Raw genomic sequence first — 140,000 nt, 5'->3', positions numbered from 1 at the left:
ATGTTTAAAATATGCCCCCTCGTGTGGCACCCGCCGAACTGTCAAAGGCCTATTAAGGCCATTGAAATAGTAATTAATTCAATTAGCTGAGCTGCCCATCCAACTTTAAGGTTGTCGAGCAGGCGAAAAGCCCAGGCGGCCTTTGCATTTTTCACAAAACCTCAGCCATGGGTGGGATGAGGTTTTATCAAGTGTTTTAAAAGTCTTTGAGAAGAGCAAAAAAGTATTTTGAGAAACACCTCATCTCTAGTAATTCCTGAGACAACAATGTTGTAAGAACTTTTAACAGCTTTTCTAACAGCAGGGTAGCACCTTCCAAACCTGCAACTTCTACCTCCTAGATGGACAAGGGCGGCAGATGCATGGGGACACCACCATCTGCAAGTTCCCCTTCAAGCCACACACCATCCTGACTGGGAAATATATCACTGTTCCTTCACTATTACTGGGTCAAAAGCCTGGAACTCCCTCCCTAACAGCACTGTGGATGCACAGGAACTCCAGTGGTTCAAGAAGGCAGCTCACCACCACCTTCTCAAGGACAATTAGGGATGGACAATAAATGCTGGCCTAGCCAGTGATGGCCACTTCCTGTGAAAGAATAAACAAAGGAGTGAGTCTCAGCCATTCATCACTCTATTCCTTTTTGCAATTAGAATCGTTCACAGACAGCTCATGATCAGGAGATGCAGGATGAGCTGAGCTGTGCAGAGTTTTAGAGATACTGACCCAAGCTTTCTGGCAGTATGCTTCAGCATCTCATTGGAAACATGAACAGTTTTGTTCTAAAGGGCAACAAACAAATGTAACTGAGAAAACTGTAACTTCCACTGTTTTAAAGACTTGAGAAATTTAGGAGGAGAAGGAGGGATAATGTATCACAACTACAACCAGTATATTTACCGACTGCCCTGAACATAATAAAAAATAATTGCATGGCCTGGCAGTAAGCTATATTTTAAAAACAGATTACTGTCAGCATTACAATCAGAAAGTTAGCTCAATGTATTTTGGAGATTAGAGCAATAACTGAGATTTGGTTTTGGTCTGGTGGGAAAACCAGAGGGGCTACCCTGCATAGGACTGGACTTCCAATTGCAATGGATCCCAAATAAAAGTCGGGAAATTTTCTTATAACTGTACGGGGCATTGGTGTGATCACACCTAGAATACGGTGTACAGTTTTGATCTCCTTATTTAAGGATGGATACACTTGCATTGAGGTCGTTCAGAGAAGTTCATTTGTTGATTCCTAGGATGAGGAAAGATTGAGCAGGTTGGGATTCTACTCATTAGAATTCAGAAGAATGAGAGTTGACCTTATTGAAACATATAAAATTCTGAAGGGGCTTGACAGTGTGGAGGCTGAGAGGATGTTTTCCTGTGGGAAATGTACAATTAGGAATCACAGGTTCAAAATAAGGGGTCTCCCATTTAAAATGGAGATGAGCAGGCTCCTCTCTTAGGGATGTTAATCTTTGGAGATCTCTACCCCAATGAGCAGGGGAGGTTTGGTCATTGAACATATTTAAGGCTGAGTTACAGATTTTTGATCTACAAGGTAATCAATGGTTAATGGAAGCAGGCGGAGTAGTGGAGTTAAGGCCATGATTTTAACTAAATGGTAGAGCAGGCTTGAGGGACCAAATGGCCTACTCTTGCTTCTATTTCTTATGTTCTTATGGGCTGAATTTTACAAGGGGTCGTATTGCTCGCGCCCCGCCACTGCTGGTTCACAAGTTTGTCAGCAGTTTGCTGACATTAAAAAGGGTTGCCCCACAATGATGATTTGCTGGGGGCAGCCTTAACGAGGTGAGAATGGAACTTCTGCTGCTGGTCAATCTGATTACAATTAGGCAGAGACAACATGGTTTTGTGAAAGGGATATTATGTTTGACTAATTTATGAGAGTTCTTTGACCAGTAATGTGGATTAGGGGAACCTGTAAATGTGATATATTTTGATGTGGCACCCTATCAAATGCTTTTTGGAAATCCAAGGTCGGACTACTTCACTTTCCAGCCTAATGAAGAATTCTGTTATGTTATACTCACTGTTCCCTAAAGGACCCTGTACAACAAGGTTATTAATTACCCCCTTCTCATTGCACAATACCAAATCTAGGGCCTGTTCCCTAGTTGGGTCCTCGACATGCTGGCCTAAAACACCATCTCGTACACACTCCAGAAATTCACCCGTCACAGTATTATTGATAATCCACAGGCGGGATGAGGCTTCATGAAATGTTTAAAAATTGAATAAAAATTTTTTAAAAAATTCATTGACATGCCCCAACTCATGAGACACTGTCACATGAGGGGACATGTTTTAAAATGTTTTAATTTCTTTATTTACATGTTTAAAACTTAAACTAATCTCCCTCAGGCAGCTCTGTGCCTTGGAGATTTCTGCAATCTTTCGCACACAACTGGCCCATTCCTCACTCCTGCGTGGTGGTGATTCCCCGAGCCATGTTTCACTTTATCTGGAGGTTGGAAAGGTATCAGGTTTGCAGGGACACAATGTACAAACCTCTATATAAAGGGGGAAAAACGTGCCCAACATCGCCCTCATCCTGATGGCCACCTTTGTGTGTGGCTGCATCAAGCTGGGTGCAGACCCTCAGTACACAAACACCAAGTGTCACTACGTGCTGAGGTTCTACCTGTCCCCGGTGTTGCGAAGGATGAGTCTGACCACGCTGCCGCGGAACACTCCAAGTAGTTGGACCGTGCTGTACCACCTGTCCCTCGTGGAAAAATTTATACAGAGAAACAGCTTTGGCCAGAAGTCCACGAGGCAGTGGTTGGCACGTATTGTCCTATAGGCTGTGCGTGAAAAACAGATGGTGGATCCTGTCAGATGGTTCGCTGAGCAGACTGTCAAAGTCATTTAGCAAAATGCCTCATTGCCAGAACTTTCCACCAAGCACCAAGACATAGCTTGTCTGGTGGTGAGAAAGGCCCTCCCCGTCAGATCCTTCCTACACACCAGGAGTCTCACCCCCTCTGCACGTTGCCCTCGATGTGGCTGCTTGTGGAATGTGCCTTTCCAAAGAAAGCCTGGAGAAAGTTGTCGTGGTTTTTGTCGAGGTTCACCCCGAGCAGTTCCGTGACACAGGACTCTGTGCTCGATGGGCTGTTCCCAGGGACACACACCGAGACGAAATCAACTGCAGCTGGAGGATCATCAATTCATTGAACGTCGCTCTTTTGCCTGCCCGAAATTTGTTGGTTACCTGGCACGGGAGAGAACATTATCATGGTTCGGGAAGGTCGGGAAGCAAAGGCTATAACCAATCAAAATCCATACCATGGGGTATCTAACACCGTCCGAGTCACGGTGAACCACAGCGAAGGAGGATCACCTATGGATCGGGTCTTCTTCGCCAGGAGGATCCTGTTGAAGGCGTACGGCTTTGAAGCTCCGGAGATCGTATCCCTGCAGGACTTCCCCAGCGCTGGATTTTTCGACGTGACGTTCAAGCGGGTGGCAGACTGCGTCCAGCTCCTGAGGGTGTTCGAGGAAAAAAGAGACCTGCCGGAGATGAAGATCCTGACAGCGGAGCCGCTCTTTTCTCTGCCGTTGCAACGGGAACGTGTGGTGACGGTGCATCTGTACAACTCCTTCGTCCCTGTCGTCGACGTGGTCACCTTCCTCACCAGGTACTTCGATAAGGTGGGGAGCGGCACCGAGATTCGAGACGAGTTGGGGATCTGGACAGGCAAACGCCAGTTTAAGGTCACGCTAAAGACCGACGGTAAGGGAGCCATTTTCCACCCTCCTTCCAGATTCGCTATCGGGGGAAACCGTGGCTACCTGGTCTACGCTGGGCAACCCAAGCATTGTCGCTCATGTGGCAAGGCTGGTCATGTGGCGGCCAACTGCAGCGCCTCCCTCTGCAAGATCTGCAAACAGGAAGGGCACCAGACAAAAGACTGCAAACAGGCCAAGTGCTGCAACCTGTGTGGCGAGGCAGGTCACCTCTACAGGACCTGCCCCAAACGCTGCCGTACTTACGCACAGGCAGCCAAAGCCAACGAGGGGGAAGCAGAAGAAATGCTTCGTGTCACTCCAACCACCAAGGCCCCCAGGGAGCTCAAAGGGAGAAAGGAGGACACAGAGAGAGACAAGGTGGATGAAGAGATTGAAGCAACAGAGAGCCAATCAACAGCACTACCCCCTGAACCTCCCAGTCCTCAGGACAGCGAATCAATGGAGGAGGAGGCAGCAGTGGAAAATCAGCAGGGGGAGTGGCGGACGGTGAAGAGAGCCAAAAGGAAGAAGGTGCGAAGAAGAAGCAAAGCCACTTCCCAGACAAGTGGGAAGAGGCGTCTCCCATCCGACATGGATGACAAAGGCAGCAGCTCTTCAGATGAAGAAGTGCCAGGGCGGCACCTACAGAAGAGGCGGCAAAGCTCCAGGGCATTGGAGGACGAGACACCCGAGCTCCAGAACATTGGAGACAACAAGGAGACCAGCGCACCCCAACTTTGCCTGCAACCTGAGGAGGCCAGTGCACCACAGCCCCTGGAATCTGGGAGCAGTGAGGCAATCATCGCACCCCAGCTCCAGGAAGCCGGGAACAGCAACGCCCCAGAGCGGGTGAGTTTTGGAGAAGCTTCTCCAGCAAATGTCATCTCAAAACCCGCTCTCTACGCGAACCCCCAGATGCCACCCGAGCAGAACACTGCCAAGGAGAACTACCTCAGCCCATCCAAAGTGAAGGAATTTGAGCTCACTACGGGTGAAGGAGCAGACTAAAGGTCTGGGACTCTCAGAGACAATGGGTTTGGTAGGAGAATAAATGCTTTAAAATGGGTTTAAAGATTGTATCCATAAATGTGCGTAGCATTAAATCTACTACGCGATGTGTTGCGACCTTGGACTACCTAGCCAAGGTCAAAGCTGACCTGTTGTTTCTGCAGGAGTGTGCGATACCGCACCTCAGCTCCTACAGGCAATGGTCACGATGGTGGTCCCATGGGCCATCGATCTGGTCGGGCGGAAACGACTCTCGTTCCTCCGGCCTGGGTATTCTGCTGCGGGGAGGCAACATCACCGTCTCCGAGGTTAAGGAGGTGGTGGGCGGGCGCCTCCTCATAGCAGACGTAATGTACAAGAACGCTCCAATCCGGTTAATTAACGTGTACGCCCCGTCACAAGGGGCTGAGCGGCTGGAGGTTTTTCAGCAGCTCCCACTGCTGCTGGTGACCTCCAGGCCGGTCATTCTGGGCGGTGACTTCAACTGCATCATCGATGCGGCTGGACGATCCAGCAGGGCCGACAGCAGATTGGACGCTACGTCCAGATCCCTGATGGAAACAGTTAAGGATGCCAAGCTGCACGACGTCTTCAGCAACCCTGCAAACGGAGCGCAGCGTAGATACACCTGGTCGCGGCCAGACGGGTCCATTCGTTCCAGGATAGACTTCCTGTTTGTGTCCCGTGCATTCACAGTCAGATCCACCGACGTCAAGCCGGTGTTTTTCTCTGACCACTGCCTCCTACTGGTAGACTGCCACTTAGAGAAGGACCATAGGGTGGGCAGTGGGGCATGGAAGCTAAATGTGCAACTGCTGACCCCAGAGAACATTGAGGAGCTCAAGAGGGATTACAAAGGTTGGAGAACCGTGGAACCCTTCTTTGAGTCCCTGACACCCTGGTGGGAAGCGATCAAGGGAAACATCAAGAGGTTTTTCATCCTCAAAGGCACCCAGAAAGCTAGAAAGGAACAGAGGGAAATGTCCCGACTCCAGAAAAACATGCAGAATCTGCTCCGGCTGCGGTCGATTGGGGTCGATGTCAAGGAGGAACTCCAAGGGGTGAAGAGCCAGCAAGCCTCGCACTTTGCCTCGGAGGCCTCCAAGATCATCTTCCGTTCTAGAGTCCGCTCCGTGGAGCAGGATGAGACGTGCTCACATTTCTTCTTCCAAAAAGTACACAGAAGGAGCTCTGTGATCAGCAGCCTGAAGGAAGAAGACGGCTCAGTAAAGTCATCGCAGTCCGACATTTTGAGCATCAGCAAATCCTTTTATGCCGGATTGTATGACGTGAAGCCCTCGGACAGCACGGCCTCCCAGTCCTTCCTATCCTCTATCATGGAGGTCTTAGACAGTAGTACGCGGGAGAGCCTGGACAAACCGCTAAATCCTGATGAACTGACTAAGGCCCTTGAGTCCTTCGAGAAGAGTAAAACTCTCGGAAGCGACGGCTTGCCGGTGGAGTTGTATTCGGCTCTGTGGGACTTGATCGGCCCAGACCTGCTAGGAGTGTACGAGAGTATGCTCCTGGCCGGTAGTATGTCAGAATCCATGAGGAAAGGCATCATCACCCTCATCTACAAGAACAAGGGGGGAAGGGAGGAAATTAGAAATTGGCGACCCATTTCACTGTTGAATGTGGACTATAAGATTCTGTCCAAGGTCATCGCCAATCGGGTCAAATCCGCTCTGGAAGTGGTGATCCACCCTGACCAGACCTGCACTGTGCCGGGCAGGAAGATCTCTGACAGCCTGGCGCTGCTCAGGGATACGATTGCCTATGTACAGGACAGGGGTGTGGATACCTGCCTCATCAGCTTGGATCAGGAGAAGGCCTTTGACACAATATCGCACACCTACATGGGGTTGAGAAACTTATTAGCCATGATTGAATGGCGGAGCAGACTCAATGGGCCGATTGGTCTAATTTCTGCTCCTATGGCTTACGGTCTTATATTCATGTATAATTATCGGGCCGATGATAGGAGCTGTCCTGGAGACACAGATATTGTTGTATATGTTTCATCTCTTCAAACAAAGAATTGAGTTAGCAATCCTCTTTGTGTCGTCGGTGTGTTTGCGTAAGGTGGAAAACACAACATGGAGGACCCCCATTTAAGGTGAATGGCAAAAGAACCAAGGCGACATGAGGAGAAACCTTCTTGCGCTGCCTGAGAGTGTGCTGGGGGCACTTTCAAGAGTGGCTTTCAAAAGAGAATCGGATAATTATCTGAAGAGAAAATATTTGCCGGGCTATGGGGAAAAGGCAGGTGAGTGGCACTAGGGGAGTTGCTCTTGCAGAGAGCTAGCACAGACACGACAGGCCGAATGGCCTCCTTTTCTGCTCTAACCAATCTAGGACTCTATGTGTGCAGCTCTGCACACTTGCTTGCTGCATTGTCACTCACGCCCTGCAAGACACGCAACTGCTTTCAAAAGCTTCTCCCACAGCAGCCTCTGACACTGACGCAAAGTGAGAGAGAGAGAAAGAAAGAAAGTTGGATTTTGGAACATGTACATGTTGAAAAGTAAAGAAAGCAGATGTTTGTAAGAAAACTATTTTTAGCATTGAAAATCCCCTGGGAAAGGGGGCGTGCACAATACCAAATCTAGGGCCTGTTCCCTAGTTGGGTCCTCGACATGCTGGCCTAAAACACCATCTCGTACACACTCCAGAAATTCACCCGTCACAGTATTATTGCTAATCCACAGGCGGGATGAGGCTTCATGAAATGTTTAAATATTGAATAAAAATTTTTTTAAAAATTCATTGACATGCCCCAACTCATGAGACACTGTCACATGAGGGGACATGTTTTAAAATGTTTTAATTTCTTTATTTACATGTTTAAAACTTAAACTAATCTCCCTCAGGCAGCTCTGTGCCTTGGAGATTTCTGCGCTCTTTCGCACACATCTGGCCCATTCCTCACTCCTGCGTGGTGGCGATTCCCCGAGCCATGTTTCACTTTATCTGGAGGTCGGAAAGGTATCAGGTTTGCAGGGACACAATGTACAAACCTCTATATAAAGGGGGAAAAATGTGCCCAACATCGCCCTCATCCTAATGGCCACCTTTGTGTGTGGCTGCATCAAGCTGGGTGCAGACCCTCAGTACGCAAACACCAAGTGTCACTAAGTGCTGTACCACCTGTCCATCGTGGAAAAATTTATGCAGAAAAACACCTTTGACCACAAGTCTATCAGGCAGTGGCGGCAAGTAACGTCTTAGAGGCCCTGAGGGAAAAGGAGAGGGTGGATCCTGTGGGATGGTTCCCCGAGCAGACTGTCAAAGTCATTTGGCAGAAGGCCTCATCGCCAGAACTTTCCAACAAGCACCAAGACGTAGCTAGGCTGATGGTAAGAAAGGCCCTCCCCGTCAGATCTGTCCTACACGCCAGGAGTCTCACCCCCTCTGCACGTTGCCCTCGAGGTGGCTGTGGTGGGGACAGGACCGTTGTTCACCTCCTTGTGGATTGTGCCTTTGCAAAGAAAGTCTGGAGAGAGATGCAGTGGTTGCTGTCGAGGTTCATCCCGAGAAGTTCTGTGACACAGGACTCTGTGCTCTACGGGCTGTTCCCAGGGACACACACTGAGACAAACATCAACTGCAGCTGGAGGATCATCAGCTCGGTGAAAGACGCTCTTTGGTCTGCCCGAAACTTGTTGGTCTTGGAGTGCAAAGAGTTGTCCCCGACCGAGTGTTGCAGACTGGCACATTCCAAAGTCCAGGACTACGTGCTGAGGGATGCACTAAAGCTTGGGGCAGCCGCTGCAAAGGCGCAATGGGGAAGGGTCGCTGTCTAAGACCTTTCTACCACAGGGCACCGAGGGACTGGAAACTGTTTAAATCCCCTCGGGCTGTACAGCTCAAAATGAATGTCTGCAAATGATTGTAATATTGTTTGTACTGATGCACCTGGTGATACATGTTGTAAAAGTTGAACCGGATTGTACCTTTGTAATGGTGTTTTTGAAATGGTTTGGAATGTGGTTGAAGATATTTTATGGATAAAGTATATTTTTGCAAAAAAAAAATAAAATCTTACTTCACAACTCAACTTCCTCGCCCCTGGAACCAAACTCGTAAACCTCTTCTGCACTCTCTCCAAAGCCTTCACTACCTTCCTAAAATGCAACTCAAAATGCCATCCATCAGAGTCGGCATGGCTTTACGAAGAGTAAATCGTGTTTGACTAATTTGCTAGAGTTCTTTGAAGATGTGACAAGCAAAGTGGATAATGGGGATCCTGTAGATGTAGTATGTCTGGACTTCCAGAAGGCATTTGATAAGGTGCCGCACAAAAGATTAATACACAAGATAAGATCACACGCAGCTAAGGGTAATATATTAGCTTGGATAGAGGATTGGCTAACCAACAGAAAGGAGAGAGTCAGGATAAATGGGTCTTAACTGGATGGCAAGCTGTAACTAGTGGGGTGCCACAGGGTTCGGTCCTTGGGCCCCAACTATTTACTTGGATTCAGGGGTAGAAGGTACTATAGCGAAATTTGCAGATGACACCAAAATAGCTGGGAAAGTAAGTTGCAATGAAGAAATAAGAAATTTTCAAATGGATATGGACAGGTTAGGTGAATGGGCCAAAATTTGGCAGATGGAGTTTAACGTGGATAAGTGTGCGGTTATCCATTTTGGTCAGAAGAATAAAAAGGCGACTTATTATTTAAATGGAGAGAAACTTCAGAAATGCTTCAGCACAGAGGGATCTGGGTGTCCTCGTGCATGAATCGCTGAAAGCCAGTATGCAGGTACAGCAGGTAACAAGGAAGGCAAATGGAATCGCTTCTCGGCCTTTTGGCTAAGATCAAGTGTAGTCATGAAGCGATGGTTATAACCAGTCTAGCCTCATATGATGGGGTACGTAACACCGTTCGGGTGACAGTGAAGGACAGTGAAGGAGGAGCACCCATGGATCGGGCCTTCTTCATCAAGCGGATCCTGTTGAAGGCGTGTGGATCTGAAGCGGATGAGATCTACTCCCTGCAAGACTTCCCCAGCGCTGGATGTTTCGACGTGACTTTCAAGCGTGTGGCAGCTTGCGTCAAGTTCCTGAAGGTGCTCAAGGAGAAGAGAGACCAGCCGGAGATGAAGATCCTGACGGTTGAGCCACTCTTTGCTCTGCCTTAGCAACGGGACCTCGTGGTGACGGTGCATCTCTACAACCCCCACGTCCCTGTCGCCGACATGCTCACCTTCCTCGCCAGGTACGTCGACAAGGTTGGGAGCTGCACCGAGGTTAGAGACGCCTTCGTGATTTGGACATGCAAACGCCAGGTCAAGGTCACGCTCAAGACCGACGGTAAGGGAGCCATCTTCCACCCTCCTTCCAGCTTCGCTATCGGGGGAAGCTGTGGCTAACTTGTCTCCGATGGGCAGCCCAAACTTTGTCGCTCATGCGGCAAGTCTGGTCATGTGGCGGCCAACTGCAGCGCCGCCCTCTGCAAGAACTGCAAACAGGAAGGGCACCAGACATAGGACTGAAAACAGACTAAGTGCTGCAACCTGTGTGGCGAGGCAGCTCACCTCTACAGGACCTGCCCCAAACGCTGCCTCACTTATGCACAGGCAGCCAAAGCCAACGAGGGGGAAGCAGAAGAAATGTTTCATGTCACTACTACCAAAGACACTTGCAACACTCCAAGCACCATGGCCCCCAGTGAAAACAACGGGACAAAGGAGGACACAGAGAGAGACAAGGTGGAGGAAAAGATTGAGGCAGCAGACAGCCAATCAACAGCACTGCCCCCTGAACCTCCCACTCCTCAGGAAAGCAAATCAATGGAGGAGGAGGAAGCAGTGGAAAAGCAGCAGGGGGAGTGGCAGCTGGTGAAGAGAGCCAAAAGGAAGAAGGGACTAAGAAGGGACCAAGCCACTTCCCAGACAAGTGGCAAGAGGCATCTCCTATCCGACACGGATGACAAGGGCCGCTGCTCTTCGGACGAAGAAAGGCAAGGGCGGCACCTACAGAAGAAACGGAAAAGCTCTAGGGAGTTGCAGGACGAGACATCCAAGCTCCAGAACATTGGAGACAATGAGGAGACCAGCGCTCCCCAAATTTACCCACAACCCGAAGAGGCCAGCGCACCCGAGCCCCAGTATTCTGGGAGCAGAGAGACGCTCAGCGCACCCCAGCTCCGGGATGCCGGGAGCAGCAACGCCCCAGGGGGGAGAAGATTGGAGAAGATTCTCCAACAGAGGACATTTTAAATCCCGTTCCCTGCATGAACCCCCAGATGCCACCTGAGCAGAACATCTCCAATAGGGAGGTTCAGGACAGTTTCTTCAGTCCATCCAAAGTGAGGCAATTTGGATGGACTGAGGACTAAATGTCCGGGACTCTCAGAGAGAACAGGTTTGGTAAGAATGGGTGGGAATCAGATAGCTTTCCGATTAAATCTGGAGTCAGGCAGGGCTGTCCTCTCTCGCCTGTTCTTTTCGTGTGTTGCATAGAACGCTTTGCTGAGTGCATCAGGAAGGATCCGGGCATAAGAGGAGTGACGATCCCAGACAGTGGAGGCACTCAGGTCAAAGCCTCCCTGTACATGGATGATGTCGCCGTCTTCTGCTCGGATCCGCTGTCGGTGCGCAGATTGATCCACATCTGCGACCAGTTCGAACTGGCCTCGGGAACCAAGTTAAATCGTGGTAAGAGCGAGGCCATGCTCTTTGGGAACTGGGCTGACCGATCCTTTGTTCCCTTCACCGTCAGGGCTGACAGCCTGAAGGTGCTGGGGATATGGTTCGGAGGGACCAGGGCATGCATTAGAAACTGGAAGGAGCGAGTGTCTATGGTGCAAAGAAAACTGGGCATGTGGGAGCGATGCTCCCTCTCCATTGCGGGTAAGAACCTGGTCATCAGGTGTGAGGCACTTTCGCTGTTGCTGTACGTGGCGCAGGTCTGGCCCATTCCACGCTCCTGCATGGTGGCGATCACTCGAGCCATCTTCCGCTTTATCTAGAGGTCAAAAATGGATCGTGTCTGCAAGGACGCGATGTACAAGCCTCTAGATGAAGGGGGAAAAAACGTGCCCAACATCGCCCTCATACTGATGGGCCACCTTTGTGTGCGGCTGCATCAAGTGGTGCGTAGACCCTCAGTATGCAAACACCAAGTGTCACTATGTGCTGAGGTTCTACCTGTCCCCGGTGTTGCGAAGGATGGGTCTGGCCACGCTGCCGCAGAACGCTCCAAGTAGTTGGACCGGCATGGCACGTACCACCTGTCCATCGTGGAAAAATCTATGCGGAGAAAAACCTTTGACCCCATATCCATCAGGCAGTGGTTGGCAGGTAACGTCATAGAGGCCCTGTGGGAAAAGGAGATGGTGGATCCTGTGGGATGGTTCCCCGAGCAGACTGTCAAAGTCATTTAGCAGAATGCCTCATCGCCAGAACTTTCCAACAAGCACCAAGACGTAGCTTGGCTGGTGGTGAGAAAGGCCCTCCCCGTCAGATCCTTCCTACACGCCAGGAGTCTCACCCCCTCTGCATGTTGCCCTCGAGGTGGCTGTGGTGGGGAAGAGACCGTTGTCCACCTCCTTGTGGATTGTGCCTTTGCAAAGAAGGTCTGGGGAGAGGTGCAGTGGTTTCTGTCGAGGTTCATCCTGAGCAGTTCTGTGACACAAGACTCTGTGCTCTACGGGCTGTTCCCAGGGACACACACCGAGACAAACATCAACTACGCGGGAGGATCATCAACTCGGTGAAAGACTCTCTTTGGGGCTGGGAAGTGTATAGATCCCTCGGGCTGTCCAGCTCACAATGAATGTCTGCATTGAATACTCATTGTATTCTAATTGTATTGAAGCACCTCAGAGTGCAACATGTTGTATGTTGATAACTCCAATCCCATTGTCTGATTGTCTGTAATGACCAGATTGAAATGGTTGTAAAATTCATTGATCGTATTGAAGCAGCTCGTGATCCATGTGTAAAAGTTGATTCTGATTGTACTTTTTGTGATGGCGATTTAGAAATGTTTTGTAATGTTCTTCCAGGTATTTTATGAATGAAATATATTTTTCCAAAAAAAAGGAAAGCAATTCGGAGAGTACACCATATGTGTATAACATTCCCCATTGCTTTCTCAACACTAATGGATTGTGAAGAGAGGGATGGGTCAGAAATTCCACTGAGCAGCATTGACTCCCAGCTACAGAAATGAAATTAAGTTGAATCTTTAACAGCGAGGTGCTATTGGGAGGTAACTCTGTTGTTGAATTTCATTTTGATCAAACATTTCTTCAACTCTCTGCTGAGGAATTCCAAGTTGGAGATTGCCTGTGAGATGTCAAATAGCCTCCTGCTTCCTTGCATCATTCTATAATTGTACGGACAGAATGTTGGTCCAATTCCCTCTGAGCTGGGAGAGGATCATACCCAGATCCCGGTTATTATAAACACCACACCCCAACCAACTGAACAAGCCTGTCCTTTACTCTCTCTTTCTCACAGCCTCGGCTCCTCACTTTTTCTATGTTTCCAGCCTGTTCTGTTCCTCTGACCTTCATTCCTGACCTTCTATTGACCACGGCCAACTCACTGTCCCTCTCACTCCCACCGTCTCTCCGCCCCTTCACCCACTTCCAAACCCCTTGGTTGAATAGCCCCTTACAGAGCTCAGTTGGGAGGGGGTTAGACTGAAAATCGAAAGGTCCCGAGCTTATTCCGGACTTTTCTCCTTTCCTTTGTGTCACCATTTGGGTTCCATTCTCGAGCTGCCTGATTTACTCGGAAATTATTTCCCCAGCGCTGAAGATTGGACTGGAATAGAGAGACATTAAGGGTGGGAAATATTTCCATTTTCTCTATTTAACTGAGTCTCTATCTCCTTCTGTCCTTTTCTCTGGTTTTTCCCTCTCTCGGGGTGGGATGGATATTTGATTTGCTGCATTTGTCCGAAACGGAAACCTTTTCCAGATCTCGGACGGTCAGACACACTGGGCGGAATTTAATACGCGAAGCCTGGGTCCCGTTGGTGGGAGTGGGAGTGAGGCCAATTCCGTTTGCGTGTCGAGAGCCGGCGTGGACACCAGACCAATTAAAATGTAAAGAGCCAGCGGTGGGCACGGGGAGCAGATGTGATCACGTGGTGGGCACGTGGGGCAGATGTGATCACATGGTGGGCACGTGGGGCATTTACCTGCCCTCCCTCAAGCTGCACCTGCCCTCCATCAAGCTTCAACAGCCCTCTCTGAGTGTGGATCTTCCCTGTGGGGTACAACTGCCACCCAGGACCCGATGACATCTGACATGATGGACCGAAACAAGACATTTGCTCTCCTCCCAATTCTTCACCCCTACTCACACCGTACAACACCCCAGTGTCTTTCTGTTGCTCCTGTTGATACCCCGACCCCACCTGCAATACCCCCCTCTCCGCTCTTGCTGCTACTGACAGTCCATGTCTGTGAACATTCTCCTCTTCCCCTCCTCTTTGCCTCAGAGTTCAGCAAAGAGAACCACTCACCGCTTGACCAAATGGACCAGCTCACCTGGTGCATGCCACCTTTAACCAGCCCTAAATCAGGTGGCACAAGTTTCCCGTTCACCTCTGACTTAATCTTGATGGTCGGACTTAATGTGGAAAAGTTGTAATTTAATGAGTATTAGTGGGATGCTCATGTAGGGAAAAGAAGTTCCCGTCATCGGACACTGTGAATGCCGACCCACCACTGAAACGTCGCCAACTCAACCCATTAAACTCTCTTTTTTCATTCATTCATGCATGTGAGCATCGCTGGCTGGGCCAGCATGTATTGCCCATCCCTAATTGCCCTTGTTCAGAGGGCATTAAGAATCAGCCACATTGCTGTGGGTCTGGAGTCACATGTAGGCCGACCAGGTAAGGACAACAGATTTTCTTCCCTGAAGGACATTAGTGAACCAGATGGGTTTTTACAATAATCGACAATGGTTTTGGTGTCATCATCAGACTTTTAATTCCAGATTTTTATTGAATTCAAATTTCACCATCAGCCATGGTGGGATTTGAACCTGGGTTCCCAGATCATTACCCTGGGTCTCAGGGATGACGAGTCCAGTGACAAATCCACGATGTCACCACCTTCTGCCATCGGGAAGATGAGATTTCGGTTCCTGCCTGATTAAGTCACTCCGCCCACCACATTCCCACTCTTGATGGCCCCATTAAATTCTGCCCAGTGTAGGAGAGAATGTGCAAGGTGACGGGGATAAGGCAGGGGAGTGGAACTAGGTGGAAAGCTCTTTCAGATAGCCAGTACAGGATCGATGGGCCGAATGTCCTCCTTCTGCACTCTAAAGATATTGTGATACTGTGAAACGTTTCAGCTCAATGACCCTTCAACTGTACAATTTTAATCCCGGTGATTCAGTTCCTTTCATCATTGAATTAAATGAACAATTAGATTTAATGGATATTTCAGCACATTCTTCAACTGTTCTCTGAACTTAGTCTGGGTCACGGCATAAATACAAGTGTTTGTGCAGCAACTCAGGAGCTGCAGCATGAAGCCTATTTCCCGTACAACTGAATGAAACTGTACAGACCTATACCGTAATAACCACATCCGGTACCATACAGAATGAACCATTAACGTCGTCCATAACAGGATAAAATTTGCCGAGATAACAAACAGTAAAATGATGGATTTCCTTCGACTCTCCATCTCTGGGTCTCTGGGACTCTCCCCACTGCTGTCAGCCCGGAGTCTCCTGCGGGCTCTGCTGCTCACTAAAATGTGTCTGACAGTGAAAACATTGAGCAGCAAAATCACAACAAATGGGATAAACGGGGTTATAATCTGATGGAGGAACTCGATTGATACCCAGACTGTAGAAAACCGAACCGACTCTGGTACGAAACAAAAGAAGGGGGAGTTGAAGAGCAAATACCGACCTGTGTATATAAAATACCAGATAATATTCTTTAAACAGCTCAGAACAGTCACTGTTCCCAGAACCATAGCTGCCATTTTACTGGTGCAATATTTACTGTTCAGCTTCTGGCCACAAATGGCCACGAAGCGATCAAAGGTGAAAGTGACAGTGAACCAGACAGAACAGTCAGTGGCTGCATGAAGCAGGATGCCATGGATATTACATATCGGCATGAACTTCAGGAAAAGAAACTGTTCCCAATAAACAATTGGAATGTGTCTCAATATCAGGTCGATGATAATTACCAGTAGATCTGCTGCTGCCATGGCCACCAGGTAGCATGTCACACATTTAGAGAGACCACATTTTCCCTTAGACAGATCACAATCGTCACTGAGTTAGCTGTGAGGAAGGGGAATAAATAGGAAAATTATTCTTCAGGGTTGGAACAAAGCTTTCAGACTGATTCAGGAAATTGAGATTTTCAGAAGCACTGTGTCCAGGGATCTATTGCAACGATTCTTCCTGAAAGAAGGAACAAGGAATTTTATGATGTGGTGAAGGCAGGAGAGATTAAATGGTAAAAGCAATGACACTAAAATTAATAAACTAAATGTTGATCATGATCCTCCACTTCCTCCTTTCCCCCTCAAGACACTTCACAGGAGCAATATAAAACAAAATATGACACTGAGGCACATAAGGAGATATGAGGAATGACTAAAAGCTTGGTCAAAGTGGTAAGTTTTATGGAGTGACTTTCGGGGAGCAAGGTGAGATTGAGAGGTGGAGAGGTGTAGGGGGGGAATTCCAGAGCTTGATGGCCAGGCAGCCAACAATAATGGAGTGATTGAAGTGGTGATTCCATAATCAAAGGGAGAGAGAGAAAACCGATGGGGCAGGCGAACATTCCTCCTCTCAGCCTGACTGAGGCGATGGTTCTCCATATCTTGGGACCAGCTGTGACAGAGACTGGAGCATCCAGTGTCAGCGTGAGCATTTAGGGTGATGTTATGTTTCTGCCTTGACCCCTTCTTAACTCCCAGCTGCCCCTCATCCTGCTGTCTGGAATCATGTCCAAGCTGCAGATGGTGGGACCATGGACCTTGTGCTTTCCATCCCACCCCAATCCCTCTCCCCAACATCCCTTTAAGGCAGCTAAACACGGTTTATCGAATTAATAGCTGGAAACAGAGATTTACCAGGGACACCAACAATAGCGAGGATGGGGTAGTAACCTGCTTGAATAACCAGAAGTAGCCCATAAACTCGCCATGATAATGTCATCCAATGAGAATTATTAAAAAGCCAGCCAAGCCCATCGGTTAAACTCCGATCCATTGTTCTCAGATTCCGATCCATTGTTGTAACATTCCAATCCATTGTTCTCAGATTCCGATCCATTGTTGTAACATTCCAATCCATTGTTCTCAGATTCAGATCCATTGTTGTAACATTCCAATCCATTGTTCTCAGATTCCGATCCATCCTCTCCCTCTCTCTGGAGCCGCTGATCCCTGTCAGTGCCGGTGGTGATGTTCCCGCTGACATTATGGGATAACACATTGAACGGATTCCCTTATTAACAGAAGAGGGAAACCCTCCAGTGACACAATTAGGATCCATGGAGAGTGACATTAATTACAGTCACTGAACAAACAAGTTCAGTTAACCCCTTCCAATCCAACACTTTTTGTACCACAATAAAGTAAAACATTTACCTGGTCTGGATGGGATGTGAGAGGGTCACTGAGGGAAGGAATGGTGGAAATAGTGGGCACACTGACCATGACCTTTCAATCCTCCTTGGATATGGGGGTGATGCAAGAGAACTGGAGGGTTGTTAATGTTACACCCGGTTTAAAAAAGGAGGGGGATAAACCCTGTAACTACAAACCAGCTGTCTCACATCAGTGAAACATTGGGGGAAACTTCTAACTTCTAAAATCTGCAACAACTTAAAATGTGGCTTGGAAAACGGGCTGAATTTTCCATTCGGCGGGTGGGTGGAGCTGAAGCAATTGTGGGCAGCGCTGCCATTTTTCGCAGGGGGGCCAATTAAGGCCCACCCAGCGCATTTCACACTCTCGTGGAGAGCGGGACTTTTAAAATTGCTGCGGGCGTGTCCAGACCGCTGGTTCCAATGGGGAACCGGCAGTCTGTATAAAATAAGGCCAGGCAGCCTCCTTTAAGCTGATCACCATGGCCAGCTCCAGGTTGTACTGCAGGGGGTCTGCACAGCAGGCTGTGGTAGAGTGAAGGCCAGAGGAGGAGGGCAGGCTGCAGGGTGTGGGCCAGGAGCAGGGCAGGCTGCAGGGTGTGGGGCAGGAGCAGGGCAGGCTGCAGGGTGTGGGCCAGGAGCAGGGCAGGCTGCAGGGTGTGGGCCAGGAGCAGGGCAGGCTGCAGGGTGTGGGCCAGGAGCAGGGCAGGCTGCAGGGTGTGGGGCAGGAGCAGGGCAGGCTGCAGGGTGTGGGCCAGGAGCAGGGCAGGCTGCAGGGTGTGGGGCAGGAGCAGGGCAGGCTGCAGGGTGTGGGCCAGGAGCAGGGCAGGCTGCAGGGTGTGGGCCAGGAGCAGGGCAGGCTGCAGGGTAGGCCAGCAGGGGGCCAATGTGCCCCTCGCTTCTCTGATGACTGCCTTGCTGCCCTTGTTGAGGAGGTGGCAGCCCGGCGAGAGGTCCTGTTTCCCCAGGATGGGAGGAGGAGGGCCCCCCCCACGTGATGAAGTGGGCCTGGCAGGAGGTGACGGAGGTGGTCACTTCCAGGGATGTTGTGCAGTGATGGATCCAGTGTCACAAGCGCTTCAATGGTTTGTTGTGCTTTGGAAGGGTGAGGACCATGTTGACCTTGGCCATTTTACCCAGCAGGTAGCCTTAGCCTTTGAGGGCCACCCCCCTCCATGTCTTAGTGTCGTTACTGCATTGGGCATTTGGCGTGAGCTGGGTGGTCAAGCAGATAGTGACCATGCTTACATCAGGCTTAGTGGTTGATGAGAAGATGGGTTCTCCCTGCACCATGTTCCTGTTCTGCTACCTTAACGGGTCTGCCCAGCAAGGTCCCTGTAATCATCCTTACTTTCCACGGTCCTACCATTTCTCCTGTATTCCCGTACCTTGTTTGTCCTGCCCAAGTGCATAACCTCACACTTATCCACATAACATTCTATGTGGCATTCCTTAGGCCATCTGACCAGCCTGTCTGTATGCACCTGTAATGTTTGGGCCTCCTCCTGACTATTTACCACCCCACCAATGTTCCTCTCCTATGGTACTTGAAGGTTGAGCGCATTATGAGCCTGGGGGGAAAGGGATGAATTATGTTTCTGACTGAACGCTAACTGACCCACTGTCCTTGTTAATTTCAGCATCATCAGAGTATGGCCGCAATGAGGACGTCCAGATGCCCCCTTCCACACCTGAGGGGTATCAATTGTCACGAGCGTCACACCATTTCAGTGAGGCAGGCACCAGCACAGCAACTACCACATCAGTGGGGAATGTAACATCAGCTAGTGTCCCGTAACACAGTGGAGAGGGCACTTCACAATCGCTGGAGGAGATGGCACAGACAGATGGTGCCAGCAGCCGGAGGACTGCAGGGGACTAGGCACATGCTGAGTCCGGCAGTGATGATGTGCCTCTGGAGATGTCCGCCATGCAGCAGCTGCAGGACAAGCGGCCGGGTGCGCGGGAACATCTGGGAGTGTTGCATGAGAGTGTGCTTCACTTCGTCTCTGTGGTGGAGGAATCCAGGCAGAGTGTCAGTGATGGCATGAACCTCATGTCAGAGCGTCAGGCTTCTTCCATGGAGAGATTGGCCACTCTCATGGAGAGGGGCTTCAAACAAATTGATCAGATTCTGATGGGGTTACGCTCGGACCTGCAAGTCCTCACAACGCTACTGGCCACAGGTGGTCATTGGCAATGTGGAAGACGTTCTGGGTACCAACTGTCCCAGCGTGGTGCCCATCCACCTGCGGTGAGCAGGGGGGTCCAAAGTGACCTCACATCAGCACAGCAGCTGCCTGTTGTCTGTGTGGGCTCCTCTCAGGGTGCTCCGGATGAGGGCAGCAGCTCTGCCCCTCTGCCAGTGACCGTTGCATCTGTTGAGGCTGCGACAACTGGGGAGGTGCCAGCTGTGGAACTGGCCACTCCCTCCCAGGCTGTGCCAGCACAGGCTCAACGGGCCAGAGGACGTCCGCCAAGGTCATCGAGGCCAACAGGACAGCAGAGTCAGCAGGCTGTCTCACAAGCCACTCCGAGCGATGGGGTGGCACCAAGACGTAGCACCCACAAACGTAAGCATAAGGCACGTTAGGCCCACCACGGTTTTGTCACTGGTGCTTTTGTGTTGGCCCGAGATTAGGGAATTTCTATTTTTCAATGTTGGAGCAACATTTTGTTTTGATTTTTGTGGCAGCTGATAAGGTGGAAGATGTAGCACCTAAGTGCCGCTTATGGATGCACCAGGCAATTCTGGTCCTGCAGATCCGTTTGTGCGGAGCTAGCTGAAGGTTCGTTGGATTAAAGTGTCCCGGGTGTCCCTGCCTCCTTGGTGTAGTAGCGGGTTGGCGTGCTGCCCCTCATCATTGCCCTTTGCTTCCTCATCCTCTGAGGCACTGCTGGATTCATCGTGTGCAGCCTCATCCACTGCATCAAGGTCTTCATCGTCCACTGCATCCCCCCTTTCCAGTGCAAGATTGGGGAGAGTGCAGCATGCAACCACTATCACCAAGACACGATTTGGGGGGCACTGGAGTGTGGCCCCTGAGCGGTCCAGGCATCGGAAGCACATCTTGAGAAGACCGATGGCTCTCTCCGCCACAGCCCTTGAGGAGGCGTGGCTCCTATTGTAGCGCTGCTCAGCTTCTGTTCTTGGATAGCGGAGAGGCGTCATGAGTCACATTCTGAGGGGATAGCTCTTGTCACCCAGCAGCCATCCATCCAGCCGAGTCGGAGCACTGAAGAGCCCCGGCACCTGGGAGTGTCTGAGGGTGTAGGCGTCGTGGGAGCTGCCTGGGTACCTTGCACAGACTTTCAGAATCAACATCCTGTGATCACACACTATCTGCACGTTCATGGACTGGAAGCCCTTCCTGTTGACAAAGGCACCGGGCTCACCTGCTGGCGCCTTGATGGCCACATGTGTACAGTCTATAGCACCCTGGACGCGGGGGAAGCCAGCAATGGCCACGAAGCCTCTGGTTAGCTGTGTCTGACTTGCCTGGTCACAGCGGAAGTGGCTGAAGGTCAATGCCCATCTGAACAGAGCGTAACATAGTGTAACCTGCTTGACACAAGTGTGGACAGCTGATTGGGAGACACCACAAAGATCACCCACTGAGCCCTGGAAGGAGCCAGAGGCATAGAAGTAGAGGGCAACTGTGACCTTCAGAACCGCTGGCATGGGGCGTCCACCCACACAGTTAGGGGAGATCTCAGGGCCAAGCATCCGACAGATGCTGTTGACTGTTTCCTTTGACAGTCGGAGCCTCCTTCAGCACTGCACCTCAGTCATATTGAGGTAGCTGCTTCGCCGCCTGTATATCCTGGCAGTGGGATAGTGTCGTCTTCTGCGGCCCCTTCCACCATGGACTCCCTCTTGGCCCTGCGCCCCTTGTGCCTGTGCCTGGCCTCCCAAAGTTGGCTCCCCTGGAGGCTGATTGTCCACTCCTGGCCTCCTCCTTATTCTATCCCTCCCTTCCTTCTCAGAGTAGCTGCCTCCAGTGGAGATGTCAGAACCCATACCCAGGCTGAATGGAGGCCTCTGGAAAGCTGCAGGCCCAATAAAGGTTCCTGACTGAAGAGTGCTGGGCTGAAGCGTCAAAGTACAGAGAAAGCTGCTGGAATTCGTTCTGAGCTGCTACAGATCGCACAGGCAAGTTTAAAAAACTTGCTGCAATAAATGCTTCACATAAAACACTGACAAACACACTGAGCCCACATATCCCGCCCGTGGATGAGTTTCATTAAAAAGTCACTTACCCGCCTGCCCGTTGTGCCCGTGCAAAGAGCCGAAGATCGCACGGGCACCTCAAAATCAGCGTCGATTGCCGAGTTAAGGGGCTTAACAAGCCCTTTAATTAATGGCAGGCGAGTGTCACACTTCATCGCGCGCCCGCCCAGCTAAATATCGTGATGGCGCGCGGTGACATCGGGACTCTCCCCCGGCGTCACCGAGCGCCATTTTAAAAGCTGATGTGTGGGGTCCGACCCCCCCGCTCGTCACCCAGAAAATTCTGCCCCATGAGTTAATAAATGAGCAGCAGCACAGCTATGTTCATGGGAAATCGTGTCTGACCAACTTGGAGTTCTTTGAGGAAGTAATGGAGAGGGTTGATGAGCTCAGCCTGGTTCATGTTATGTATATGGACTTTCAATTGTCACATGTTAGGAAAGTGAAACCCATAGATTAAAGGGGCAGTGACATTGTGGATATGACACTGGCTATGGGACAGAAAGCAGACAGAAGTGGCAAATGGTGGCAAGATCGGCTGCATGCTTAACAGTGAGGTCGAGTGTCTTGGGCTACAGGAAGATATAGACGGGATGGTCAAATGGGCAGATAAGTGGCAGATGGAATTTAACCCTGAAAAGTGTAAGGTGATACACATTGGAAGGAGTAATTTGACATGGAAGTATTCAATGAATAGCATGACACTAGGAAGTTCTGAGGAACAAATGGACCCTGGTGTGTGTGTCCATAGATCTCTGAAGGCGGAGGGGCATGTTAGTGGGGTGGTGAAAAAGGCATATGGGACACTTGCCTTTATCAATCGAGACAAAGATTACAAAAGTAGGGATTTCATGTTGGAATTGTATAGAACCTTGGTGAGGCCACAGCTGGAGTACTGTGTGCAGTTCTGATCGCCACATTATAGGAAGGATGTGATTGCACTGGATGGGGTACAGAGGAGATTCACCAGGATATTGCCTGGGATGAAACATTGAAGTTTTGAAGAGAGGTTGGATAGACTTGGGTTGTTTTTGCTGGAGCAGAGAAGACTGAGGGGTGACCTGATCGAGGTGTACAAGATTATGAGGGGCATGGACAGGATGGATAGGGAGCAGCTGTTCCCCATAGCTGAAAGGTCAGTCGTGAGGGAGAGGAGGTTTAGGGGGGATGTGAGGAAAAACTTTTTTACCCAGAGGGTGGTGACGGTCTGGAATTTGCTGCCTGGGATAGGGGAGGAGGCGGGTTGCCTCACATCCTTTAAAATGTACCTGGATGGGCACTTTTATGGCCGTGACGGGGCCGAAATTTTCTGCCCATTGAGTTCAATCTTCAGCCTATTTGAGGCACCGTAAGAAGTTGTTTCGGACAACGGAGCCCAATATTCTGGAAAACCGTTCAAGGTGATGTGTGAAAAGTGGGGAGTTGACCATATTACCTCATCACCCACACTACCCCAGGCCCAATAGCATGGCGGAACGGATGGTCTGCACTGTAAAGTCTTTAATTATAAAATGTCAGCAAACTAAACAAGCTTTGCACATCGCAACAGGCACTATTTTAATATTAATCTGAGCTGTTACAGCTCTTTCTGAAATGCATTTTGAAATTTGAAATGTTTATTAATTAACTGTGTAAATACCATACAAATTACTTGGTTTAGTTTAATCTAGTTTATTTTCTAAAATGGTTCCCATTAGCCAGTTGTCCATGTGCAGTGCAACCTGCAGAAACAGCTGCATTGTTTTCAGGAAAACGGATACAGCTCCACTGCCAATACTGTTTTGTAGTGATTGAAACCACAACATCTGCCTGTTTCAGAGTGAGATCAGGGAGTCCATAAGCTGGAGGCAGAGGGCAGTGTCTGGCAGCAGAAAGTCCACCAGCTGACACAACCAGGAAGGGGCAGCTTGTAGAATTCGGCCTCTTATTGAAAATGCTGCTCCAATCCACACTCGATAATCAAATAATCTGCTGTGTTTCACCATTAAAAATAAACCAACGAGCTCCTACAGAGGGAATGTGTCCAGGTTTAAAACTTAAACATGTACTTGATTCTCTGTTAATTTGATGGGATTGTTTCAGTTGGAAGCGTTTCTTATGATAGAGACAGATTTGCTTTGTACAGGCAGTTTAAAATATTAACATCTCATAAAGTCCACCATTCACAAAAATACACAATCATGGTAAGCACTTACCCAATTTCTCAACGTGCACTTTGAGCAGATGTGACTCCTCTCTGGTAATGTTCATCAGTAAAATATGATTGTATATGTGAACAGAACTGCAGTGACTATACATTGAGCAGGGTGATGTCGCACAGACTGTTTCACCACTCCTCCAACTGCCTTCCACATGATCCATCCAGCACCGGTGTCCAGTGTCAGGAGTGTGTGACATCTGCAACATGCAGTGCTGCCAAACCCCTCGGCTCCCTGTGAACCCACAGCCTCTACCACCGAGAAGACAAAGGCTTCAAATGTAGCGGAGAAACCACACAAACATCCTTCCCTGGAACATACACGGCATCTTGACATGTGGGGAAGCGTCTTTAGTCAGTGTGTAACAGTCACGTGTGGATGACTGCCTTCAACACAGCACTCATGGTTGAAGTGCACCTGATAAATTACATCTGATCTTTGAGTCTGATCATTGATGGATAAGAAATGCTGCAAGGAGCATCTCAATCCACAACCCTTGGTGTATTACAGCCTCATCTGAAGGTCTGGAGAAGGAAACAGCCTTCCACTGCTGGACATGCATGGGCACACCCTGGCTCCTGATGGCGTCAATGAGAGCTGGATTTCAGAATGCAGTCTTCAGTGCCAATGGTAAGGACCGCGTTCACTCTGTTAACATTCTCACTGAGGGTGCAAAAACAGACCCAAACATTCTTTGCAATAGATATGTGTGTTTACAGCTTGTGTAAGTGTGATGTTAATGAAGTGATTGAGGACAAGTTGCCTCAGAGGAGGTGGAGGAGGCTGCTCACCTCTCGTGCTGTACAGCATCGAGGAGCGTGGTGGCCTGTTACATCGAACACGGACCCGTGACCCATTGGGGACCCAATCAGACTGCGGCCTCTGCATTTCCGCAGGGGCAGCCATTGTCACTGGGACAAGTACCGCACATGAGTGCTCTGGTGGAGGGGTGGGAGTTAGGAGAAGATGAGGGTCTGAGGTGCTCTCCGAACCTTCCCCTTCCTCACGAACCTCCACAGCCCTAGGTTGTCCTTCAGGTGGGTTAGGAGGAGCTGGCTGCTGGGGCGCAGCAGTCGCTCATTCCAGCAACCATTGTGCCACCAGTGTGAACATCCTGAGGAGGTCTGTAATAAGGTAGACAGAGGGGTTTAGATGGAGAAAAGCAAAAATACAGCTGAGGCTGGAAATCTGAAATAAAAACAGAAAGTGCTGGAAAAGTGCTGGTGTATATGGGTGTTAGAGATATGGAATTCCAGAGCAAACACATTAAGGTGCCAAATGAAAGATTATTGGCAATAATAAGAGCAGATGGAATTGGAGGGAAGCTTTAGATGTGGGTTGGAAATTGGTTGTGAGGTAGGAAACAGAGAGTGGGGATACACTGTCTGGCCTCACATTGATGGGATGTGACAAGGGGTGTTTCACAGGAATCTGCACTGTGGTTCAACATTCACCATTTTTATAGTGAGTTGGATCAGGATAGAGTTGTGTGTTCAGCTTGTACATGACACTGAATTGGGAGGATAGGAATTAGAGCAGATGGAAGCGGGGAGTGGTAAAGAGACATTGAAAGATGAAGTAAGAGAGCAAAACCTTGGCAGATGGAGTTTGATGTGGGTGAGAGTGAGGTCATCCATTTTGGAATTGAAAAAATAAATTCCAAAATGTTCTAAATGGTTAGAAACCAGGAACTGGAGAGGAACAAAGTGGTTTGAGATTCCAAGGACACAAATCATTAAAAGCTGGTGGTCAGGTAAAGGTAGCAATAAAAAAACGATGAGTGGAATGTTGACCCTTACCTCAAGGAAGCTGGATTGTAAAAGGAATGAATTTCTGCTTCAGTTGTATTGAACCTTGGTCAAACCCCATCTGGATATTATATTCAGTTCTGGGCACCCAGCTCAGGAAGTGCCGGGTAGATTCACCAGAATGAAAACGGTGCTTCAAGGGTTAAATTATGAGGAGAGCTTGTATAAGCCTGGCTTGTATTCCATTGAGTTTAGAAGATTGAGCAATGATCAGATTGAGGTGTTTAGAATGTTAAAAGGATTGAAGAGGTTGATACGGAGAAACTATTTCCTCTGTTGGGGGAATGAAGAATGAGGGAACATATTGAGCTCAGTCATTTAGGAGGGAATTCAAGAAATAACTTTTCACACAAAGAAACCTGGAATTTACCCCCAAAAGGCTGTGGATGTTGGGACAACTGCAGATAACAAGACTGAGCTTAAGAGATTTTTGGTGAGGAATGATTTCAAGGGATCTGGAGCTATGGTGGGTAAATGGTGGTGAGGGACCAATCAGCTGTGATCTAACTGAATGGTGGGAGGGAAAACCACCTCCTCTTGTTCCAATGTTCCTAATCTTTATCAGTCTCTCCTCAGACAGGGGAAGCATTGCAGCAGAACGATGGTTAAACTTTGTTTTTCTATTAGTCAGGACTCATCAATTGACATGAAATGTTTCTCGATCACCTTCATCTCCTGAGGTTTTGTGGATAAGCACAGACATTAAAAACAAAATGAGGAAAAAGTTCAGAACTTCAAGTGGAAAAGGCTTCGGACACCGATTTCCTTTACTTTCAATTTAGTATACGGTATTCACTGCTCCCGATGTGGTCTCCTCTACATTGCGGAGTTCAAGTGCAGACTGGGTGACCGCTTTGCGGACACCTCCGTTCAGTCCACAAGTATCACCCTGAGCTTCCTGTTGCTGGTCATTTCAATTCTCCACCTTGATCCCACTCTGACCTTTCTGTCCTTGACCTGCTACAGTTTTCCAATGAAGCTCAACACAAGCTCGAGGAACAGCACGTCATCTTTCGACTGGACACTCGACAGCCTTCTGGACTCAGCACTGAGGCCAACACTTTTAGATCAGACCCTCTGTCTTCATTTTGGTTTTTTTGCTGGTTTGTTTGGGTCTCGTTTCTTTCTTTATTTCTTCATGTTACATTCAGACGGTTGCTATGCAGCCATTCACACCACATCTGGACACATCTTCTGTTTCTTTCCTTTCCCCATTACCAATGCCTTTGGCTTTTGTACCATGAAACCTTTTATCCTTTAATCTCTCCTGCCCTCCTCCCTATCACACACCTTCCCTCCTGTTCTTCCAAACCTCTCCCTGACCACTTGCTCAAAACCTATTACATTTCGAAACTTCCTGGGATTTATTACAAGTTGTTGTTGTTGTTGTAGCAGTGTGAGAGTCTCCATTTCCCATCGCACCATTTATCAGTCTGCACGCCAGGCTCCCTGGGTCAGTGTGGGCAGTGCCCACCAGTCATCCTCATGGATCAATGAACAAAACCACATGAGATGATTGGATTAATGGTGCCTTCAACATGAGAACTTGTGGAGCTGAATTCAGTCAGGTGACACCAGAGCAACTCAGAGTGACTCCTATTGGTCCAAATAAATAGGCACTTTATAATTAAAGATTTTACATTGCATACCATCCATTCAGCCAAGTTATTGTGCCTGGGGTAGTGTGGGGATGAGGTAATATGTCAATTCCCCACTTTTTCGCACATCACCTTGAATGGTTTTCCAGAATATTGGGCTCCGTTGTCCGAAACCACTTCTTGATCAATCAGAGTCAAGCTGCCTGGTTTACATTTCAAACAATTCTTAGCAGTTAACTGTAAGTCACCATCACCTGGTGCATTCTCCATGGCAGCATCTCTACCATCAGAGTCTACTTGCTAACCAATCAGCACTCTCTGCTCACACAGTATAATTTTTTTGTTTCCCTTATATTGCCATTCTTGCAAATTGTCCTGATGAATGCAAGATGAAAAGCTTTGACAAAAAATGTCTCTTTTTTTCAGCAATACTCAAGTTCTAGACCATCAAATGTTTATTGCATATGTGGGTACCTTGTGAGGTAATAATGATTCTTCTGATGTCAGGCCATGTTGACTTGGCACGCCTCACATTCCCTCTGGCAGGATGTGAACAAGTGGAGACCCACAGGGGTCTGTGCTGAGGCCTCAACTTTTTACAATTTACATCAATGACTTTGATGAGGGGAGTGAAGGCTGGTAGCTCAATTTGCAGATGACACAAAGATAGGTAGGAAAGTATTTTGTGAAGAAGACATAGGAGGTTCTTGATGGATATAGAAAGGTTGAGTGAGTGGGCAAAGATCTGGCAAATGGAATTTAATGTGGGATGTGTGAAGTTGTTCACTCTGACAGGAAGAACAAAAAAGCAGAGTATGACTTAAATGGAAAATGGCTGCATAATTCTGAGGTGCAGAGGGATCTAGATGTTCTTGTACATGAGCCACAAAAACTTAGTGTACAGGTACTGCAAGTAATTAAGAAGGCTGATGGAATGCTATCCATTATTACGGGGTGAACTGAACATAAAAGTAAGAATGTTTTGCTTCAGTTATATAGGGCATTGGTGAGACTGCACCTCGAATGCTCTGCGCAGTTTTGGTCTCCTGATTTAAGGAAGGATGTAAATGCATTGTAGGCAGTTGACAGGAGGTTTACTAGGTTGATACCTGGAATGAGTGGGTTGTCTTTTGAGGAAAGGTTGGACAGGCTGGGCTTGTTTCCACTGGAGTTTAGAAGAGTGAGGGGAGTGATTTGATTGAATTATACAAGATCCTGAACAGCCTTGACAAGGTGGACGTGGAAAGGATGTTTCCTCTTGAGGGAGAGTCCAGAACTAGGGGGCACTGTTTTAAATTTAGGGGTCACCTTTTTAGGATGGAGATGAGGAGAACTTTTTTCTCTCAGAGGGTTGTGCGACTTTGGGACTCTGCCTCAGAAGGTGGTGGAGTTGGGGTCATTGAATATTTTTAAGGCAGGGGTAGATAGATTCTTGTTAGGCTAGGGAATCAAAGGTTATCAGGAGTAGATGAGAATGTGGAAATCGAAACACAAGAAGATCAGCCATGATCTTATTGAACGGTGGAGCAGGCTCGAGGGGCCGAATGGCCTACTCCTGTTCCTGTTTCTTACGTTCTTATCATTCGATGTCTAGATTCATCCCTGATCACTAAACTGTTTCTCCAGCCTGTCTCCTGGTTCGATCTATCCACATATACACTTGGTGTAATTGCTGGAGGATGTCAGGTCTAAGAGAACAAGGACTTGCTGGCCTATGGGGAATCCCAAGCTCATCTCTGTGAGGCCAAAATAGTCTTAGAGCCTCTGAAACATCCTGGAAGGACTCTGGCCACCCTCCAATCATGGTCTTCCATAACTGTTGCAATACAGGAACATTGGACATCTCTTGTTGCAGTTGCTGGCATCTATTCTTCCCGAAATTCAGCCGGTCGGTATGAAAGATGTCTTCAATTTCCATTTCGATGAAATCCACTTGCAGATCTAAGGAAATATCTGCAGTTTTGGATCAGATGTGAGCATGGAACAAGCCAGTTTGTAGCGTATGTCACAGTCGTAGCCTTGTATTTTGATGAGTAAGTGATGGAATCTGGATGGTGCACTAGTTAACAGCTGAATGTCAATTGTACACATGAGGTGTGGATTCACTGGATTCTGTAATCACAGGTTTGGATAATCATACAGCCTGGATGGAATTCATTTGCTCCATTGTGTCTGTACCATCTTTGAAAGAGCGATTTTGCTTTGTCTCTCCTGCCTGCTCTTTCCCTATAACCCTGCAAATCCCCCCTATCGGTATTTATCCTGTTCCCTTTTGAAACTTACTATTGAATCTGCTTCCAGCATGTCTTCAGGCATTGCATTCTAGATTGGAACAACTCACTGGATAAAAGGAATTGTGTCGAATTCTGGGTGTTTCATATGAGAAAAAATGTGAGGGTCTTGGAGGGAGTGCAGCAGAGATTTACTGGAATGGTACCAGGGATGAGGATTTCAGTTGTATGGAGAGATCAGAGAACCTGGGATTGTTCTCCTTAGAGCAGATAAAGTCAAGGGGAGATTGAATGGAGGTGTTCAAATTAATGTGGAGTATTGACAGAGTGAGGAGAAACTGTTCCCACCGGAACAACACTCAGTTACAAGATTTCAAATAATTGTCAAAAGAACCAGAGGGGAGAGAAAGAGAACATTTTTATCCAGTGAGTTGTTCCAATCTGGAATGCACAAATCTTTGAAGGTGGCAGGAGAGGTTGATTAAATTGTTAAAAATCCCTGCAGGATATTTGGTTTAGACAGAGACAGAGGCCAGGATTTTCCAGCCACGCCATGGTGGGACCTGCTGCGGGAGATTTGGTGGCCCAGCCAAAAGCCCATTGACTTTCGATGGGAGCAGACGATCCCGGTGGTGGATGGGGCTGGAAATTCACACCCATCGAGTGTAAAAGCCTTCGAGGATTTGTGTACATGTTCTCCACTGTCCCTGCACCTCACTTAAAATCACCTGATATTATTTATATCATCTGTCCTCATTCTTCCTCCCACATGAATCATTCACATTGCTCTGCATTAAATTTCATTTCTCAGGTATGTTTTATATTTTATATCTCACATTGATGTTGATTTTCTACGTGTCTAACAGATTTTACTCGCGGTGTTTTAAATGTCTGCTCCAGCTTCCAGCACTTTCTCCAGCTTTATTTACTTTTCTCTGAGTCCACACTCAGGCTTAATTAATCAAGCACCATGAGCATTGATCAGTCAACAGACAGACATAATCAAACGCAGAACAATTGAATCATTGGACACCACATATTCTCTCTCCATTTCACCAATCTATGTCCTCCTAAAGCCTATTCCAATTCTCCTCACTGTTTACATTCTGTATTCCTGTTATCTATAAACAACAAAATTCTATCCTTTATATATGTCCAGGTCATTTAACTGTATCAGAAGGAGCAGTGGTCCTAATACTGACTCGTGGGGAACATCACTGTGTACTCCCCTCCATCCTGAATTTCACCGTTGACCACTTCTGTCTGCTTTCTGTCCCATAGCCAGTGTCATATCCACAATGTCACTGCCCCTTTAATCTATGGCTTTCACTTTCCTAACATGTGACAATTGAAAGTCCAAATACATAACATGAACCATGCTGAGCTCATCAACCCTCTCCATTACTTCATCAAAGAACTCCAAGTTGGTCAGACACGATTTCCCATGAACATACCTTTGCTGCTGCTCATTTATTAACTCATGTTTTCCAAACCACATTTTAAGTTGTTACAGATTTTAGAAGTTAGAAGTTTCCCCCAATGTTTCACTGATGTGAGACTGGCTGGTTTGTAGTTACAGGGTTTATCCCCCCCTCCTTTTTTAAACCGGATGGAACATTTACAACCCTCCAGTTCTCTGGCACCACCCCCATATCCAAGGAGGATTGGAAGGTTAGGGTCAGTGTGTCCACTATTCCCACCATTCCTTCCCTCAGTTACCCTCACACATCCCATCCAGACCAGGTAAATGTTCTACTTTATTGTTGTATAAAAAGTGTTGGATTGGAAGGGACTAACTGAACTTGTTTGTTCAGTGACTGTAATTAATGTCACTCTCCATGGATCCTAATTGTGTCACTGGAGGGTTTCCCTCTTCTGTTAAAAGGGAATCCTTTCAATGTATTATCCCATAATGTCAGCGGGAACATCACCACCAACACTGACAGGGATCAGCGGCCCCAGAGAGGAGGAGAGGATGGATCAGAATCTGAGAACAATGGATTGGAATGTTACAACAATGGATTGGAATCTGAGAACAATCGACTGGAATGTTACAACAATGGACAGGAGTTTCTCCTGGGATTTTTACTTTCTTTCCACATATTATGATCGTCTATCGTTAAAAATTCAGATCAAATATTCACTTTACATCGTTCAGTACTTTTACTATCCCATCCTGGCTATTGTTGGTGTCTCTGGTAAGTCTCTCTATTAACTCTGTCCACCATGTTTAACTGTATTACTGTTCCCATCATTTACTCTGCCCTCTTTGCTGCTGTTGCTGCTGGTGACTCTCTATAATCAGTTATTAACTCTATACCCCATTGCTAACTGCATTCCTGGTTTTGTAATTTTCTTTCACTTGTGTTGCAGTTGGTGTCCCTGATAATTATGTAAACCATGATTCATTCTCTTATTCTTTCTCATTAAACTCTTGGGAAGACTGAAGTCAGTGTCATCGGTCCCCACTATAAACTCCATTCCATACCCATGAAGTGTATCCACTTCCCTGGCCAATGTCTGAGGCTGAACCAGGCTGATGCAACCTTTGATTTCTATTCGACCCTGAGCTGATTTCTGACCCCATATAAACTACTGCTCATCCCAAACTCTGCTTTCCATGTCCTTCCTCATACCGAATCGCATTCACTCATCATCCCTGTGCTCACTGACCTCCACCGACTCCTGGTCTTGCAGCTCCTCAATTTTAATATTCCCATTCCTGTGTTCAAACCTCCCCATGCCTTTTCCCCTCCATTAAGTTTCATTCCCCTGTTAATTTCCCATGTTCCTGCATATCTTTCCCTTCAAGTGTTTATCCAAACCTCTTTATAAAATCAGTTTCTTTCCTTCTCTTTCTTGGTCGTGAATTTTGTCTCTCCAGCATCAACAGTGTTCCAGAAGCCTTGATTCTTAGAATATTGTAAACTGCACAGCCAGCCACTCCCAGGATGTGGACTTAGACAGCTTGAGTGAGTGGGCAAATACATTGACATGATTTCACTGTCTCCAGCTCCTTCTCTTGGACCACTCAATTCTTGTACAAGACCAGAAAGCACCTCCTCCCTCACTTTCCAGAGTTCAGCTCTCAGCCTCACTCCATCCAGACAAAGTTTCACCTTTCTACTACTTACTTCATTGGCCTGTGAAACCTCCTGTATTTATACCAGCTGAAATCCTAGTCAGCTGATTCAGCCACTTATGGCTAGGAAACCAGTTCTGACTAACTATCTAATTAACAAATTACAAACAAAGGCAAGTGGAGTGCAGCTGAGATAACTGAGTGAAGACTTGGAATTTGGTGGTTGGGCGTGCGGGGGTGTTAAAGTGTTAATTTTTACTCTTAAATTTTGTTCTTAAAAGCTAATCTAGTCTGTAATTAGCAGTAACTGGAAAGTACTGTGCAGGCAGGCTAAGTTCTTTCATTCTGGCAATTTAGACAAGGTAAACTCACTCTCAGCTGTAGGAGCTGAGTAGTTAACTAGCTAACTGCCTGAACCTGGTTACTGAAGCCGCAGTTCAGTCTACAATGGATTCAGGATTCTTTAGTGCAGCCAAGGCAAACGTAGTTCAGCTGAGCTAACTGAGTGGAGACTTGGAGATTGGTGAGAGGGGAAGTTCAGTGAAGCAGGGAAGGAGGTGTTTATTTCCTCTTTCTATCTTTCTCACCCCATAGGAATTGGTTCTTGCTCCAGTCCAGGGAAAGGAGTGAGCAATTTGGTGAGTATCCGCCTAGTGAATAAGCTCCATTCTATCCCTAAGGCTTTAAAAGGTACACAAATTTGTGGTAAAGTTAATAAAATATACAAGGAAACGACATAGGTAAATGATTATTATAATTGAGTAATTATTTAAAACACGTTAAGGATGGCAGGGCAGGTGATGTGTCGAGGCTGCAGCATGTGGGAGCTCCTGGATAACATTGTGATCCAGGTCAAACACGTCTGCAGTAAGTGTTTGTAGCTTGAGGAGCTTTGGCTCAGAGTCATTGAGCTGGAGGCTGAGCTGCAGACACTGCGGCACATCAGGGAGGGGGAAAGTTACCTGGATGCTTTATACCAGGAGGCAATCACACCTCTTAAGACAGGGTCTTCTAATTTGGTCAGTGGCCAGGGACAGGAGGGTATGACTGTGAGTGAAGAAGATAAGGGGACCCAGAGGGCAGGAGTGCAGGAGTGTGAGCCTCAGCAATTATTCAACAGGTTTGAGGTTCACTCAGCTTGTTTGGATGAGAGCAGAGACAGCAGTGTGGATGAGCAAACAGACCACGGCACCGTAGTACAGGAAGCCATTCAAATTGGGGGAGCAAAAGTGAACATAGTGGTAGTAGGGGACAGATTAGTGAGGGGGATTGACACTGTTCTCTGTAGCAAAGAGCGAGAGTGCAGATGGTTGTGTTGCCTGCCCGGTGCCAGGGTTCTGGCATCTGCTCAGGGTTGGAGAGGAACTTGCAGTAGGTGTGGTGGTTCCAGTGGTCGTGGTCCATGTGGGTACCAAGAAAAAGGCAGGATGAGGAGGGAGGCTCTGCATAGTCAGTATGAGTAACTAGTCACCAGACTAAGAAGCAGAACCTTAAAGGTAATAATCTCCCTGTCGTAATTATAGTTTAGATAAACTTAGGACTGTAGCTTTAAGAATGATCCTGTGTTGTAAGATCACATGATTTGTGTAAATCAACATCTCAGCAGCGCAGGGAACCTCTAGGGGAGAGTTCATCTTTAGTTATGGAGTATGATGCACATATGTAAGTTGCTGCTGCTGTCTTGTAAATAAAGTTCACTGTGTCCACTCAGAAAAGTTGTCTGGAAGATCAACTCTAACAAACTGGCGATGAGGAAACATCAGATGCGCTGCTGTAACTTGCCCAGAGATTGTCGGTATCTAAGTTCATTAAAAAGAAAAGAAGATATTCTGATCTGAAATGCCACAGTTTGGCAGAACCAAACCCTTTGAACCAATCACAAACGATTATTCTCAATATATAGATCAACTTGCGTTCTACTTTCAAGCCAACAAAATCACAGAGGTGGGAAGGAGGAGAGCGATTCTCTTGAGTATTTGTGGAGGCAAGACCTACAGTTTAATTTGAAGCATGAAGGCCCCCAGTGCCCTGGATTCATAGACTTTCATTCAATTAATAGACCTCATTCAGGGACATTTTCAACCCAAGCCCTCAGTCACAATGCAGAGATTCCGGTTTAATTGATGGAATGGAGTCCCAGGAGAGTCCATTGCTATCTACATGGTGAAATTAAAACAACTAACGGAAGATTGTGAATTGGGTGAAACCCTGAATGACACGCTCAGAGATCGTTTGGTATGTGGCGTGCAGGAGGATGCTATTCAGCGAAGATTGCTGGCTGAAGTGGATCTTGATTTTAGGAAAGCGTTAGAAATAGCGCTGGTGATGGAAAGCTCCGGAAGGGATTCACAAGCAATTCAAGGGGCACAAAATAGCGCTGTCCTCCTAGTTGGGCGGGAACAGTCAGCAGAAAGTGGCGTGAAAAGCCAGAACTCTGCTATGAAGTGGGAAACAGACCCTGCAAACCAAAAAATGCGAGGAAATCGCTCAGCAACGAAATCAAAAACGAATTTGTCTCGACATGGAAACAATCATTCTTCTAGCGATTGGCAATTTAAAAGTAGAGTGTTATTTTTGTCACAGGAGTGGACACATATTGAAACATTGCAAAGTGAGATTTAAACAGGCCTCCAAACAACAATCGAAGTTCAATGAAGTCTGTAGTGTAGAAGAGCCGGAAAGAACCAATTCTGACATTTATTCATTATTCAACATGAAAGTTGGAAAGACAGAGCCAATTATTGTCACAGTGCAAATGAATGGTAAACAATTAAAAATGGAAGGAGACACAGGTATTTCTCCCACTGTAATAGGAGAACACACTTTCAGATATTTAAATAAAGGTGATCAACAATTAAATTTGGAACAGACATCTGCCAAGTTGAAAACATATGCAGATGAAGAAATCCAGGTAATAGGTATCACTAGAGCAACTGTTCATTCTAGACACCAATTGGCACAGCTACCAGTGATGGTGGTAGGAGGTGAAGAACCAAGCCTTCTAGGGTGTGATTGGTTGAAAGAGATTAAATTAAACTGGTCCGAAATCTTCCAGTTACGAGCAGGGAGACCACTCGAGCTGCTAATAGAATATGACACTGTCTTCAAGGATGAACTGGGAAAAATCCAAGGCCTACAGGCCAGGATTTATGTGGGCCCAGAAGCAACCCCTCGCTTCTTGAAAGCAAGACCGGTGCCATACGCCCTGAGAGAGAAGTTTGATGCTGTGTTCAACCGGCTAGAGTGGCTGGGTATCATAAGATTGGTCCAGTTCTCAGAGTGGGCAGCACCCAAGGTCCCTGTCCTTAAACCAAACCAGACCATCCGGATCTGCGGGGACTATAAACTAACAATCAACGGAGCAGCCAAACTGGACAGGTACCCCATTCCCAAGATTGAAGACCTATAGTAGGAAGTACAACGTATATAAAGCTTGACATGAGTCATGCATATCAGCAACTGGAGTTGGAAGATGCCTCCCGGGAATTTGTGACCATAAATACCCACAAAGGGTATCAACATACATGCCTGCCCTTCGGTGTCTCCTCGGCCTGTGCCATTTTCCAAAGGACAATTGAGAGCTTACTACAGGGCCTACCTCAAGTAATGGTCTACCTGGACAACGTACTGATAACTGGGTTCACAGAAAAGGAACACTTGGCGAACCTGGAGGAAGTTTGGGAACGATTTATGGAAGCAGGAGTGTTCCTGAAGAAGGAAAAATGCACTTTTCAGGCAAACAAAGTCATTTATTTGAGCCTTTGGGTAGATGCCCAAGGGTTACACCCTGTTGTGGAGAAAGGTAAAGCAATAAGAGAGGCACCTGCACCTAAGAACATCTCTGAACTTAAAGCATTTTCAGGGATGGTAAATTATTATGGGCGATTTCTACCAAATTATTCCACAGTTCTAGCCCCTCTACATTCTCTGCTAGGAAAAAAACAGGGTTGGTTTTGGGAGTCACCCCAAGAAGAAGCCTTTGTGAAAGTAAAACAGCTCTTATACTCTTCAAATTTGTTAGTGCATTATGACCAGACAAAGGAATTGGTGCTAACCTGTGACGGGTCCCCCTATGGATTGGGAGCGGTCCTATCTCACAAAATGGATGACAGCACCGAGAGGCCATTAGGCTATGTATCCAGGACACTTATCACAGCTGAAAAAGGATATTCTCAGCTCCAAGAGGAAAGTGTGTTCATTATTTTTGGCGTAAAAAATTCCACCAATACGTGCACAGGCGACATTTCACGATCGTATTAGACCACAAACCACTTTTGGGTCTTTAGTGAGGAAAAGGCTATACCACTCATAGCGTCAGCACGAATATACAATGATGGGCCCTAATTTTGGCAGCATATGAATAACATTTGTACATAGACCAGGGATTCATATAGCAAATGCCGATGCCCTAAGTCGCCTTCCTTTACAAGAGAACAATGACCACATCCCAATTCCTCAAGCACTCATATTAGTGATGAATTTCCGAGATTCCTCGCCAGTCTGTGCCAGGCAGATAAGAAACTGGACGTATTGTGATCCAGTCCTGTCTCGAGTGAGAGACTAAGTGTTACATGGCTGGTCCCAGAAATCAGTCTCTGATGAATTGAAGCCATTTTGCAACCGAAGATACGAGATGAGCAGTCAAGATGGTATTCTATTATGGGGTGTACGAGTGGTAGTTCCTTCACAAGGAAGGGAACCACTCTTAGTAGAGCTACACATGCCCATCCAGGAATCTCACGCATGAAGACGTTAGCGCAAAGTTATCTTTGGTGGCCGGGGATGGACGGTGATATTGGACGGGGGGTAAAGCACTGTGTGCAATGTCAACAGCTGCAAGAGTTACCAGTGGCAGTCCCGTGACACCCATGGGAGTGTCCTGGTAGACCTTGGGTGCAATTGCACAGAGATTACGTTGGTCCTTGCCTCGGAATCATCTTTCATTCCAAGCACTTAGACGTATTGTCGGAAAGGCAGATGAGCTTAGGGCGTGGATTGGCACATGGGATTACAACATTATTGCTATTAGTGAGACTTGGTTGCAGGTGGGGCAGGACTGGCAGCTCAATGTTCCGGGGTTCCGTTGTTTCAGACGTGATAGAGGGGGAGCGATGAAAGGGGGAGGAGTGGCATTACTAGTCAGGGAAAATATCACAGCTGTGCATAAGCAGGACAGCCCGGAGGGCTCGTCTACAGAGGCCATATGGGTGGAGCTGAGGAATGGGAAAGGTGTGACCACACTAATAGGGTTGTATTATAGACCGCCCAATAGTCAGAGAGAATTAGAGGAGCAAATCTGTAGAGAGATAGCAGACCGATGTAAGAAACAGAAAGTTGTGATAGTAGGAGATTTTAACTTTCCACATATTGACTGGGACTCCCATACTGTAAAAGGGCTGGATGGCTTGGAGTTTGTCAAATGTGTTCAGGACAGTTTTCTAAATCAATATGTAGAGGTACCAACGAGAGAGAATGCAATACTTGATCTCCTATTAGGGAACCAGACAGGTCAGGTGACAGAAGTATGTGTAGGCGAACATTTTGGGTCCAGTGACCACAATGTCATTAGTTTTAAGCTAATTATGGATAAGGATAGGTCTGGTCCTCGAGTTGAGATTCTAAATTGAAGAAAGGCCAATTTTGTGTAAATGAGAAAGGGTCTAGGAAGAGTGGCTTGGCATAAGTTGTTTTCTGGCAAGGATGTGTTCAGTAAGTGGAAGGCATTCAAAGGCAAAATTTTGAGAGTGCAGAGTTTGCATGTTCCTGTCAGGATTAAAGGCAAAGTTAACAGGCATAGGGAACCTTGGTTTTCAAGGTATATTGGCGATCTGGTTAAGAAGAAGAGAGAGGTGTATAGCAGGTATAGGCAACAAGAAGCAAATGAGTACTTGTAGAGTATAGAAAATGTTAGAAAATACTAAAAAAGAAAATCAGGAAGGCAAAAAGAAGACATAAGGTTGCTTTGGCAGATAATATGAAGGTAAACCCTAAGGGTTTCTACAAGTATATTAAGAGTAAAAGGATAGTAAGGGACACAATTGGTCCCCTTGAAGATCAGAGTGGTCGTCTATGTGTGGAGCCTCACGAGATAGGGGAGATCTTAAACAGTTTTTTTGCATCAGTCTTTACTCAGGAAACTGGCATAGTGTATAAGGAAGGAAGGTAAACAAGCAGTAGTTTCATGGAACATATAGAGATTAAAGAGGAGGAGGTGCTTGCTGCTTTGCAGCGAATAAAGGTAGATAAATCCCCCGGGCCTGTCATGATATTCCCTCGGACCTTGAGGGAGACTAGTGTAGAAATTGCAGGGGCCCTGGCAGAAATATTTAAAATGTCCTTAGCCACGGGTGAGGTGCCGGAGGATTGGAGGGAAGCTCATGTTATTCCGTTGTTTAAAAAAGGCTCCAAAAGTCAACCAGGTAATTACAGGCCAGTGAGCCTGACGTCAGTAGTAGGTAAATTATTGGAAGGTGTTCTGAGAGATCGGATATATAATTATTTGGACAGCCAAGGGCTGATTAAGAATAGTCAGCATGGCTTTGTGCATGGTAGGTCATGTTTAACGAACCTTGTAGAGTTTTTCGAGGAGGTGAGAAAGAAAGTAGATGAAGGAGAGGCTGTGGATGTTGTCTACATGGACTTTAGTAAGTCCTTTGACAAGGTCCCACATGGGAGGTTAGTTCAGAAGGTTCAGACACTTGGTATCCATGGAGAGGTTGTAAACTGGATTTGAAATTGGCTGTGTGGGAGAAGACAGAGAGTGGTAGTGGATGATTGCTTCTCAGACTGGAGGTCTGTGACTAGTGGTGTGCCTCAGGGATCTGTACTGGGACCATTGTTGTTTGTTGTCTATATCAATGATCTGGATGATAATGTGGTGAATTGGACCAGCAAATTTGCTGATGACACTAAGATTGGAGGAGTTGTGGACAGCGAGGAAGGCTTTCAAAGCTTGCAGAGAGATCTGGACCAACTGGAAAAATGGGCCAGAAAATGGCAGATGGAATTTAATGTGGAAAAGTGTGAGGTGTTACATTTTGGAAGGTCAAACCAAGGTAGGACATACACAGTAAATGGTAGGGCACTGAGGAGTGCGGAGGAACAAAGGGATCTGGGAGTTCAGATACACAATTCCCTGAAAGTGGCGTCACAGGTAGACAAGGTTGTAAAGAAAGCTTTTGGCATACTGGCCTTCATAAATCAAAGTATTGAGTATAGGAGTTGGGATGGTGAGGTTGTATAAGACATTAGTGAGGCCAACTTTGGAGTATTGTGTGCAGTTCTGGTCGCCTAACTACAGGAAGGATATCAGTAAGATTGAGAGAATGCAGAGAAGATTTACTAGGATGTTGCCGGGTCTTAAGGAGTTGAGTTACAGGGAGAGATTAAACAGGTTAGGACTTTATTACTTGGAGCGTAGAAGAATGAGGGGAGATTTGATAGAAGTTTACAAAATTGTGAGGGGTATAGACAGAGTAAATGCGAGTAGGCTCTTGCCACTTAGATTAGGAGAAATAAACACGAGAGGACATGGCTTTAGGGTGAAAGAGGAAAGGTTGAGGGGGAACATTAGGGGGAACTTCTTCATTCAGAGAGTGGTGAGAGTGTGGAACGAGTTACCATCTGATGTGGTAAATGCGGGCTCACTCTTAAGTTTTAAGAATAAATTAGATAGATACATGGATGGGAGAGGTCTAGAGGTTTATGGACTAGGTGCAGGTCAATGGGACTAGCGGAATAGTATTTTGGCACAAACTAGAAGGGCCGAAGGGCCTGTTTTCTGTGCTGTAGTGTTCTATGGTTCTATGGTTTATGAGGTAAAATCACCAACGCCAGAACTTCGCCAACCATGGATTGCCAGAGGTAATTGTCTGAGATAATGGTACTACGTTTATGAGCGCTGAATTTCAATGATTTATCAACATCAATGATATCAACCACGTGAAGACTGCACTGGACCATCCGTCATCTAACGGACTGGCAGAAAGGGCAGTACAAACTTTTAAAGTGGGAATGAAAAAGTTAAAGTGAATCACTGGAAACTAGACTTGCTCATTTCCTATTTCACGACAGAACAACCCCCCCACCCCCCCCACTACAACAGGAGCAACCCCTGAGAATTACTGATGAGGCGTTGTCTTCGAACAAGATTAAGCCTGATACTTCCCAATTTTGGAGGGAAGGGTGGAGAAAAGTCAAGGAATCCAAAAAGAGATTCATGATTTGCATAATCGTGAGCTACAATTTACTGTTGGAGAAGCAGTATATGTAAGGACTTTCGGTCGAGGACTGAAGTGGATAGCTGGTAGAGTGAGCTCCGTCACTGAGCCATTATTGTACCATGTGGAAGTGGAAGGCCGGATCAGCAGTGAACATGTGGATCATTTAAGAAAAAGAGAGATACCCCAAAAAAAAATGTTCCACATGTAACCATTACTGAACCAGTGGTTCCTGTTGAAGTCGCTCAACCAAGGACAGACATGACCAATGCCTCTGTTAGAGTGGAAGACACTGAACTGCATGTGCCTAATGAGGTATCTGATGTTAATGCAGTTCCAGAGAATGTGTTCCCTGCAAAAGAATTGAAGTCGTGAAGCTATGGATCAGAAAACCACCTGAAAGACTGAACTTGTAATTTCATGACCTGTGCAAGTATTCTAAGTTCATGAGATAAATATCCTTGTAAATGCAAAATGTACAGAAATGTTAAAGGGGGAGGAATGTAGCAATTATAGTTTGGATAAACATAGGACTGCAGCTTTAAGAATAATCCTGTTTTGTAAGATCACATGACCTGTGTAAACCAATGTGTGAGCAGCACGGGGAACCTCTAGTAGAGAGTTCCTCTTTAGTTATGGAGTTTGATACACATCTGTAAGTAGTTGCTGCTGTCTTATAAATAAAGTTAACTGTGTCCACAAAGAAAATTGTCTGAAAGATCAACTCTATTACACGCTGGATTATTACCTGAGCACATGCAAATTGGTCTAGGACAAGTAAGATGAGAGAAATGTATGTGTGGGACAAAGACTGGTGTGTGAGAAGTGGGTTCCGGTTTGTGGGGCACTGGCATCAGTATTGGGGAAAGTGTGATCTGTACCATTGGGACGGTCAACAACTGAACTGTGCTGGGGCTGGTATCCTCGTGAGCTGCATAACTATGGAAGTAGAGATGGTTTTAAACTGAATAGTGGGGTCAAGGCATCAAATCTGGGAAAATGTGGTAAAGCAAAGAGTAGAGATAAGACAAGAGGGAAAGCTATTAATGTGGGAAATGATAAACCATCCATGACAGAAAGGGACAAAGAGTGCACTCAGAGTAAATCAGCAGATAAGGCTATACACTACAAAAATAATAAATGGACAAAACTAAAGTCTCTGTATCTAAATGCACGTAGCATTCAAAACAAAACGGATGAACTGATAGCGTAAATAGAAACAAATAAATACGATCTGATAGCAATTACAGAAACATGGCTACAGGATGATGTAAGATTGGGATCTGAATATTTAACAGTGTGTGACATTTAGGAAGGACAGGAAGTTAGGAAAAGCTAGAGGGGTGGATCTGTTAATTAAAGATGATATTAGCACATTAGAGAGGGATGACCTAAATTCAGGAAACCAGGATGTTGATGCAGTTTGGATTGAGAAGAGGAATGATAAACGCGAGAAGTTACTTGTGGGAGTGGTTTGCAGGCCCCCCACACAGTAGGACAGAGTACAAAGGAAGAGATAATGGGAGCTTGTCAGAAAGGTACGGCAATAATCATGGGGGATTTTAATCTACATATAGACAGGAAAAGTCAAATGGGCAAAGGTATCATAGATGAGGAGTTCATAGAATGTTCTCGGGATAGTTTCTTAGAACAGCACGTTCTGGAGCTAACCAGAGAACAGGCTATACTAGACCTGGTATTGAGCAATGAGATAGGATTAATTGATAACCTCTTAGTGAAGGCACCCCCTGGGTAACAGTGATCATAATATGATTGAATTTTACATCCATATTGAGGGACAAATGATTACGTCCAAGACTAGTATTTTAAACTTAAATAAAGGCAATTATTAGGCCATGAAAGCAGAGCTAGTTAATGAACTGGAAAATGAGGTTAAGGGATAGGTCAATAGAGGTTCAGTGGCAGACATTTAAAGGGATATTTCAGAATACACAGAATATATACATTCCAATGAGAAAGAAAAATTCCAAGGGGAGGGCCCACCATCCGTGGTTAATTAATAAAGTTAAAGACAGTATCAAACTTAAAGAAAAAGCATATAATTACGCAAAGATGGGTGGCAGCTTGAAGATTGGAAAGAATATAAAGAACAGCAAAGAATGGCAAAAAGATTAATAAGGATGGAAAAATTTGAGTATGAGAGAAAGCTAGCTAGTAACATAAAGACAGATAGTAAGAGCTTCAATAGGTATTTAAATAAGAAAAGAGTTAACAAAGTGAGCATTGGTCCTATAGAAAGTGCGTCTGAGGAATTGCTAGTGGAAAATAATGGATGGTGGATGAATTAAACAGGCATTTTGCTTCAGTCTTCACTGTAGATAAGACAAGTAACATCCCAGAAATAGCTGTGAATCAGGAAATGGAAGGGAGGGAGGAACTTGGGAAAATTACAATCACCAGGGAAGTGATATTAAGCAAATTGTTGGAATGCAGGATGACAAATCCACATGTCCAGATGGACTTCAGCCTAAGGTCTTGAACGAAGTGGCTAGTGAGATAATTGATACATTGGTTTTAATTTTCCAAAATTCCCAAGATTTGGGGAAGGTTCCATTAGACTGCAAAATAACAAAGGTTATTTATTTATCTTATTCAAAAAGGGAGGGAGACAGAAGGCAGGAAACTACAGGCCAGTTAACATCTGTCATAGGGAAAATGTTAGAAGCTATTATTAAAGATGTTACAGCAGGGCACTTAGAAAAAAATCAAGGCAATCAGGCAGAGTCAACATGATTTTGTAAAAGGGAAATCATGTTTCACCAATTTATTGGAGCACTTTGGAGGAGTCACATATGCTGTGAATAAAGGGTAGCCAGTGGATGAACTTAACTTAGATTTCCAGAAGGCATTTGATAAAGTGCCACATCAAATGTTATTGTGGAAAATAAAAGCTCATGGGGTAGGGGGTAACATATTGACATGGATAGAAGATTGGCTGACTAACCGGAAGCAGAGAGTAGGCATAAATGGGTCTTTTTGTGGTTGGCAGGATATGACGAGTGGTGTGCCAGGGATCAGTGCTGGGCCTCAACTTTTTACAATTTATATAAATGGCTTGGATGAAAGGACCAAAGGAATGGTTGCTAAATTTACTGATGACACAAAGATAGGTAAGAATGTAAATTATGAAGAGGACATGAGGCTACAAAGTGACATAAATCGGTTATGTGGGTGGGAAAAGATCTGGCGAATGGGCTAGAATGTGAGCAAATGTGAAATTGTTCATTTTGGCAGGAAGAATAAAAAGGAAGCTTATTAACTAAATGGTGAGAGATTGCAGAGCTCTGAGATTCAGAGGGATCTTGGAATCCTAGCACATGGATCACAAAAGCTTAGTGTGCAGGTACAGCAGGTAATTAGGAAAGCTAATACTATGTTATCATTTATTGTGAGGGAAATTGATCACTAAAGTAGGGGGGTTATGCTTCAGTTGTACAGGGCATTGGAGGGACCACATCTGGAGCATTGTGTACAGTACTGGTCTCCTTATCCAAAGAAAGATGTAAATGCATTAGGAGCAGTTCTGAGAAGGTTTACTAGATTAATACTGGGAATGGGTGGGTTGTCTTATGAGGAAAGGTTGTAATTTCGAAGAGTAAAAGGCGATTTGCTTGAAACCTTTAAGACCCTGATGGGTCTAGACAGGGTGGATGTGGAGATGGTGTTTCCTCATGTGGGAGAATCTAGAACTAGGAGTCACTGTTTGAAAATAAGAGGTCGCTCATTTAAGATAGAGATGAGGAGAATGTTTTTCTGTCAGAGGGTAGGGAGTCTTTGGAACGCTCTTCTTCAAAAGGCGGTGGAAGAAGAGTCTGAATATTTTTAAGGCAGAGCTAGCTGGATTCTTGATTAACAAGGGGTGAAAGGTTATCAGGGGTAGGAAGGAATGTGGGGTTGAGGTTACAATCAGATCAGTCATGACCTTATTGAATGGTAGAGCAGGCTCGAGGGGCTGAGTGGCCTACTCCTGCTCCTAACTTGTATGTTCGTATGTAAAGCTACCTCTTAGTAGAGAGCTTGTAACATTCACTCCACACAAATGCCCACCATCTTCACCAAGAGAGAATCTAACCATCCCCCCTTGATATTCAATGGCATTACCATCACTGCACCCCCCGCCCCCCTCTATCAACATCATGGGTGGAATTTTCCCAGGATGGCACTAAGTGCGGTAGCGGGTGGGTAAAATGATGTTTTACCCATGGGCCTCGATGTCGGGTTTTCACACTGTATCATCCCAAACCCGGCACATTATTTCTGCATTCCTGGGAAACCCGCCGTTTCCATGGCGAACGGGCTCCCATTCACCCGCCTGCCATCACCCAGCCGCTGCATCTCGCCAGGCGCCATGTTTAAAGTCCAGCCACAAGCACATATCTCAGTTCATCCAGACCACCACTGCTGCATGGAAGACATGGCCCTGAAACTAAAGAGAACTGCAGCCCCAGATTCAGCCACACGTTCCTCGAGAACCTTTTGGATGCCGTAGAGACCTGCCAGGATGTCCTCTACGCCCGCTCTGGCCGCAGGATGGACAGCAACAGCAACAGGTGCTGAAGGTGGATAAAGGATCAGATACTTTAACAGTTTTATGGCTGCGTCTCTATGATATGACCCTGATCACAAAGAACAAGTGAGCTGCCCTCGGCCAGACAGGAGTCAGACATTCTTAGAGGCTGTGTGAAGATTTATGGAGTGTGCGCAGTGCATGGTCATCATCATCTTCCTGCAATTGAGTGACTATTAGGGCCTCCCCTGCGTCTCCATGACAGGAGCATTCTCACATTCTGCCATAAGCCAGACGGGAGTCAAACGTTCACAAGTGTGATGTGAGGGACTATGGTGTCTCCTCACTGCATGTCGTCATCATCCTCCACAAATCTAGCAACTATGAGGGCCTCCCGAGCGTGCCTGCCTCGTCTAGCCTGTGCGAGGTCTTCATCCCCGTCATCATCGCCTCCGAGGACCTCCTCAGTCTCATCCCCTTCAGCGTCCTCCTCATCGGAGGAGATCTGCAGCTCCTCCAGCTCCTCCTCAGCCAGCTCGTCTCCCTGTTGGAGCGCCAGGTTGTAAAGGGCACAGCAAACGATGACGATGTGTGACATCCTCTGTGGACTGTATTGCAGGGCTCCACCAGACCACTCCAGGCACCGGAGCCTCACCTTCAGCATCCCGATGGTTACCTCCAGCAAGTTGCGAGCTGCAGCATGAGCCTCATTATACTGTCGCTCTGCTGCAGTCTGAGGCTGCCGCTCGGCATCATCAGCCATGGACTCTGCGGGGAGCCCTTGTCCCCGAGGAGCATCCCTGCAGCCTCAGTGGATCCTGGAAGACTCCAGGGATCTGTGACCGACTGAGGATGTAGGCATCGTGCACACTCCCTGGAAACCGAGCACACACCTGCAGGATGTGTTTCTGGTGGTCGCACACCAGCTGCACATTCAGCGAATGGAACCCCTTGCGGTTGATGTAGTCCACCGTGTGTTGTGACGGATATCTGAGCACCACGAGTGCAGTCGATCGCATCCTGCACCAGTGGGAAACCCGAGGTCTGGGCAAATCCATTGCTCTTGCATCCTGGCTTTCCTGGTCCCGGGCAAAATGGACAAAGTTGTGTGCCCTCGAAAAGATGGCATCCGTGACCTCATGGATGCATTTATGGGTGGAGGCTTGTGATGTCCCACAGAGGTCACCTGTGCAGCTCTTAAAGGAGCCACTGGTGTCGAAATTGAGCGCTGTGGTCACTTTCATGGCCACTGGCAGTGGGTGCCCTCCATGTCCCCGTGGTGCCAAATCCTGCAGTAGCTGGCAGATGTGACCAACCAGTTCCCTAGAAATGCACAGTCTGCGGAGACATTGGTTCTTGGTCATCTGCAGGAATGAAAGGCGGCGTCTATAGACCCTGGGTGTCGCTAGGCGCCAACCAGCCAGGGCTCGCTCTGGCTCTTGGGCTGCGTGTGCGGGAGCCACAGCCCCACTTCTTCCTGAGGTTGCTGCTCCTGCCTCTGCGCAGCCAGGAGCCTCAGTCACTCTCTCCTCCGTCGTCTTCGCTCTCTGTAGGCCATCAGGCATACAGCTAGTTCGCCAGGCTCCATGATCCTAATGTACTCCTCCTGCTGGGTTAAAGAGAGAGACACCTGGTTAGCATGGGTGTACTAAGAACCTGTCCTGGTTAAGTGTGACGGCCCCTTAACATTTCCCGGAGAGAGCTGATCCCCACTTGGATGGCCAGAGATTAGTGCGCTGCATGGCTGCCCTGTTAGCTTGAACCATGGGGGAGGCTGGTCCAAACCGGGATGTTTACATTGCAAGAGGCTGTGAACACCTCCAGCAGTGACTGCTCCATGGCCAGCTTTAGCGAGGAGATTGTACAACGTGTGCAGTCCAACTGCTCTGCAGTCCACTAAAGTGCTCCTGAATGTGCAGTCTGTGCTGGGGGGAGCTCTGGAGAACTTGGTGGCTCTTTGATGCCTCTGCGTTGCTTGAGTGGGCAGATAAGCTCGGAGCCCGACCCCAATCATATCAATGTGGCTGTGCCTGAACTGTCTGAATTTCAGAGGAATGGTCACTTCATACAGGTTTCCCTAATACGAGGTATTCAACTCCGAATTCCCCTCAAAGTGCAGCCGCCAAGTGCAGGTCGATTCTGTGCTGTTGTGAAACACGTCGGCGTGCTTTCCCACCGACCTGGACGCACAATCCAGCGGGAGAGGTGTTGGGGGGAGGGTGATTCCGGCGGCTTAGCCGGAAAATGATGGGCTGATGTATGACAATGAGGTTCCCGATGTCCGATGGCAGGAAACACGGCCGCTGTCGGCAGGCTGAGCGGACAATCGAGAACTGGTTTCCCGCCATCGTGGCCATATTGTCCGCTCATGCCACCGATCACGCCCAATGCCAGCGGGCATGGAAAATTCCACCCCATGGGCGGCTGACCATTGACTAGAAATTGAACAGGACCAGCCAAAAACATACTGTGGCTACAAGAACAGGTCAGGGGCTCGGAATTCTGCAGTGAGTAACTCACCACCTGATTCCCCAAAGCCTGTACCATCCACAAAGCACAAGTGCGGCGTGTGATGGAATACTCTGCACTTCCCGAGGTGAGTGCAGCTCCAACAACACTCAAGAAGCTGGACACCATCCAGGACAAAGCAGCCGGCTTGATTGGCACCCCATTCACCACCGTCAACATCCACTCCCCCCACCACCAACGCACAGTGCCCGCAGTGTGTACCATCTACAGGATGCACTGCACAAACTCACCAAGGCTCCTTCGACAGCACCTTCCAAACCCACAGTCACTAACACCTTGACGGACAAGGGCAGTAGATGCATAGAAACACCACCATCTTCAAGTTCCCCTCTAAGCTACACACAATTCTGATTTGGAACTATATTGCTGTTCCTTCACTATTGCTGGGTCAAAATCCTGGAACTCCCTTCCTTGTAGTACAGTGGGTGAAGCTACACCACATGGACTGCAGCGGTTCAAGAAGGCAGCTCAACACCACCTTCTCAAGGACAATTAGGGAAGGGCAATAAATGGTGGTCCAGCCAGTGATGCCCACATCCCATGAAAGAATAAATGACTAACACTGAAAGAAACTACAATTTTCTGTTACACTTAAGTTAAACATAATATGCAAACTCAACTAGATTTTAGAAAGGAATCAATCCTTAAAATTCTTTCACTTCCCAAATTCCCGGAGCTAAACACTTAAACTCGCTGCACTCAGACAAAGCTTAATGCTGTGGACTCCTTGTGTGGCTCCAGTGTCACCTTTTGTTTTATAATGCTCCTGTTAAGAGTCTTGGAATGTTTTAATACACTGAAAGTGCTGTGTAAAGATGTTATTGTTGTTGAAATAGTCAGCATGGCTGGAAGAATCTATGGAGCGAGAAACAGAGCTAATGTTTCCGGTCCATGGATCTACATCATTACTGGGGGCACTTGGGGAATTTTAATTATTTTAGCCAGACATTGAAAGGCTGGAGAGGAGCATTTGGATCAACACTGACATCATCAACAATTTCAGTATCATCCTTTTAGCATTTAATCTGTCCTGCCTTCCATCATATCATAGACCTTCCCTTTGAAAGAACATTTGTTCTTTCAGGTACAATCATTTCAATGAAATGACAGCAAAATGCTGCAGATGCTGGAAATCTGAAATAAAAACAAAAACTGCTGGAAAAGCTCCGCAGACCCGGCAGCGCCTGTGGAGCAAGGAGCAGAGTTAACGTTTCGAGTCCGTGTGACTCTTCTTCAGAGCTGCTTTTTTTGTGAGGACTAAAGGAGGTGCTGATAGCGGCAGAATGTGTTAATAGCAGAACAAGGGTCAGCGCTCTGTGAAAGCACAACATAGAAACAAGTGACAGAAAGCCCTGTGGGAGCAGGGGTGGGGGGAAAAATCAATGAATAAATAAAAATAAATAAATAAAAATAAAGAAGAAGAAAAATTGAAATTAAAATTGAAATAAAACAAGTGGGATTAATAAAGGATTAGAGATGGTTGAGAGAGTTTATGGTCTGAAGTTGTTGAACTCAATGTTCAGTCCGGAAGGCTGTAAAGTGCCTAATCAGAAGATGAGGTGATTTTCCTCCAGTTTGCGTTGAGCTTTACTGGAACATTGCAGCAGGCTAAGGAGAGACATGTGGGCATGAGAGCTGGATGGTGTGTTGAAATGGCAAGCGACAGGAAGGTCTGGGTCATAGAAACATTGAAAATAGGAGCAGGAGTAGGCCATTCGGCCCTTCGAGCCTGCCCCACCATTCATTATGATCATGGCTGATCATCCAACCCTGCTCCCGCTTTCTCCCCATATGCTTTGATCCCTTTCTCCCCAAGAGATAGATCTAACTCCTTCTTGAAAACATACAATATTTTGGCCTGAACTACTTTCTGTAGTAGCAAATTTCACAGGCTCACCAGTCTCTGGGTGAAGAAATTTCTCCTCGCCTCAGTCCTAAATGGTCCACCCCGTATCTTCAGACTGTGACCCCTGGTTCTGGACTCCCCCACCATCGGGAACATCCTTCCTGCATCCACCCTATCTAGCCCTGTTAGAATTTTATAGGTTTCTATGAGATCCTCCCTCATTCTTCTGAACCCCAGCGAATATAATCTTAATCAACTCAATCTCTCCTCATATGTCAGTCCCGCCATCCCAGGAATCAATCTGGTAAACCTTCACTGCACTCCCTCTATAGCAAGAACATCCTTCCACAGATAAGGAGACCAAAACTGCACACAATATTCCGGGTATGGTCTCACAGAGGCCCAGTATAATTGCAGCAAGACATCCCTGCTCCTGTATTCGAATCCTCTCACTATGAAGGCCAACATACCATTTGCCTTCTTTACCGCCTGCTGCACCTGCATGCTTACCTTCAGCGACTGGTGTACAAGAACACCCAGGTCTCGTTGCACATTCCCCTCTCAGAATAAATAAAATTTATTAACTCATTCAACAGATTTATCTTTAAATCTGTCGCTAGGTTAAAATCCGGGTAGGGGGAGGGAAAGAGGATCTGATTCTCCCACTCGAACAACCTCCTATCCACCAGTCCTCCAATAGCCCAGCGTCCATCATGCTCCTCATCCTCCAGTCAATTTATCACCATTCAGGTAATAATCTTCCTTCCTGTTTTTGCTACCAAAGTGGATAACCTCTCATTCATCCACATGATACTGCATCTGCCATGTATCTGCCCACTCACTCAGCTTGTCCAAATCACACTGAAGCATCTCTGCATCCTCCTCACAGCTCACCCTCCCACCCAGCTTTGTGTCACCTGCAAATTTGGAGATATTACATTTAATTCCCTCATCTAAATCATTAATATATATAGTGAATAGCTGGGGTCCCAGCACCGATCCCTGCGGTATCCCACTAGTCACCGCCTGCCATTCGGAAAAAGACCCGTTTATTCTTACTCTTTGTTTCTGCCAACCAGTTTTCGATCCATCTCAATACGCTACCCCCAATCCCACGCGCTTTCATTTTTCACGCTAATCTCTTATGTGGGACTTTGTCGAAAGCCTTCTGAAAGCCCAAATAAACCACATCCACTGGCTTCCCCTCATCAGCTCTGCTAGTTACATCCTCGAAAAATTCCAGTAGATTTGTCAAGCATGATTTCCCTTTCGTAAATCCATGCTGACTCTGTCCGATGCTTGTGGACAGGCCGAAGGTGTTCCGCAAAGCGGTCACCCAGTCTGCGTTTGGTGTCCCCAATGTAGAGGAGACCGCGTTAGCAGCAGCGAATGCAGTCGACCAAATTGAAGGAGGTGCAAGTGAAGCACTGTTTCACCTGAAAGGAGCGTTTGGGCCCTTGGACGGTGAGGAGGGAGGAGGTAAAAGGGCAGGTGTTGCACCTTCTGTGATTGCATGGGAAGGTGCCGTGGGAAGGGGATGGAGGAGTGGATCAGGGTGTAGGGAGGGAACGGTCCCTACGGAATGCTGATGGGGGGGTGGGTGAGGGGAAGATATGTTTTGTGTTGGCATCATGTTGGAGTTGGCGGTAATGGTGGAGGATGATCCTTTGAATGCGGAGGCTGGTGGAGTGAAAAGTGAGGACAAAGGGGAAACGATCATGGTTCTGGGAGGGAGAGGAAGCGGTGAGGGCAGAGGTGTGGGAGAGGGGTCGGACATGGTTGAGGGCCGTGTCAAGGAAGGGAAGGGAAGTGTCAGAATGGACCATGTGAAGGTGAGAGAGGGGTGGAAATTGGATGCAAAATCGATAAATTTTCCAGGTACCGATGAGAGTACAAACCGACACCGATACAGTTATCAATGCATCGAAAATAGTGATGTGGGAGGGGGCCTGAGTAGGACTGGAACAAGGAACGTTCCACATATCCCACAAAAAGACAGGCATAACTGGGGCCCATGCGGGTACCCACAGTATCACAGTATCTTTACAGTGTAGAAGGAGGACATTCGGCCCATCAAGTCTGCACTGGCTCTCTGAAAGAACATTCTACCTCTTCCCTCTCCCCTGCATTATCCCCATAACCTTGTACATTCTCTCTTTTCCGTTAGCAATCCAATTGCCTTTTGAATACCTTGATCGAACCTGCCTCCACCACCCTCTGGGTGAAAAAAATTTTCCTCACATCACTTCTACTCCTCTTGCCCATTATTTTGAATCTGTGCCCTTTGGGTCTTGATGTTTTCTTGAGTGGGAAAGGTTTCTCACTATTTACCCTGTCCATATCCCTCAGGATCTTGAATACCTCTATCAAGTCTCCTCTCAGCCCTCTTTCTTCCAAGGAAAAGTGTCCCAACCACTCCAGTCTATCCTCATAGCTGCAGTTGTTCATCCCTGGAATCATTCTCATTAATCTCCTTTGTACTCTTTCCAATGCCTTTACATCCTTCCTCAAGTATGGTGTCCAGAATTGGACCCAGTACTCCAGATGAGGCCTAACTAGTGTCTTATGCAAGTTCAGCATGATCACCTGTACTCAATGTCCCTATTAATAAAGCCCAAGATACTATATGCTTTATTAACTGCTTTCTCAACATGCCCTGCCATCTTCAATGACCTATGTACGCATACACCGAGGTCCCTCTGTTCCTGCAGCTCCTTTAGGTGCTCTCCATCTTTTTCCTGCCACTTCTCTCTTCTCTGCATTGAACTTCATCTGCCACTTGTCTGCCCAATCCACCAACATGTCTATGTCCTTTTGAAGTTCAAGACTATCCCCATCACAGTTGACAACATTTCCAATCTTCGTATCATCTGCAAATTTGGAAATCATGCCCTGCACACCACAGTCTAGGTCCTTAATATATATCATGAAGGACAAGTGTCCCAACTCTGATCCTGGGAGACTTCACTATAAACCTTTCACAATCAGAAAAACCACCATTTAACACTACTCTCTGTTTCCCGTCACTCAGCCAATTTCTTATCCAAGTGCCTACTTTCCCTTTTATTCCATGACCTAGAATTTTTCTCACAAGTCTGTTGTGTGGCACTGTATCAAAAGCCTTTTTTAAAAATCCATATATACCACATCAACAGTGTTTCCCTTATCAACCTTCTCTGTTACTTCCTCAAAAAATTCTAGCAAGTTAGTTAAACATGATTTTCCCTTAATGAATCCATGCTGGCTTTCCCTCATTATCATGTACTTGTCTAAGTGACTATTGATTTTACCCCATACTGTAGTTTCCAGAAGTTTCCCTACCACTGAGGTCATTCTGACTGCTCTGTAGTTGCCGGCTTTATCCTTGCACCCCTTTTTGAACAAGGGTGTAACATTTGCAATTCTCCAGTTGTGTGGCACATCCCCTGTGTCTAAGGAAGACTGGAAGATTATCATTATTTCCTCTGCAATTTCCACTCACTTCTCTCTGTACTCTTGGATGCATCTCATCCAGTTCTGGTACCTTATCTATTTTAAGTAAAGGTAGTCTTTCCAACACCTCCTTCCTCTTGATTGTAAGTTTTTCTAGTGTACCAGTTACCTCCTCTCTCACCTTGGCCTGGGTAGGATCCTCTTCCTTTGTAGAGACAGATGCAGAGTACTCGGACAACACCTGCACTCTTTCTCCAGCCTCCATATGCAAGTCCCTTTTTTGACCCTAATCAACCCTACTCTTTCTTTTACCACCCTTTTATTATTTACATGCTTGTAGAAGACCTTGGGATTTCCTTTTCTGTTCGCTGCCGGCCTCTTTTCATGCTCTCTCTTTGCTTTTCTTATTGGTTTTTAAATTTCCCCCCGGTCCTGCTATATTGAGGCTGATTTTACATTGTATTTTCGACCTGACATCTGCTGTGTGCGCACTTTCTCCTTTTCATCTTCTATCTCTCTCATCATCCAGGGTTCTCTGGATTTATTTGTCCTACCTTTCCCCTTCAGGGAATATCCCTTGACATTTGCTGCAATACTTTTTCTTTAAAGGTGGCCCATTGTCGGCCACCGTCTTTTCTGCCAACATTTGATTCCCACTCACTCATCTCAGATGCCTTCTCATCCCACCGAACTTGGCTTTCCCACAATTAATTATCCCCGTTCTGGATTGTTCCCTGTCCTTTTCCATGATTAACCTAAACCTTATGATACAATGGTCACTGTCCCCTAGAGGCTCTCCCACTGATATTTGATCCACTTGGGCCAACTCATTCCCCAGAACCAGGTCCAAAAGTACATGTCCTCTAGTTGGACTGGAAACATACAGATGCAGAAAATTATCTTGAACACATTCCAGGAACTCTTGCCTACTTTTCCCTTTGTACTATTCCTATCCCAGTCCATATTCGGATAATTGAAATCTCCCATTCTGATTACTTTTTAACTCTTGCACCTCTCCATAATTTCTTTGCAAATTTGTTTCCCCATATCCCTTCCACTAGTTTGTGGTCTGTGTCGTATATAATCAATGTTACTGCACCTGTTTCATTCCTTACCTCCAGCCAGAGAGATTCTGTCCTTGACCGCTCTGGAACATCTTCTCTCTCCAATCCTGTAATGCCATCTTTATCCAGAATTGCCACTTCCCACTGCCACCCTAACCCCCACCACCACATTTTCTTCCTTTCCTGTCTCTCCTGAACACCTTGTACCAGGAATATATAACCCAGTCCTGCCTTTCTTTGAGCCAGGTCTCTGTTATAACAATAGTATCATAATTCCATCTGTTAACCTGTGCCTGCAGTTCACCAATCTTATTAACCACACTCTGTGCTTTCACACACATGCACATTAGCCCTGATTGAGGCTTTTTATCCTCTCCCCCTCATTCTGGCCCCATCTAATGACTTGCTGTTGCCTACTCTAGTTCTAACAAACTCTCCAAGGTTCTATTAACCTTGATACAACTGGCTGATATATCCTTGGTATCAGTTGATGCTTCCCTACTCCCCACTGCCAGTTTTTCTCCTCTCCACTCTGAATTTCCCCTCAGGGTCCCATCCCCATACCAATCTAGTTTAAACCCTCCCCAATAGCACTAGCAAAGCTCCCCGCGAGGACATTCGTCTCAGTCCTATTCAGGTGTAGATCGTCCAGCTTGTACAGGTCCCACCTCCCCCAGAACCTGACCCAATGCCTCAGAAATCTAAAGCCCTCCCTTCTCCTCCATTTCTCCAGCCACGTGTTGAACTGCTCGATCTTCCTATTCTTGTGCTCGTTGGCACGTGGCACTGGGAATAATCCTGTCATTACTGTTCTTGAGGTCCTGCTTTTTAATTATTTTCTTAACTCCCTAAAATCTGGTTTCAGGACCTCATCCCTTTTCCTACCTATATCATTGGTACCAATGGGGACCACAACCTCTGGCTGTTCACCCTCCCCCAAAAGCATGTTCTGCAGCTGCCCTGTGACATCCTTGACCCTGGCACCAGAGAGGCAACGTACCATCCTGGAGTCATGTCTATGGCCACAGAAATGCCTGTTTGCTCCTCTAACTATGGAATCCCCTACTACTTTAGCACTCCCGCCCTTCCTCCTCCCCTCCTGTGCAGCTGAGCCACCTGTGGTGCCATGAACTTGGCTCTTGATATCGTCCTCCGAGGAACCATCTCGCTCACCAGTATCCAAAATGGAAAAGCAGTTAGAGAGTGAGGTAGCCTCAGCAGATTCCTGCACTACCTGCCTGCTTCTCCTAGATACTCTGCCGGTCACCCATTCCCTCTCTGTGTTCTTCGAACCTGCTGTGTGACTACCTCTCTAAAAGTGCTATCCACGTAATCCTCGGCCTTGTGGATGTACTGCAGTGACTCCAGCAGCCACTCAAGCTCCGCAAATCAGAGCTCAACTTTCTGCCACTAGTGACGCTTCCTGCAAATATGATCATTGAGTCCACTCTGTGCCTGCACGACTTCCCACATCCCACAGGATGTACATTCCACATGGCCGAGCTGCGCTGACATACCTTAAACTTTGTATGAAGCATTTACTACGGTATTTATTTCATAATTTATTCTAAATTACTCATTTAAAACAATTATTTTCTTAATTAATTTGGAATATTTCCCACGTATAGTACAGTACTGTGTTTATTAAAGGCTAGCATCACCCACAATTACAACTAAAAGTTACACATTCCTTAATTACACGGGAATGTGTTTTAAGTATTTATTTTAATTATTTTATTTTAGCTATTTTATTTTACTTATTTTGCTGTATATATATTTTTTATTTTAAAGTTTTACTTCTTGTTATTTACAAGACCTACTTTAACTCCTGCATTCTAAGCTGGCTTTTAACACACTAACCCTTACACCAAGCTCTTACCAGCCAATCAGCTTACTGGTTTCATGCGATGTCACAGTTGCTTTTACCACTCAGCTTCTACAGAAGCTGAAATTCTCCTGGTTCCAGACTTGCCTCTGCTCCGTTCTCAGGCAGGAAAGGCTGTGCTCTGAGCCCAAGTATCTATTTATGCTGATCCTGGTTCCTGACCTGCCTCTGCTCCGCTCCCATAGCCACACCTTTTAGTTGGAGGAAGTGAGACAAGTTAAAGGAAAAGTTATTCAGTGGGAGAACAAGTTCAGCCAGACAGAGGAGAGTGGTGGTGGATGAGGATTGTTTGGGCCTCGTTTCAATATATGACTGAATTCAATAACAAATGTTAAAACCTTAATAAGTTCTCAATCAAGCTAGTAACTTTGTTCTCAACCTGATGTATTTTACCCCACTTTATTTTCCTTCTTCACAGTTAACTTAATGGCGATTAGAATACTGTCTCAGCAAAAGTGCGGTCTCTCCAAATGTGTTACTTGCTACCTGGTGGCCATGGCAGTGGCAGATCTACTGGTCATTATCCTGGACCTGATATTAAGACACATACCAATTGTTTATGGGGAGCAGTTCCGGTTCCTGTTTTCCATTCCCGTGTGTAACATACACGCTGTTTTCCTTTATGCAGCCACTGACTGTTCTGTCTGGTTCACTGTCACTTTCACCATTGACCGATTTGTGGCCATTTGTGGCCAGAAGCTGAAAAGTAAATATTGCACTGAGAAAACAGCGACTGTGGTTGTGGGAACAGTGACTGTGCTGAGCTGTTTAAAGAACATTTTCTGGTATTTTATGTTCATAGGTGAATATTTGCTGTTGAATGTCCCCTGGTTTTGTGATGTAACAGGGGGTATTCAGTATTCTCAAGTCTGGGGATCAATCGAGTTCCTCCATAATATTCTAAACCCAGCGGTCCCATTTGTTCTGATTTTGCTGCTCAACGTTTTCACTGTCAGACACATTTTAGTGAGCAGCAGAGCCCGCAGGAGACTCCGGGCTGACAGCAGTGGGGAGAGTCCCAGAGACCCAGAGATGGAGAGTCGAAGGAAATCCATCATTTTACTGTTTGTTATCTCGGCAAATTTCATCCTGTTATGGACGATGTTAATGGTTTATTCCGTGTGGTACCGGATGTGGGATTTGGGATATGGTTCTGTTTGGATTGATGAAGTTGTGCTGGAACTGGGCTTCATGCTGCAGCTCCTGAGTTGCTGCACAAACACTTGTATTTATGCCGTGACCCAGACTAAGTTTAGAGAACATCTGAAGGATATGCTGAAATATCCCTTCACCCAAATTGTTCGACTCATTCATTGATCAGAAAAACTGAATCACTGAGAGCTTCAAGCACCTTCTCATTTTATTTCACATTTCCAGCAGGGGCCGTGTCCTGTTCCCCATGGTGATAGGGAATGGGGGTGGGTCCTGTTTCCCACAGTGACAGTGAAGTGAGGGTACAGCCTGCGGCCAATAGTGATGGGAGACTGAGGGTGGGGCCTGTTCCCATGGTGAAAAAGCATTAGGGGAGAGGCCTGTTGCCAAGGTGACAGGGGACTGGGAATTGGGAGATTTCCACATGGTGACAGGACGTAGGGGAGGGTATTGGGTGATCTCTGGCACGGGATCAGCTCACTCAACAGAGGCCCGGGATGGAGCCAGGGCCCATCCTGCTCCGTGTGTGACTCAGTATCACACACAGTGGGATCAGCTCACTCAACGCAGGCCCGGGATGGAGCCAGGGCCCATCCTGCTCCGTGTGTGACTCAGTATCACACACAGGGGGATCAGCTCACTCAACGCAGGCCCGGGATGGAGCCAGGGCCCATCCTGCTCCGTGTGGCTCGCTATCACACCACGAGACTTCAGCTAACACAGCATAATCTGGAGCCTGTCCTGCTCTGGGGGCTCAGTAACAAATCCCATGAGATGAACTTTTAATAAACACTCCGGTGTATTTAACTCCTTGTCCAACACTGTGAGGCAGCTTTCAGTTTTTAGGTTGATTTCACAGGCGATCTCCAGCTCTGAATTCCTCAGCAGAGAGCTTCTGATCTTCGGATAGTCGGAGTCCAGATGGATGTACCCCGGAAGATGCGCCATGGGACATTATCGGAAGTCCCAACGCACTGACTCTGCGGGAACTGCCAGGGAAGTTTGAACATCTGATGGGCAATTCACCTGCTCCCTGGGACCCTCCGCAAAAGTCTCCAACTTCAAACAGTTCCCACGTACTTAACTGAATAGATACCCAGGAAATGTTAGACCAATGAAAACCTAGTCTAACTCCTGGGTAACTGCACAGCTGACCGACCAATCACTCACAAAGTCCCCCCCCACCTGACTGCCTCGTGACCCCCAACTACCCCCTGACCCCTGACTCCCCATTGACCTCCCAACACCCCCAACTCGACCTGACTAGCTGCTCCACCCGACTCCGCCGATGTACGCTATTCCCCCGACTCAACCTGACTAGCCTTTGCCCCAGCTACCCGCTTACCCACCTGCCAAACTACCCACCTCACCCACCTGCCAACCTACCCAGCTTCCACCTTACCGACCTGACACCCTATCCCCTTACCCATTTACCTCACACATCCTACCCCCTTGCCCACCCACCCCCATTACTCACTTACCTTCTCTCCGTTGCTTCCAAAGAAGCTTTGGGACGTTTAAACTCTTTACTTACTGGTCAAAGTCCTGGAACTCCCTTCCTAACAGCGCTGTGCGTGTACCTACACCACATGAACTGCAGTGGTTCAAGAAGGCAGCTCACCACCTCCCTCTCAAGGGCAACTAGGGATGGGCAATAAATGCTGCCCCAGCCAGTGAAGCCCACATCCCGTGAATGAATAAAAGAAAATCCGGCAGCTGGTGTTGTAAAAAGGGGGCGTGGCCTGTCCTCCCCCAATGATCTGACGCTATGAAGAAGCAGTTCCATTTCAGGCTCGCTCCGCATTTCTGGAGAAGCCGGGATGGGAAGACCTGGTCAGGAACGCCGCACTCCGGTGTGCTGGAGGAAAGTAGGAGCGGAGTGGTAATCCGACAGTGATTGACATTCCTCGGAAGATTCCGGCCTCATCTTTCAATTCGATAATTTACAGTCTTCCAGACTCAACACTGAGTTCAACCATTACAGACTGGAATCTCTGTCTCCATTTCTTTTTCATGTTTCACTCTTACTCTTGTTCTCACATTCGGAATGCAGCACAACTGCTCGAGGCACATCTTTTGTTTCTTTACTTGTCCCATTTCCACTCCCTTTGACTCCGCACGACTAGCTCTTCTGTCATTTAATCTCTCCCTGTCTTACACCCAATCACAGAGCTTCCCTATTGTCCTTTTTCTCACCCTCCTGTTGCTTAAAGTCGATGACATTTCAAACTTGTCCAGTTCTGATGCCTGAAACGTTAACTCGATTTCTCTCTGTACAGATGCTGTCAGACCTGATGAGTATATCCAAGGATTTCTGAATGTATTCAGAGGAATTCTCTGTTACTCCAGCCCGGGATCACGGATGCAATGGATGTTATTGAAAACAAGTTCCCTGGGCCATTTTGTTAGAGCTTGGTTGCTTCTAAAATTGTATTTTTACTCTTCTGACATTGTCTCAAATTAACCATTAAACTTCTGACATGGATCCATGCATCCATTTAGCATGGGTGGATGATTGGACAATGGAGAAGTAGCAGAGAGTAGGGATAAACGGGACATTTTCGCTTTCTCAGCTGCTAACTAGGGGATTTCTGCAAGGATCAGAGCTGGGGCCTCAACTATTTACAATCCCTGTTAATGATTTAGACAAAGAGATCAAGCTGAGAGAAGTAGGGAAAGCGGAGGGGTGAAATCAGAAAGGAAATTAGGACAGTAAAGAGAGGGCATGAAAGAATATTGGCAAGCAAAATCAACACAAAGATGATTGATCAATTTAGAGTAAGAGGATCACGAAGGAAAGAGTGGAGCTCATAAAACACCGAAAAGCTAACCTGTGTATGGAGGCGGAGGATGTGGGTGTGGGTCTGAATGAATACTTTGCGTCTGTCTTAACAAAAGAGAGGGAGAATGCTGACATTGTAGTTCAGGAGGAGGAGTGTGAAGTATTGGATGTGATAAACGTAGGGAGAGAGGAAGTATCAAGGGGATTAGCATCGCCAGAAGTGGATAAATCACCAGGGCTGGATGAAATGTACCCCAGGCTGTGTCCGCTCCAGTCAACAAAGATCTGACTACACTAATCCCATTTTCCAATGCTTGGCACATAGCCCTGGAGGCTATGTCAACGCAAGTGAATATCTAAATACTTCTTAAATGTTACGAGAGTTTCTGACTCAACCACCCTTTCAGGCAGTGAGTTCTAGACTCCCACCACTGTCTGGGTGAAAAAATTGTTCCTCAACACCCCTCTTAGCCTTCTACCTCTTACCTTAAATCTATGCCCCCTGGTTATTGACCCCACTACTAATGGAAAAAATGCCTTCCTATCCACCCTATCTATGCTCCTCATAATCTCATACACCTCTATCAGGTCTCCTCTCAACCTTCATTGCTCCAAGGAAAACAACCCCAGCCTATCCAATCTTTCCTCATGGCTCAGACACAACAGCACAGGCAGCATCCTGGTAAATCTCCTCTGCGCCCTCTCCAGCGCAATCACACCCTTCCTATAATGTGGTGACCAGAACCGCACACAGTACTCCACTTGTGGCCTAACCAGCGTTTTATACAGTTCCAGCATAACCTCCCTGCTCTTGTATTCTATGCTTCGGCTAATAAAGGCAAGTATCCCACATGCCTTCTTAACCACCTGATCTACCTGCCCTGCTACCTTCAGGGATCTATGGATATGCTGACCAAGGTCCCTCTGATATTCAGTGCTTTTCAGGGTCCTACCATTCATAGTGTATTCCCTTGCCTTGTTAGCCATCCCCAAGTGCATTACCTCACATTTTTCTAGGTTGAATTCCATTCGCCACTGCTCTGCCCACCTGACCAGTCCATTGATATCCTCCTGCAGTTTATGGCTATCCTCCTCGCTATTTACCACTCTACCAATTTTCCTCTTATCTGCAAACTTCTTAATCATACCCCCTACATTTAAATCTAAATCATTTATGTACACCACAAACAGCAAGGGCCCCAGCACCGAGCTCTGCGGAACCCCACTAGAAATAGACTTCCAGTCACAGAAACATCCCTCTACCATCACCCTCTGCTTCCTGCCTCTCAGCCAATTTTGGATCCAACATGCCACTTTGCCATGGACCCCATGGGCTCTTACTTTCATGCCCAGTCTGCCATGAGGGACTTTATCAAAAGCCTTGCTAAAGTAAAATGCATTATCCTCATCAACACTCCTGGTTACCTCCTCAAAAAATTGGGACAAATTTTTCAAACACGACCTTCCCTTAACAAATCCATGCTGACTGTCCCCGATTAATCCTTGTCTCTCCAAGGCCAGATATATTCTGCCCCTCAGAATTCTTTCTAGTAACTTCCCCGCCACTGAGGTTAGACTGACTGGCCTGTAATTTCCTGGTCTATCCCTTCCTCCCTTTCTTAATATTGGAACAATTTTAGCATTCCTCCAGTCCTCTGGCATCACACCTGTGGCCAGAGAGGATTTGAAAATTATTGCCAGGGCCCCTGAAATCTCTTCCCTTGGCTCACTCAACAGCCTGGGATATATCTCATCCGGGCCTGTGGATTTATCCATTTCTAAGGCCGCTAGACCTGCAAGTGCCCCCTCGCTCTCTATGTTAATTTCCTCTAATATTTCACAGTCCTCCACCCTGATATCTGTATCTGCGTCGTCCTTTTCCATTGTGAAGACCGACGTAAAGGATTCATTGATAACTGCACCCATGTCTTCCGGGTCCACACACAGATTACTTCTATTATCCTGAATTGGCCCTACTCTTTCCCTAGTTATTCTCTTCCTCTATATATATTTAAATAACCCCTTTGAGTTTTCCTTTATTCTATCCACCAATGCTTTCTCATGCACTCTCGTAGCTTTCCTAATTTCCTTTCTAAGTTCCCTCTACACTTTTTACATTCCAGGAAGGACTCAGCTGTATTGAGCCCTCGGTATCTGCCATAAGCTTCTCTTGTTTTCTTCATTCTAACCTTTATGCCCCTTGACATCCAGGTTTCTCCAGGATTGGTTCCCCCCACCCGTTGCCTTTATGGGAACATAATTGCCCTGTGCTTTTGCTATTAGCTCCTTGAAGACCCCCCACTGTTCTGACACAGTTTTAACTGCAAGTAGCTGCTCCCAGTCCACTTGTGCCAAATCGCATCTCATCTTAGTAAAATTAGCCTTTCCCCAGTTTAGAACTTTCATTCCTGGCCCAACCTTATTCTTTTCCATAACTATCCGAAATCTAACTGAGTTATGGTCACTATCTCCAAAATGTTCCCCTACTGATATGCCTTCCACCTGCCCGGGCTCATTTCAGAATATTAGGTCCAGAACTGCCCCCTCCCTTGCTGGGCTTTCTACGCACTGTCTGAGAAAGTTCTCCTGGATGCAACTTCAGAATTTTACTCCCTCCCTACCTTGCACACTGAAACTATCCCACTTAATATTTGGGTAGTTAAAATCCCCTACCATTACTGCCCTATTATTCTTACACTTCTCTGAAATTTGTCTACATATTTGATCCTCTATCTCTCCCTGACTGTTTGGGGGCCTATAGTACACAGGTCATATCTGACTAATTAGATTGAAGTTTTTGAGGAAGTAACAAGTAGGATTGATGAGGGTGGTGTAGTTGATGTGATACACATTGATTATAACAAGGCTTTCGACAAGGTTCCACATGGCAGACTGCTTAAAAAAATAACAGCCCATAGGATCCAGGGGAACGTAGCGAGCTGGATACAAAATTGGCTCAGTGGCAGGAAACAAAGGATGGATGTTTTTGTGACTGGAAGGCTGTTTCCAGTGGGGTTCTGCCGGGCTCAGTACTGGGCCCCCTGCTTTTTGTGGTCTATATTAATGATTTGGGCATAAAAGTAGAATGATCAAGAAGTTTGCAGACAGCAGAGAAATTGGTTGATAGTGAGGAGAGTTGCTGTGGACTGCAGGAAGATATCAATAGACTGGTCAAGTGGGCAGAAAAGTGGCAAATGGAATTCAACCCAGAGAAGTGTGAGGTGATGCATTTGGGGAGGTCAAACAAGGCAAAGGATTACACAATAAATGGGAGGAAACTGAGAGGTGTAGAGGAAGTGAGGGGTCTTAGAGTGAGTGTCCACAGATCCCAGAAGGTAGCAGGACAGGTTGAGAATTTGGTTAAGAAGGCTGATGGAATCCTTTCATTTCTTAGCCGAGGTGTAGAATATAAGAACAGGGAGGTTATGCTGGAACTATAGAAAACATTAGTTAGGCCACGACTTGAGTACTGTGTGCTGTTCTGGTCACCTTGTTACAGAAAGGATGTAATTGCATTCGAGAGGGAACAGAGGAGATTTAACAGGGTGTTGCCTGGACTGGAAAATTGCAAATATGAGGAAAGATCGGAGAGGCTGGGGTTGTTCTCCTTGGAACAGAGGAGGCTGAGGGGAGATTTGATTGAGATGTACAAATTTGTGAAGGGCCTGGATAGACTGGATGGGAAGGGCCTATTTACTTTAGCAGAGAGCACATTGACGAGGGGATATAGATTTTAAGTGATTGACTGAAAGATTAGAGGGGAGATGTGGAAAACCTTTTCTCACCCAGAGGATTGTGTGGGTCTGGAACTCACTGCCTGAAAGGGGAGTAGAGGCCGGAACCCTCAACTCATTGAAAAGGTGTCTGGATATGCACCTCAACTGCCGGAACCTGCAGGGCTATGGACCAAGTGCTGAAAAGTGGGATTAGGCTGGGGGGGGTTCGTTCTTCAGCCGGGGCAGACACGATGGGCCGAGTGGCCTCTTTCTGTGCTGTAAACATTCTACGATTCTACGGTACATTCAGACGGTTGCTATGCAGCCATTCACACCTCATCTGGACACATCTTTTGTTTCTTTACTTTAACCATTACCACTGCCTCTGGCTTTTGTACCATGAAACCTTTTATCCTTTAATCTCTCCTGCCCTCCACCCTATCACGCACCTTCCCTTTTGTTCATCGACATCATTCCCCCCCCAGACCAACTCCTATTGGTCCAAATAAAATCGGCCTTCCTGGTAATAAACCCATGAGTTCTGTCATTGGTGGAGATTGTGGAGATTGGGGCTGGTTAATTGGTTCAATGTTGCAGCTTCTGGTCTCATTGGTGTCAGGTGAGTGCGGCTTGTGTGTATAAAAGGTGCTGCTCGGTGGCTGAAGGGATGGTGAGTTGTTTGGTATCATGGGGGATTTTGTAGTGAGGGCTTTGTTCCCAGGGCTGGTGTTAGCTGGAGCTGTTTGTGGCTCTGATACTTGGGAACTGTTTCTATGCCAGAGGTTTCTATGGAGCAGAGTCAAAGCCACCCCTGTGCCTCAGACAGTCTCTCCTCCTGGGCCTCCCTTTGGTTCCCATTTCCGTGTGTCTGAGGGTGGAAGTGTGTCTCCACTGCAGACTGTGATGGTGCAGTGTGGAGAGGACAAGCTGCTGCTCAGGGTCCAGCTGGATTTATTTGGAACCTGGCACCTGATCAAAGCTGCTGACCTGACCCTGGGGACAGCAGGTTGTTGGCCAACCAGGATCTACTCTCAGAACCACACTGCCCTCTTTGACTATGGACTCCATGAGTGTGGCAGCAGGTTGCAGGTAATGGGAATCCTCAGCTCTTGCTCTAAGCTTGGGCTGTAGGTTGTTTCCCACTCTTCATTCCAACAATGGGTGAGATGTCAATGATATTGAGGAGATAGCTGTCTCCTGCTTTATAAAACTACAAATTAGCTTTCTATCTTGTATTGTACTTTACTTTAACTGGTCCCTGAGTCTCTCCAACCTATGACATCAGCCCCATTGGTCTTGAACCTTCTCTTTGGATCCTCGAAGCTTTGCCTTTTGTTGTTTTGAGGATTTTCAGCTCTATTCCTCTCATTCAGATCAATCGACCTGGAGGTTTCAGTCCAGTTTAATCGAACCAGGTTTAGAATAAGATGTGATGAAAATTTGCTTTTTCAATAAAATTTGGATAGCTTGAATTTCCAAGCAATCGTGGGATGTGACTCCAGCTTTCAGAACTAAGCTGAAGTGTTAATTTTTTCAAAGGTTACTGATAAATTAGTACTAAACTTTTATATTATGAAAAGTGAAGTTGCAACAAGATATGGGAACAATGGAATTTACCTGTAGAGGGGATGAGGCTGAGTCAGTGGTGAAGACATCCTAAGATCTTTCACAAATGTGAGAAGCCTCCAGCCTCTGCATCAAGTTCCTGTCTAAAGGAACCAAGGATGTGTTAACTCGTATTGAATTCTCCTGTCCAGGTGGTGTTGCTTTGCCTGGGTCTGTACAAATCTGTTTTTTAACTGTTGCCTTAATGAAGGTGTCACTGGGAGCCAGTTTAATCAGAATTTTGGGAGTTCTTATAGTAATTTGTAGACCTAATGGATGTGCTTAATCTTTTCTTTAAATGTTTACATTTTTATCTAAACCTCCTGAATTTGTGGCAGTCTTTGCTGTTCCTGAATTCCGGGCACTGAAATCAAAATAATATACTAATTGCAAAACAGTTGAGTGCCTGATCAAGTTTCCCTCGTGGATTTGATCCACCTGACTAGCATCATCTGCCACATCATAACATTGCCTTCATTCCCCAAAATAAATCCATCTGTCTCCAATGTACTCGGTGACTGAGCATTCACAGCTCTCTGGGCTCGAATCCCAAAGATTCACCACCTGCTGAATGAAGTAATTCCCTGTCACATTAATCTTAAGTGACCCCCTGACCTGAGATGCCTACACCTAATAATCAACCCTCCTCCGGCTGGGGGGAAGCAGCCTCTTCACACTGACCCTGTCAATCCTCCTCAGAATTGTTTTCAGGGGATGGGATGACTTCATTGTTAACCCCTGTGGAGAACATTCTCATTTCAGATCAGTTCTTCATTCCTTAACCTGATTCTTTCAGATGATTGGAGATTTCCTCATCTACACCACCCACCTGAACCACACCCCAGAGTATCATGGATCTGTCATTGTGAGAACGAATGGAGCTGTTGTTCCCATTGAGTCGTTATTTTAGGTGAGAATCTTTACCCTCTTTGTCAATAAGATCTACAGCTGCTGGTGGTCTCTGAAGATGTCCTAAAATGACTCCCCTGCCTTTCCAGGAAGGGCAATGTGAGCAGTGACCCCATCAAGCCCACCTGGATCCCATTCAGCTCCACCAAGTCTGGAGAAGGGAATCTGTCATTCTCTCTGCGCCTAATGAAGGGTATGTGATGGGTGGATGGGGAGTGATTTCCTGTAGTCACTCACTGGGAGTTACAGCCACTGTCTCTAACCCTTGTCCTCTTGTACTTCAGGTGACTGGCTTACAGAGCGCACTTCGACTGTCTACTACCTGGGTGAGCTCATTCACATTGAGGCCTCTGTTTCAATGACCAACCACATGCCCCTGAAGCTCTACATTGACCGCTGTGTAGCTACATTGAGCCCAGACAAGGACTCCACCCCGAGATATAGCTTCATTGACCACAATGGGTAAGGAGCTCTCTGCTTTCTCCAGCTGGTCCCATCTCAATGGCTTCACTTGATTCACTTCCTGTCCCTTTTTAATCTTTCTTCAGTTGCCTCCTGGACAGCAAAGCTGAGGACTCCTTTTCAACCTTTGTGTTGCCAAGAGACGAGCAGGAGCTGGACAAGCTCCAGTTTGACCTGGATGCGTTCCGTTTCCTTGGAGATGACCGTTCCTTGGTAAGAGGAAGCTGATCATTGGGATCTCCATGTTGGGAGGGAGTCACTGAATCATGACTTGTGTTGAATGTGTCCCTCAGATTTTCATCACCTGTCACCTGAAAGTTGCTCCATTGGATCAGAGGGATTCCAGGAACAAAGCTTGTACTTTCCAGAAGGTGCAAAATGTGTAAGTTCCCCCTCTCTCTCCCTCAGAGATGTTGTGTGGGGATGTGATGCACAACCTGGTTGATGGGCTATTTCTCTTATTTATCTGCACCCCATTGGAGGAATCGAGCATTGACATTTGTGCCTGTTGCCATGTGGGTAACTGTGGTGCCACAAGGGAGTTGTGGTTTGGTTCCAGAGGAAGGAGAGATCTTGAACCTGAAGCTGGTGGGACATTGATCCTCTAGATGTTGGACGTCCCCCTTTCCCCTCTCTAACTGGAATGTTTGATGTTGCAGAGAGTGAAGCTGGATTGAAGTGGGAGGGTGAGGCCTCACTTGGACCCCTGCAGGAGCTGAGGTGCGGTATCGCACACTCCTGCTGAAACAACAGGTCAGCTTTGACCTTGACAACGTAATCCAAGGTCGCAACACATTGCATAATAGATTTAATGCTGCGCACATTTATGGATACAATCTTTACACTCATTTTAAAGCATTTAGTCTCTTACCAAACCTGTTGCCTGAGAGTCCGAGACCTTTGGTCTGCTCCTGCATACCCATAGTGTTCACAAATTGCCTCACTTTGGATAGGCTGAGGAAACTGCCCTGAAGCTCCCCATTGGAGATGTTCTGCTCAGGTGGCATCTGGGGGTTCGTGTAGAGAACGGGATTTGAAATGTCCTCTGTTGGAGAAGCTTCTCCAATCCTTTCCACCTCTGGGGCGTTGCTGCTCCCGGCTTCCCGGAGCTGGGGTGCGCTGGCCTCTTCGGGTTGTAGGCAAAGTTGGGGTGCGCTGGTCTCCTCATTGTCTCCGGTGTTCTGGAGCTCGGGTTTCTCGTCCTCCAACTCCCTAGAGCTTTTCCGCTTCTTCTGTAGGTGCCGCACTTGCCTTTCTTCGTCGGAAGAGCAGCTGCCCTTGTCGTCCGCGTCGGATGGGAGACGCCTCTTGCCACTTGTCTGGGAAGTGGCTTGGTCCCTTCTTAGCCTCTTCTTCCTTTTGTCTCTCTTCACCAGCTGCCACTCTCCCTGCTGATTTTCCGCTGCTTCCTCCTCCTCCATTGATTCGCTCTCCTGAGGAGTGGGAGGTTCAGGGGGTAGTGCTGTTGATCGGCTGTCTGCTGCCTCAATCTTTTCCTCCACCTTGTCTCTCTCTGCGTCCTCCTTTGTCCCGTTGTTCTCACTGGGGGCCATGGTGGTTGGAGCGTTGCAAGTGTCCTTGGTAGTAGTGACACGAAGCATTTCTTCTGCTTCCCCCTCGTTGGCTTTGGCTGCCTGTGCATAAGTGAGACAGCGTTTGGGGCAGGTCCTGTAGAGGTGACCTGCCTCGCCACACAGGTTGCAGTACTTAGTCTGTTTGCAGTCCTTTGTCTGGTGCCCTTCCTGTTTGCAGTTCTTGCAGAGGGCGGCGCTGCAGTTGGCCGCCACATGACCAGACTTGCCGCATGAGTGACAAAGTTTGGGTTGCCCATTGTTGACAAGGTAGCCACGGCTTCCCCCGATAGCAAAGCTGGAAGGAGGATGGAAGATGGTTCCCTTACCATCGGTCTTGAGCGTGACCTTAAACTGGCGTTTGCATGTCCAAATCCCGAAGGCGTCTCCATCCTTGGTGCAGCTCCCAAACTTGTCGACGTACCTGGCGAGGAAGGTGAACACGTCAGCGACAGGGACGTGGGGGATGTAGAGATGCACCGTCACCACACGGTCCCGTTGCAACGGCAGAGCAAAGAGCGGCTCCACCGTCAGGATCTTCATCTCCAGCTGGTCTCTCTTCTCCTCAAACACCTTCAGGAACTTGACGCAGGCAGCAACATTCCTGAAGGTCACGTAGAAATATCCAGCGCTGGGGAAGTCTCGCAGGGAGTAGATCTCCTCCGCTTCAAATCCACACGCCTTCAACAGGATCCACTTGATGAGGAAGGCCCGATCCATGGGTGCTCCCCCTTCACTGTCCTTCACCGTGACCCGAACGGTGTTACGTACCCCCTGGTTTGGGGCTCCTTTGGTTTTAGCCATCGCTTCACTACAACTGATCTTAGCCAAAAGTCCGAGAAGCGATAACCCAGAAACCCATGCGCCCGTCCCGTCTTCCCCAGCCTCCGGCTTCACCGTCCGTTTTGCTGCGTGTGGCCGAACACGGGCTGAAGACGCGACAGCCAGCATTGAGCATCAGGACGTTTCTTGCTTGATGCTGCCTCCCTGAAGCAGCGCCTGCAACAGCCTCAAAACCCAACAGGGGGCATCGTCCAGTCCCGGGCTCCACCCTGACAAGCAGAACAAGTGCACACCAGCAGCATCCCTGCAGTTGCACCAAAATCCAACAGGGGGCATCACTCAGTCTGGCACCAATGAGCCTGTCCTGCCACTCAGCACAAGTTCAGTTCAACCAGATCAATGATGGAAAGCAGGACAATGCTCTGAATGACTTTTTCTTCTTTTCAGTTTCCCTTTCACCCTGTAGAGGGCAAAACTGCACCATTCCTGAAGACGCTGCAATACCGGGTCGATGTGTGGAATGGACGGAGAAAGATCCTGTTCCATCTCCCTGCTCCAAAAATCAATTTAATATTTGGTCCCCGGATAAGGGACGTATCAGATATTAAACTGATAAGAACAGATTTTTTTTTAATGAAAAATATACTTTATTCATAAAATATCTGGAAGAACATTACAAACATTTCAAAATCACCATCACAAAACTACAATCAGATTCAACTTATACACATGGATCACAAAGTGTATCAATACAATCAATGAATATTACAATCATTTCAATATGGTCAATGCAGACAATCAGACAAAGGTATTGGAGTTATCAACATACATCATGTTGCTCTCTGAGGTGCTTCAATACAATTAGTATTCACTGCAGACATTCATTTTCAGCTGTACAGCCCGAGGGGCTCTCAACATTTCCCAGCCCCTCGGTGCCCTATGGCAGAAAGGTCTTAGACAGCGACCCTTCCCCATTGCGCCATTGCGGTGGCTGCCCCAAGCTTTAGTGCGTCCCTCAGCACGTAGTCCTGGACCTTGGAATGTGCCAGTCTGCAACACTCGGTCGGGGACAACTATTTGCGCTGGAAGACCAACAAGTTTCGGGCAGACCAAAGAGCGTCTTCCACCGAGTTGATGATCCTCCAGCTGCAGTTGATGTTTGTCTCGGTGTGTGTCCCTGGGAACAGCCCGTAGAGCACAGAGTTCTGTGTCACAGAACTGCTCAGGATGAACCTCAACAGCAACCACTGCATCTCTCTCCAGACCATCTTTGCAAAGGCACAATCCACAAGGAGGTGAACAACGGTCTCTTCCCCACCACAGCCACCTCGAGGGCAACGTGCAGAGGGGGTGAGACTCCTGCCGTGTTGTGGATTCCCTCCCCAAATCCCTTTTTGAGAGCACATCCAACATGTTTGTCCAGACTCTCCCATGTACTGTCATCAAAGCCCTTTGTAATGGAGGACAGGAAGGACTGGGACTCTGTACTGTCTGTGGGCTTCACGTCATACAATCCGACATAAAAGGATTTGCTGATCCTCAAAATGTCGGACTGCGATGACTTTACTGAACCATCTTCTTCCTTCAGGCTGCTGATCACAGAGCTCTCTGTGTGTACCTTTTGGAAGAAGAAGTGTGAGCACATCTCATCCTGCTCCACAGAGCGGACTCTGGAACGGAAGATGATCTTGGAGGCCTCCGAGGCAAAGAGCGAGGCTTGCTGGCTGTTCACCTCTTGGAATTCCTCCTTGACATCGACCTCCAACGACTGCAGCCGGAGCAGATTCTGCATCTTTTTCTGGAGTCGGGACATTTCCCTCTGTTCCTTTCTAGCTTTCTGGGTGCCTTTGAGGATGAAAAACCTCTTGATGCTTCCCTTGATCGCTTCCCACCAGTGTGTCAGGGACTCAAAGAGGGGTTTCACGGTTCTCCCACCTTTGTAATCCCTCTTGAGTTCCTCAATGTTCTCTGGGGTTAGCAGTTGCACGTTTAGCTTCCATGTCCCCCGGACAACCCTCTGGTCTTCCTGTAAGTGACAGTCAGCCAGTAGGAGGCAGTGGTCAGTGAAGAACACCGGCTTGACGTCAGTGGATCTGACTGCGAACGCTTGTGATACAAATAGCAATCTATCCAGGAACGGTTTTGGACACATCTGGCTGCGACCAGGTGTATCTACGCTGCGCTCCGTATACAGGGTTGCTGAAGGCGTCGTGCAGCTTGGCATCCTTAACTGTTTCCATCAGGGATCTGGACGTAGCGTCCAATGTGCTGTCGGCCCTGCCGGATCGTCCAGCCGCATTGATGATGCAGTTGAAGTCACCGCCCAGAATGACCGGCCTGGAGGTCACCAGCAGCAGTGGGAGCTGCTGAAAAACCTCCAGCCGCTCGGCCCCTTGTGACGGGCCATACACGTTAATTAACCGGAGTGGAGCATTCTTGCACATTATGTCTGCTATGAGGAGGCGCCCGCCCACCACCTCCTTAACCTCGGAGACGGTGAAGTTGCCTCCCCACAGCAGAATACCCAGGCCGGAGGAACGAGAGTCGTTTCCGCCCGATCTGATCGATGGCCCATGGGACCAGCATCATGACCATTGCCTGTAGGAGCTGAGGTGCGGTATCGCACACTCCTGCAGAAACAACAGGTCAGCTTTGACCTTGGCTAGGTAGTCCAAGGTCGCAACACATCGTGTAGTAGATTTAATGCTACGCACATTTATGGATACAATCTTTACACCCATTTTAAAGCATTTAGTCTCTTACCAAACCTGTTGCCTCTGAGAGTCCCAGACCTTTGGTCTGCTCCTGCATACCCATGGTGTTCACAAATTGCCTCACTTTGGATGGGCTGAGGAAACTGTCCTGAACCTCCCCATTGGAGATGTTCTGCTCAGGTGGCATCTGGGGTTTCGTGCAGAGAACGGGATTTGAAATGTCCTCTGTTGGAGAAGCTTCTCCAATCCTCTCCCCCTCTGGGGCGTTGCTGCTCCCGGCTTCCCGGAGCTGGGGTGCGCTGAGCGCTTCACTGCTCCCAGATTGCTGGGGCTGGGGTGAGCTGGCCTCTTCGGGTTGTAGGCAAAGTTGGGGTGCGATGGTCTCCTCAATGTCTCCAATGTTCTGGAGCTCGGGTGTCTCACTCTACAACTCCCTAGAGCTTTGCTGCTTCTTCTGTAGGTGCCGCCCTGGCACATCTTCGTCCGAAGAGCAGCTGCCCTTGTCATCCGCGTCGGATGGGAGACGCCTCTTGCCACTTGTCTGGGAAGTGGCTTGGTCCCTTCTTAGCCCCTTCTTCCTTTTGGCTCTCTTCACCAGCTGCCACTCCCCCTGCTGATTTTCTGCTGCTTCCTCCTCCATTGATTCGCTCTCCTGAGGAGTGGGAGGTTCAGGGGCAGTGCTGCTGATTGGCTGTCTGCTGCCTCAATCTTTTCCTCCACCTTGTCTCTCTCTGCATCCTCCTTTGTCCCGTTGTTCTCACTGGGGGCCATGGTGGTTGGAGTGTTGCAAGTGTCCTTGGTAGTAGTGACATGAAGCATTTCTTCTGCTTCCCCCTCGTTGGCTTTGGCTGCCTGTGCATAAGTGAGGCAGCGTTTGGGGCAGGTCCTGTAGAGGTGACCTGCCTCGCCACACAGGTTGCAGTACTTAGTCTGTTTGCAGTCCTTTGTCTGGTGCCCTTCCTGTTTGCAGTTCTTGCAGAGGGCGGCGCTGCAGTTGGCCGCCATATGCCCCGACTTGCCGCATGAGTGACAAAGTTTGGGCTGCCCATCGGAGACAAGGTAGCCACGGCTTCTCCCGATAGTGAAGCTCGAAGGAGATGGAGATGGCTCCCTTACCGTCGGTCTTGAGCGTGACCTTAACCTGGCGTTTGCTGGTCCAAATCCCGAAGGCGTCTCTAACCTCGGTGCAGCTCCCAACCTTGTCGGCGTACCTGGTGAGGAAGGTGAGCACGTCAGCGACAGGGACGTGGGGGTTGGAGAGATGCACCGTCACCACACGGTCCCGTTGCAACGGCAGAGCAAAGAGCGGCTCCACCGTCAGGATCTTCCTCTCCGGCTGGTCTCTCTTCTCCTCGAACACCTTCAGGAACTTGACGAAGGCAGCAACATTCCTGAAGGTCACGTCGAAATATCCAGCGCTGGGGAAGTCTCGCAGGGAGTAGATCTCCTCCGCTTCAAATCCACACGCCTTCAACAGGATCCGCTTGATGAGGAAGGCCTGATCCATGGGTGCTCCCCCTTCACTGTCCTTCACCGTGACCCGAACGGTGTTACGTACCCCCTGGTTTGGGGCTCCTTTGGTTTGAGCCATCGCTTCACTACAACTGATCTTAGCCAAAAGGCTGAGAAGCGATAACCCAGAAACCCATGCGCCCGTCCGGTCTTCCTCGGCCTCCGGCTTCACCGTCCGTTTTGCTGCGTGTGGCCGAACACGGGCTGAAGACCCGACAGCCAGCATTGAGCATCAGGACGTTTCTTGCTTGATGCTGCCTCCCTGAAGCAGCGCCTGCAACAGCCTCAAAACCCAACAGGGGGCATCGTCCAGTCCCGGGCTCTGCCCTGACAAGCAGCACAAGTGCACACCAGCTGCAGCCCTGCAGTTGCACCAAAATCCAACAGGGGGCATCACTCAGTCCGGCACCAATGAGCCTGTCCTGCCACTCAGCACAAGTTCAGTTCAACCAGATCAATGATGGAAAGCAGGACAATGCTCTGAATGACTTTTTCTTCTTTTCAGTTTCCCTTTCACCCTGTAGAGGGCAAAACTGCACCATTCCTGAAGACGCTGCAATACCAGGTCGATGTGTGGAGTGGACGGAGAAAGATCCTGTTCCATCTCCCTGCTCCAAAAATCAATTTAATATATGGTCCCCGGATAAGGGACGTATCAGATATTAAACTGATAAGAACAGATTTTGTTTTAATGAAAAATATACTTTATTCATAAAATATCTGGAAGAACATTACAAACATTTCAAAATCACCATCACAAAACTACAATCAGATTCAACTTTTACACATGGATCACAAGGTGCATCAATACAATCAATGAATATTACAATCATTTCAATATGGTCATTACAGATAATCAGACAAAGGTATTGGAGTTATCAACATACATCATGTTGCTCTCTGAGGTGCTTCAATACAATTAGTATTCACTGCAGACATTCATTTTCAGCTGTGCAGCCCGAGGGGCTCTCAACATTTCCCAGCCCCTAGGTGCCCTATGGCAGAAAGGTCTTAGACAGCGACCCTTCCACATTGCGCCTTTGTGGTGGCTGCCCCAAGCTTTAGTGCGTCCCTCAGCACGTAGTCCTGGACTTTGGAATGTGCCAGTTTGCAACACTCGGTCGGGGACAACTCTTTGCGCTGGAAGACCAACAAGTTTCTGGCAGACCAAAGAGTGTCTTTCATCGAGTTGATGATCTTCCAGCGGTAGTTGATGTTTGTCTCAGTGTGTGTCCCTGGGAACAGCCCGTAAAGCACAGAGTCCTGTGTCACAGAACTGCTCAGGATGAACCTCGACAGAAACCACTGCATCTCTCTGCAGACCTTCTTTGCAAAGGCACAATCCACAAGGAGGTGAACAACGGTCTCTTCCCCACCACAGCCACCTCGAGGGCAACGTGCAGAGGGGGTGAGACTCCTGGCATGTAGGAAGGATGACGGGGGAGGGCCTTTCTCACCACCAGCCAAGCAACGCCTTGGTGCTTGTTGGAAAGTACTGGCGATGAGGCATTCTGCCAAATGACTTTGACAGTCTGCTCGGGGAACCATCCCACAGGATCCACCCTCTCCTTTTCCCTCAGGGCCTCTAAGACGTTACGTGCTGACCACTGCCTGATGGACTTGTGGTCAAAGGTGTTTCTCTGCATAGATTTTTCCACCAGGGACAGGTGGTACGGCACGGTCCAACTACTTGGAGCGTTCCGCGACAGCGTGGCCAGACCCATCCTTCGCAACACCGGGGACAGGTAGAACCTCAGCACGTAGTGACACTTGGTGTTTGCGTACTGAGGATCTACGCACAGCTTGATGCAGCCTCACACAGTTTGAGGGCTTGTTGGGCACATTTTCTCCCCCTTTATCTAGAGGCTTGTACATCGCGTCCCTGCGGACACGATCCATTTTCCACCTCCAGATAAAGCGGAAGATGGCTCGGGTGAGCGCCACCACGCAGGAGTGTGGAATGGGCCAGACCTGCGCCACGTACAGCAACAGCGAGAGTGCCTCACACCTGATGACCAGGTTCTTACCCGTAATGGAGAGGGAGCGTCACTCCCACATGCCCAGTTTTCTTTGCACCATAGACCCTCGCTCCTTCCAGTTTCTAATGCATGCCCCGGTCCCTCCAAACCATATCCCCAGCACCTTCAGGCCGTCAGCCCTGACGGTGAAGGTGACAAAGGATCGGTCAGCCCAGTTCCCAAAGAACATGGCCTCGCTCTTCCCACGATTTACTTTGGCTCCCGAGGCCAGTTCGAACTGGTCGCAGATGTGGATCAGTCTGCACACCGACAGTGGATCCGAGCAGAAGATGGCGACATCGTCCATGTACAGGGAGGCTTTGATCTGAGTGCCTCCACTGCCTGGGATTGTCACTCCTCTTTTGCCCGGATCCTTCCTGATGGACTCAGCAAAGGGTTCTATGCAACACACAAACAGGACAGAGGGAAGCCCTGCCTGGCTCCAGATTTAATTGGAAAGCTATCTGATTCCCACCCATTGATTGAGACTGCGCTGTTAGTGTAGAGCAGTTGGATCTAATTGCGAATTCCCTCCCCAAACCCCATTTTGGAGAGCACATCCACCATGTAGGTGTGCGATATTCTGTCAAAGGCCTTCTCCTGATCCAGGATGATGAGGCAGGTGTCCACACCCCTGTCCTGCACATAGGCAGGATTACATTTACATTTTTGGAAGCTCAAACCAAGGTAGGACATACACAGTAAATGGTAGGGCACTGAGGAGTGCAGAGGAACAAAGGGATCTGGGAGTTCAGATACATAATTCCCTGAAAGTGGCGTCACAGGGAGACAAGGTTGTAAAGAAAGCTTTTGGCATACTGGCCTTCATAAATCAAAGTATTGAGTATAGGAGTTGGGATGGTGAGGTTGTATAAGACATTAGTGAGGCCAACTTTGGAGTATTGTGTGCAGTTCTGGTCGCCTAACTACAGGACGGATATCAGTAAGATTGAGAGAGTGCAGAGAAGATTTACTAGGATGTTGCTGGGTCTTAAGGAGTTGAGTTACAGGGAAAGATTAAACAGGTTAGGACTTTATTCCTTGGAGCGTAGAAGAATGAGGGGAGATTTGATAGAAGTTTACAAAATTGTGAGGGGTATAGTCAGAGTAAATGCGAGTAGGCTCTTTCCACTTAGATTAGGAGAGATAAACATGAGAGGACATGGCTTTAGGGTGAAAGGGGAAAGGTTTAGGGGGAACATTAGGGGGAACTTCTTCATTCAGAGAGTGGTGAGAGTGTGGAACGAGCTACCATCTGATGTGATAAATTCGGGCTCACTCTTAAGTTTGAAGAATAAATTAGATAGATACATGGATGGGAGAGGTCTGGAGGGTTATGGACTAGGTGCAGGTCAATGGGACTAGTGGAATAATATTTTGGCACAGACTAGAAGGGCCGAATGGTCTGTTTTCTGTGCTGTAGTGTTCTATGGTTCTATAGGCAATCGTATTCCTGAGCAGCGCGAGGCTGTCAGAGATCTTCCTGCCTGGCACAGAGCAGGTCTGGTCAGGGTGGATCACCAATTCCAGAGCGGATTTGACCTGATTGGCGATGACCTTGGACAGAATCTTATAGTCCACATTCAACAGTGAAAAGGGTCGCCAATTTCCCCCTTGTGTTTGTAGATGAGGGTGATGATGCCTTTCCTCATGGATTCTGACATGCTGCCGGCCAGGAGCATACTCTCGTACACTTCTAGCAGGTCTGGGCCGATCAAGTCCCACAGAGCCCAATACAACTCCGCCGGCAAGCCGTCACTTCCGGAAGTTTTACTCTTCTCAAAGGACTCAAGGGCCTTAGTCAGTTCGTCAGGAGTTAGCGGTTTGTCCAGGCGTTGGTGGATCTGACCACAAATGCTCAGGACACAAACAGGAAGTCTATCCTGGAACGGATGGACCCGTCTGGCCGCATGTGAATTTTGCTTTTTACTTTGATCTAGCTAGAACCTTTGACACTACAGGTCTGACAACAGACGTCCGTGTGACCTGGTGGAGTCCTTCCGCCTCCATGTCTACAATGGAGCTTTGTCGCCAACTGTGTCTTCCATTTAGGTGCATGTGTCTCAGGTCAGGCTTAGGTTTTAGTTTTTCATGCTTTGAGAATCTAGGTTTCTTCTCCAGCTTCTCTGGGATTCTGGGCTCCATCCTTCACTGGCACCATGTTGTAAGGTTGCTTGGTGTCTCACTTGTTTGGTTGAACATAAACCATTTATTTGGTAACCCATAACTATATACATATCCAAGGTACCGTCATGCATGGACTGTCTCCCTGCTGCCTCCTTTCAGACTCTACAACATAGTCTACTGTCATGTGACTCGCTACATCATATCATGGGTGGTACTGTTCCCCAATCCTACATTAACCCTTGCTCTGCCAACAACTTTGTGCTACATTCCTCTCAAATGTCCTGTCACACTGGGAGAGCCAGACACCCCACAGGTCACAATGGGCACTGGAGCACACAAACATCTGCCTTCATGGAGTCCCACAAAGCAACTGTGCAGAGCCTGTGGTTCACTGACTATCAGCTGATATTTTTCAAACAACATGGATGGCCAAAGGGATCAAGCACTTGAGGGACATGCCACAACACAGGTCTACTTGCCTACTAAACAAAGCAGCATTTGACAGAGCCAAGTGATCCCACAACTAATGAATCAGATTTAAGATCGGCAGCAGTGCCACATCCAAATGTGAATGGAGGTGGACAATTAAACTAACTGAACAGGTGGCTCCACCAATATCCCCGTCCTAAATTAAAGGGGGAGCCAAGTACAATCAGCACAAAAGACTTCAGCCAGAACTGCTGAGTGGATGATCCATCTCTGCCTCCTCCAGGAGGTCCCCAGCATCACATATGCCAGTCATCAGCCAATTTGATTCACTCCACATGATATCAAGAAACGGCTGAAGGCCGGATACTGCAATGGCTAGGGGACCTGACAACATCTAGCAATAGCACTGAAGACTTGTGCTCCTGAACTAACCACGCCCCCTAAGCAAGCTGTTTCAGTTCAGCATCACAACACTGGCATCGACCCAGCAATGTAGAAAACTGCCTACATATGTCCTGTCCACAAAAAGCAGGACAAATCTAACCTGGCCGATGACCACCCCACAGATGACTCTCCATCAGCAGTGATGCAACGTGTCGACACATTCCAATCGGGTGGCACTTACTCAGCAATAATTAAGCGTCACTCAGCTCCTGACCTCATTACATCCTTGGTTCAAACATGGACAAAAGAGCTGAACTCCCGAGGCGAGGGGAGAGTTACTGCTCTTCACATCAAGGCCGCATTTGAGCGTGTGTGGCATCAAGGAGCCCTAGCAAAACTGGAGTCAATGGGAATTGGCAGAAAACTCTCCACTGGTTGGAGTCATACCCAGCACAAAGCAAAATGATTGTGGTTATTGGAGGTCAATCATCTCAGTTCTAGAACATCACAGCGGGAGTTCCTCAGGGTAGTGTCCTAGGCCCAACCATCTTCAGCTACTTCATTAATGACCTTCCTTCTGTCAAAGTCAGAAGTGGGGATGTTTGCTGATGATTGTGCAATGTTCAGCATCATTCACGACTCCTCAGATACTGAAGCAATCCTTGTGCATTTACAGTTAAGAGCTGGACAACTTACTTCCATTTATCAGTCCAAACCTGTAACATTTGCACCCCACAAATAAATATCATTTGATTCCTCGTCACTCCCTTTGAAACCTTACTCTGACGTGGGAGTTAGAGGTTACAATACCTTAGTCATTCCAACTAGGTGTGCTGTCCAGGGTCAGAGAAGGTTAATACCTCCCATTCAGTAATCATGCGGCATTGAGTTTATAGCAGTGGTGGGCAACCTGCAGGCCCATCAGGGTTCTGAGTTCACTTTGTTGACTGTTGCCCTCACACTGGGTTTCCAGATTCCGCTGGTTTCTGTCCGGGTAGTTCTTTTCTTACTGGTATTACTGAAGTGATACTCACGCAAAGCCAGGGCACGTGAAGTGAGGTGTGTGCTGATTGCACACAACATTGACTGAGAGCTGTGCGCTCCCTCTGCATCCAAAGCACCCTGACGGTTCAATCGGCACACCCCACAAATTCCAGGTACGCAAGTGCAGTGAGCAAAATGACCCTATCCCGCGAGACCATCTTGGTTACAAGACCGGTGGACGTGGGAGGTTGCGCATTGTTACTTTTGCCGGTAATTTAAATTAGCCCCTAATTATATAATGGATCGGTGTCAAAGTGGTGTTGATAAAGGAGGAGAATCAAGTGCAAAATCAAAAAGTACAGAGGGAAAAGTAGCCTAAAAGAGGAAAATCGTCGATGAGGGCAGAATGGGAAGAGAGTGTTGGGGGCCGGATCGTGTTGTGGAACAGAAAGGGAGGCTATTTTGCTTAATTTGCAACGAGGTGATAAATCAGTTCAAAAAAACACGTTAAGAGACATTATGAAATACGCCATTCCTCTCACATGGCCAAATTCACAGTGGGTTCTGCCCAATGTGCTCAACAGCTTCCAAATTTGAAGGAAGTTGTGGAAACATTTCCCATCACTGATTAGGAAATATTCAGTGTGTATTAAGTATATTTAATCTTATTCACGGGGCCAGGGTTAGTCCGCGTGCCTGATTTCAATCTTGTGGCCCACTGAGATGGAGGGGAACCACTCACACGGCCCACTCACTAGCCTAGGTCGCCCATCACTAGTTTATAGGTTACAGTAGCTGTGGCAGTCTTGAACCTTCTGAAACAGTGAGTCGTGCCTTCCTGCATTCCTCCAGGAACAACAGGTGCAGTGTTGGCCAAGAGTATCCACCTAAGTCTGAGATAGTCAACCACAAAGCTCAACTATTTGGTTGCAGGTAAATGTTGTGTACTCAGGGTGGAGGTACATACAGCTAGCTGTATGACTGACAAGGGATGAGTGTCCTCAACCTGTTCCACCGGTCAAGAGCAAAGACATGACAAGCTAACATCTCTCAAGAGCCCAGTCGTCTGCAAAAGGTGGTATCCAGGCTGGAAGCTGGTCTCCCTTCTGAATACATGCAACACAGACCTGGTTTGTTAAAACCAATTTCCATAATATGATCAATGGAAGCTAATCCTCAATGGGTGAGTAAAGACTTGCACTGCTTCGCCAGATCCCTGCTTGCTGTGAATTGTAATCAGGCAAATTGTAGGGCAACGGTTTGTTCTTTTTTTGTACTGTTGTATGGTTTACGGAATAGACAACCCATCAGATAATGTGATTATGGATAATTGTGTCCAGACAAAAGTTGAACTAACCTGAACAAGCTCTCTCTCTCTCTCTCTGTTGGTACAACTTTCCATGCTTTGCTGGCATCACGATAGTCATATCGTTTGAGACCACCCTGCTCTGCATAACGGAGGTCCTGCGCAAGGTTGTGGTCAATCCCAGGAGGTAGTTACAACACCAACGAGCGACGTAAAAAACTCAGAATGAGCACCCTTGTGGCACTGCAAAATTGCCAATGACGATCTCCAACAAGAGAAAATTTAAATCATTGCCCCTTGGCATTCAATGGCATTAATATTGCTGAAACCCCCACTAACAACAACCTGGGGCTTACCATTTGACCAAAACAGAACTGGACCAAGAACAGGTCAAAGGCTGGGAATTCTGTGGCAAGTAACACCTCCTAGTTCCCCAAACCCTGTCCACCGCCTACAAGAGCAAGTTGGAGCAGCAGCTGGTGCTGAACGGTGCCAGCAGAGTTTCTCAATAAAGTCCTGAGGGTCAAGGCCCAGATCGAGCCAGTCGGAGCAGCAGCAGGTGCTGAACGGTGCCAGCAGAGTTTCTCAATAAAATCCTGAGGGTCAAGGCCCAGATCGAGCCGGTCGGAGCAGCAGCTAACCCCACCAGAATTCAAGAAGGCTGAGGAAAGCAGACATCAGAGCAAAGCAAAGAGCAGATTGGTAGGTAGTGGGCAAGTTGTTTTTCTCCACTTTAAAGCTACACTAAGGAAAGGCATGAGTTCTAGCTTTTTATAGAAGAACAAAACTGAAATAATGTTCTACTCTACTTGGCTTAACTGTAAGGTAAGAATATTTACTGATCAGGAGAGCTCAGTCCCGTGTGTTGTACGGCCTGCAGTATGTGGGAAGTCTTAGACACTCCTGGCAGTCTGGATGACCACATCTGCAGGAAGTGCCACCGGTTTGACCAGCTTGAGTGCCGGGTTTTGGAGCTTGAGCGGCGGCTGGAAGCACAGCAGTGCATCCATGAGGCTGAGTGTTACGTGGATAGCATGTTTTTAGACATGGTCACCCTGCAGTTTACAAAGTGCAGACAGAGGAGGAATGGGTGACCACCAGTCAGAAGGGAGGCAGGCAGGTAGTCAGGAAAGCCCCAGAGTGCATCACACTAAAGAACAGTTTCTCTGTGTTGGAAAACGGAGAGAGTGATGGCTCCTCTGGGGAGGGCGAGCCAGAACCCAGTCTCACAAGGTGGGAGGAGAAAGAGAGGAAGAGTAATAGTGATTATAGACTCAATCCTGAGGGGTACGGACAGGCATTTCTCTGGCCACAGACGTGACTCCAGGATGGTGTGTGTCTCCCAGGGGCCAGGGTCAAGGGTGTCACTGAACAGCTGCAGGGCATTCTGAAGGGGGAGGGCAAACTGTCAGAGATCATGGTTTCCATTGGTCCCAATGACATAGGTAGAAAGAGGGATGAGCTCCTACAACAAGAATTTAGGGAGCTGGGTAGCAGATTGAAAAGCAGGTCCTCAAAGGTTGCACACTCTGGAATACTCCCTGTACCATGTGCTAGTTGAGTATAGGAATAGGCTGATGGAGCAGATAAATGAGTGGCTGAAGAGTTGGTGCAGGAGGGAGGGGTTTAGATTCCTGGATCACTGGATCCACTTCCAGAGAAGGTGGGACCTTTACAAGTCCGACGGGTTGTACCTGAACAGGACCAACATACTTGCGATGTTTGCTAGTGCTGTTGATGGGGGTTTAAACGAATTTGGCCGGGGGTGTGGGATACAGAGTGGAGGTATAGCAGGGGTGATGTACAGACAAGTATAGAAGAAAAACAGAGTCAGTCTGGAAGGCAGAGCATATATAGTCATGTTAAGGCACAAGGGAGCATGGCAAGGCTGGATGGTATTTATTTTAATGCAAGGAGTCTTGCGAGTAAGGCAGATAAGTTGAGGGTGTTGATTAATACGTGGAGATATATTACAGAGACATGGTTGAGGGAGGGGCAGGACTGGCTGCTCAATATTCTGGGGTATAGAATCTTCAGGTGAGATGGGGAGTGGGGTGTGTAAAAGAGGAGGTTCCCTAACCCCACCCCTTTCACGGCATGTGGCCTTGGCTGACTGAGCCAGCATTTATTGCCTATACCTAGCTGACCCTGAGAGGGTGGTGCTGAGCTTCCTTCTGTATCCGCTGCACGTGGTGCACTTGCACCAACAGGACTGCTTTGGGGGAGACCTGAAGGATTTGCTGGAACACTGAAACATTTCAAAGTCAGGATGCTGACTGACTGGGAGGGGAACTTCGAGCTAGCAGGGCAGCCATCCATCTGCTGCCCTTGGCGTTCTAAGTGGTAGTGCTTCCTTGCTTTGGAAGGTGATACAGTGCGAGTGGTAAATGTGATGGAGGCAGCATCTAGACAAGGGGGTCACAGCCCTGGCTGCTTAGAGTGAGTGTACGGCAGCTCCAGGGTCAAGATTCACATGAGCCCTGCGATGTTTCACTCAGGTGGGGGTGGCAGGGCTGCAATGGCGATCCAGGTACAGGGTGGACTAATCAATGCTCCTCTCTCCTTTCAGACCTCACACAATAACGCTGAACAGATGCAGACTGGCGGAGGGTTGGCACAATTGTTCATTCTCACCAGATACGAGCAGGAGGCGCGCCATGCGCCCAGGTCTACCGGCAGCAGTGAAGTTGGGGTGCCAGTGGGAGGGAAGAGTGCCGTGCACCGAGGTCACAATATCTGTCATTGCAACCATGGGCTGAATTGTGTGTTTGTCGGGCGGGTGGGCCCGACCCAATCGGCAGTGGGCGCGGAGCCAATCGCTGCTGGCAAAACGGGCCGCACCGCCATTTTGTGCGGGCAGGCCAATTAAGGCCCGCCCAGCGTGTTTCAGACTCCCGTCTTCAGCGGGAAATTCAAGTCTGCAGCGGGCGTGTTCAGACCGCTGGTTCCAATGGGGAACTGGCAGTCTGTATAAAGAAAGGCCAGGCAGCCTCCTTTAGGCTGTTCACCATGACCAGCGACCGAGCTCCAGAAGAGGTGAGGGTAGAGGAGGAGGAGGGGGGCAGGCTGAAGGGTAGGCCAGCGCGGGGGCCAATGTGCCCCTCAGTTCCCCGATGCCTGCCTTGCTGCCCTCCTGGAAGAGGTGTCAAATCATTGGGAGGTGTTGTTTCTGGAGGATGGGAGGAGGAGGGCCCCCCACGTAACCAGGCAGGCATGGCAGGAGGTGGCGGAGGCAGTAAGCTCTCAAGATGCTGTGTGGAACACAGGAACCCAGTGCCACAAGCGCTTCAATGATCTGTTGCGCTCTGGAAGGGTGAGGACCATGTCAGCCTTGGCCATTTTACCCAGGAGGTAGCGTTAGCCTTTGAGGCCCCCTCCCCCACGTCTTAGTGTTGTTACTGCATTGGGCATTTAGCACACGCTGGGTGGGCAAACACATAGTGACCATGTTTACATCAGCCTTAGTGGTTGAAGAGAAGATGGGTTCTCCCCGCAGCATATGTTGGTGTTTGTGGTATTTGAGTAGTCTGGGGGCAACCTGCAGGGGAGGCAGCTAGACACATACTCAGAACTCCAACACATGTCTTATTGATGGTGATGAGATGGTGGAAGGGGAGCCTCAAGGTGTCGTGGCTAAGAGCCATCTGCTGGCATCGGCACTGCACCTAGTTGCGCCTCCTTGCCATGAGCGCTAAGACCCGTGTGCTATTCAAAGTGATGGACGCCGAATGTGTCCAAGGTGTCCGTTGGGGCAGGGGGTTGGGAGCAGCCGGACTATCTTCTGGGGACTGATCACCAGTAGTGTGGACAGGAGCCGCTGGAGGCCTCAGATGGGCCACTGTGGTTGGGGTGCAGGGTGCGGCGTGCAGAGTACATGAGCGATCAGCCCCAATAAATCCTCTTCTCTGTTCTGCAGACACAAACAGAACAATAGCCAGGAGCGTCTGCGGACTGGTGGTGGGCACACCGTGCTGCAGCACCTCACCACTTATGAGGAGCAGGCCATGCAGCTGGGGAGGAGGCAGATGGCCAGGTCGGCAGGTGTCGGCGAGGCTGGGGTGCAGCAGCCAGGTATTTGAGGGTCACAGTCCCATCCACTCTGTCTTCCCACCATCCAAAGCACTGATGGTTGCTGCAATCGTTAATGCAGCAACACTGCTCATTCACAGACTGATACAGTCAGACGTGTGGGTCATACACAAAAGGTCCCTCGTCCCCTTGAGGATGTGCGTCTCTAGCACCTTCCAAAGACACCTTACCCCATGTGTGACCCCTATCCCCATGGCCTAACATGCCATGGCATCGCTGCTGCACATCCAAAGACTTATAGCATCTGAGGAGGGTTTGTACCTCCACCACCCTTTCAGCCAGTGCGTCCCACATTACTCTGTCCAAAAGGTGCTCAGCACCTCACCTGTCAACCTCATGGCACTCAACTTAAATAAATGCCACTACATTAGAACAGAGTGTCTGTCACCTGCTTGACAACTGTGGACAGCTGACTCGGAGACTCCACAAAGATTATCCACTGACCCCTGGAAAGAGCCAGAGGTATAGAAGTTGAGGGCCACAGTGACCTTCAGCGACACTGGCATGGGGTGTCCACCCACACAGTCAGAGCTGATCTCAGGGCCGATCCTCTGACAGATGGAGGTCACTGTCTCCCTTTAGAGATGGAGCCTCATTCGTCATTGCACCTCAGACATTAAGGTAGCTGTATCGCCACCTGCAGGAAGGATGCTGCAGTTAGCCTCCGTGCCCTATAGCCGCAAAGGGGAAGTTGGACCAGGAGTCACATTCCCACCTCGCTATCCAGTAACCCCTGTGGGTGTAAGTCCGAATGTAGATAAAATAGCTTTCAGTTACAATGGCGCTTTGTGCAACTGAAATCTGCTCAAGTGGGCAGCTCACAGGATTGGGCCAGCCCAGCACCCATGGGATATGCCACAGAAAGGAATCCTGCAGAGAAACAGAGCAGAAATATACAGCCAACATACCTGTCAGTTTTCAGCACCAGTTTAAAGTTACTGCATTAGAAGTGGTCCAGTGAATTGAGAAAGTCACAACAGTGTTGTTTTCAGAGATGAATTCAATTAACTCTTGCGTTAATTCAGTGTTGCCTGTTATTTTGGACCCTCCCAATCCCGATATCTTCGTGCTGTAATTGCTCCTGTTAAGATATTACTGCACTCCTGTTAACACAGCATCTTCCCAGCTGCGTTTCTCTCGCAGCCGGTCATGTGACAGTCCGGACACTACAGCACCTGCATTGCGGTTTGAACCATCATGCAATTTCCTTTAATGATCCTTTTCTTGAAAGTTTTGGAGGGGATGTAAGAAAAATCAAAGTCTGGAATCCAACTCCAGACAATTTCAGCAATTTCAAAATTCCAGTTACTCAACCCCCAGACAGACACAAAAGCAAGCTGTGCTTAATTGTCTGTCTTTTTATGTAATTACTTAATATCTTGTGGCTTCATAACTTCAAGTGCTTTTGAAAACATTAATTCTTAACTGTAGCTGAGTCAGTATGTAATAGCAGGCTCTATAAAAGGTGCAAGTTATGAATTCACATTGCCAGCTCTGAGCTTCAATACGAAGGTGCACGTGCTGGGAACTGAAACTTGTGGGCCAGTTGACATCAAGGTATCTCTGTCTATTACACCCTATAGGTACGTGTATCAACAATTCTCCCCCATAGACACTATTTGGTCATTTAAGCTTCGTGCCGACAGTGTGAATCTGCAAGTTGATTTGCCGCCTGCATCTTGTAAAATGCCCATCTCTGTCCCGGAAAGAAAACCTCCCCGCCAAATTAAAATCGGTGTGAAAGTGCAAAGCTTCAGTCAACATTCTGCTAGTTCTCATTTCACCTCTGGACACGATGAGCAAAATGCCCATCCAGATCTCTCATGTGATAATTGTACAAAAAAAGTCCACGAAGTAAAACTTGGAGCTGCCACCTTCAGGCAAGTCCCTTCCTCCTAAAGGATGTAATAAAGTCTGTAAATTGTTGAATTAACAATAAAAACAGTTAAGCTTTAACTTGATTCCACTGTTCCCAGACATTACTTTCAGCAGGTTCACCCAATCAACTAGCTCATTCCCCTTTGCATTTGAAGCTCTCCGTCTGCAAGAGGTGCTGTGATTGGAAGAAGGAGCGGAGCTTGTAAAAGCAGATTCACAGAATCTGCCTGGAATTTGTTCCAGGGTCATTATTAGATGTAATCACACAAATTGAAAAAAAGAGTGTTCTTCAAATGCAGGGATTCTGCATCATTGATAATAATCAAAATGTTTATGAGTTTCAGTCACTAATGGCCAGCAACTTCAGACTGGAGAAGAAGGGAAATTGCGTGTGTACTATATTTTTGAGTATTACCATCATTCTCTAATGATATTGGTTTATTTAATACACAAAAATTATCAGGGCTGACACTGACCAAATGGATTATGCAGCAGGTATATGCCTATGGCCAAGGATTGCTTAAGCAGTGAGGGTAATATCATGGACTTGGATGCCTCAGGATGAACTTTAGCATATTCAGCACCATCCAAACTGCAAAATTAGCACTGAGGATCAATCAAGTGTAGCTTACTTTGCAAAGTAAAGCAAAGTAGTAATCCTGGCAGTAGCAAGCTTGTGAAGTGTGCACAAGAGGTGCACAATACGTATGCTGAGGTGAAACCCCAGGGCAGAAAGTCGCTGGAAATGCTAGAAATCACACAGCAGAAACTGGCCACGAAACATTCTGCCAAGAGTCACTGCTTAGAAGGCCCATGTTACAGCTGCATATCCCCCTGTTAAAGAAAAGGGAAAACCAAACCAGAGTAGTGCTCTTTAAAAATCTGGACATTTTTTTGAGAGTTTCCAAGGTCATATTCCAGTCTTTGTTTTTAAACTTAATCGTGTATTACACGAACAAACTGCATTAAACACTGGGAAGTTAAAATGATGTTACATTTGGTGGTGGCACTGCACCCATTTCACCTCCATTTCCACTTCCAATATTCCATCTGACCAGTATCAGCATCTGCCCACCACATCAGTTGTGTCCTAATTACCAACAGAGCTCAGGACTCGCCCTAGCCCATGTTTCCTTTCTTTAAAAAAAAATTAACTTATCACCGCCCTGCCAAATGCAAGTGTTGTAAATGTGGTGCACCCATTCAGAACACTTAACATCTATGTCATGTCACTTGTTCAGACTTTACACAGCTCCAGGATTTTAGGGCAAATTGATGCCTGCCTGATCTACTCTAAGGAAGCATTTCACTAAATGAACATTGCCATATGAAGCTTCAGGTGACAACTGTAGTTGATGCTGCAACAAATTGTACAGACAATCTTGATTGTCCCAGTTCACGATAGCATTGCCTGCAAGCCTTGCTGAGTAACACACCATCCTGCTTTGGAGTCACCATGGAATGTAACAATGCAAAGGGAGGCCATTTGACCCTCGAGTCTGTGTGAACCCCTTGAGTCACCCGAGGAGACCGCTCTTTACCCATTCTTCTGTACATTCCACCCCTTCTAGCCCTGCTCACAAAAGGGTCCGCTTCCTCAGGAATTTGAAGGAGGACGGCAAATCCATTTGCTCTGAAAAATTTTCATTCATTCCCGTTGAGAGGGGTACTTTGTTTGCCTATTCAAGTTGATGTTCAGAAAATATACGGAGATCAATTACACGATAAGAACAGATGAACACTCACTGCTGTCAATGACAGCCTGCTGGGGGAAAGGGGTCCCACATTTGCTGAAATGAATACAAGAACCACTAAATTCAAGATTTTAAAAAGAAAATACTTGCATACTCTGATGAAACTTACTACCATGGAGTAGTAAAAGAGATTGCAAACATTTAAGGGGAGCCTTAATGAATAATTGACAGAGGGGAATAGAGAAATACAGGCAGGTGGAAACAGTTCAGAGTGGGAGGGAACTCCTGAGGAGTTTAAAATCAGTGAACAGTTTTGCCAAAGGGCTTCCATTTTAGTGTTGACTCTTTACAATAAGTGACAGCACTTAAAAAATTCAGCAGTTTGGGGCATCCTTTTATGGGGAGAGCCTGCATAAAAACACAAGCTGTTGATGTTTACACAACTTCTCACCAATGTCCAGAGCATCAGGAAAATATAAATACTCTCCTGAAATTATCAGCAGCTTCTTGAAACAGGAAACTAATTAAACGCTAAATTAATGAGGATTAATTTGATGAATTCTTGCACCAATGCAGATTCCCATTGATTCTTCACTGTATAAAATCATACATTAAAAAAAGGCAGCCATTCGACCATTGAGGCTGTGCTGGCTCTTTAAAAGATCCAATTCATCCCATTCCTCTGCTCTCCCCCCAACCCCAGCCATTTTCCCTATTCAAGCTCATGTCCAATTCCTTTAGGGAAATTATTGCATCGGCTTCCAGCATCTTTCCAGGCAGTACATTCTACACAATGTCTCACCGCATTGGCCTTGTTTTGTTGCAGCCACATTTGCTTCATCCGGATGGAAACAGCAGAAAAAGCCTCAATGTCACAAGAATCTTTGGAAAGAGCGGAGAGACCCGGACATCGAGTGTCGATGTGACTGGCCAAGCCCGAGCTCTCCACCCACCCTCATCGGACTGAAGACCATTCGGCCCGTTTCCCCCTCCCTGCCTCCCCTCACTTTCCCCCAAGAGCGTTCCCAACGAAACAAATTCCAAAACCCTCCCCTCTGGAGGAACGGGGGCTCCGCCGGCGCCTTAACTACCCATTGTCACGTGACGCGGCTCCGGGGTCCTCTCGCGAGGTTTGAGCCGGGTCACGCGGCCTTTGCTGGCGATCGGGAAGCGGCGGTTGGTTTTGGCGGTAAAAAGAATGGCGCGCGCGGCGATGGAGAATCAAATGGGAGAGAAACGGGTCGAGGGCAAAATATAGAGATGGAGGCGGGGCCGGAGCGGGGGGCGGGGGCGAGGGGGGCGAGTTGCCATTTTATGTGGGTGGGCCAATTAACGGTGGGGGGGATTCCCTGAGTCGTTCCCTGTGCGGGGGGTGGGCTGGGGGATTCCCTGAGTCATTCCCTGTGCGGGGGAGGGGCTGGGGGATTCCCTGAGTCATTCCCTGTGCGGGGGAGGGGCTGGGGGATTCCCTGAGTTGTTCCCTGTGCAGGGGGAGGGGGTGGGGGATTCCCTGAGTCGTTCCCTGTGCGGGGGAGGGGGTGGGGGATTCCCTGAGTTGTTCCCTGTGCGGGGAGGGGGTGGGGGATTCCCTGAGTCGTTCCCTGTGCGGGGGAGGGGGTGGGAGATTCCCTGAGTTGTTCCCTGTGTGGGGAGGGAGTGGGGGATTCCCTGAGTTGTTCCCTGTGCGGAGAGGGGGTGGGGGATTCCCTGAGTTGTTCCCTGTGCGGGGAGGGAGTGGGGGATTCCCTGAGTTGTTCCCTGTGCGGAGAGGGGGTGGGGGATTCCCTGAGTCGTTCCCTGTGCTCTTCCCCACATGCACGCGAAAGAACGCAGAGATCTCCCTGAGGCACAGAGATCTCAGGGAGATCAGTTTGACATTTGTAAATTTAAATAAAGGGAAATAAAAATGTTTAAAATATGCCCCCTCGTGTGGCACCCGCCGAACTGTCAAAGGCCTATTAAGGCCATTGAAATTGTAATTAATTCAATTAGCTGAGCTGCCCATCCAACTTTAAGGTTGTCGAGCAGGCGAAAAGCCCAGGCGGCCTTCGCATTTTTCACAAAACCTCAGCCACGGGTGGGATGAGGTTTTATCAAGTGTTTTAAAAGTCTTTGAGAAGAGCAAAAAAGTTTTTTGAGAAACACCTCATCTCTAGTAATTCCTGAGACAACAATGTTGTAAGAACTTTTAACAGCTTTTCTAACAGCAGAGTAGCACCTTCCAAACCTGCAACTTCTACCTCCTAGATGGACAAGGACGCAGATGCATGGGGACACCACCATCTGCAAGTTCCCCTTCAAGCCACACACCATCCTGACTGGGAAATATATCACTGTTCCTTCACTATTACTGGGTCAAAAGCCTGGAACTCCCTCCCTAACAGCACTGTGGATGCACAGGAACTCCAGTGGTTCAAGAAGGCAGCTCACCACCACCTTCTCAAGGACAATTAGGGATGGACAATAAATGCTGGCCTAGCCAGTGATGGCCACTTCCTGTGAAAGAATAAACAAAGGAGTGAGTCTCAGCCATTCATCACTCTATTCCTTTTTGCAATTAGAATCGTTCACAGACAGCTCATGATCAGGAGATGCAGGATGAGCTGAGCTGTGCAGAGTTTTAGAGATACTGACCCAAGCTTTCTGGCAGTATGCTTCAGCATCTCATTGGAAACATGAACAGTTTTGTTCTAAAGGGCAACAAACAAATGCAACTGAGAAAACTGTAACTTCCACTGTTTTAAAGACTTGAGAAATTTAGGAGGAGAAGGAGGGATAATGTATCACAACAACAACCAGTATATTTACCGACTGCCCTGAACATAATAAAAAATAATTGCATGGCCTGGCAGTAAGCTATATTTTAAAAACAGATTACTGTCAGCATTACAATCAGAAAGTTAGCTCAATGTATTTTGGAGATTAGAGCAATAACTGAGATTTGGTTTTGGTCTGGTGGGAAAACCAGAGGGGCTACCCTGCATAGGACTGGACTTCCAATTGCAATGGATCCCAAATAAAAGTCGGGAAATTTTCTTATAACTGTACGGGGCATTGGTGTGATCACACCTAGAATACGGTGTACAGTTTTGATCTCCTTATTTAAGGATGGATACACTTGCATTGAGGTCGTTCAGAGAAGTTCATTTGTTGATTCCTAGGATGAGGAAAGATTGAGCAGGTTGGGATTCTACTCATTAGAATTCAGAAGAATGAGAGTTGACCTTATTGAAACATATAAAATTCTGAAGGGGCTTGACAGTGTGGAGGCTGAGAGGATGTTTTCCTGTGGGAAATGTACAATTAGGAATCACAGGTTCAAAATAAGGGGTCTCCCATTTAAAATGGAGATGAGCAGGCTCCTCTCTTAGGGATGTTAATCTTTGGAGATCTCTACCCCAATGAGCAGGGGAGGTTTGGTCATTGAACATATTTAAGGCTGACTTACAGATTTTTGATCTACAAGGTAATCAATGGTTAATGGAAGCAGGCGGAGTAGTGGAGTTAAGGCCATGATTTTAACTAAATGGTAGAGCAGGCTTGAGGGACCAAATGGCCTACTCTTGCTTCTATTTCTTATGTTCTTATGGGCTGAATTTTACAAGGGGTCGTATTGCTCGCGCCCCGCCGCTGCTGGTTCACAAGTTTGTCAGCAGTTTGCTGACATTAAAAAGGGTTGCCCCACAATGATGATTTGCTGGGGGCAGCCTTAACGAGGTGAGAATGGAACTTCTGCTGCTGGTCAATCTGATTACAATTAGGCAGAGACAACATGGTTTTGTGAAAGGGATATTATGTTTGACTAATTTATGAGAGTTCTTTGACCAGTAATGTGGATTAGGGGAACCTGTAAATGTGATATATTTTGATGTGGCACCCTATCAAATGCTTTTTGGAAATCCAAGGTCGGACTACTTCACTTTCCAGCCTAATGAAGAATTCTGTTATGTTATACTCACTGTTCCCTAAAGGACCCTGTACAACAAGGTTATTAATTACCCCCTTCTCATTGCACAATACCAAATCTAGGGCCTGTTCCCTAGTTGGGTCCTCGACATGCTGGCCTAAAACACCATCTCGTACACACTCCAGAAATTCACCCGTCACAGTATTATTGTTAATCCACAGGCGGGATGAGGCTTCATGAAATGTTTAAAAATTGAATAAAAATTTTTTAAAAAATTCATTGACATGCCCCAACTCATGAGACACTGTCACATGAGGGGACAGGTTTTAAAATGTTTTAATTTCTTTATTTACATGTTTAAAACTTAAACTAATCTCCCTCAGGCAGCTCTGTGCCTTGGAGATTTCTGCAATCTTTCGCACACAACTGGCCCATTCCTCACTCCTGCGTGGTGGTGATTCCCCGAGCCATGTTTCACTTTATCTGGAGGTTGGAAAGGTATCAGGTTTGCAGGGACACAATGTACAAACCTCTATATAAAGGGGGAAAAACGTGCCCAACATCGCCCTCATCCTGATGGCCACCTTTGTGTGTGGCTGCATCAAGCTGGGTGCAGACCCTCAGTACGCAAACACCAAGTGTCACTACGTGCTGAGGTTCTACCTGTCCCCGGTGTTGCGAAGGATGAGTCTGACCACGCTGCCGCGGAACACTCCAAGTAGTTGGACCGTGCTGTACCACCTGTCCCTCGTGGAAAAATTTATACAGAGAAACAGCTTTGGCCAGAAGTCCACGAGGCAGTGGTTGGCACGTATTGTCCTATAGGCTGTGCGTGAAAAACAGATGGTGGATCCTGTCAGATGGTTCGCTGAGCAGACTGTCAAAGTCATTTAGCAAAATGCCTCATTGCCAGAACTTTCCACCAAGCACCAAGACATAGCTTGTCTGGTGGTGAGAAAGGCCCTCCCCGTCAGATCCTTCCTACACACCAGGAGTCTCACCCCCTCTGCACGTTGCCCTCGATGTGGCTGCTTGTGGAATGTGCCTTTCCAAAGAAAGCCTGGAGAAAGTTGTCGTGGTTTTTGTCGAGGTTCACCCCGAGCAGTTCCGTGACACAGGACTCTGTGCTCGATGGGCTGTTCCCAGGGACACACACCGAGACGAAATCAACTGCAGCTGGAGGATCATCAATTCATTGAACGTCGCTCTTTTGCCTGCCCGAAATTTGTTGGTTACCTGGCACGGGAGAGAACATTATCATGGTTCTGCCAAGGCAAGGTCGGGAAGCAAAGGCTATAACCAATCAAAATCCATACCATGGGGTATCTAACACCGTCCGAGTCACGGTGAACCACAGCGAAGGAGGATCACCTATGGATCGGGTCTTCTTCGCCAGGAGGATCCTGTTGAAGGCGTGCGGCTTTGAAGCTCCGGAGATCGTATCCCTGCAGGACTTCCCCAGCGCTGGATTTTTCGACGTGACGTTCAAGCGGGTGGCAGACTGCGTCCAGCTCCTGAGGGTGTTCGAGGAAAAAAGAGACCTGCCGGAGATGAAGATCCTGACAGCGGAGCCGCTCTTTTCTCTGCCGTTGCAACGGGAACGTGTGGTCACGGTGCATCTGTACAACTCCTTCGTCCCTGTCGTCGACGTGGTCACCTTCCTCACCAGGTACTTCGATAAGGTGGGGAGCGGCACCGAGATTCGAGACGAGTTGGGGATCTGGACAGGCAAACGCCAGTTTAAGGTCATGCTAAAGACCGACGGTAAGGGAGCCATTTTCCACCCTCCTTCCAGATTCGCTATCGGGGGAAACCGTGGCTACCTGGTCTACGCTGGGCAACCCAAGCATTGTCGCTCATGTGGCAAGGCTGGTCATGTGGCGGCCAACTGCAGCGCCTCCCTCTGCAAGATCTGCAAACAGGAAGGGCACCAGACAAAAGACTGCAAACAGGCCAAGTGCTGCAACCTGTGTGGCGAGGCAGGTCACCTCTACAGGACCTGCCCCAAACGCTGCCGTACTTACGCACAGGCAGCCAAAGCCAACGAGGGGGAAGCAGAAGAAATGCTTCGTGTCACTCCAACCACCAAGGCCCCCAGGGAGCTCAAAGGGAGAAAGGAGGACACAGAGAGAGACAAGGTGGATGAAGAGATTGAAGCAACAGAGAGCCAATCAACAGCACTACCCCCTGAACCTCCCAGTCCTCAGGACAGCGAATCAATGGAGGAGGAGGCAGCAGTGGAAAATCAGCAGGGGGAGTGGCGGACGGTGAAGAGAGCCAAAAGGAAGAAGGTGCGAAGAAGAAGCAAAGCCACTTCCCAGACAAGTGGGAAGAGGCGTCTCCCATCCGACATGGATGACAAAGGCAGCAGCTCTTCGGATGAAGAAGTGCCAGGGCGGCACCTACAGAAGAGGCGGCAAAGCTCCAGGGCATTGGAGGACGAGACACCCGAGCTCCAGAACATTGGAGACAACAAGGAGACCAGCGCACCCCAACTTTGCCTGCAACCTGAGGAGGCCAGTGCACCACAGCCCCTGGAATCTGGGAGCAGTGAGGCAATCATCGCACCCCAGCTCCGGGAAGCCGGGAACAGCAACGCCCCAGAGCGGGTGAGTTTTGGAGAAGCTTCTCCAGCAAATGTCATCTCAAAACCCGCTCTCTACGCGAACCCCCAGATGCCACCCGAGCAGAACACTGCCAAGGAGATCTACCTCAGCCCATCCAAAGTGAAGGAATTTGAGCTCACTACGGGTGAAGGAGCAGACTAAAGGTCTGGGACTCTCAGAGACAATGGGTTTGGTAGGAGAATAAATGCTTTAAAATGGGTTTAAAGATTGTATCCATAAATGTGCGTAGCATTAAATCTACTACGCGATGTGTTGCGACCTTGGACTACCTAGCCAAGGTCAAAGCTGACCTGTTGTTTCTGCAGGAGTGTGCGATACCGCACCTCAGCTCCTACAGGCAATGGTCACGATGGTGGTCCCACGGGCCATCGATCTGGTCGGGCGGAAACGACTCTCGTTCCTCCGGCCTGGGTATTCTGCTGCGGGGAGGCAACTTCACCGTCTCCGAGGTCAAGGAGGTGGTGGGCGGGCGACTCCTCGTAGCAGACGTAATGTACAAGAACGCTCCACTCCGGTTAATTAACGTGTACGCCCCGTCACAAGGGGCTGAGCGGCTGGAGGTTTTTCAGCAGCTCCCACTGCTGCTGGTGACCTCCAGGCCGGTCATTCTGGGCGGTGACTTCAACTGCATCATCGATGCGGCTGGATGATCCAGCAGGGCCGACAGCAGATTGGACGCTACGTCCAGATCCCTGATGGAAACAGTTAAGGATGCCAAGCTGCACGACGTCTTCAGCAACCCTGCAGACGGAGCGCAGCGTAGATACACCTGGTCGCAGCCAGACGGGTCCATTCGTTCCAGGATAGACTTCCTGTTTGTGTCCCGTGCATTCACAGTCAGATCCACCGACGTCAAGCCGGTGTTTTTCTCTGACCACTGCCTCCTACTGGTGGACTGCCACTTAGAGAAGGACCATAGGGTGGGCAGTGGGGCATGGAAGCTAAATGTGCAACTGCTGACCCCAGAGAACATTGAGGAGCTCAAGAGGGATTACAAAGGTTGGAGAACCGTGGAACCCTTCTTTGAGTCCCTGACACCCTGGTGGGAAGCGATCAAGGGAAACATCAAGAGGTTTTTCATCCTCAAAGGCACCCAGAAAGCTAGAAAGGAACAGAGGGAAATGTCCCGACTCCAGAAAAACATGCAGAATCTGCTCCGGCTGCGGTCGATTGGGGTCGATGTCAAGGAGGAACTCCAAGGGGTGAAGAGCCAGCAAGCCTCGCACTTTGCCTCGGAGGCCTCCAAGATCATCTTCCGTTCTAGAGTCCGCTCCGTGGAGCAGGATGAGACGTGCTCACATTTCTTCTTCCAAAAAGTACACAGAAGGAGCTCTGTGATCAGCAGCCAGAAGGAAGAAGACGGCTCAGTAAAGTCATCGCAGTCCGACATTTTGAGCATCAGCAAATCCTTTTATGCCGGATTGTATGACGTGAAGCCCTCGGACAGCACGGCCTCCCAGTCCTTCCTATCCTCTATCATGGAGGTCTTAGACAGCAGTACGCGGGAGAGCCTGGACAAACCGCTAAATCCTGATGAACTGACTAAGGCCCTTGAGTCCTTGGAGAAGAGTAAAACTCTCGGAAGCGACGGCTTGCCGGCGGAGTTGTATTTGGCTCTGTGGGACTTGATCGGCCCAGACCTGCTAGGAGTGTACGAGAGTATGCTCCTGGCCGGCAGTATGTCAGAATCCATGAGGAAAGGCATCATCACCCTCATCTACAAGAACAAGGGGGGAAGGGAGGAAATTAGAAATTGGCGACCCATTTCACTGTTGAATGTGGACTATAAGATTCTGTCCAAGGTCATCGCCAATCGGGTCAAATCCGCTCTGGAAGTGGTGATCCACCCTGACCAGACCTGCACTGTGCCGGGCAGGAAGATCTCTGACAGCCTGGCGCTGCTCAGGGATACGATTGCCTATGTACAGGACAGGGGTGTGGATACCTGCCTCATCAGCTTGGATCAGGAGAAGGCCTTTGACACAATATCGCACACCTACATGGGGTTGAGAAACTTATTAGCCATGATTGAATGGCGGAGCAGACTCAATGGGCCGATTGGTCTAATTTCTGCTCCTATGGCTTACGGTCTTATATTCATGTATAATTATCGGGCCGATGATAGGAGCTGTCCTGGAGACACAGATATTGTTGTATATGTTTCATCTCTTCAAACAAAGAATTGAGTTAGCAATCCTCTTTGTGTCGTCGGTGTGTTTGCGTAAGGTGGAAAACACAACATGGAGGACCCCCATTTAAGGTGAATGGCAAAAGAACCAAGGCGACATGAGGAGAAACCTTCTTGCGCAGCGAGTGGTTAGAATCTGCAATGCACTGCCTGAGAGTGTGCTGGGGGCACTTTCAAGAGTGGCTTTGAAAAGAGAATCGGATAATTATCTGAAGAGAAAATATTTGCAGGGCTATGGGGAAAAGGCAGGTGAGTGGCACTAGGGGAGTTGCTCTTGCAGAGAGCTAGCACAGACACGACAGGCCGAATGGCCTCCTTTTCTGCTCTAACCAATCTAGGACTCTATGTGTGCAGCTCTGCACACTTGCTTGCTGCATTGTCACTCACGCCCTGCAAGACACGCAACTGCTTTCAAAAGCTTCTCCCACAGCAGCCTCTGACACTGACGCAAAGTGAGAGAGAGAGAAAGAAAGAAAGTTGGATTTTGGAACATGTACATGTTGAAAAGTAAAGAAAGCAGATGTTTGTAAGAAAACTATTTTTAGCATTGAAAATCCCCTGGGAAGGGGGGCGTGCACAATACCAAATCTAGGGCCTGTTCCCTAGTTGGGTCCTCGACATGCTGGCCTAAAACACCATCTCGTACACACTCCAGAAATTCACCCGTCACAGTATTATTGCTAATCCACAGGCGGGATGAGGCTTCATGAAATGTTTAAATATTGAATAAAAATTTTTTTAAAAATTCATTGACATGCCCCAACTCATGTGACACATGAGGGGACATGTTTTAAAATGTTTTAATTTCTTTATTTACATGTTTAAAACTTAAACTAATCTCCCTCAGGCAGCTCTGTGCCTTGGAGATTTCTGCGCTCTTTCGCACACATCTGGCCCATTCCTCACTCCTGCGTGGTGGCGATTCCCCGAGCCATGTTTCACTTTATCTGGAGGTCGGAAAGGTATCAGGTTTGCAGGGACACAATGTACAAACCTCTATATAAAGGGGGAAAAATGTGCCCAACATCGCCCTCATCCTAATGGCCACCTTTGTGTGTGGCTGCATCAAGCTGGGTGCAGACCCTCAGTACGCAAACACCAAGTGTCACTAAGTGCTGTACCACCTGTCCATCGTGGAAAAATTTATGCAGAAAAACACCTTTGACCACAAGTCTATCAGGCAGTGGCGGCAAGTAACGTCTTAGAGGCCCTGAGGGAAAAGGAGAGGGTGGATCCTGTGGGATGGTTCCCCGAGCAGACTGTCAAAGTCATTTGGCAGAAGGCCTCATCGCCAGAACTTTCCAACAAGCACCAAGACGTAGCTAGGCTGATGGTAAGAAAGGCCCTCCCCGTCAGATCTGTCCTACACGCCAGGAGTCTCACCCCCTCTGCATGTTGCCCTCGAGGTGGCTGTGGTGGGGACAGGACCGTTGTTCACCTCCTTGTGGATTGTGCCTTTGCAAAGAAAGTCTGGAGAGAGATGCAGTGGTTGCTGTCGAGGTTCATCCCGAGAAGTTCTGTGACACAGGACTCTGTGCTCTACGGGCTGTTCCCAGGGACACACACTGAGACAAACATCAACTGCAGCTGGAGGATCATCAGCTCGGTGAAAGACGCTCTTTGGTCTGCCCGAAACTTGTTGGTCTTGGAGTGCAAAGAGTTGTCCCCGACCGAGTGTTGCAGACTGGCACATTCCAAAGTCCAGGACTACGTGCTGAGGGATGCACTAAAGCTTGGGGCAGCCGCCGCAAAGGCGCAATGGGGAAGGGTCGCTGTCTAAGACCTTTCTACCACAGGGCACCGAGGGACTGGAAACTGTTTAAATCCCCTCGGGCTGTACAGCTCAAAATGAATGTCTGCAAATGATTGTAATATTGTTTGTACTGATGCACCTGGTGATACATGTTGTAAAAGTTGAACCGGATTGTACCTTTGTAATGGTGTTTTTGAAATGGTTTGGAATGTGGTTGAAGATATTTTATGGATAAAGTATATTTTTGCAAAAAAAAAATAAAATCTTACTTCACAACTCAACTTCCTCGCCCCTGGAACCAAACTCGTAAACCTCTTCTGCACTCTCTCCAAAGCCTTCACTACCTTCCTAAAATGCAACTCAAAATGCCATCCATCAGAGTCGGCATGGCTTTACGAAGAGTAAATCGTGTTTGACTAATTTGCTAGAGTTCTTTGAAGATGTGACAAGCAAAGTGGATAATGGGGATCCTGTAGATGTAGTATGTCTGGACTTCCAGAAGACATTTGATAAGGTGCCGCACAAAAGATTAATACACAAGATAAGATCACACGCAGCTAAGGGTAATATATTAGCTTGGATAGAGGATTGGCTAACCAACAGAAAGGAGAGAGTCAGGATAAATGGGTCTTAACTGGATGGCAAGCTGTAACTAGTGGGGTGCCACAGGGTTCGGTCCTTGGGCCCCAACTATTTACTTGGATTCAGGGGTAGAAGGTACTATAGCTAAATTTGCAGATGACACCAAAATAGCTGGGAAAGTAAGTTGCAATGAAGAAATAAGAAATTTACAAATGGATATGGACAGGTTAGGTGAATGGGCCAAAATTTGGCAGATGGAGTTTAACGTGGATAAGTGTGCGGTTATCCATTTTGGTCAGAAGAATAAAAAGGCGACTTATTATTTAAATGGAGAGAAACTTCAGAAATGCTTCAGCACAGAGGGATCTGGGTGTCCTCGTGCATGAATCGCTGAAAGCCAGTATGCAGGTACAGCAGGTAACAAGGAAGGCAAATGGAATCGCTTCTCGGCCTTTTGGCTAAGATCAAGTGTAGTCATGAAGCGATGGTTATAACCAGTCTAGCCTCATATGATGGGGTACGTAACACCGTTCGGGTGACAGTGAAGGACAGTGAAGGAGGAGCACCCATGGATCGGGCCTTCTTCATCAAGCGGATCCTGTTGAAGGCGTGTGGATCTGAAGCGGATGAGATCTACTCCCTGCAAGACTTCCCCAGCGCTGGATGTTTCGACGTGACTTTCAAGCGTGTGGCAGCTTGCGTCAAGTTCCTGAAGGTGCTCAAGGAGAAGAGAGACCAGCCGGAGATGAAGATCCTGACGGTTGAGCCACTCTTTGCTCTGCCTTAGCAACGGGACCTCGTGGTGACGGTGCATCTCTACAACCCCCACGTCCCTGTCGCCGACATGCTCACCTTCCTCGCCAGGTACGTCGACAAGGTTGGGAGCTGCACCGAGGTTAGAGACGCCTTCGTGATTTGGACATGCAAACGCCAGGTCAAGGTCACACTCAAGACCGACGGTAAGGGAGCCATCTTCCACCCTCCTTCCAGCTTCGCTATCGGGGGAAGCTGTGGCTAACTTGTCTCCGATGGGCAGCCCAAACTTTGTCGCTCATGCGGCAAGTCTGGTCATGTGGCGGCCAACTGCAGCGCCGCCCTCTGCAAGAACTGCAAACAGGAAGGGCACCAGATATAGGACTGAAAACAGACTAAGTGCTGCAACCTGTGTGGCGAGGCAGCTCACCTCTACAGGACCTGCCCCAAACGCTGCCTCACTTATGCACAGGCAGCCAAAGCCAACGAGGGGGAAGCAGAAGAAATGTTTCATGTCACTACTACCAAAGACACTTGCAACACTCCAAGCACCATGGCCCCCAGTGAAAACAACGGGACAAAGGAGGACACAGAGAGAGACAAGGTGGAGGAAAAGATTGAGGCAGCAGACAGCCAATCAACAGCACTGCCCCCTGAACCTCCCACTCCTCAGGAAAGCAAATCAATGGAGGAGGAGGAAGCAGTGGAAAAGCAGCAGGGGGAGTGGCAGCTGGTGAAGAGAGCCAAAAGGAAGAAGGGACTAAGAAGGGACCAAGCCACTTCCCAGACAAGTGGCAAGAGGCATCTCCTATCCGACACGGATGACAAGGGCCGCTGCTCTTCGGACGAAGAAAGGCAAGGGCGGCACCTACAGAAGAAACGGAAAAGCTCTAGGGAGTTGCAGGACGAGACATCCAAGCTCCAGAACATTGGAGACAATGAGGAGACCAGCGCTCCCCAAATTTACCCACAACCCGAAGAGGCCAGCGCACCCGAGCCCCAGTATTCTGGGAGCAGAGAGACGCTCAGCGCACCCCAGCTCCGGGATGCCGGGAGCAGCAACGCCCCAGGGGGGAGAAGATTGGAGAAGATTCTCCAACAGAGGACATTTTAAATCCCGTTCCCTGCATGAACCCCCAGATGCCACCTGAGCAGAACATCTCCAATAGGGAGGTTCAGGACAGTTTCTTCAGTCCATCCAAAGTGAGGCAATTTGGATGGACTGAGGACTAAATGTCCGGGACTCTCAGAGAGAACAGGTTTGGTAAGAATGGGTGGGAATCAGATAGCTTTCCGATTAAATCTGGAGTCAGGCAGGGCTGTCCTCTCTCGCCTGTTCTTTTCGTGTGTTGCATAGAACGCTTTGCTGAGTGCATCAGGAAGGATCTGGGCATAAGAGGAGTGACGATCCCAGACAGTGGAGGCACTCAGGTCAAAGCCTCCCTGTACATGGATGATGTCGCCGTCTTCTGCTCGGATCCGCTGTCGGTGCGCAGATTGATCCACATCTGCGACCAGTTCGAACTGGCCTCGGGAACCAAGTTAAATCGTGGTAAGAGCGAGGCCATGCTCTTTGGGAACTGGGCTGACCGATCCTTTGTTCCCTTCACCGTCAGGGCTGACAGCCTGAAGGTGCTGGGGATATGGTTCGGAGGGACCAGGGCATGCATTAGAAACTGGAAGGAGCGAGTGTCTATGGTGCAAAGAAAACTGGGCATGTGGGAGCGATGCTCCCTCTCCATTGCGGGTAAGAACCTGGTCATCAGGTGTGAGGCACTTTCGCTGTTGCTGTACGTGGCGCAGGTCTGGCCCATTCCACGCTCCTGCATGGTGGCGATCACTCGAGCCATCTTCCGCTTTATCTAGAGGTCAAAAATGGATCGTGTCTGCAAGGACGCGATGTACAAGCCTCTAGATGAAGGGGGAAAAAACGTGCCCAACATCGCCCTCATACTGATGGGCCACCTTTGTGTGTGGCTGCATCAAGTGGTGCGTAGACCCTCAGTACGCAAACACCAAGTGTCACTATGTGCTGAGGTTCTACCTGTCCCCGGTGTTGCGAAGGATGGGTCTGGCCACGCTGCCGCAGAACGCTCCAAGTAGTTGGACCGGCATGGCACGTACCACCTGTCCATCGTGGAAAAATCTATGCGGAGAAAAACCTTTGACCCCATATCCATCAGGCAGTGGTTGGCAGGTAACGTCATAGAGGCCCTGTGGGAAAAGGAGAGGGTGGATCCTGTGGGATGGTTCCCCGAGCAGACTGTCAAAGTCATTTAGCAGAATGCCTCATCGCCAGAACTTTCCAACAAGCACCAAGATGTAGCTTGGCTGGTGGTGAGAAAGGCCCTCCCCGTCAGATCCTTCCTACACGCCAGGAGTCTCACCCCCTCTGCATGTTGCCCTCGAGGTGGCTGTGGTGGGGAAGAGACCGTTGTCCACCTCCTTGTGGATTGTGTCTTTGCAAAGAAGGTCTGGGGAGAGGTGCAGTGGTTTCTGTCGAGGTTCATCCTGAGCAGTTCTGTGACACAAGACTCTGTGCTCTACGGGCTGTTCCCAGGGACACACACCGAGACAAACATCAACTACGCGGGAGGATCATCAACTCGGTGAAAGACGCTCTTTGGGGCTGGGAAGTGTATAGACCCCTCGGGCTGTCCAGCTCACAATGAATGTCTGCATTGAATACTCATTGTATTCTAATTGTATTGAAGCACCTCAGAGTGCAACATGTTGTATGTTGATAACTCCAATCCCATTGTCTGATTGTCTGTAATGACCAGATTGAAATGGTTGTAAAATTCATTGATCGTATTGAAGCAGCTCGTGATCCATGTGTAAAAGTTGATTCTGATTGTACTTTTTGTGATGGCGATTTAGAAATGTTTTGTAATGTTCTTCCAGGTATTTTATGAATGAAATATATTTTTCCAAAAAAAAGGAAAGCAATTCGGAGAGTACACCATATGTGTATAACATTCCCCATTGCTTTCTCAACACTAATGGATTGTGAAGAGAGGGATGGGTCAGAAATTCCACTGAGCAGCATTGACTCCCAGCTACAGAAATGAAATTAAGTTGAGTCTTTAACAGCGAGGTGCTATTGGGAGGTAACTCTGTTGTTGAATTTCATTTTGATCAAACATTTCTTCAACTCTCTGCTGAGGAATTCCAAGTTGGAGATTGCCTGTGAGATGTCAAATAGCCTCCTGCTTCCTTGCATCATTCTATAATTGTACGGACAGAATGTTGGTCCAATTCCCTCTGAGCTGGGAGAGGATCATACCCAGATCCCGGTTATTATAAACCCCACAGCCCAACCAACTGAACAAGCCTGTCCTTTACTCTCTCTTTCTCACAGCCTCGGCTCCTCACTTTTTCTATGTTTCCAGCCTGTTCTGTTCCTCTGACCTTCATTCCTGACCTTCTATTGACCACGGCCAACTCACTGTCCCTCTCACTCCCACCGTCTCTCCGCCCCTTCACCCACTTCCAAACCCCTTGCTTGAATAGCCCCTTACAGAGCTCAGTTGGGAGGGGGTTAGACTGAAAATCGAAAGGTCCCGAGCTTATTCCGGACTTTTCTCCTTTCCTTTGTGTCACCATTTGGGTTCGATTCTCGAGCTGCCTGATTTACTCGGAAAGTATTTCCCCAGCGCTGAAGATTGGACTGGAATAGAGAGACATTAAGGGTGGGAAATATTTCCATTTTCTCTATTTAACTGAGTCTCGATCTCCTTCTGTCCTTTTCTCTGGTTTTTCCCTCTCTCGGGGTGGGATGGATATTTGATTTGCTGCATTTGTCCTAAACGGAAACCTTTTCCAGATCTCGGACGGTCAGACACACTGGGCGGAATTTAATACGCGAAGCCTGGGTCCCGTTGGTGGGAGTGGGAGTGAGGCCAATTCCGTTTGCGTGTCGAGAGCCGGCGTGGACACCAGACCAATTAAAATGTAAAGAGCCAGCGGTGGGCACGTGGGGCAGGTGTGATCACATGGTGGGCACGTGGGGCAGGTGTGATCACACGGTGGGCACGTGGGGCAGGTGTGATCACATGGTGGGCACGTGGGGCAGGTGTGATCACACGGTGGGCACGTGGGGCATTTACCTGCCCTCCCTCAAGCTGCACCTGCCCTCCATCAAGCTTCAACAGCCCTCTCTGAGTGTGGATCTTCCCTGTGGGGTACAACTGCCACCCAGGACCCGATGACATCTGACATGATGGACCCAAACAAGACATTTGCTCTCCTCCCAATTCTTCACCCCTACTCACACCGTACAACACCCCAGTGTCTTTCTGTTGCTCCTGTTGATACCCCGACCCCACCTGCAATACCCCCCTCTCCGCTCTTGCTGCTACTGACAGTCCATGTCTGTGAACATTCTCCTGTTCCCCTCCTCTTTGCCTCAGAGTTCAGCAAAGAGAACCACTCACTGCTTGACCAAATGGACCAGCTCACCTGGTGCATGCCACCTTTAACCAGCCCTAAATCAGGTGGCACAAGTTTCCCGTTCACCTCTGACTTAATCTTGATGGTCGGACTTAATGTGGAAAAGTTGTAATTTAATGAGTATTAGTGGGATGCTCATGTAGGGAAAAGAAGTTCCCGTCATCGAACACTGTGAATGCCGACCCACCACTGAAACGTCACCAACTCAACCCATTAAACTCTCTTTTTTCATTCATTCATGCATGTGAGCATCGCTGGCTGGGCCAGCATGTATTGCCCATCCCTAATTGCCCTTGTTCAGAGGGCATTAAGAATCAGCCACATTGCTGTGGGTCTGGAGTCACATGTAGGCTGACCAGGTAAGGACAGCAGATTTTCTTCCCTGAAGGACATTAGTGAACCAGATGGGTTTTTACAATAATCGACAATGGTTTTGGTGTCATCATCAGACTTTTAATTCCAGATTTTTATTGAATTCAAATTTCACCATCAGCCATGGTGGGATTTGAACCTGGGTTCCCAGATCATTACCCTGGGTCTCAGGGATGACGAGTCCAGTGACAAATCCACGATGTCACCACCTTCCGCCATCGGGAAGATGAGATTTCGGTTCCTGCCTGATTAAGTCACTCCGCCCACCACATTCCCACTCTTGATGGCCCCATTAAATTCTGCCCAATGTAGGAGAGAATGTGCAAGGTGACGGGGATAAGGCAGGGGAGTGGAACTAGGTGGAAAGCTCTTTCAGATAGCCAGTACAGGATCGATGGGCCGAATGTCCTCCTTCTGCACTCTAAAGATATTGTGATACTGTGAAACGTTTCAGCTCAATGAGCCTTCAACTGTACAATTTTAATCCCGGTGATTCAGTTCCTTTCATCATTGAATTAAATGAACAATTAGATTTAATGGATATTTCAGCACATTCTTCAACTGTTCTCTGAACTTAGTCTGGGTCACGGCATAAATACAAGTGTTTGTGCAGCAACTCAGGAGCTGCAGCATGAAGCCTATTTCCCGTACAACTGAATGAAACTGTACAGACCTATACCGTAATAACCACATCCGGTACCATACAGAATGAACCATTAACGTCGTCCATAACAGGATAAAATTTGCCGAGATAACAAACAGTAAAATGATGGATTTCCTTCGACTCTCCATCTCTGGGTCTCTGGGACTCTCCCCACTGCTGTCAGCCCGGAGTCTCCTGCGGGCTCTGCTGCTCACTAAAATGTGTCTGACAGTGAAAACATTGAGCAGCAAAATCACAACAAATGGGATAAACGGGGTTATAATCTGATGGAGGAACTCGATTGATACCCAGACTGTAGAAAACCGAACCGACTCTGGTACGAAACAAAAGAAGGGGGAGTTGAAGAGCAAATACCGACCTGTGTATATAAAATACCAGATAATATTCTTTAAACAGCTCAGAACAGTCACTGTTCCCAGAACCATAGCTGCCATTTTACTGGTGCAATATTTACTGTTCAGCTTCTGGCCACAAATGGCCATGAAGCGATCAAAGGTGAAAGTGACGGTGAACCAGACAGAACAGTCAGTGGCTGCATAAAGCAGGATGCCGTGGATATTACATATCGGCATGAACTTCAGGAAAAGAAACTGTTCCCAATAAACAATTGGAATGTGTCTCAATATCAGGTCGATGATAATTACCAGTAGATCTGCTGCTGCCATGGCCACCAGGTAGCATGTCACACATTTAGAGAGACCACATTTTCCCTTAGACAGGATCGCAATCGTCACTGAGTTAGCTGTGAGGAAGGGGAAAAAATAGGAAAATTATTCTTCAGGGTTGGAACAAAGCTTTCAGACTGATTCAGGAAATTGAGATTTTCAGAAGCACTGTGTCCAGGGATCTATTGCAATGATTCTTCCTGAAAGAAGAAACAAGGAATTTTATGATGTGGTGAAGGCAGGAGAGATTAAATGGTAAAAGCAATGACACTAAAATTAATAAACTAAATGTTGATCATGATCCTCCACTTCCTCCTTTCCCCCTCAAGACACTTCACAGGAGCAATATAAAACAAAATATGACACTGAGGCACATAAGGAGATATGAGGAATGACTAAAAGCTTGGTCAAAGTGGTAAGTTTTATGGAGTGACTTTCGGGGAGCAAGGTGAGATTGAGAGGTGGAGATGTGTAGGGGGGGAATTCCAGAGCTTGATGGCCAGGCAGCCAACAATAATGGAGTGATTGAAGTGGTGATTCCATAATCAAAGGGAGAGAGAGAAAACCGATGGGGCAGGTGAACATTCCTCCTCTCAGCCTGAGTGAGGCGATGGTTCTCCATATCATGGGACCAGCTGTGACAGAGACTGGAGCATCCAGTGTCAGTGCGAGCATTTAGGGTGATGTTATGTTTCTGCCTTGACCCCTTCTTAACTCCCAGCTGCCCCTCATCCTGCTGTCTGGAATCATGTCCAAGCTGCAGATGGTGGGACCATGGACCTTGTGCTTTCCATCCCACCCCAATCCCTCTCCCCAACATCCCTTTAAAGCAGCTAAACACGGTTTACTGAATTAATAGCTGGAAACAGAGACTTACCAGGGACACCAACAATAGCAAGGATGGGGTAGTAACCTGCTTGAATAACCAGAAGTAGCCCATAAACTCGCCATGATAATGTCATCCAATCAGAAATATTAGAAAGCCAGCCAAGCCCATCGGTTAAACTCCGATCCATTGTTCTCAGATTCCGATCCATTGTTGTAACATTCCAATCCATTGTTCTCAGATTCAGATCCATTGTTGTAACATTCCAATCCATTGTTCTCAGATTCCGATCCATTGTTGTAACATTCCAATCCATTGTTCTCAGATTCCGATCCATCCTCTCCCTCTCTCTGGAGCCGCTGATCCCTGTCAGTGCCGGTGGTGATGTTCCCGCTGACATTATGGGATAACACATTGAACGGATTCCCTTATTAACAGAAGAGGGAAACCCTCCAGTGACACAATTAGGATCCATGGAGAGTGACATTAATTACAGTCACTGAACAAACAAGTTCAGTTAACCCCTTCCAATCCAACACTTTTTGTACCACAATAAAGTAAAACATTTACCTGGTCTGGATGGGATGTGAGAGGGTCACTGAGGGAAGGAATGGTGGAAATAGTGGGCACACTGACCATGACCTTTCAATCCTCCTTGGATATGGGGGTGATGCAAGAGAACTGGAGGGTTGTTAATGTTACACCCGGTTTAAAAAAGGAGGGGGATAAACCCTGTAACTACAAACCAGCTGTCTCACATCAGTGAAACATTGGGGGAAACTTCTAACTTCTAAAATCTGCAACAACTTAAAATATGGCTTGGAAAACATGGGCTGAATTTTCCATTCGGCCGGTGGGTGGAGCTGAAGCAATTGTGGGCAGCGCTGCCATTTTTCGCAGGGGGGCCAATTAAGGCCCACCCAGCGCATTTCACACTCTCGTGGAGAGCGGGACTTTTAAAATTGCTGCGGGCGTGTCCAGACCGCTGGTTCCAATGGGGAACCGGCAGTCTGTATAAAATAAGGCCAGGCAGCCTCCTTTAAGCTGATCACCATGGCCAGCTCCAGGTTGTACTGCAGGGGGTCTGCACAGCAGGCTGTGGTAGAGGGAAGGCCAGAGGAGGAGTGCAGGATGCAGGGTGTGGGCCAGGAGCAGGGCAGGCTGCAGGGTGTGGGCCAGGAGCAGGGCAGGCTGCAGGATGTGGGGCAGGAGCAGGGCAGGCTGCAGGGTGTGGGCCAGGAGCAGGGCAGGCTGCAGGGTGTGGGGCAGGAGCAGGGCAGGCTGCAGGGTGTGGGCCAGGAGCAGGGCAGGCTGCAGGGTGTGGGCCAGGAGCAGGGCAGTCTGCAGGGTGTGGGGCAGGAGCAGGGCAGGCTGCAGGGTGTGGGCCAGGAGCAGGGCAGGCTGCAGGGTGTGGGCCAGGAGCAGGGCAGGCTGCAGGGTAGGCAAGCAGGGGGCCAATGTGCCCCTCGCTTCTCTGATGACTGCCTTGCTGCCCTTGTTGAGGAGGTGGCAGCCCGGCGAGAGGTCCTGTTTCCCCAGGATGGGAGGAGGAGGGCCCCCCCACGTGATGAAGCGGGCCTGGCAGGAGGTGGCGGAGGTGGTCACTTCCAGGGATGTTGTGCAGTGAACATGGATCCAGTGTCGCAAGCGCTTCAATGGTTTGTTGTGCTTTGGAAGGGTGAGGACCATGTTGACCTTGGCCATTTTACCCAGCAGGTAGCCTTAGCCTTTGAGGCCACCCCCCTCCATGTCTTAGTGTCGTTACTGCGTTGGGAATTTGGCGTGAGCTGGGTGGTCAAGCAGATAGTGACCATGCTTACATCAGGCTTAGTGGTTGATGAGAAGATGGGTTCTCCCTGCACCATGTTCCTGTTCTGCTACCTTAACGGGTCTGCCCAGCAAGGTCCCTGTAATCATCCTTACTTTCCACGGTCCTACCATTTCTCCTGTATTCCCGTACCTTGTTTGTCCTGCCCAAGTGCATAACCTCACACTTATCCACATAACATTCTATGTGGCATTCCTTAGGCCATCTGACCAGCCTGTCTGTATGTGCCTGTAATGTTTGGGCCTCCTCCTGACCACCCCACCAATGTTCCTCTCCTATGGTACTTGAAGGTTGAGCGCATTATGAGCCTGGGGGGAAAGGGATGAATTGTGTTTCTGACTGAACGCTAACTGACCCACTGTCCTTGTTAATTTCAGCATCATCAGAGCATGGCCGCAATGAGGACGTCCAGATGCCCCCTTCCACACCTGAGGGGTATCAATTGTCACGAGCGTCACACCATTTCAGTGAGGCAGACACCAGCGCAGCGACTACCACATCAGTGGGGAATGTAACATCAGCTAGTGTCCCGTAGCACAGTGGAGAGGGCACTTCACAATCGCTGGAGGAGATGGCACAGACAGATGGTGCCAGCAGCCGGTGGACTGCAGGGGACTAGGCACATGCTGAGTCCGGCAGTGATGATGTGCCTCTGGAGATGTCCGCCATGCAGCAGCTGCAGGACAAGCGGACGGGTGCGCGGGAGCATCTGGGAGTGTTGCATGAGAGTGTGCTTCACTTCGTCTCTGTGGTGGAGGAATCCAGGCAGAGTGTCAGTGATGGCATGAACCTCATGTCAGAGCGTCAGGCTTCTTCCATGGAGAGATTGGCCACTCTCATGGAGAGGGGCTTCAAACAAATTGATCAGCTTCTGATGGGGTTACGCTCGGACCTGCAAGTCCTCACAACGCTACTGGCCACAGGTGGTCATTGGCAATGTGGAAGACGTTCTGGGTACCAACTGTCCCAGCGTGGTGCCCATCCACCTGCGGTGAGCAGGGAGGTCCAAAGTGACCTCACATCAGCACAGCAGCTGCCTGTTGTCTGTGCGGGCTCCTCTCAGGGCGCTCCGGATGAGGGCAGCAGCTCTGCCCCTCTGCCAGTGACCGTTGCATCTGTTGAGGCTGCGACAACTGGGGAGGTGCCAGCTGTGGAACTGGCCACTCCCTCCCAGGCTGTGCCAGCACAGGCTCCACGGGCCAGAGGACGTCCGCCAAGGTCATCGAGGCCAACAGGACAGCAGAGTCAGCAGGCTGTCTCACAAGCCACTCCGAGCGATGGGGTGGCACCAAGACGTAGCACCCACAAACGTAAGCATAAGGCACGTTAGGCCCACCACGGTTTTGTCACTGGTGCTTTTGTGTTGGCCCGAGATTAGGGAATTTCTATTTTTCAATGTTGGAGCAACATTTTGTTTTGATTTTTGTGGCAGCTGATAAGGTGGAAGATGTAGCACCTAAGTGCCGCTTATGGATGCGCCAGGCAATTCTGGTCCTGCAGATCCGTTTGTGCGGAGCGAGCTGAAGGTTCGTTGGATTAAAGTCTCCCGGGTGTCCCTGCCTCCTTGGTGTAGTAGCGGGTTGGCGTGCTGCCCCTCATCATTGCCCTTTGCTTCCTCATCCTCTGAGGCACTGCTGGATTCATCGTGTGCAGCCTCATCCACTGCATCAAGGTCTTCATCGTCCACTGCATCCCCCCTTTCCAGTGCAAGATTGGGGAGAGTGCAGCATGCAACCACTATCACCAAGACACGATCTGGGGGGGTACTGGAGTGTGACCCCTGAGCGGTCCAGGCATCGGAAGCACAACTTGAGAAGACCGATGGCTCTCTCCGCCACAGCCCTTGTGGAGGCGTGGCTCCTATTGTAGCGCTGCTCAGCTTCTGTTCTTGGCTAGTGGAGAGGCGTCATGAGTCACCTTCTGAGGGGATAGCCCTTGTCACCCACCAGCCATCCATCCAGCCGAGTCAGAGCACTGAAGAGCCCCGGCACCTGGGAGTGTCTGAGGGTGTAGGCGTCGTGGGAGCTGCCTGGGTACCTTGCACAGACTTTCAGAATCAGCATCCTGTGATCACACACTCTCTGCACGTTCATGGAGTGGAAGCCCTTCCTGTTGACAAAGGCACCGGGTTCACCTGCGGCGCCTTGATGGCCACATGTGTACAGTCTATAGCACCCTGGACGCGGGGGAAGCCAGCAATGGCCGCGAAGCCTCTGGTTAGCTGTGTCTGACTTGCCTGGTCACAGCGGAAGTGGCTGAAGGTCAATGCCCATCTGAACAGAGCGTGACAGAGTGTAATCTGTTTGACATAAGTGTGGACAGCTGATTGGGAGACACCACAAAGATCACGCACTGAGCCCTGGAAGGAGCCAGAGGCATAGAAGTAGAGGGCAACTGTGACCTTCAGAACCGCTGGCATGGGGTGTCCACCCACACAGTTAGGGGAGATCTCAGGGCCAAGCATCTGACAGATGCTGTTGACTGTTTCCTTTGACAGTCGGAGCCTCCTTCAGCAATGCACCTCAGTCATATTGAGGTAGCTGCTTCGCCGCCTGTATATCCTGGCAGTGGGATAGTGTCGTCTTCTGCGGCCCCTTCCACCTTGGACTCCCTCTTGGACCTGCGTCCCTTGTGCCTGTGCCTGGCCTCCCAAAGGTGGCTCCCCTGGAGGCAGATTGTCCACTCCTGGCCTCCTCCTTATCCTATCCCTCCCTTCCTCCTCAGAGGAGCTGCCTCCTGTGGAGATGTCAGAACCCATACCCAGGCTGAATGGAGGCCTCTGGAAAGCTGCAGGCCCGATAAAGGTTCCTGACTGAAGAGTGCTGAGCTGAAGCGTCAAAGTACAGAGAAAGCTGCTGGAATTCGTTCTGAGCTGCTACAGATCACACAGGCAAGTTTAAAAAACTTGCTGCAATAAATGTTTCACATAAAACACTGACAACCCCACTGAGCCCACATATCCCGCCCGTGGATGAGTTTCATTAAAAATTCACTTACCCACCTGCCCGTTGTGCCCGTGCACCGAGCCGAAGATCACACGGGCACCTCAAAATCGGCGTTAAGGGCCTTAACAAGCCCTTTAATTAATGGCAGGTGAGTGTCACACTTCATCGCGCGCCCACCCAGCGAAATATCGCGATGGCGCGAGGTGACATCAGGACTCTCACCCGGCGTCACCGAGCGCCATTTTAAATGCTGATGTGTGGGGCCCGACCCCCCTGTTCGTCACCCAGAACATTCTGCCCCATGAGTTAATAAATGAGCAGCAGCACAGCTATGTTCATGGGAAATCGTGTCAGACCAACTTGGAGTTCTTTGATGAAGTAATGGAGGGGGTTGATGAGCTCAGCCTGGTTCATGTTATGTATATGGACTTTCAATTGTCACATGTTAGGAAAGTGAAAGCCATAGATTAAAGGGGCAGTGACATTGTGGATATGACACTGGCTATGGGACAGAAAGCAGACAGAAGTGGCGAATGGTGGCAAGATCGGCCGGGTGGTTAACAGTGAGGTCGAGTGTCTTGGGCTACAGGAAGATAGAGACAGGATGGTCAAATAGGCAGATAAGTGGCAGATGGAATTTAACCCTGAAAAGTGTGAGGTGATACACTTTGGAAGGAGTAATTTGACAAGGAAATATTCAATGAATAGCATGACACTAGGAAGTTGTGAGGAACAAAGGGACCTTGGTGTGTGTGTCCATAGATCTCTGAAGGCGGAGGGGCATGTTAGTGGGGTGGTGAAAAAGGCATATGGGACACTTGCCTTTATCAATCGAGACATAGATTACAAAAGTAGGGATTTCATGTTGGAATTGTATAGAACCTTGGTGAGGCCACAGCTGGAGTACTGTGTGCAGTTCTGATCGCCACATTATAGGAAGGATGTGATTGCACTGGAGGGGGTACAGAGGAGATTCACCAGGATATTGCCTGGGATGAAACATTGAAGTTTTGAAGAGAGGTTGGATAGACTTGGGTTGTTTTCGTTGGAGCAGAGAAGACTGAGGGGCGACCTGATCGAGGTGTACAAGATTATGAGGGGCATGGAGAGGATGGATAGGGAGCAGCTGTTCCCCATAGCTGAAAGGTCAGTCGTGAGGGAGAGGAGGTTTAGGGGGGATGTGAGGGAAAACTTTTTTACCCAGAGGGTTGTGACGGTCTGGAATTTGCTGCCTGGGAGGATGGTGGAGGCGGGTTACCTCACATCCTTTAAAATGAACCTGGATGGGCACTTTTATGGCCGTGACGGGGCCGAAATTTTCTGCCCATTGAGTTCAATCTTCAGGCTATTTGAGGCACCGTAAGAAGTTGTTTCGAACAACGGAGCCCAATATTCTGGAAAACCGTTCAAGGTGATGTGTGAAAAGTGGGGAGTTGACCATATTACCTCATCACCCACACTACCCCAGGCCCAATAGTATGGCGGAATGGATGGTCTGCACTGTAAAGTCTTTAATTATAAAATGTCAGCAAACTAAACAAGCTTTGCACATCGCAACAGGCACTATTTTAATATTAATCTGAGCTGTTACAGCTCTTTCTGAAATGCATTTTGAAATTTGAAATGTTTATTAATTAACTGTACAAATACCATACAAATTACTTGGTTTAGTTTAATCTAGTTTATTTTCTAAAATGGTTCCTATTAGCCAGTTGTCCATGTGCAGTGCAACCTGCAGAAACAGCTGCATTGTTTTCAGGAAAACGGATACAGCTCCACTGCCAATTCTGTTTTGTAGTGATTGAAATCACAACATCTGCCTGTTTCTGAGTGAGATCAGGGAGCCCATAAGCTGGAGGCAGAGGGCAGTGTCTGGCAGTAGAAAGTCCACCAGCTGACACAACCAGGAAGGGGGCAAAATGAAGAATTCGGCATCTTATTGAAAATGCTGCTCCAATCCACACTCGATAATCAAATAATCTGCTGTGTTTCACCATTAAAAATAAACCACCGAGCTCCTACAGAGGGAATGTGTCCAGGTTTAAAACTTAAACATGTACTTGATTCCCTGTTAATTTGATGGGATTGTTTCAGTTGGAAGTGTCTCTTATGATACAGACAGATTTGCTTTGTACAGGCAGTTTAAAACATTAACATCTCATAAAGTCCACCATTCACAAAAATACACAATCATGGTAAGCACTTACCCAATTTCTCAACATGCACTTTGAGCAGATGTGACTCCTCTCTGGGAATGTTCATCAGTAAAATATGATTGTTTATGTGTACAGAACTGCAGTGACTACACATTGAGCAGGGTGATGTTGCACAGACTGTTTCACCACTCCTCCAACTACCTTCCACATGATCCATCCAGCACCGGTGTCCAGTGTCAGGAGTGTGTGACATCTGCAACATGCAGTGCTGCCAAACCCCTCGGCTTCCCTGTGAACCCACAGCCTCTACCACCGAGAAGACAAATGCTTCAAGTGTAGTGGAGAAACCACACAAACATCCTTCCCTGGAACATACACGGCATCTTGACATGTGGGGAATCGTCTTTAGTCAGTGTCCAACAGTCGCGTGTGGATGACTGCCTTCAACACAGCACTCATGGCTGAAGTGTACCTGATAAACTCCATCTGATCTTTGAGTCTGATCACTGATGAACAAGAAATGCTGCAAGGAGCATCTCAATCCACAACCCTTGGTGTATTACAGCCTCATCTGAAGGTCTGGAGAAGGAAACAGCCTTCCACTGCTGGACATGCATTGGCACACCCTGGCTCCTGATGGTGTCAATGAGAGCTGGATTTCAGAATGCAGTCTTCAGTGCCAATGGTAAGGACCGCGTTCACTCTGTTAACATTCCCACCGAGGGTGCAAAAACAGACCCAAACATTCTTTGCAATAGATATGTGTGTTTACAGCTTGTGTAAGGGTGATGTTAATGAAGTGATTGAGGACAAGTTGCCTCAGAGGAGGTGGAGGAGGCTGCTCACCTCTCGTGCTGTACAGCATCGAGGAGTGTGGTGGCCTGTTACATCGAGCACGGACCCGTTACCCATTGGGGACTCATTCAGACTGCGGCCTCTGCATTTCCGCAGGGGAAGCCATTGTCACTGGGACAAGTACCGCGCATGAGTGCTCTGGTGGAGGGGCTGGGAGTTATGAGAAGATGAGGGTCTGAGGTGCTCTCAGAACCTTCCCCTTCCTCACGAACCTCCACAGCCCTAGGTTGTCCTTCAGGTGGGTTAGGAGGAGCTGGCTGCTGGGGCGCAGCAGTCGCCCATTCCAGCAACCATTGTGCCACCAGTGTGAACATCCTGAGGAGGTCTGTAATAAGGTAGACAGAGGGGTTTAGATGGAGAAAAGCAAAAATACAGCTGAGGCTGGAAATCTGAAATAAAAACAGAAAGTGCTGGAAAAGTGCTGGTGTATATGGGTGTTAGAGATATGGAATTCTAGAACGAACATATTAAGGTGCCACACAAAAGATTATTGGCAATAATAAGAGCAGATGGAATTGGAGGGAAGCTTTAGATGTGGGTTGGAAATTGGTTGTGAGGTAGGAAACAGAGAGTGGGGATACAGTGTCTGGTCTCAGATTGATGGGATGTGACAAGGGGTGTTTCACAGGAATCTGCACTGTGGCTCAACATTCACCATTTTTATAGTGAGTTGGATCAGGATAGAGTTGTGTGTTCAGCTTGTAAATGACACTGAATTAGGAGAATAGGAATTAGTGCAGATGGAGGCGGGGAGAGACATTGAAAGATGAAGTAAGAGAACAAAACCTTGGCAGATGGAGTTTGATGTGGGTGAGAGTGAGGTCATCCATTTTGGAATTGAAAAAATAAATTTCAAAATGTTCCAAATGGTTAGAAACCAGGAACTGGAGAGGAACAAAGTGGTTTGAGATTCCAAAGACACAAATCATTAAAAGCTGGTGGTCAGGTAAAGGTAGCAATAAAAAAACGATGAGTGGAATGTTGACTCTTACCTCAAGGAAGCTGGATTGTAAAAGGAATGAATTTCTGCTTCAGTTGTATTGAACCTTGGTCAAACCCCATCTGGATATTATATTCAGTTCTGGGCACCCAGCTCAGGAAGTGCCGGGTAGATTCACCAGAATGAAAACGGTGCTTCGAGGGTTAAATTATGAGGAGAGCTTGTATAAGCCTGGCTTGTATTCCATTGAGTTTAGAAGATTGAGCAATGATCAGATTGAGGTGTTTAGAATGTTAAAAGGATTGAAGAGGTCGATACGGAGAAACTATTTCCTCTGTTGGGGGAATGAAGAATGAGGGAACATATTGAGCTCAGTCATTTAGGAGGGAAATCAAGAAATAACTTTTCACACAAAGAAACCGGGAATTTACCCCCAAAAGGCTGTGGATGCTGGGACAACTGCAGATAACAAGACTGAGATTGGGAGAATTTTGGTGAGGAATGATTTCAAGGGATCTGGAGCTAAGGTGGGTAAATGGTGGTGAGGGACCAATCAGCTGTGATCTAACTGAATGGTGGGAGGGAAAACCACCTCCTCTTGTTCCAATGTTCCTAATCTTTATCAGTCCCTCCTCAGACAGGGGAAGCATTGCAGCAGAACGATGGTTTAACTTTGTTTTTCTATTAGTCAGGACTCATCAACTGACATGAAATGTTTCTCGATCACCCTTATCTCCTGAGGTTTTGTGGATAAGCACAGACATTAAAAACAAAATGAGGAAAAAGTTCAGATTTTCAAGTGGAAAATGCTGCGGACACCGATTTCCTTTACTTTCAATTTAGTATACGGTATTCACTGCTCCCGATGTGGTCTCCTCTACATTGGGGAGTTCAAATGCAGAATGGGTGACCGCTTTGCGGACACCTCCGTTCAGTCCACAAGTAACACCCTGAGCTTCCTGTTGCTGGTCATTTGAATTCTCCACCTTGCTCCCACTCTGACCTTTCTGTCCTTGACCTGCTACAGTTTTCCAATGAAGCTCAACACAAGCTCGAGGAACAGCACGTCATCTTTCGACTGGACACTCGACAGCCTTCTGGACTCAGCACTGAGGCTAACACTTTTAGATCAGACCCTCTGTCTTCATTTTGTTTTTTTTTGCTGGTTTGTTTGGGTCTCGTTTCTTTCTTTATTCCTTCATGTTACATTCAGACGGTTGCTATGCAGCCATTCACACCTCATCTGGACACCTTCTGTTTCTTTCCTTTACCCATTACCACTGCCTTTGGCTTTTATTCCATGAAACCTTTTATCCTTTAATCTCTCTTGCCCTCCTCCCTATCACACACCTTCCCTTCTGTTCTTCCACACCTCTCCCCGACCACTTGCTCAAAACCTATTACATTTCGAAACTTCCTGGGATTTATTACAAGTTGTTGTTGTTGTTGTAGCAGTGTGAGAGTCTCCATTTCCCATCACTCCATTTATCAGTCTGCACGCCAAGCTCCCTGGGTCAGTGTGGGCAGTGCCCACCAGTCATCCTCATGGATCAATGAACAAAACCACGTGAGATGATTGGATTAATGGTGCCTTCAACATGAGAACTTGTGGAGCTGAATTCAGTCAGGTGACACCAGAGCAACTCAGAGTGATTCCCATTGGTCCAAATAAAACCGGCCCTCCTGGTAATAAACCCATGAGTTCTGTCATTGGTGGAGATTGTGGAGATTGGGGCTGGTTAATTGGTTCAACGTTGCTGCTTCTGGTCTCATTGGTGTCAGGTGAGTGCAGCTGGTGTGTATAAAAGGTGCTGCTCGGTGGCTGAAGGGATGGTTGAGTTGTTTGGTATCATGGGGGATTTTGTAGTGAGGGCTTTGTTCCCAGTGCTGGTGTTAGTTGGAGCTGTTTGTGGCTCTGATACTTGGCAACAGTTTCTAGGCCAGAGTCAAAGCCACCCCTGTGCCTCAGACAGTCTCTCCTCCTGGCCCTCCCTTTGGTTTCCATTTCCGTGTGTCTGAGGGTGGAAGTGTGTCTCCACTGCAGACTGTGATGGTGCAGTGTGGAGAGGACAAGCTGCTGCTCAGGGTCCAGCTGGATTTATTTGGAACCTGGCACCTGATCAAAGCTGCTGACCTGACCCCGGGGACAGCAGGTTGTTGGCCAACCAGGATCTACTCTCAGAACCACACTGTCCTCTTTGACTATGGACTCCATGAGTGTGGCAGCAGGTTGCAGGTAATGGGAATCCTCAGCTCTTGCTCTAAGCTTGGGCTGTAGGTTATTCCCCACTCTTCATTCCAACACTGGGTGAGATGTCAATGATATTGAGGAGATAGCTGTCTCCTGCTTTATAAAACTACAAATTAGCTTTCTAGACTGTTATGTACTTTACTTTAACTGGTTCCTGAGTCTCTCCAACGTATGACATCAGCCCCATTGGTCTTGAACTTTCTCTTTGGATCCTCCAAGCTTTTCCTTTTGTTGTTTTGAGGATTTTCATCTCTATTCCCCTCATTCAGATCAATTCAACTGGAGACTTCAGTTTCAGTCCAGTTTAATCCAATTTGATTGTCTCTTAAATGAAGAAAATGGAATAAGAATTAAGTCCTCTTTGACTGAAAAGTAACTCCACACTTCCCAGTTTCCCTGCCATTGGAATAAATGGGGCCCTGGCTTCAAACTGTTCTATTTCCATGCTCCATGTTATTGTCCACTTGTGGCTCCTTTTACTGTTAACTGAAGCTGTCCTTTTGTTGAGAGACTTCCCGATTAATGGACCCTGATCTTGTGCGCATGATCTCTCTCCTTTGATAAGCACTGAGGTTACAAAGCAACAAATAACCAGATGAGGCCATACGGCCCCTCGAGCCTGTTCTCCAATCTCCCCACAACATATTCTTTGATGCCCCAAAGTAAATCCATCTGTCTAAAATATACTCAATAACTGAGCATTCACAGCTCTCTGGGGCAGTGAAGTCACAAAATGCATGACCTACAGGATGTTCTGGCAGTGTTACATGTGGGACTGAGCACACTACTGCCGACAGTGATTTAAGGCCCATGATCCAGACCCGGGGTCGGTTTGCTGCTGAACACAAATGTGGGTAGACCAAGCTGTACCTGTGAAAATAAATCAAACTGGGATAGAATTCCCAAGATTCTTTCCTTGCTGAATGAAGAAATTCCCTGTTACGTTAATCCTAAATGACTGGCGCCTGACCTGAACTGACAGCCCCTAATAGTAAACTCTCCAGTGATGGTGTAGCAGTCTCTTCACACTGACCCTGTCAATCCCCCTCAGAATTGTTTTCAGGGGATGGGATGACTTTATTGTTAACCCCTGTGTAGAACATTCTCATTTCAGAACAGCTCTTCATTCCTTCACCTGATTCTTTCAGATGATTGGAGATTTCCTCATCTACACCACCCACCTGAACCACACCCCAGAGTATCATGGATCTGTCATTGTGAGAACGAATGGAGCTGTCGTTCCCATTGAGTGTCGTTATTTGAGGTGAGAATCTTTATTCGCTTTGTCAATAAGATCTACAGCTGCTGGTGGTCTCTGAAGATGTCCTAAAATGACTCCCCTGCCTTTCCAGGAAGGGCAATGTGAGCAGTGACCCCATCAAGCCCACCTGGATCCCATTCAGCTCCACCAAGTCTGGAGAAGGGCATCTGTCATTCTCTCTGCGCCTAATGAATGGTATGTGATGGGTGGATGGGGAGTGATTTCCTGTAGTCACTCACTGGGAGTTACAGCCACTGTCTCGAACCCTTGTCCTCTTGTACTTCAGGTGACTGGCTTACAGAGCGCACTTCGACTGTCTACTACCTGGGTGAGCTCATTCACATTGAGGCCTCTGTTTCAATGACCAACCACATGCCCCTGAAGCTCTACATTGACCGCTGTGTAGCTACATTGAGCCCAGACAAGGACTCCACCCCGAGATACAGCTTCATTGACCACAATGGGTAAGGAGCTCTCTGCTTTCTCCAGCTGGTCCCATCTCAATGGCTTCACTTGATTCACTTCCTGTCCCTTTTTAATCTTTCTTCAGTTGCCTCCTGGACAGCAAAGCTGAGGACTCCTTTTCAACCTTTGTGTTGCCAAGAGACGAGCGGGAGCTGGACAAGCTCCGGTTTGACCTGGATGTGTTCCGTTTCCTTGGAGATGACCGTTCCTTGGTAAGAGGAAGCTGATCATTGGAGTCTCCATGTTGGGAGGGAGTCACTGAATCATGACTTGTGTTGAATGTGTCCCTCAGATTTTCATCACCTGTCACCTGAAAGTTGCTCCATTGGATCAGAGGGATTCCAGGAACAAAGCTTGTACTTTCCAGAAGGTGCAGAATGTGTCAGTTCCCCCTCTCTCCATCAGGGATTTGTTGTGTGGAGATGTGATGCACAACCTGGTTGATGGGCTCTTTCTCTTGTTTAGCTGGACCCCAAAGGAGGAATCAAGCATTGACATTTGTGCCTGTTGCCATGTGGGTAACTGTGGTGCCACAAAGGAGTTGTGGTTTGGTCCCAGAGGAAGGAGAGATCTTGTACCTGAAGCTGGTGGGACATTGATCCTCTAGATGTTGGACGTCCCCCTTTCCCCTCTCTAACTGGAATGTTTGATGTTGCAGAGAGTGAAGCTGGATTAAAGTGGGAGGGTGAGGCCTCACTTGGAGCCCTGCTCATTCTGGATACTGATGTGACCAAGCTGGCAACAGAGTCCCTGAATGAGGCTGAGCGAAGGATGCAGGAGAGGTCTCCAGGTGGTGAGTTGGCCGACTACTGGTTTCCATTTCCCCCTCAGTGTTTCCTTCACTAACCATTGGTTTCTCATTGCTTTGTAGGTGTGGAGTCTGAGGTGGTCCTGATCGTGGCCCTGACTGTGACAGCTGTCTCCCTGATCTCTGCTTCATTCTGGAGGTTATTAGCTATGAGGAGAGGTTGGAGAAACTCGGATTGCTCTCACTAGAGCGACGGAGATTGAGGGGCGACTTGATAGAAGTTTACAAAATTATGAGTGGCATGGACAGAGTAGATAGTCAGAAGCTTTTTCCCAGGGTGGAAGAGTCAATTACTTGGGGACATAGATTTAAGGTGAGAGGAGAAAACTATAGAGATGTGCGGGGCAAGTTTTTTTACACAGGGTAGTGAGTGTCTGGAATTCGCTGCCAGAGGAGGTGGTGGAAGCAGGTACGATAGTGGTGTTTAAGAGGCAGCTTGACAAATACATGAATAGGATGGGAATAGAGGGATACGGACCCCGGAAGTGCAAAATGTTTTAGTTGACGGGCAATATGATCGACGCAGGCTTGGAGGGCCGAAGGGCCTGTTCCTGTGCTGTACTTTTCTTTGTTCTTTTCTTTGTTCATTGCTGGCCTTGCTCCTGTACAGGAAACACAAGCAAACTCAGGTCAAACAGTGATCAAATGATCAATAAAGCAGAAACTCCTTCTACCTTGTGTCTGGGAGCTGAATGGTCTATGCATTCTCCTTGTTAATTAAATATCTCCATGGACCTAATGACTGGTGTTAGTCTATCCAAGCACAGAACTAGGCCTCCTGAATGATGGGTTTACGGAAGGTTGAGAGAAGCAGGAATTGCTCATTTTTTTTCTGGGTGCTTCAGACCCCAGGCTTGGTATCTATAGCCACCCAGTGTGGGGGAGGGGGTGTGAGCAGGCCTGGCATGAGGGGGAGGGGATGTGAGCAGATCTGGGACCTCCTTGTGGACCTGTTCCTGAGCCTGGCTGGTGTTGGTGTTTACTCAGGCTGCCTCACTCTCTTCCATGGTGATGTTCACCAACTGGAGAGGGGGCTCACTGTATTGGAGTGTTTGAGGTTTGCTGTCATCAGTGGTGCCAGAAGGACCGAGTGGATGATCCATCTCAGCCTCCTCCTGAGGTCTCCAGCATCAGATGCCAGTCTTCAGCCGAGTTGATTCACTCCTCATGATATCAAGAAATGGCTGAAGGCCCTGGATCTGCATCTGCACTGGCCCTTACAATATTCCAGCAATAGTACTGAAGGCTTGTGCTCCAGAACTTGCCGTTCCCCTCTTCAAGCTGTTCCAGTGCGGCTACAACACTGGCATCACCCAGCAAAGTGGAAAATTGCCCATATGTGACCTGTCCACAAAAAGCAGGACAAATCCAACCCAGCCAATTCCTGCCCCATCAGTCGACTCTCGATCATCAGCAAAGTGATGGAAGGGGTTGTAACAAGTGCTGCTTGATAGCACTGTTGCTGCTCACTAACACTCAGTTTGGGTTCTGCCAGGGCCACTCAGCTCCTGACCTCATTACAGCCTTGGTCCTCAGGGCAGTGTCCAAACCCCAACCATCTTCAGCTGCTTCATCAAAGACCTTCCCTTCATCATAAGGTCAAAAATGGGGATGTTCACTGATGATTGCACAATATTCAGCATCATTCAGGACTCCTCAGATACTGAAGCAGCCCATGTCCAAATGCAGCAAAACCTGGACAATATCCAGGCTTGGGCTGACAAGTGGCAAGTAACATTCGTGCCACATGAGTACCAGGCAATGAACACTTCCCACCAGAGAGAATCTAACCATCTCCCTTTGAAATTCAATGGCATTACCACCACTGAATTCCCCACTATCAACATCCTGTGGGTTACCATTGACCTGAAACTGAACTGGGCGAGCCACATAAATACTGTGGCTAAAAGGGCAGGTCAGAAGCCATGAATCCTGCAGTGAGTATTTCACCTCCTGATTCCATTAAGCCTGTCCACCATCTACAAGTCAGGAGTGTGATGGAATAATCTCCCCTTGACTAGACAAGTACAGCTCCAACAATACTCGAGAAGCTTGACACCATCCAGGGCAAAGCAGCCCACTTGACTGGCACCCCATGCACAATCATTCGCTCCTTCCATCACCAATACACAGTGAACAAGATGCTCTGCAGAAACTCACCAAGGCTCCTAGAACAGCACCTTCAACATCCACGACCACTACCATCTAGAAGGACAAGGCCAGCAGATAAATAGGAACACAACCAACTGGAAGTTCCCTGCTAAGCCACTCACCATCTGACTTGGAAATATATTGCCGTTCCTTCACTGTCACTGGGTCCAAATCCTGGAACTCCCTCCCTAACAGCAGTGTGGGTGTACCTACACCACAGGGACTGCAGTGGTTCAAGAGGGTAGCTTACCACCACCTTCACAAGGGCAATGAGGGACGGGCCATAAACGCTGGCTGAGCCAGTGATGCCCAAACCTCATGAATGAATAAAGTATTTTGTATCTGTTTTCATGGCAGACAACACGAACAACATCCCAATAATAGTGGAAGGTCAAGGGGCTACAGGGAGCAGGGATCTTAAAACAACCACTATCACGAAAGAAAGAGTAATGGGAATATTAATGGGACTTAAAGCTGACAAGTCCCCTGGACCTGATGGCCTGCATTCTAGGGTCCTATAAGAAGTGACTGCAGAGAGAGTTTATGCATGGGCTGTCATCTTACAAAATTCCACAGGTTCTGGAGATGTAATGAAGTCAGGAGCTGAGAGTCCCTGGCGAAATCCATACTGGGCATCAATGAGCAGGTTATTGCTCAGCAAGTGCTGCTTGATAGCACTGTTGATGACTCCTTCCATTGCTTTACTGATGATCGAGAGTAGACTGATGGGGCGGTAATTGGCTGGGTTGGATTGCCCTGCTTTTTGCGTACAGGACATACACGGGCAATTTTCCACATAGCCGGGTAGATGCCAGTGTTGAGCTGTACTGGAACAGCTTGGCTAGGGGTATGGCAAGTTCAGGAGCACAAGTCTTCAGTACTATTGCTGAAATATTGTCAGGGCCCATAGCCTTTGCAGTATCCAGGGTCTTCATCTGTTTCATCATATCACGTGGAGTGAATCGAATTGGCTGGAGACGGGCATCTGTGATGCTGGGGACTTCCGGAGGAGGCTGAGGTGGATCATCCACTCAGCACTTGTGGCTGAAAGTTGTTGCAAATGCTTCAGCCTTATCTTTTTCACTGATGTGCTGGGCTCCCCCATCATTGAGGATGGGGATATTTATGGAGCTGCCTCCTCCAGTGAGTTGTTTAATTGTCCACCACCATTCACAACTAGATGTGGCAGGACTGCAGAGCTTAGATCTCATCCGTTGGTTGTGGGATTGCTTAGCTCTGTCTATCACTTGTTGCTGATGCTGGTTGGTACACAAGTAGTCCTGTGTTATAGATTTACCAAGTTGACACCTCATTTTTAGGTATACCTGGTGCTGCTCCTGGCATGCCCTCCTGCACTCTTCATTGAACCAGGGTCAATCGCCTGGCTTGGTGATGATGGTAGAGTGGGGGATATGCAGGGCCATGAGGTTACAGGTTGTGTTCGAGTACAATTCTGCAGCTTCTGATGGCGCTCAGCGCCTTATGGAAGCCCAGTCTTGATTTGTTAGATCTGTTTGAAATCTATTCCATTTAGCACAGTGGTCGCGTCCCACACCACGATGGAGGGTATCCTTAATGTGAAGGCAGGACTTGGTCTCCACAATGATTGTGCAATGGTCACTCCTACCGATACTATCATGGACAGATGCATCTGCGACAGGCAGGTTGGTGAGGATGCGGTCAAGTATTTTTTTTTCCCCTTATTGGTTCCCTCACCACCTGCCGTAGACCCAGTCTAGCAGCTATGGCATTTAGGACTCAGCCAGAGGTGGTGCTAATGAGCCACTCTTGGTGATGGACTTTAAGGTCCCCCACCCAGAGTACATTCTGTGCCCTTGCCACCCTCCCGAGGTGCTCCCTCCATTTGGTGTTCGGTATGGAGGAGCACTGATTCTTCAGCCGAGGGAGGAGGGAACGTGGTAATCAGAAGGAGGTTTCCTTCATGTTTGACCTGATACCATGAGACTTCATGGGTCCAGAGTCGACACTCCCTCCCGACTGTATACCACAGTGCCGCCACTTCTGCTGGGATGATGATGATGGTGGTGTCCGGGACCTAATCTGTAAGGTATGATTCCATTGCTTCACTAACCCCCAGATGTTAGTTAGGAGGACTTTGCAGTGTTGACAAGGCTGAGTTTGCCGTTGTCATTTCCGGTGCCTAGGGGAATGCTGGGTGGTCCTTCCGGTTCATTCCTTTGTTTGGTGCTTTGTTGTGGTTTGATACAACTGAGTTGCATGGAAGAGTCAACCACGTTGTGCTCTGGAGTCACATGTCGGCCAGACCAGGTAAGGATAGCAGATCAGACGGGTTTTGACAACAATTGACAATGGCACCATGGTCATCGTTAGACTTTTAATTCCACATTTTTCATTGAATTCGAATTCCAGTACCAACCATGGCAGGATTCAAACCCTGGTCCCCAGTGCATTACCCTGGGTCTCTGGGTTACTCGTCCAGTGACAATTCCACTACACCATCGCCTCCCCTCAACACTGAAACCCATTGTTAAGGAAGCAGGAGCAGAAAATTGAGAAAATCAGAATACAAACGGCAGATTAGTTTTGTGAAGAGGAAATTGTGTTGGACAAGTTCATGTGAGTTGTTTGAGGATGTAACAAGCAGGGTGGATAAAGGGGAACCAGTAGATGTAGTGTATTTGGATTTCCAAAAGATATTTGATAAGATGCCATATAAAAGCTTATTATCCAAGGCAAGAGTTCCTGATGTTGGGAGTAATATATTTGCATGGATAGAGGTTTGGGTAACTAAAGGAAAGAGAGTCAGGAGAATTAGCTCATTTTCAAGTTGGCTAACGGTCACTAGAGGAGTGTCCCAGGGACCCGTGCTGGAATCTCAACTACTGACAATCCATATGAGCGACTTGGATGAAGGGACCGAGTGTATTATTGACAAATTTGCATCCAATACAAGGATAGGTGGGAAAGCAAATTGCCAGGACACACAGGTCAGGATTTTCCAGCACCACCTGTCACCAGGATCTTCCGGTCCCGCCAAAAGTTAATGGAACTTTGGCTGACCTGCCCCATCCCCTGTGATGGGCACTGCCACATGAGGCTGGAAAATCCTGGCAAAGGGAAATCGATGGGTTAAGGGAGTCGGCCAATATTTCAGAGATGGATAAAAATGTGGGAAAACGTGAGGTTATCCACTTTGGCAGGAAGAACAGAAGAGCAGAATATTATTGAAATGCAGAGAGACTGCAGAATGCTGCAGTACAGAGGGAACTGGGTGTCCCTCATACATGAAACTCCAAAAGTTAGCATGCAAGTCCAGCCAGGAATTAGGAAGGCAAGTTGAATGCTGGGCTTCATTACAAGGGGGACAGAGTGTAAAAGTGGATTTCGTACCAGGAGGGCCGATTTCAATCCTTTTAACATTCTAAACACCTCAATCTGATCATTGCTCAATCTTCTAAACTCAATGGAATACAAGCCAGGCTTATACAAGCTCTCCTCATAATTTAACCCTCGAAGCACCGTTTTCATTCTGGTGAATCTACCCGGCACTTCCTGAGCTGGGTGCCCAGAACTGAATATAATATCCAGATGGGGTTTGACCAAGGTTCAATACAACTGAAGCAGAAATTCATTCCTTTTACAATCCAGCTTCCTTGAGGTAAGGGTCAACATTCCACTCATCGTTTTTTTATTGCTACCTTTACCTGACCACCAGCTTTTAATAATTTGTGTCCTTGGAATCTCAAACCACTTTGTTCCTCTCCAGTTCCTGGTTTCTAACCATTTGGAACATTTTGGAATTTATTTTTTCAATTCCAAAATGGATGACCTCACACTAACATCACAATTACACAAGTTGTAAACACACATATCTATTGCAAAGAATGTTTGGGTCTGTTTTTGCACCCTCAGTGGGAATGTTAACAGAGTGAACGCGGTCCTTACCATTGGCACTGAAGACTGCATTCTGAAATCCAGCTCTCATTGACACCATCAGGAGCCAGGGTGTGCCCATGCATGTCCAGCAGTGGAAGGCTGTTTCCTTCTCCAGAACTTCAGATAAGGCTGTAATACACCAAGGGTTGTGGATTGAGATGCTCCTTGCAGCATTTCTTGTTCATCAATGATCAGACTCAAAGATCAGATGGAGTTTATCAGGTGCACTTCAACCATGAGTGCTGTGTTGAAGGCAGTCATCCACACGCGACTGTTATACACTGACTAAAGACGATTCCCCACATGTCAAGATGCCGTGTATGTTCCAGGGAAGGATGTTTATGTAGTTTCTCCACTACACTTGAAGCCTTTGTCTTCTCGGTGGTAGAGGCTGTGGGTTCACAGGGAAGCCGAGGGGTTTGGCAGCACTGCATGTTGCAGATGTCACACACTCCTGACACTGGACACCGGTGCTGGATGGATCATGTGGAAGGTAGTTGGAGGAGTGGTGAAACAGTCTGTGCGGCATCACCCTGCTCAATGTGTAGTCACTGCAGTTCTGTTCACATATACAATCATATTTTACTGATGCACATTCCCAGAGAGGAGTCACAACTGCTTAAAGTGCATGTTGAGAAATTGGGTAAGTGCTTACCATACATGTCTGTTTGTGCAAATGGTGGACTTTAGAAGATAGTTATGTTTTAAACTTCCTCCTTTAATTCAAGATAAAATAGATTAATTTGGAGAGGGGGATGTGACCTCCTGTGAAATCTGCCTGGAGACCTCGCTACGTGACTTCAATGAAATCTTGGGCAGTGAGAAATATCTTGTTAAAACCAGGAAGGATTTGGGCTTTTAAAAAGAAGATTACGTTTTTGCTGAGAGATCCATGTAATGTCTAAATGTGGTGTGGTGTTTTTGGCTCTGTTAAGATGTTAATGGAGAATACCTTTTCTCTAGTTTGGAGTATTAGTTTCCTACTAAGTACTGTTTAGTCTGGGTTGATTTTGGTGTTTTGTTACAGCAAAGGTTTTCAAACATGAAATCTTGTCATGTGATTCTTTGTGTTGTTTACTGGGAAGTTCATATCTTTTTTAAAAGTTACCAGTCTCTATGGGAATCATAACACTATCCAATAAAATTAACGTTTTACATTCTTTAAGTGAATAAAATTTTTCAGCATTGCATACAAGCCAACAATTGGAAACCGAGTTTACATTACAAAGCTCTGTCCAGCGGAGTTTTTACAGGTCACTTTGTACAAACTTGCTGCTTTGATTTTTTATTGGCTAGAGAGGGTCCTCCAGTCTCCTGAATTATACGGATATTTTTATATTGATTCATTCTAAAGTAGTGGAACTGCAGCTCATTGTTGTAAAGAGCCATCGCAGACACAATGGGCCAAATGACTTCCTCCTGTGCTGTTTGATCCTATCTTGCTCTGTGGTCTGACATTGTGATTCTGACCATTAAAGGTGACCTTTCAGTCTCCAGCTGTAGGTCAGTAATTGGCCTTTTGTCATTGTTAATCTGTACGGTCCTTCCCCAAACATCAGGCAAGGTCCACAACCAGAATCAGGAAGTCACCAATACAACTTTCAACTCCATTTAAAACAATTGTCAAAAGTGCCGGGGGGAAGATGGGGAGAAATTTTTTTTTTTCACAGGATGTTATGATGATTGTCTGAAAGGGGGATGGAAGAAGATTCAATATCACTTAATAATTCACTTTCAAATAGGACGTGGATATTTATTGAAAAAGGAAAAATTTGCAGGGCGACAGGGAAGGAGTGAGGGGATGGGATGAATTGGGTCCCTCTTTCAAAGAGCCTGAAAAGCTAAGTGGGCAGAATGGCCTCTTCCTGTGCTGGAAGATTCGATCAACATTTTATAATTAAAGACTTTACATTGCATACCATCCATTCGGCCATGTTATTGGGCCTGGTGTAGTGTGGGTGATGAGGTAATATGTCAACTCCCCACTTTTCAGACATCACCTTGAGTGGTTTTCCAGAATATTGGGCTCCGTTGTCCGAAACCACTTCTTACGGTGCCTCAAATAGGCTGAAGATTGAACTCAGTGGGCAGAATTTTACAGCCCTGTCATGGCCTGGGTGGGGCTGTAAAATGCCGGGAGCCTTTCAAAAGTCCCTTAGCTTTGGCGTGACTGTAAAATGCTGCCGGCATAAAATTCCACCCAATGCGTTGGCAGTGGCTGCGCTGGATGTATCATGGAACTGATGAACATTTGGCGAAATCATCACAACCAAGAAATCACCCCATGGATGCTGAAGAGATCGGTTAAAATTCTAATTATTGGATGTATCGCTGAAAAAGGAGACTTTTTTGTCTTGCTCTCGTCAGGTCAATTTGCAAGAATGGCAATGAAAGGGAAACAACAAATTTATACTGTATGAGAACAGAGTGTTTATTGCTGGTCAAGTGGACTCTGATTGGTTGAGGCATTGCCATGGAGAATGCACCAGTTGATGGTGATTGACATTTAAGTGCCATGCACTGTTTGAAGTTTAAAATAGGGCCCAAGCCATTTGCTCATCATGCAAGCTTGATGCTTAAATAGGGCTCATCAAAGGCATCCTGCAGGATAATGGCTACCCTGATCAGATTATTTCGCACTGTATATCACGCAAACTCAAGAACGGGCCTAAGACTGTCTCCTTTGGCTGTGAAAAGTGCCCAATCTACCTCACACTACTCTAGAAGGGCAAGGTATCTCAAAATTTGAGCAGCGGGTGAAGCTAGTTGTTTCACACTGCTACAATGCAATAGCAACACGAGTGCTATTGGCCACTAACAAGATGCTGCCATCAAGCCAAAAAGACATTTTGCCTATCACACAAATGAGTAATGTGGTATATGAGTTTCAGTGCCAGTGTGATGCTAGGTATGTAGGCCGTATGTCCCAAAACCTGGCGGATCATATCAACATCATGTCCCATCCACTGTTCACAACGGGCAAGGTACAGGCTGGATCCAACCAGCCCATAAAACATAATGTGCAACATTAGATATGATTCGCGATTGGAGAACATTTGCTAAACAATCAGCAGTGTGCTAAGAATTATGCTGATGATCAGTTTAAGAATTTAAGATTGTCAGGCAGCCTCACAGTGTGGCCCATTTATGTGTACTGGAAGCTACATATATTTATTCACAGGGCCCTGTTCATTGCAGACAGAAAGAACATGTACGCATATTGCGCCTGTTTAACTGAACAAAATAAGTGACAGCCATTCACTCGTTCATTCCTCAGGGCAATGTCTTGATCAATCAGAGTCAAGCTACCTGGTTTACATTTCAAACAATTCTTAGCAGTTAACTGTAAGTCACCATCACCTGGTGCATTCTCCATGGCAGCATCTCTACCATCAGAGTCTACTTGCTAACCAATCAGCACTCTCTGCTCACACAGTATAAATTTGTTTTTTCCCTTATATTGCCATTCTTGCAAATTGTCCTGACCAGTGCAAGATGAAAAGCTTTGACAAAAACTGTCTCTTTTTTTCAGCAATACTCAGGTTCTGGACCATCAAATGTTTATTGGATGTGTGGGTACCTTGTGAGGTAATAATGATTCTTCTGATGTCAGGGCATGTTGACTTGGCACGCCTCACATTCCCTCTGGCAGGATGCGAACAAGTGGAGACCCACAGGGGTCTGTGCTGAGGCCTCAACTTTTTACAATTTACATCAATGACTTAGATGAGGGGAGTGAAGGCTGGTAGCTCAATTTGCAGATGACGCAAAGATAGGTAGGAAAGTATTTTGTGAAGAAGACATAAGGAGGTTCTTGATGGATATAGAAAGGTTGAGTGAGTGGGCAAAGATCTGGCAAATGGAGTTTAATGTGGGATGTGTGAAGTTGTTCACTTTGGCAGGAAGAACAAAAAAGCAGAGTATGACTTAAATGGAAAATGGCTGCATAATTCTGAGGTGCAGAGGGATCTAGATGTTCTTGTACATGAGCCACAAAAACTTAGTGTACAGGTACTGCAAGTAATTAAGAAGGCTGATGGAACGCTATCCTTTATTACGGGGTGAACTGAACATAAAAGTAAGAATGTTTTGCTTCAGTTATATAGGGCATTGGTGAGACTGCACCTCGAATGCTCTGCACAGTTTTGGTCTCCTGATTTAAGGAAGGATGTAAATGCATTGGAGGCAGTTGACAGGAGGTTTACTAGGTTGATACCTGGAATGAGTGGGTTGTCTTTTAAGGAAAGGTTGGACAGGCTGGGCTTGTTTCCACTGGAGTTTAGAAGAGTGAGGGGGGTGATTTGATTGAATTATACAAGATCCTGAACAGCCTTGACAAGGTGGACGTGGAAAGGATGTTTCCTCTTGTGGGAGAGTCCAGAACTAGGGGGCACTGTTTTAAATTTAGGGGTCACCTTTTTAGGATGGAGATGAGGAGAACATTTTTCTCTCAGAGGGTTGTGCGACTTTGGGACTCTGCCTCAGAAGGTGGTGGAGTTGGGGTCATTGAATATTTTTAAGGCAGGGGTAGATAGATTCTTGTTAGGCTAGGGAATCAAAGGTTATCGGGAGTAGATGGGAATGTGGAAATCGAAACACAAGAAGATCAGCCATGATCTTATTGAATGGTGGAGCAGGCTCGAGGGGCCGAATGGCCTACTCCTGTTCCTGTTTCTTACGTTCTTATCATTCGATGTCTAGATTCATACCTGATCACTATACTGTTCTCCAGCCTGTTTCCTGGTTCAATCTATCCACATATACACTTGGTGCAATTGCTGGAGGATGTCAGGTCTAAGAGAACAAGGACTTTCTGGCCCTTGGGGAATCCCAAGCTCATCTCTGTGAGGCCAAAATAGTCTTAGAGCCTCTGGAACATCCTGGAAGGACTCTGGCCACCCTCCAATCACAGTCTTCCATAACTGTTGCAATACAGGAACATTGGACATCTCTTGTTGCAGTTGCTGGCATCTATTCTTCCCGAAATTCAGCCGGTCGATATGAAAGATGTCTTCAATTTCCATTTCGATGAAATCCACTTGCAGATCTAAGGAAATATCTGCAGTTTTGGATCAGATGTGAGCATGGAACAAGCCAGTTTGTAGCGTATGTCACAGTCATAGCCTTGTATTTTGATGAGTAAGTGATGGAATCTGGATGGTGCACTAGTTAACAGCTGAATGTCAATTGTACACGAGGTGTGGACTCACTGGATTCTGTAATCACAGGTTTGGATAATCATACAGCCTGGATGGAATTCATTTGCTCCATTATGTCTGTACCATCTTTGAAAGAGCGATTTTGCTTTGTCTCTCCTGCCTGCTCTTTCCCTATAACCCTGCAAATCCCCCCTATCGGTATTTATCCTGTTCCCTTTTGAAACTTACTATTGAATCTGCTTCCAGCATGTCTTCAGGCAGTGCATTCTAGATTGGAACAACTCACTGGATAAAAGGAATTGTGTCGAATTCTGGGTGTTTCATATGAGAAAGGATGTGAGGGTCTTGGAGGGAGTGCAGCAGAGATTTACTGGAATGGTACCAGGGATGAGGATTTCAGTTATACGGAGAGACCAGAGAAGCTGGGATTGTTCTCCTTAGAGCAGATAAAGTCAAGGGGAGATTGAATGGAGGTGTTCAAATTAATGTGGAGTATTGACAGAGTGAGGAGAAACTGTTCCCACCGGAACAACACTCAGTTACAAGATTTCAAATAATTGTCAAAAGAACCAGAGGGGAGAGAAAGAGAACATTTTTATCCAGTGAGTTGTTCCAAGCTGGAATGCACAAATCTTTGAAGGTGGCAGGAGAAGTTGATCAAATTGTTAAAAATCCCTGCAGGATATTTGGTTTAGACAGAGACAGAGGCCAGGATTTTCCAGCCACGCCATGGTGGGACCTGCTGCGGGAGATTTGGTGGCCCAGCCAAAAGCCCATTGACTTTCGATGGGAGCAGACGATCCCGGTGGTGGATGGGGCTGGAAATTCACACCCATCGAGTGTAAAAGCCTTCGAGGATTTGTGTACATGTTCTCCACTGTCCCTGCACCTCATTTAAAATCACCTGATATTATTTATATCATCTGTCCTCATTCTTCCTCCCACATGAATCATTCACATTGCTCTGCATTAAATTTCATTTCTCAGGTATGTTTTATATTTTATATCTCACATTGATGTTGATTTTCTACGTGTCTAACAGATTTTATTCGCAGTGTTTTAAATGTCTGCTCCAGCTTCCAGCACTTTCTTCAGCTTTATTTACTTTTCTCTGAGTCCACACTCAGGCTTAATTAATCAAGCACCATGAGCATTGATCAGTCAACAGACAGACATAATCAAAGGCAGAACAATTGAATCATTGGACACCACAAATTCTCTCTCCATTTCACCAATCTATGTCCTCCTAAAGCCTATTCCAATTCTCCTCACTGTTTGCATTCTGTATTCCTGTTATCTATAAACAACAAAATTCTGTCCTTTATATATGTCCAGGTCATTTAACGGTATCAGAAGGAGCAGTGGTCCTAATACTGACTCGTGGGGAACATCTCTGTGTACTCCCCTCCATCCTGAATTTCACCGTTGACCACTTCTGTCTGCTTTCTGTCCCATAGCCAGTGTCGTATCCACAATGTCACTGCCCCTTTAATCTATGGCTTTCACTTTCCTAACATGTGACAATTGAAAGTCCATATACATAACATGAACCAGGCTGAGCTCATCAACCCTCTCCATTACTTCCTCAAAGAACTCCAAGTTGGTCAGACACGATTTCCCATGAACATACCTTTGCTGCTGCTCATTTATTAACTCATGTTTTCCAAACCACATTTTAAGTTGTTGCAGATTTTAGAAGTTAGAAGTTTCCCCCAATGTTTCACCGATGTGAGACTGGCTGGTTTGTAGTTACAGGGTTTATCCCCCTCTCCTTTTTTAAACCGGATGGAACATTTACAACTCTCCAGTTCTCTGGCACCACCGCCATATCCAAGGAGGATTGGAAGGTTAGGGTCAGTGTGTCCACTATTTCCACCATTCCTTCCCTCAGTTACCCTCACAAATCACATCCAGACCAGGTAAATGTTCTACTTTATTGTGGTATAAAAAGTGTTGGATTAGAAGGGATTAACTGAACTTGTTTGTTCAGTGACTGTAATTAATGTCACTCTCCACGGATCCTAATTGTGTCACTGGAGGGTTTCCCTCTTCTGTTAAAAGGGAATCCTTTCAATGTGTTATCCCATAATGTCAGCGGGAACCTCACCACCAACACTGACAGGGATCAGCGGCTCCAGAGAGGAGGAGAGGATGGATCAGAATCTGAGAACAATGGATTGGAATGTTACAACAATGGATTGGAATCTGAGAACAATCGACTGGAATGTTACAACAATGGACAGGAGTTTCTCCTGGGATTTTTACTTTCTTTCCACATATTATGATCGTCTATAGTTAAAAATTCAGATCAAATATTCACTTTACATCGTTCAGTACTTTTACTATCCCATCCTGGCTGTTGTTGGTGTCTCTGGTAAGTCTCTCTATTAACTCTGTCCACCATGTTTAACTGTATTACTGTTCCCATCATTTACTCTGCCCTCTTTGCTGCTGTTGCTGCTGGTGACTCTCTATAATCAGTTATTAACTCTATACCCCATTGCTAACTGCATTCCTGGTTTTGTAATTTTCTTTCACTTGTGTTGCAGTTGGTGTCCCTGATAATTCTGTAAACCATGATTCATTCTCTTATTCTTTCTCATTAAACTCTTGGCAAGACTGAAGTCAGTGTCATCGGTCCCCACTATAAACTCCATTCCATACCCATGAAGTGCATCCACTTCCCTGGCCAATGTCTGAGGCTGAACCAGGCTGATGCAACCTTTGATTTCTATTCGACCCTGAGCTGATTTATGACCCCATATAAACTACTGCTCATCCCAAACTCTGCTTCCCATGTCCTACCTCATACCGAATCCCATTCACTCATCATCCCTGTGCTGACTGACCTCCACCGATTCCTGGTCTTGCAGCTCCTCAATTTTAATATTCCCATTCCTGTGTTCAAACCTCCCCATGCCTTTTCCCCTCCATTTAGTTTCATTCCCCTGTTAATTTCCCATGTTCCTGCATATCTTTCCCTTCAAGTGTTTATCCAAACCTCTTTATAAAATCAGTTTCTTTCCTTCTCTTTCTTGGTCATGAATTTTGTCTCTCCAGCATCAACAATGTTCCAGAAGCCTTGATTCTAAGAATATTGTAAACTGCACAACCAGCCACTCCCAGGATGTGGACTTAGACAGCTTGAGTGAGTGGGCAAATACATTGACATGATTTCACTGTCTCCAGCTCCTTCTCTTGGACCACTCTATTCTTGTACAAGACCAGAAAGCACCTCCTCCCTCACTTCCCAGAGTTCAGCTCTCAGCCTCACTCCATTCAGACAAAGTTTCACCTTTCTACTACTTACTTCATGGGTCTGTGAAACCTCCTGTATTTATACCAGTTGAAATCCTAGTCAGCTGATTCAGCCACTTATGGCTAGGAAACTAGTTCTGACTAACTACCTAATTAACAAATTACAAACAAAGGCAAGTGGAGTGCAGCTGAGATAACTGAGTGAAGACTTGGAATTTGGTGGTTGGGCGTGCGGGGGTGTTAAAGTGTTAATTTTTACTCTTAAATTTTGTTCTTAAAAGCTAATCTAGTCTGTAATTAGCAGTAACTGGAAAGTACTGTGCAGGCAGGCTGAGTTCTTTCATTCTGGCAATTGAGACAAGGTAAACTCACTCTCAGCTGTAGGAGCTGAGTAGTTAACTAGCTAACTGCCTGAACCTGGTTACTGAAGCCGCAGTTCAGTCTACAATGGATTCAGGATTCTTTAGTGCAGCCAAGGCAAACGGAGTTCAGCTGAGCTAACTGAGTGGAGACTTGGAGATTGGTGAGAGGGGAAGTTCAGTGAAGCAGGGAAGGAGATGTTTATTTCCTCTTTCTATCTTTCTCATCCCATAGGAATTGGTTCTTGCTCCAGTCCAGGGAAAGGAGTGAGCAATTTGGTGAGTATCGGGCTAGTGAATAAGCTCCATTCTATCCCTAAGGCTTTAAAAGGTACACAAATGTGTGGTAAAGTTAATAAAATATACAAGGAAATGACATAGGTAAATGATTAATATAATTGAGTAATTATTTAAAACACATTAAGGATGGCAGGGCAGGTGATGTGTCGAGGCTGCAGCATGTGGGAGCTCCTGAATAACACTGTGATCCAGGTCAAACACGTCTGCAGTAAGTGTTTGCAGCTTGAGGAGCTTTGGCTCAGAGTCATTGAGCTGGAGGCTGAACTGCAGACACTGCGGCACATCAGGGAGGGGGAAAGTTACCTGGATGCTTTATACCAGGAGGCAATCACACCTCTTAAGACAGGGTCTTCTGATTTGGTCAGTGGCCAGGGACAGGAGGGTATGACTGCGAGTGAGGAAGTTAAGGGGACCCAGAGGGCAGGAGTGCAGGAGTGTGAGCCTCAGCAATTATTTAACAGGTTTGAGGTTCACTCAGCTTGTTTGGATGAGAGCAGAGACAGCAGTGTGGATGAGCAAACAGACCACAGCACCGTAGTACAGGAAGCCATTCAAATTGGGGGAGCAAAAGTGAACATAGTGGTAGTAGGGAACAGTATAGTGAGGGGGATTGACACTGTTCTCTGTAGCAAAGAGCGAGAGTGCAGATGGTTGTGTTGCCTGCCCGGTGCCAGGGTTCTGGCATCTGCTCAGGGTTGGAGAGGAACTTGCAGTGGGTGTGGTGGTTCCAGTGGTCGTGGTCCATGTGGGTACCAAGAAAAAGGCAGGATGAGGAAGGAGGCTCTGCATAGTCAGTATGAGGAACTAGTCACCAGACTAAGAAGCAGAACCTTAAAGGTAATAATCTCTCTGTGGTAATTATAGTTTGGATAAACTTAGGACTGTAGCTTTAAGAATGATCCTGTGTTGTAAGATCACATGATTTGTGTAAACCAACATCTCAGCAGCACAGGGAACCTCTAGGGGAGAGTTCTTCTTTAGTTATGGAGTATGATGCACATATGTAAGTTGCTGCTGCTGTCTTGTAAATAAAGTTCACTGTGTCCACTCAGAAAAGTTGTCTGGAAGATCAACTCTATAACAAACTGGTGATGAGGAAACATCAGATGCGCTGCTGTAACTTGCCCAGAGATTGTCGGTATCTAAGTTCATTAAAAAGAAAAGAAGATATTCTGATCTGAAATGCCACAGTTTGGCAGAACCAAACCCTTTGAACCAATCACAAACAATTATTCTCAATATATAGATCAACTTGCGTTCTACTTTCAAGCCAACAAAATCACAGAGGTGGGAAGGAGGAGAGCGATTCTCTTGAGTATTTGTGGAGGCAAGACCTACAGTTTAATTTGAAGCATGAAGGCCCCCAGTGCCCTGGATTCATAGACTTTCATTCAATTAATAGACCTCATTCAGGGACATTTTCAACCCAAGCCCTCAGTCACAATGCAGAGATTCCGGTTTAATTGATGGAATGGAGTCCCAGGGGAGACGATTGCTATCTACATGGTGAAATTAAAACAACTAACGGAAGATTGTGAATTGGGTGAAACCCTGAATGACATGCTCAGAGATCGTTTGGTATGTGGCGTGCAGGAGGATGCTATTCAGCGAAGATTGCTGGCTGAAGTGGATCTTGATTTTAAGAAAGCGTTAGAAATAGCGCTGGTGATGGAAATCTCCGGAAGGGATTCACAAGCAATTCAAGGGGCACAAAATAGCACTGTCCTCCTAGTTGGGCGGGAACAGTCAGCAGAAAGTGGCGTGAAAAGCCGGAACTCTGCTACGAAGTGGGAAACAGCCCCTGCAAACCAAAAAATGCGAGGAAATCGCTCAGCAACAAAATCAAAAACGAATTTGTATCGACATGGAAACAATCATTCCTCTAGCGATTGGCAATTTAAAAGTAGAGTGTTATTTTTGTCACAGGAGTGGACACATATTGAAACATTGCAAAGTGAGATTTAAACAGGCCTCCAAACAACAATCGAAGTTCAATGAAGTCTGTAGTGTAGAAGAGCCGGAAAGAACCAATTCTGACATTTATTCATTATTCAACATGAAAGTTGGAAAGACAGAGCCAATTATTGTCACAGTGCAAATGAATGGTAAACAATTAAAAATGGAAGGAGACACAGGTATTTCTCCCTCTGTTATAGGAGAACACACTTTCAGATATTTAAATAAAGGTGATCAACAATTAAATTTGGAACAAGCATCTGCCAAGTTGAAAACATATGCAGATGAAGAAATCCAGGTAATAGGTATCACTAGAACAACTGTTCATTCTAGACACCAATCGGCACAGCTACCAGTGATGGTGGTAGGAGGTGAAGGACCAAGCCTTCTAGGGTGTGATTGGTTGAAAGAGATTAAATTAAACTGGTCCGAAATCTTCCAGTTACGAGCAGGGAGACCACTCGAGCTGCTAATAGAATATGACACTGTCTTCAAGGATGAACTGGGAAAAATCCAAGGCCTACAGGCCCGGATTTATGTGGGCCCAGAAGCAACCCCTCGCTTCTTGAAAGCAAGTCCGGTGCCATACGCCCTGAGAGAGAAGTTTGATGCTGTGTTGAACCGACTAGAGAGGCTGGGTATCAAGATTGGTCCAGTTCTCAGAGTGGGCAGCACCCAAGGTCCCTGTCCTTAAACCAAACCAGACCATCCGGATCTGCGGGGACTATAAACTAACAATCAACGGAGCAGCCAAACTGGACAGGTACCCCATTCCCAAGATTGAAGACCTATAGTAGGAAGTACAACGTATATAAAGCTTGACATGAGTCATGCATATCAGCAACTGGAGTTGGAAGATGCCTCCCGGGAATTTGTGACCATAAATACCCACAAAGGGTATCAACATACATGCCTGCCCTTCGGTGTCTCCTCGGCCTGTGCCATTTTCCAAAGGACAATTGAGAGCTTACTACAGGGCCTACCTCAAGTAATGGTCTACCTGGACAATGTGCTGATAACTGGGTTCACAGAAAAGGAACACTTGGCGAACCTGGAGGAAGTTTGGGAACGATTTATGGAAGCAGGAGTGTTCCTGAAGAAGAAAAAATGCACTTTTCAGGCAAACAAAGTCATTTATTTGAGCCTTTGGGTAGATGCCCAAGGGTTACACCCTGTTGTGGAGAAAGGTAAAGCAATAAGAGAGGCACCTGCACCTAAGAACATCTCTGAACTTAAAGCATTTTCAGGGATGGTAAATTATTATGGGCGATTTCTACCAAATTATTCCACAGTTCTAGCCCCTCTACATTCTCTGCTAGGAAAAAAACAGGGTTGGTTTTGGGAGTCACCCCAAGAAGAAGCCTTTGTGAAAGTAAAACAGCTCTTATACTCTTCAAATTTGTTAGTGCATTATGACCAGACAAAGGAATTGGTGCTAACCTGTGACGGGTCCCCCTATGGATTGGGAGCGCTCCTATCTCACAAAATGGATGAGAGCACCGAGAGGCCATTAGGCTATGTATCCAGGACACTTATCACAGCTGAAAAAGGATATTCTCAGCTCCAAGAGGAAAGTGTGTTCATTATTTTTGGCGTAAAAAATTCCACCAATACGTGCACAGGCGACATTTCACGATCGTATTAGACCACAAACCACTTTTGGGTCTTTAGTGAGGAAAAGGCTATACCACTCATAGCGTCAGCACGAATATACAATGATGGGCCCTAATTTTGGCAGCATATGAATAACATTTGTACATAGACCAGGGATTCATATAGCAAATGCCGATGCCCTAAGTCGCCTTCCTTTACAAGAGAACAATGACCACATCCCAATTCCTCAAGCACTCATATTAGTGATGAGTTTCCGAGATTCCTCGCCAGTCTGTGCCAGGCAGATAAGAAACTGGACGAATTGTGATCCAGTCCTGTCTCGAGTGAGAGACTAAGTGTTACATGGCTGGTCCCAGAAATCAGTCTCTGATGAATTGAAGCCATTTTGCAACCGAAGATACGAGATGAGCAGTCAAGATGGTATTCTATTACGGGGTGTACGAGTGGTAGTTCCTTCACAAGGAAGGGAACCACTCTTAGTAGAGCTACACATGCCCATCCAGGAATCTCACGCATGAAGACGATAGCGCAAAGTTATCTTTGGTGGCCGGGGATGGACGGTGATATTGGACGGGGGGTAAAGCACTGTGTGCAATGTCAACAGCTGCAAGAGTTACCAGTGGCAGTCCCGTTACACCCATGGGAGTGTCCTGGTAGACCTTGGGTGCAATTGCACAGAGATTACGTTGGTCCTTGCCTCGGAATCATCTTTCATTCCAAGCACTTAGACGTATTGTCGGAAAGGCAGATGAGCTTAGGGCGTGGATTGGCACGTAGGATTACAACATTATTGCTATTAGTGAGACTTGGTTGCAGGTGGGGCAGGACTGGCAGCTCAATGTTCCGGGGTTCCGTT

General features: G+C 47.5%; 1 protein-coding gene, 1 non-coding gene and 1 pseudogene across 2 annotated transcripts; 1 reads left to right on the top strand and 2 right to left on the bottom strand.

Moving 5' to 3' along the window:
• Nucleotides 1-66,146: 66,146 nt before the first annotated feature.
• LOC144675275 (zona pellucida sperm-binding protein 3-like) lies at nucleotides 66,147-131,549 on the top strand. The gene is made up of 7 exons (XM_078536137.1): nucleotides 66,147-66,181; nucleotides 66,270-66,373; nucleotides 66,465-66,642; nucleotides 66,729-66,855; nucleotides 66,936-67,024; nucleotides 119,707-119,833; nucleotides 131,460-131,549. Exons 1-7 carry the CDS (start codon nucleotides 66,147-66,149, stop codon nucleotides 131,547-131,549), a joined length of 750 nt encoding a protein of 249 aa, XP_078392263.1.
• Nucleotides 69,467-69,656, bottom strand: LOC144675277 (U2 spliceosomal RNA). The gene has a single exon (XR_013574912.1). It is a non-coding gene; the product is annotated as a U2 spliceosomal RNA (small nuclear RNA).
• Nucleotides 73,751-73,924, bottom strand: LOC144675276 (U2 spliceosomal RNA; annotated as a pseudogene).
• Nucleotides 131,550-140,000: the final 8,451 nt, after the last annotated feature.

The sequence above is a fragment of the Cetorhinus maximus genome, unplaced genomic scaffold (genome assembly GCF_964194155.1).
Source record: "Cetorhinus maximus unplaced genomic scaffold, sCetMax3.hap1.1 HAP1_SCAFFOLD_926, whole genome shotgun sequence".
In the NCBI taxonomy this organism is placed as follows: domain Eukaryota; kingdom Metazoa; phylum Chordata; class Chondrichthyes; order Lamniformes; family Cetorhinidae; genus Cetorhinus; species Cetorhinus maximus.
The sequence above is the reverse complement of the archived record's forward strand: the minus strand, read 5'-3'. Positions and strand labels throughout refer to the sequence as shown.

What these genes read in the sequence shown, in the direction of transcription:
- LOC144675275 (XM_078536137.1), top strand. Translation starts at nt 66,147, where the DNA reads ATGGAGCTGTTGTTCCCATTGAGTCGTTATTTTAG. An exon ending in AGCTTCATTGACCACAATGG is followed by an intron (nt 66,643 to 66,728) that starts GTAAGGAGCTCT and finishes ATCTTTCTTCAG; the next exon opens with TTGCCTCCTGGACAGCAAAG. An exon ending in TTGGAGATGACCGTTCCTTG is followed by an intron (nt 119,834 to 131,459) that starts GTAAGAGGAAGC and finishes CTCTTGTTGCAG; the next exon opens with TTGCTGGCATCTATTCTTCC.